The sequence below is a fragment of the Arachis hypogaea genome, chromosome 14 (genome assembly GCF_003086295.3).
Source record: "Arachis hypogaea cultivar Tifrunner chromosome 14, arahy.Tifrunner.gnm2.J5K5, whole genome shotgun sequence".
Lineage (NCBI taxonomy): Eukaryota > Viridiplantae > Streptophyta > Magnoliopsida > Fabales > Fabaceae > Arachis > Arachis hypogaea.
In genome coordinates, this window is record NC_092049.1 from 140683413 (window position 1) to 140799299 (window position 115887).

The window sequence follows — 115887 nt, forward strand, 5'->3', positions numbered from 1 at the left end:
CAAATAGCAGAGATTCCTCTTTATCCCTTCAGGGAGCTTTTCTAAGAGTCCAGATAAGTTGTAGAATGCTGATTCAAATTCCACTAAGAGTCTCATCTCTCTTTCTTCAATTTCATTCCTTTTACTAGACACAAGCAAAGTATTTCTGCTTTTATAATTAATTCTTGTGTGAGATTCCCTTGTTATCTTTTGAGTTCTTTCGAAGACCCTTGCTAGTGTGCTGGCTAGCCTTCCTTCATGACTGTAGATTGTTAAATCTTGAACTTGATCAATTGGTTGAAAATTTCCTGGAAAGACGGACATGAATATTACTTGGTGTGCTGGAACCAAGCATTCTTCTTCTTCATTAAAAATAGGTTGACTGTTCGTAAATTTTAGGGATATATCCCTTGGATTTACGTTGTCAATCATATTTTTAAATCTCTTCACTGCATCAACGAATCCTGCAGGAAACTCACTAATAATTTTTAGATCATTAAAAATTAAAATTGAATCAATTAATCCATACTGGAAAAACTGATAGGTGTCCGATGGGGATGCATCTGGAAATATAACCAGCTTTGTTAGCTGTTTTTTGGCAATAGGATAATATCCCAAAATTGCTCTTTTTTCTTCAGTCCAACTCAGGACTATATTAAGGGTTTCTCTGAGATTTGATCTACAGACCCTTTTCTTTTCTTTGATTTCAGCCCTTGTAGGAATGTTTCTTATTATCCCTGTTCTCTGGGTTTGAATTGGAGCTTTATCTGCTCTTTTTAGGGTTTGCTCTGGATGAAGAGCTTCATATTCCCTGAAAGATTCCTTTGCTTCTTCCAGTGTTAAAAACCCTCCTTTATGAATTATCCTTGATTGATGTGTAAATGGTGCTGCTTTTTCCCAAGCATCATATACTCCTTTCATGGGGCCATTATAAATTACATAATATTTTTTATCTTGGGTGGATTTTTTGATAATTTCAGCAATTGTTTTATTTTCTGGAATTTTTTCTTCACCTGATTTGTCCACCACGCTTAGCTGGCTGAGCTCTGATGGTTTTGGCTGTTGTGTTGATCTCATTGCTTCTATGGCCTTCTTGAGGGATTGGATCTGTGTCCTTATTTGCTGACAATGCTTGCATTTTTCGAGTTCTTGTTCGTATTTCTGAATTTCTTGATCTAATGCGTTGTAGACGAACTCCATTCTCTTGTTAATGTATCTGCAATAACATTTTTGTCACCCTTAATATATTCAATTTTTATTGGATATTGTAACAAAAATAATTGCCATCTTACCAGTCGTCCATGATTATAATCAACTTTTAAATTATATCGTATGAAACCTGTTAGGTAGCTTGAATCTGTCCTTAATGTAAATTCTCTGGGTAGTAAATCAATTTTCCATTTCTTAAGAGATTTAATTGCTGCTAGAGTTTCCTTTTCATGAGTGGTATATCTCTGTTCTGTTGGAGTAAAAGTCCCTGAAATATACCTGCAAAGTAATTCCTTTGGGGATTTTTTAGAATCTAGTGATTCTTTTCCTTGCTCCAAACTTTTTATAGCTTTCTTAGCTTTTAGACATCCTGACCAGGTTATGTCTGAAGCATCTGTTTCTACTATTAAGTAGTCATTTTCTTCTGGAATATAAAGTTCTGGAAGTTTTTCACATAGTTCTTTAATCTTTTGAATTTGCATACTATCTTTTTCATCCCATTTCCATTCTTTTTTAGTACTTATTTTTGGAAATAAGCTTTTAGTGTATTCTGTTATATTCTTCAAGAATCCTTGATCAGAAATATAATTTATACACCCTAAAAATCTTTGTAGTTGTTTTCTATCTTCTATTTTATTAGGAAATAAATTTACCTTTTCTAGGACATTTGGCTGAAGTTTTAGCTTTCCTTGAGTGGATAGAATTAATCCAAGAAACTCTATTTTTTGTTTTGCTATTCTTGCTTTCTTTTTGCTAAGAACTAATCCTTTTTCTTTACATCTTTCTAAAACTATTATCAATTTTTGAAGATGATCTTCTCTATCCTGTTTTGTAAAAATTAGTATATCATCAATGTACACTAAAACAAATTCATTTAACTCTTTTAGATTTTCTTCCATAAATCTTTGATAAATACCTGGGGCTTGTTTTAATCCGAATGTCAATACATTCCATTCATAGAGCAACACACTTGTTGATTCTTTTGTTGGACAAGTAAAAGCAGTTAATTTCTTTGTTTCTTCGTCTAAGCGAAGTTGCCAATATCCTGATTTTGCATCAAGAGATGAAAACCAAGTTACTCCTTTGATTTTTTCTAAAATAGAATCTTTTCTTGGAAGTTTATGAGCATCACCAATAGTTGCTTCATTCATCTTCTTATAGTTAATAACCATTCTTCGTTTTCCCCTTTTAATTTCATTATTGTTTTCGACATAAAAGGCTGGAGCCGCATGAGGACTTTTACTTAATCTTATAATTCCTTTTTTCAAAAGATCTCTACATTCTAATGAAAACTCTTCTCTATCTCTTGCGGAATAAGGGATTTTATTTGGAACATTTATCTCTTTTGTCGGATCTTTTAATTTAATGCTTACTAATTCGTTATTTGTATTTTTAATATCTAAAGGATTTTCAGCACAAATTTCATCCAAAAGTTCTTCTATCTTTATTTCAAGATTATTTTTTGGGATATTTATTTGAAAGTATAAATTTAAATAACATGACTCTAATATAGAAAATATTTTAAATTTTAAGATCTTATCTATAGTAGTAGTCGGTATTTTTATACGTTTTGATTTTTGATTTATTGAAGAATCGTGTGGAGCTTTTAAAACTATATATGTTAGTTCTTGAATGAATGGATGATATAGCTTTAAAAAGTTATTTCCTATGATAAAATCCATTCCAGAATCTAACATGTATATAGATGGAACAATGAACCTATAATTTTGAATAAAAATTTCAACCATCTCTGCTTTTTGGTCAATTTTATGTATTGATTTGTCAGCTATTCTAACTCTTAATGGTTTCTTTAATTTTTTCCAATCAAGTTTTATATTTGAACTAGCAAAGCATTGTGTTGCTCCAGAATCTATGAAAGCATTTATAAATTTTTCTGTTATTTTTATAGTAATAAATGTAGCATTATTACTCAGTCTCTGAGTCTGTTTCCGAGACATATTCAAAAATATAGTCTAAGTTATCATCAGATTCTTCTAAAGGTTCCATGAAACAAGACTTAGCAATTTCTATTTGTTTAGTAAGATCCTTTTTGTCCTTCTTTTTCGGACATTCATTTGCATAGTGTCCTTTTTCTTGACAATACCAACACTTACAATTTTCTTTTTTATTTGGGCAATAATCACTTTTTTGTCTCTTGTTTTTATTGTTATTTCTTTTTCTAAAATACCTCTTTTTCCTCCAGTTTGGATAGTATTTTCTTTTTCTAAATTGATATTTTCTTTTTCTTTGAAATTTTTTATTAAGACCATATTTTTGAGGTATCTCTTCATTATCCTGACAGCAAATTCTAATTATATTTGCAAATCTTTTTTGAGTTACTTCTTGCATACAACGTTCTTTTATTTCCTCTCTTATTGCAGAGGTTGCTCCACCAAAATTATTTTCAATTGTTCCTCTATTTATTTCTCTTATAAATCTTCCCATAATAAATTCGTTAGCAGGATATGGAAGTTTTGTTATATACATACTAAGATAATGATTTTTATCTTCTTCTTTTAATTTGTAATAATGTATTCTATATTCACATATATAAGACTCCACATTACATAGATCATATATGTGAATGTTAGCTAAATGGTTTTTTGCTTCTTGATATTCTTTATTATAGACTTCTTGTTTATGATCTATAATATTTTTTCCAAAAAATTCTTTATATAGAATCATCATTATATATAATATCTTATCATAAGCTGTTGTTTTTGTTGCTAATTCTTCTATTATTTGGTTTTCTATTGATGTCATATAATCTCTTATAACTCCTTTAGTATGAAACCCTATGTAATTCCAAATGTCTCTTCCAGATAATTCATTAAGTTTTGGATTAGTAAAGGCTTCTAATAAGAAGGAATTCAACCAGTTTTCAAAAATTTCTTTTTCATTTGTTTTACAGTCTAAATCGAGCATTCTTTCTCCTTCTATTTCCTGGATTTTAGGAACGTATTTGATGGTATTTTTGTATATTTTGAATCTTTATTTATAAATCCTTTTTTAAAAGCATAATTATCAAAACCTGTTTCCCATTTAAATTGAGATTGATTATCCCTAGATGTTCCAGCTTCATTTTTTACTTGTATTGGAATTGCTGGTTCTTCGTCACTTGAATAATCTAGGATGTGTTCTTCATTTTCTATATTTTCAGAATTTACTAATTCTTCTTCTATCTGAAATCCTTGTTCCATAATATTATTTTCTTGAGCCATTTTTAATTGTTTAAAAAGCATTGTAACTTCTTCTAATTTTTCTTCAATATTCATAATTTTAGTGGTGGTTTTACTTTTAAATCTGTTATGTTGATTATATTTTGAAATTTTTCTTCTTTTGGATTTTCTTTTTTCCTTATTTCTTTGAAATTTTATGGATACTAGTATTTCTTCAAGCATATCTACTATAGAATTTAATTGTGGGTTAAAAGTATGATAAAGATGTGGGGAATCATTTCCATGATAACATTTCTTAGAAATTCCGTGTGAAAAATAAGTTTTTTCAGGTTTTTGAAGTCCTTCAATAAAGCTTATAGTAAAATAAAGATTTTGAGAAAAATTATTTTGTATTGATTTTAAGAATTCGGTGTCATTACAGTTGACATTAGTTAAAATCATTAATTTTTGATCTATTAATTTTGATAACTTAATTATTTCTTCTCTTAAATCTTCTAATTTACTTTTTTCCATTAGGTGACGCTTTTCTTTGTGAAGAGCTACGGTTTTAAGTGAAAAGTGTGGCTTTAGAAAGTGTGGTTTAAGTAAGCAAATCTTTAAATCTGTACAGATTTAGATCTGTACCATATAATTTTCTATATATTAATTGTCCTTTAAAATTCAGTTTTGCTCAATTTTTTAGTTTAATAATATTATTTAAGTATTTTTAATTAAACTACTTTCCTATTTTTTAAATAAGATAAATACATTATTAATTAGATTTAGTTTAAATTTTATTAATTAAATTTTTTCTAATTTCTTCTCTACAAATAAAATAATTTTTCTTTTATTTTTCTTTTAATTTCTATCTCCTATTATAACGGTTATCTTTATCATCACCATTTATCACGTACAATGTTTATTTTTTTTATCAATTTTTCTGTTCACTTGTCGATTCTTTCTCTTTTTAGAGTAAAACAACTTCTTTTTCTTTTATTTGTTATTATTATTATTTGCGATGTGTTTTTACCGTTTTGTTTTCCCCTGCCATGTCCATATGTAATTTATGCACACGACGAAGAAGAAAGAATATAATAATTTAGTATGTATAATAGTACTAACTTAATCTTATTCGATCTCAATAATAAAGTTGCTGCAAATAAAAAAATATATATTTCAATTTATTTGAATGAATCTCTCAAAAAAAATCAAAGTATCAAATAAAAAAAAAAGCAAAATTTTTTATTGTTTCGTATTTAACTAATTTTAAAAATAAATTAATTACATAAATTTACAACACATTTAAAATAATACAATTATATACAAAATGCTTTTCGAATATATTTAAAATTATACAAGTAGAATTTAAAATTCAAAAATACACTTCCAAAATTATAAGAATGAACGCTAATTATTTTATTAACATATCCAAAATTCGTGTTAAAATAATTTGTTTATCCATTTAAATTTATAAAATTTTACAATAAATAATTGATTGACACATCTATAAATCAACTGTAAATAAGTGTGCTCATTATTCGAAAGATGTAGATTATATGTTCATAAAAATTAATTTTTTTCAATTATAACATATTTAAAATTCTTAAGTTATATACAAAATATTTTTGAAACACATTTAAAATCATAAATTTAAAATGATTGATTTTTTAATTGTAACACATTTAAAATTATTAAGTTATATACAAAATATTTTTAAAACATATCCAAAATCATAAATCTAAAATTTTTATATTTGGATGTGTATTTAAATTATAATCGATTAGTAATTAAAAATCTTAAAATCGAAATAGGAATTTTAAAATTTCAATTTCAATTTTATTTAGTTTATATTTTGGATGTGTATTTAATTTTAAAAGGACACCAAATTTATTGGATGTATTTGTTTTAATTTTTTTAAATTATTGTAATAAAAGCTTGAATAAAGGACCAAGCTTAAAGGATACCTGGTTGAACCAGATTATTAATTAAAAGAGTAAAGTGACAAATAAATTTGTGAAAATTTATATTTTGGACATATTAATTTCTAAAGAAAAAAGTATTAATAAAGTCTTTTAGAATAGCAAATGTAGAGACACTACCTTCAAATTAGTCTCTATTATTAGGGAATTGATTCTTTCAATTTTTTTTTTAACAATTAAGGGAGTAAAGTGTGAATTCTTACCATTAATTTTATAAGTGGAATCAAAAGAAAACATGAGAGAAAAAACATTGAACGGTTAGAAATTACACTTTAATCTTTCAATTATTTAAAAAAATTGAGAGGATCCATTTTCTTATAATTAGGGTAGTGACTAGTGAGGGTCTTAATTTTAACTACTTTATCCACATTGTTATCCTAAAAAATTTTATTGGTATTTTTTTTTTTAGAAACTAATTTATTCGAAAAATAAATTTTCAGAAATTTATTTGTCACTTTAGTTTAGTTAAAATTTGTAAATTTATGAGTAATAATAAAAAAAATTGGTTTTTTAGGATATAAAAGTGAGAAATTAGTCTCTAATTTTTTAAACTTTTATATTAGATATATTGCTTTTCAAAAATATAAAACAATAATAAGTGTATTATATTTATACTAAAAATAAGTTATCAAATTAGTTATTTCACTTATTTGAATAAAACATATACTAAAATATAAAATAAATATTAAAAATAATTTAAAAAACACGTGTATTCATACATAAATATATAATAACTAAAAATTATAGTAATTAATTTTTGTTTTTTTATTCTAGAGTAAAATAACAATTAGGTTCCTACAAATTTTGGTTTCTGACTAATTAATTTTTGAAAAAAAAATACCAATATGATTCTATATATGTATAAAAGATTGTCATGTAGATAATATATTGAGTTAAAAAATTAATTAATATAATTGATGATAACAAATATTAGATTATTGGGTTAATTACCCAATTAGTTTTGATTATTTTAGTTTAGTGTTGCAGGCTAAAATAAACATGAAGCAGCAGCCCAAAAAGTAGCCCAAACTGGATGAAATCAAGAAATAAGGCTGGAGGGCAATAAAGCAATGAAAGTCCAAAGAAAAACAAAGCAAGACATATAACGGGCTGAACTTGAGTGATAATCAACCCAAGCCCGATTTGGTTTCAGCAAGCAAATCCCTCCATCATTGCTTTCAAAGCAACGTACACTTTTGCCTGCTTTGGTCAGAACTCAAAGAAAGTGAGAGAAAGCTTCCTCACTAAGCTGATCACCAAAGAAGCAAGAAAAAGAAAGATTGAGCTTGAAAGGCAGAAGTCTAATCAACCATTTCAAACCAAATCAAGCTTAGGTAAAAGTTAAAGTTAACCCATTTCTTTATACATGCATCATATCTTCTTCTCTTCATCTTCAACGTTCTGCCTATCCATTCTGAGATACATGGGAAAGATGTTGTATGTTCTTCACTGCTGTAAATCCACGGTCTCAAACGTATCTTGAGGACCAAGTTGGTTTTTAAGGGCTGAGATAAGGTATTACCATTGGAAACATTTGTTCATGATGACTTGTGGCTTTTGGTCAACCAAAGAGGTCAGAAGCAAAGTCCCAAATTTAAGTAAAAATGGGAGAAAGTGAACGGCTGGGTTGGTGAAGCACATTGCTCAAGAAGTTGACCTAGGAAGAGCAACGTAACCAAGCAACATGCAAGGAGATAAAAGAGGTTTGCTGTTCATTCAGAAGTCAAGGAGAGAAAACCAGAGTTTGGTAAGTTGTGTTCTGTGAAGAGTTTCCTGAAGAAGTTCCTCTACTTGGATAATGCTTTCTTTCAAAGAAGCATTCGGCCAATATTGAAGAACTAAATCAGAGGCTTGCAAATTTGGTTTATCACATAGCAAAGAGGCTTTGATGAAGTCAATCTCTTTCATATTTTACAGATTGTAATTTACTTTTCAATATTTATCTTTCTGTAATTTCTTGAGTGAAAATGCATATTGAGAGAGCTCAAGTAAAAGCCATGAGAGGAAAGAGGCTGAGTGATACACTTGAGAGAAAAGTCTAGAGTTATTCTCAGATTTCTTTAGGTATGTCTGTATCTTATATCTTGTACATGTGAGGTATCACTTTCTTAGTTGGGTCAGCACTAAGAGTAAAGAGTCAGGTATTAGCATAACCAATGTCAAGTTAGGTTAGAACTTGAGAGTGAAAGGATTGTGTCAATCTTGTGGAATTGGTGTATGTAATACTTTTAACTATAGTGAAAATTCCTCCATCGTTGTGGAGGAAACTGGACGTAGGTTGCATTGCACAAGGCAACCGAACCAGGATACATGCTGGTGTTAGCTTCTCTCTTCTCTGTTGTGTTCTGTTTTCTGATATTCATGAGACAAAAATAAATTGTCTCATAAATTTTTCGCTGCTGAGTCTAAACAGAATCAGAATTGAAAGTTTATTTTAAAGGATCATTTCAGTAACTGAAAAGAAAGGCACATATTCAACCCCCCTTCTCTAAGCCTACCACAACCTTCATAATATTTTTTGGAGCAAAACTTTACTTATTTTTTGTAGGATTTGTGATAAATAGAGAGCAGTTAATAAATATATATATATATGAAAACTTAAAAAACAATGAATGTTTCACAGTTCAAAACTATATCGTTTACATACTAATGTGTTAGCAACTAGACCCACACCACTTTAGATAATGTAAATATATGGACAATTATGTTTTGTTTCACACTATTTATTAATGAAAGGACATACAAGATTTGATATCGTAAAGAATTTTACTGGTATTCTTTTAAGAACTAATATATTCGAGATCGAAATTCTCAAAAATCTAATGGTCACTTTACTTTTAATCCTATTTATATTCTAAAATGATGTTCAAAATACGATCTTATAATTTATCTTTTTAAAACATATTTAAGTATTTCTCTATTATGAAATTGTTTGAGTAGTATTAAGTTATTAAAAAAACTTTTTTAAAAATTTATTTTTTTATCTTTTAGTATATTTGAAAAACTTTTAATGGTAGAAATAAAATATATTTTTTTTAGAAGTTATAATTCATGTACAGAAAGAAAACTAACGAGAAAGGCAATATTAAAAACACAAGGAATTATTAGTTAAACTTAAGGTATTAACCTCAAATTGTTATTTTTTAAATTTATGAGTAATAATAAAAAGAAATTGTTTTTTTAGGATATAAAAATGAGATATTAGTCTCAAATATTTTAAACTTTTATATTAAATATATTACTTTTCAAAAATATAAAACAATAATAAATATATTATGTGTATGCTAAAAATAAGTTATCAAATTAGTTATTCTATTTATTTGAATAGAATACATACTACATTACAAAATTAATATTAAAAATAAGTTAAAAAATACGTGTATTCATACATAAATGTGTAATAATTAATTTAGAAACTATTTTTTATAATCGGCTAGCATTTTTGTTACATCGATTTAGTCTCTAGATTTTTTAAAGTTATAATGATTAATTTTTGTTTTTTATCCTAAAGTAAAATGATCATTAGATCTCTAAAAATTTCGATTTCAAACTAATTAGTTTTTAAAGGAAAAAAAATACTAATTTAGTCATGTATATTTATGAAAGATTGTCATGTAGATAATAACTTTTAGAGCGAAATTTTACTTATTTTTTGTAAAATTTATGATAAATAGAAAACAGTTGATAAAAGGATATATGAAAACTTAAAAGATAGTAAATGTATCACTGTCCAAAACTATATCGTTTACATATTAGTGTGTCAGCAACTAGACTCACACCACTATAGATAATGAAATATATGAACAACTCTATTTCATTTCACACTATTTATTGATGAAAGGACATACAAGATTTACTATGGTATCTTCGAGAATCTATTATCCCTTTATTCTGTATCCTATTTATATTCTAAAATAATATTTAAAATACGATTTTATAACTTATCTTTTTAAAGCATGTTTAAGTAAAACATTCTCGATTGGAACCATGGAGAATGCACTAAAGGCAATCTGGGGTAAACCAGAGGGATTCAAAGTTTGCGACATGGGCGATAACAAATTTCAATTTTTCTTCTTTAATAAAGTGGATGTAATCCGTATTGAACGTGGAGCACCGTAGTTGTTCAAAGATTATGTGCTTCATGTCAAACGGTGGAATAAAGAGTATAGCCCTAATGTGGAGATCATAACTAGTTTTCCGGTCTGGACACAATTTTGGGGATTGCCAGAGCCGTATAAAATGCTAGAAGTTTCCAGGAAGTTGAGGGAACAGATTGGCCCAGTACTAGAGGTCGGACTCTTCCAGATGCAGGGTAGAGAGACAAGGATTCTCAAAGCGAAAGTCAGTATGGAGGCAAGCCAAAGAGTTAAAGATAGTTTAAAAATTGCTGGGCCGAATAGGAAGGAGATGGTGATTGGCATTCGATATGAGAGACTTGGGATATGTTATCCTTATTGTGCTCGCATAGGGCATGATGCAAAACACTGTCATCACCTGATAAGAGACATGGAGGCTGATAAAGTTACTCAAGATAGAGTAGAAGAATGGGTGAAAGCCAGCCAAGTTGGTGTGCGTATATTGATAGAAGGGGAAACTAACCATAACCATTCCAATCAGACGCAGAACAGCAGCACACAAAGGAAGAAGAAGCCCGTTCTAAGTTGTCTTTTAGAGGAGCTTGCTGGGATTAACATGAAGGATAAAGTGGAAGAAGAGAAAGCAAAGACACATTCTGCATTACCAGCATTTCCCTTACCCCAAAACCGTGAAGATGAGACTGAGAAGATGGAGGTTGTTGTAATTGCGGAACCATCTCCTATGGATGCCCGGGACAAGTACCCGCAGAGTAACCCTAAACAGAGCCCGAAGATTGGAAATGGTAAGAAGTGGAAGAGCCTCTCCAGACAAGGACTATACTCAACAGAAGCCCAGTTAGGAATAAAGAGACGACTGAAGAATGGGGGGACGGATGAATCTCCGAAAAGGGCCAGATTCGAAGAAGATCAGCTAACATGTTTAATGGTGGAGGGTACCAGCCTTCAAATGGTACCCAAGGCACCATGAAAGTTTTAGTGTGGAATTTTCGGGGTTTAGAGAGACCCCTGACTATCCACAACCTTAAAAGGATGAGTAAGTCCCACTCCCCCGAGATTGTTTTTTTTAGTGAGACAAAGAATCAATCTCGACTAGTGGAAGCAAAACTTCGTTCACGTGGATATAGTAATTGGAATATTGTGGACCCAGTTGGGGTGGCTGGTGGCTTAGTTTTGGGATGGAGGGACAGTATCAATCTGCGTATTCGAAATAGTGGTGATTACTTTATAGCAGCAGAGGTTCATGACACAAGCAAAAGCGAGATTTGGGGACTCATTGGAGTTCACCTAAATAGCTCGGACACTATTCGAGACTCTTAGTATAATGAGCTCTTCTCTATTATTCAGTAATTCCAAGGCAGAGTGGTTATTATAGGTGACTTTAATGCTATAGCCGAACAAGCAGAAAAACAGGGTGGTAGTAAAAAATCAGCAACCTCAATTCTAGCATTCAATAACTTCATTAATGTTAATGAGTTATTGGATATTGGAATGGTGGGTCGCCCCTTTACATGGACAAATAGAAGGCAAGATTCAGAATTAGTACAAGAGTGACTGGATCGCGGGTTAGTTGGATTGAGTTGGAAAACACAATACCCGAGTGCTATACTAAACAGGCTTTCAGAATCAAGCTCAGATCATGCCCCCCTCTCTTGGAAACTGATCCCCAAATCTGGCGCAGTAAACGAAAGTTTAAATTCCAAGAGCGGTAATGTTACGAAAGAGAAGTCAGACAGATTGTGGCAGAGGCCTGGGGGTTGGAAGTAGAAGGTTCAGCAATGTATTCTTTGGCCCAAAAACTAAAGCATTGTAGACACAGGATAGTCCAATGGCAGATTCACCATAAAACTAACTCGAAAAGAGAGATTGAAGAGTTACAATCAACCATAGAGGAACTTCGGGCAAGGGGAGTTCATGGTGGTCAGGAGTTGAATGGATTGGAAAAAAGTTAGAACTGGCGTTCAATAAGGAAGAAAGTTATTGGAGAGAAAAATCTCGTGTTAAATGGCTTAAAGAAGGGGACCAGAGTACAAGATTCTTTCATCAGAAATTCCAGTCTCGGATGCGGAAGAATAGAATTTGGAGATTGATTGGTCGAAATGGTGAAGTCGCATCCCAGCCAGAACAAATAGCAAGAGTGGCAAAGGAGTATTTTCGAGATATATTCACATCCAACGATACGGCTGATCCAAACTAGTTCCTTGAGGATTTGGAGCCTAAGGTTACAGCTTCCATGAACCGGAGGCTCCAAGGACCAGTTTCTATGGAGGAGATCAAACGTGCAACTTTCAGTGTCTATCCTCAAAGTGCTCCGGGTGATGACGGTTTCACTGCGAAATTCTTCCATTCCTTTTGGGATATTGTAGGGGGTGATGTGTTTAAAACTGTTAGGAGTTTCTTCCATAATGGTTAGATCCTAAGAAGTTTTAACCATACTCATATCTGTCTTATCCCTAAAATTCTTAATGCTAGCACTATGAACCAGGTGAGACCTATTAGCTTATCTTCTGTTATATACAAAATTATTTCTAAGCTTATGGTGTATAGAATGCAGAGCATTATGAATAAAGTCGTTAGTCCCAATCAAAGTGCATTTTAAAGGGGAGACTTATTTCAGACAATATCCTTATTGCACATGAATGCATGTATTATTTGAAAAATAAAAGAAGTGGTCTAGACTCTGAAATGGCTATTAAGCTCGATATGAGCAAGGCATATGATAAGGTTGAATGACAATTTCTTTGGTTTATTATGGAAAAGCTAGGCTTTGATTCAAAATGGATTAATTGGACAAGAGAACTAGTAACGACTGTTTTTTATTCTGTAGTTGGGGAAGGACAACCTTTTTGGTTTTTTCAAACCAAATAGGGGTCTTCGCCAAGGCGATCCTCTATCTCCATATCTTTTTTTTTCTGTGCAGAAGGGCTATCCTTCTTACTACACAAGACAGAGCAAAATAGGAAAATTCAAGGTGTTCAGATTAATCAAAGATGTCCATCAATTAATCGCTTGCTTTTTGTGGATAACTCTATTTTATTTTGTAAGAGTTCAACTGAGGCAACCCAGAGAATTTTGGAGCTCTTAGACAATTATGAGAGTTTCAGTGGTCAAAAGGTGAACCTGGATAAGTCTGCGGTCTTCTTTAGCCGTAACACCCCCAGGAAACTAGAGTTAACATTGCTCACAACCTCAATATTAATAATATCGGAACCCAAGATAAATATTTGGGACTAGCCTTTGTTGTTCAGAAAACGAAGAAAGCCACGTTCGGAGACATTAAAGATAAAATTCAAAAGAAGATACAGGGCTGGAAAAAAAGTTTGTTATCATCTGGTGGGAGGCATACTCTATTAAGGGCAGTTGGTGAAGCAATTCTCATCTATTCGTTGTCTTGTTTTAGACTCCCAAATACTTTACTCGATGAGATTCATAGAATGTTGTCTCAATTTTGGTGGGACCAACAAGGCTCAGAAAGGAGGATCGTATGGATTAAGTAGGATATTATGACAAGACCCAAAAAGGAAGGTGGGCTCGGAATTAAAGATTGGAAAGTCTAGAGAACCAGCAACTTTTTTAAGTTCTGGCCAGCATGTAACCAGCAAAGAAAAGTGAGCCATTGGATGAAATCTCACATTAATCTCACACCATTCAAATCATCATTGATGGCTACAACTCACAAAAGTTGCTAGCCCCCTAGCACTCCTCTAAAAGATTTAAGGGCACAGAACCTAGCTCTACTCAGAACCTAATTCAAATATTTCCAGATTACTAAAGGGCAAATACTTCAGATATAGTGATATACCGAGAGCTGAGTTAGGAAATGTACCTTCTTGAGGCTGGCGCAGCATCTTGGAGGGCCGAAAAGTGGTTGAAAAGGGCTTGTCATGGAGAATAGGCTTTGGAACGTCAGTTAAAATTACCCAACATCCTTGGTTGCCTCCCCCGGTGCCATTCATTGTTCCTTTATCAGGCTTCCAACAGCAATCTAACCACACTCTATTCTATGTCAGCGATCTAATGACTCCTGATCAAAGATGAAACCAAACGCTAATAGAGTCCACCTTCACTGCGGCTATTAGCTCGAGAATCCTGTCAATAACACCAGCAGAAGGAGAAGATGAAATTAGTTGGATCTGGTCTAAATCAAGAACATACGAGATAAATTCAGGTTATAAAATTGCTTATTCTTTCTACCATCTACCACTTTTTCAATGCCCCAATCTTTTCAAAATCATAAAGTCTGGGATAGTCTATGAAAAATGAAGTTGCTGCACAAGATAAAGATTTTTTCTGTGGAAATGCTTACATGAAAAACTCCCGGTGAGAGCTTATTGCATAGCAAATTTTCAGGCACTCTTTGTACTTATCCTTGTTGTCTAGTCCAAGAAAAAACCATCTGCTACTGTCTCTTTCAATGCCCCCTCTCTATAGCAATTTGGATATCAGCGTTGATTAATGAAAATATGTAGAGCAATTGCTTTGAGTCATTCTTCCATTAGTGGCAAAAAGTTTGCATGCGTGGGGCTGAAAATTCGGATGGATGCCGACTAAACACATTTCTGATAGTGCTCTGCTGGAATTGCTGGAAGGCGAGAAACCGGTACGTCTTTGACAAGGAAATGGGCTCTGCATATAAATTGGCTCAAGATTCTCACAAGCTAACCAACGAGATTCTGGAAGCAAGCCTTACTTGATTTGTTTGGTTCCCGTGCTTGAGTGCTTCACCACATACCTTTACCCTTTCGTTTCTCCTTATCTTTAATTCTTTTTGCTTTGACACATGTATTAGTGTCATTTGGAAGCTCCCCATTTCTTGTATTGTTTCAATTTTAGATCTCTTGTTATTTTTTTAAACTCTAATAAATAATATATATCTTTGGGGAAAAAAAAGTAATTTTAGTAAACACTTCAATTATGAAATTATTTGAGTAGTATTAAGTTATTAAAAAAACTTTTTTAAAAAATTATTTTTTTTTTATCTTTTAGTATATTTGAAAAACTTTTAATAATAAAAATAAAAAGGTTCAAAGATAAAAAATATTTTTTTTAGAAGTTATAATTCAGGGTAAAAAACGCATATAAGTCAAGGACAGATTTTAATTACGCAATTCAGCCAAACCAGATTCTCATTCATCAATCAACCAAAACACACTATTACGAAGCAACAAAATTCGAATTAGATTTGTTCATAATTCGAATCGACTTAGCTCGAATTATGACCAACCATTGCGCACAAGTAGTTCGAATCAAGTTGCCACGAATTACACGACCATAGTTCGAATTTAGTCAATTCGAATTACATGCATTTCGTGACATGGGGGAAGTTCGAATAGTATCAATTCGAATTACTCTTTTTTTGCATGTGTGCCACTGACGGAGGAGAGAGAGACTTAAAAGTGTTAAAGATGAAAGACTGAGAAACCAGCGCTATGTCTCTCACCCAATGTTCTGTGTTCTATCATAAAAACAATTAAGAGTTAACTAACGAGAAAGGCAATATTGAGTTGCATAATTAAAATCTGTCCTTGGCTTATATGCAATTTTTTACCCTATAATTCATGCGCAGAAAGAAAACTAACGAGAAAGGCAATATTGAGTTTTTCTTTGCACACTTTAAGCACGTAGAAAATTAATCAGTAAACTGACAGAAATCTGAATTAAAAATCTACGGCTTATACATTCAAAAATTAAGAAAAGAATACTGAAGAGAATACGTACAAAGTCAACATTTCAAAGTGCAGTTCACATCACAAATCTCATTCGGAAATGTGATATTCTGTTTAGAAAACATACCAATTAATTACATTGTTTCTACTTTCTACCAACCACAACACAAAAAAAAAAGACAATTAATTATGTAAACGCTTTATAATCATCTAAAAAGTCAAAAGCTTTAGACATGAAAAATATCTAAACTTCAAAACCCCACTACAAGACCAGACTATAAGAAGCAAGACAATGATTAATGATTCCCTGCATTGATACATTCAAATTTCAATATCCATAGACTAAAGTGATATTTTATTGCAACTTGATGCATAATGCATATTACACATTCCTTATTCATTTATCACAATGCAGCGAAAACTAACACGAATATCTCGTTGCAAAGCAAGGAGAATAGGTACATCCAGCCTTCCTCTTATTCTTCTTGTCCTTATCCTTAATGTCGCTAGGGAGGGACAAGAGACTCTCTGTATACACCGCATCTGCTCTACGGATGGGACAATAAAGATTTTTAAAATGCTTAAACAGGTCTCCTCTGACGTTATATATTAAGTACCCTTTTTGATCGGAGAAAGGATGACCTTTTCCAATAATATCACCGTTACTGGATAAGCACAATGGCTGAAAGGTTTTGCAAGGAATCTGAAAGAGAGTCCAAGATGAGTGCACTTTATATTCTTTCATCACCCATATCTCAGTTGTATGGCTACTATAATTGTGACAATACAAAGATAGGCAGTCTCCTAGTAGGGCGAGACATGGAAAGAGGCATTTACTGATTAGCAGTTGTCCCGGTGCAGATATCCTTGAGAAAGTCCTTTCCTTAAGATCAAAGATAAGAATAGCATCCCTGTAATCTTTAAGACAGGAAGGCACCCAATGAATAGCGCCATTCAAGAACAACCCACAAGAATTGCGGTCAAACCAATCCAATGGTCTGGGGAGTACAGCATCAAGATTAATCCATGAATTGGTTCTCAAGGACAAGCATTCCAAGTGATCTTCTTGCCTTTCATAATCCCTATAAGCTACAACAAGTAAGTAATCATCCTGTGATGCATCATAACCAAATCCATGCAGATTCCTACTGTAGGGAAGCCTAAAGCCTTGGTATTTAAGACTACGAACAATATGAGAATAGAATATTCTTTTGCTGAATCCAGTCAGTGGGTTCCATACCACAAGAAAACGTGGGTTTCCACGCAAGAGAATAAATCCTCTGCAGGATCCCAATACCTCAAAATCATAATCTGGTTTCTTCTCGAAAGGGGGAGACACTTCTTTTTGTGATGCATCGTTTTCGTCTAAGTAAATCAAGTAAGCCATAGCGCCTTTTTTCATGAAGACGTTGGTGGCAGCGGAAGAGTGGCAAAAATGCAATTCCGCAAAGTCAGGATCAGAAATTAGAGAGCACCACAGCTTGGAAACGCACTTGAGGCGAGCGACATGTCTGATAGGCACCCGCAATAGGATTATGTGAATCAGGTCACGAGGGAGAATGTCGTGAATGCTTTTGCTCTTTCATTCATCTTCTTCTCCATGGTAGATTCCTTTTTTGCTTTGTTCACTGTGTGCTTCAGCTTCTTATCTAAGCTTGGATTGATGAGCTTTTTGCAATTCAAATACCAATTCACTGTCAACTCCGGTCCCTGGGACTTGTAATTGCCTTGAAATCCTAAAAATAAGGGAAGGGGAAGCGTTAGTTTTGGATTGGATATTGGAAAACAGTTCAACTAGGTATCCTTTAAAAATCGTACAACATTCAGCCTTTTATTATAATAATTAAAGAAAATTAAAACAAACACAACTAAAAAGTATGAATAGATTTATTGTCTTTTTAAAATTAAATACACATTCAAAATACAATTTAAAAAAACTGAAATTTAAAATTTAAATTTTAAATTTTTGTTTCGGATTTAATATATTTAATTATTAATATATTATAATTTAAATATATATCTAAAAATCAAATTATTCAAAATTCAAAATTTTAATTTTAAAAATATAAAATAAACCTTAAACTATCAAATTATTAATTAAACTCATACAAAACACTCAAAGAAGCAGAGAAGTCACGTTTGCGCCATGTCGAAAATTCATAAGCGCACATGGAAAACTCAGAGGTGCACATCGAGAAGTCATCCTCCGCTATCGTTTATCCTCAAAACTCAGAGGTGCACATCGAGAAGTCATCATCCGCTGTCGTTCATCCTCTTCTGCGCTCATCCTCAACGCTGCCTTCCTCCTTTTCGGCACTCATTTACAACGCTGTCTTTTTAATGTTTAAATTTAAATTTTAGATTTATGATTTTGGATGTGTTTTAAAAATATTTTCTGTATAACATCATAATTTTAGATGTGTTACAGTTATTTTTTAATGTTTAAATTTAGATTTTAGATTTATGATTTTATATTTTCTGTGTAACTTCATAATTTTAGATGTGTTACAATTAGTTTTTAATGTTTAAATTTAAATTTTAGATTTATGATTTTGGATGTGTTTTAAAAATATTTTTTGTATAACTTAATATTTTAGATGTGTTACAATTGAAAAAGAAACTACAATTGAAAATATTTTAGTTTATGTATATAATTATATTCGACCATTCATAATTGTATTATTAACATTTATATTGTATTATTAAAGTTGACTGATTTTAGATGTGTTTTAAAAATATTTTGTATAAAATATCATACTATCAGATGTATTATAATTAAAAAATAACAACACAATTTTAAATTAATTGTTGATTATATACTTTATTTGCAACAACTTTATTAATAAAATTAAATAAGATCAACCTTGTTCCAATTAAATCAGCAGAGTGTTTTTATGTTTAAATTAAAATATAATTAAAAATGTTGAACATGATATTTCTTAACAAATTACATAAACACATGTGTGGAAAATAATGATACCTTTCACCAATGCAAAATGAGAGAGTGCTTCAGCTGGAAGGTGGTGATGGTCTTCACCAATAAAGACGAGATGGAGAATTCAGCTGACAGCGTCCTTTTTGGTTTGGGATTCACGTGTGAATATCCCGTAGAATAAGGAATTTTAAAAACTGTATCTGTTACGTGAAGTTACGAAAGTAAAGCAAAATCACCGTAACTACCAATGAAGTGGGTGTGTTTTAAAATTTAAATTTAAATTAAAATCTAATTATAGATATGTATCTACAAAATAGAACATGTTACACTAAAAAAATAATTAAATATTATTTAAATCTGATTAAAGACTGATTAAAGGCTGATTAATACTTAGATAGAGACCTAGAAAAAATAAGGAAAAATAATAAGAGACACAAGACTAGTATTAGTATCCATAACATAGTTTACAATAAAAAATTTGTAACAATTCTAAAAATTGTAAAAGCCTATACTCAAGACAGTTAAATTTTTATACTGTATGTGTAGATATTTAAATCCTAAATATACAATACTAACTGTGTATTTGAGCCTCATTGCAGTCTTAACAATTAACGCATCAAAAAATCAAATTAGAAAACTGAATTGAAAATCTACAGCATAAAAAAATTTATTACATTTAAAAATCAATATTGTAGAGAATATAGTAAAATAGACAATTTCATCGAAGTATTCTATCATCATCAAGCAATAAGCATAAGCAAGGTTAAACGGGTGTGTTGATTTAGTTTCTGAAAATAGGAAAATTTTAAGAGAATTCAATGTATCTGTAACTTCTAATTCAGGTAAGCATATCTGCCTCTACATCAATTCTTTAGTTAATTACCAAAAATTTTTTACTAACAATTTTATCAGTTACATATTAATTACTTATATGTCATTAGGATGAATTTTCTGAGTCTTATTTTATTGTAATGTACCTAATAATATTACAAAAGATACACATCAATTAAAAATTATTTACGTGTTGCCAAAGCTAACATCTTAACTGAAAGTATACAATGAATAAGAAAAAGTATATTATGTGAATAAGCGAGATGTCTGATCGGCACCCGCAGTAGGATTATGTGAATAAACTCAAGAGGGACGATGTCGTGAATGCTCTTACTCTTGTCATTCCGATTCTTCTTCTCCATGCTCATGCTCGATTGTTCTTTTGCTCTGTTCACGGTGTGCTTCAGCTTCTTTTTCTTATTTATGTTTGGATTGCCGAGCTTTTCACAATTCATATAACAATTCACTCAACCCAGAGACTTAAAATTGCTTTGGAAACATAAAGGGAAGGAAATGGTCAGTTTTAGTAAACATAATTTGCTTTTTAATATAGTAAAATATTTACATTTTATTACAATCACCATTATAGTAGTGATTAAGATAAAGTGAACTTTTTAATTAGTTTTTTATTTTATTTAATTCTATTTTGAGTTTGCGTTAAGCTTATTTTGAAATTTTGCTAATTATTCTAGATTGATTTATCTATCTTAGAAGGTAGTTTCTTTTACATTAAATTTAAGTGTAGCATTTTGATGTAAGGATATAAAATAAAAATCCTTAGTAACAGAGATGATAACAATATGATGAAGAACAATTTTTAGGATTCAGAGAGAGAGAGAGAAGAAGCAGAAGATAATGAACAAAATAGATAGCAAACTCATAAAAAACAATTTTGTGATTTCAAAAGAAGCTGACATGCCAAGAAGTGTACATTAAGCACTCAAGGAGCGTCACCTCCTTGGAAGCTTTATTTGTGTACACTACTGAAATTTGTTGCTACTTGCTACAGGGAGAGTGGGGGTCAATATTTAATAATAATGTTTGATGTATTTGATATAAGAAAAAAATGCTTATACATTTTATCCAACCACCTCACCTAATGCTTATTCATGACATCAAGTAATATGCATCGTGATAGCTTTCCAGCATGAATGATTCCTTTAGCATTTTGTCATCACCAAATCAAAAGCATAAGCAAGGTTAAACGGATATGCATGACATGACTATCTCCATGTATACAAACGGGTAGGAACAGAGTGGATATCCGCGAATTTGGATAGTGTTGCGATGTCTGGTCAATGGTCATACGTAAAATTATAAAATTTACACTACTATAACAACTATATCAACATACTACAAGGTTTCATTCCCGATACAACAATTAATGTGAAAATAGAAAATTTAAAGTGTTTCAATTAACCTACCATGATAGAAAGCCCTACTATTACAAGCACATGCTCTATGAACAATTAAGAATTCAAGTGGCAAACATAAAGATCCTAACTGTAATCCCAACAAACAAAATACTGAAATATTTACCACTAAGACCAAACTTAATTGACAAATTAACAATTTGTTTATAAGTTAAATCTCATATTGGCGAGTGATATTCTGTGTAAATATGATAATGCAATTAAGAAAATATTGAATAAAGATAAAGCATATAATATAACAGATTAGATTCAACAAGAAGCTATATTTACACTTTCAAAAGTTTCAGTTTTTTACATTCATAGTTGGAAGGAAAATCATACTTTAAAACAAAGGCAAAAAAAAATTTCTAGAAACTTCTTCCAGCTCAACTTGCCAATCCTACCCTTTATTTACAATAGAATTAAGTGTCTCAGTTGTTCAGTCAAGCTCTCGAAATTCTCTTTCCTTGTTTGACATCTTTCTGATTCTGATGGTGTACAGAAAAGATCACCATTGCATTACACATGAAAAAAGAAATAACTTAAAAGTTAAAACCCCTCACCACAAGACTAGGCTTGAGGAAGCAAGACAGTGATAATGATTTTCCTAAACATCGATAAAATTCAAATTTCACCATCCATAGACAAAAATCAAATTTGATTGGAACTTAATGCAAAATGCATATTACTCATTACATTTTCATTAATCACAATTCAATGAAAACTAACGGGAATAGCTTGATGCAAAGCATAGGAGAATAGTTTACATACCGTTCTTTAGTTATCCTTATCCTTAATGTTACTAGGGAGTCGCAAGAGACTCTCTGTATACACAGTTTCGGTTGCATCAAATGAATAGCAAAGATTTTTAAAATTCATGAGCAGGTCCCCGCTTGCGTTATACATGAAGTATCCTGTTACTTGATAAAATCTTCCAATAATATACCTATTACTAGATAAGCACAGAGGCTGGAAGCCTCCCAAGGAAGGAATCTGATAGAGCGTCCAAGAACATTGCACTTTATATTCTTTCATCACCCATATGTGAGTTTTATAGCTATCATTATTGTGATAATACAAGGCTAGGCAGCCTCCCAGTAGGGCGAGACTTGCATAGAAGTATGCACTCGTTGGTAGTTGTTCCGGGGCAGATATCATTGAGAAAGTCCTTTCCTTGAGATCAAAGATAAGAATAGCATCCTTGTAATCTTTAAGATGGGAAGACACCCAATGAATAGCGCCATTCAAGAACAACCCACGAGAACGACCGTCATAAATACCCAAGGGATTAGGAAGTGCAGCATCAAGATTAATCCATGAATTGGTTTTCAAGGACAAACATTCCAAGTGATCTTCTTGACTTTCAGAATCCCCCCAAGCTGCAACAACTAAGTAATCATCCTGTGATGCATCATAACCAAATCCATGCAGATGCGTACTGTCGGTAAGCCTGAAGTCAAGGTACTTACGACAAGGAACAATATGAGAATAGGATATTTTTTTGCTGAATCCAGTCAGTGGATTCCATACCACAAGAAAATGTGGGTGTCGATCCAAGAGAATAAAGCCTCTGCAGGATCCCAAGACCTCAAAATCATAAGGTGGTTTCTTTTGGCAAGGGGGACATACCTCTTTTTGTGATGCATCATTGTCGTCTAAGTAAACCAAGTAAGCCATAGTGGGGTTTTCTATGAAGAAGCATGCGTTGGTGGCAGCGGGAGAGTGGTGAAAATGCAATTCCGCAAAGTAAGGATCAGAAATTAGGGAGCACCAGAGCTTGGAAACACACCTTAGGCGAGCGAGATGTCTGGTTGGCACCCGCAGTAGGATTCCGTGAATAAGCTCAAGAGGGAGGATGTCGTGAATGCTCTTGCTCTTGTCATTCTGATCCTTCTTCTCCATGCTCGATTGCTCTGTTTTGAAGGATGACTAGAAGAAAGTAATGGTAAATATTTCTTGTGTTTAAATTTTATTCGAGTAGATCAAATTTAAATACCTACTGGTAAAAACAAATTTTTTTTAATGGTACAAAAATATAATACGTATTCATGACCAATTTTTGTTTGTCAACTTTTTTATTAATAGATATCTGATCTAAATTAAAAAAAATTTTTTACAACCTTTTATATATCTTAAACTTTTTTCTCAAGATATATATGTAAAGATAAAAGATTAAAATTTTTGGATTGGTTACTCTTTTATATATATATATATATAATGAAATTTATTATTAATTTTAAATTTAAACTTTAATTTAGATTTTATCTTATTTCAAATTTAAAATCTTATAAATCATATCATATCATAATTGAATTTATAATAAAATCAGTTAAAATCTCGTCTAAATTTAAAATTTAAATTTAGAAATAGAATAATTAATTATTTTTAATTCTCATTTATTATTCTCAATTATATTATTATTATTATTATTATTATTATTATTATTATTATTATTATTATAATAGTAAATAATATAATAATATTTTATTTAAATTAATATAATTATTTATTTGATCAAATCAAAATAATAATTAAATAATTTTATAGTAAAAGTTAAAACACTTATTAGTGTGTGACTCCATAGATTCAGTAACAACACTCCTTAATGATCGGATAGTATGAAGTAATATATTTTTACTAAGAACCTAAGAAGAATAAAATATAATTTTTTCCATCTTTCATGTTCTTGATTAACCCTTAGAGTATGATTTAATTGTCAAACTCTAACTTGTTACCATTATTATAATGAACTGTAAATGATCTAAAAAACTCATTTCTTCATTCGGTCAATTTCCTTAGCTAAGATTTTATTCATCTCAGTTATAGAGCTCAAACTCTTTACCGAAAGTTGACGAATTCTTTATTGACTAATTATTAATTTTATAAGTATTTAAATAATATACAATATCCATTCAACTAGCACCCTAGAGTCTAGGGTATTAGCCTATTAGATGTTGGAATCAAAATATATTAAATACATTGTTAATTACTATAACGATCATAAGTCAAAAGAAGTTTTATTACTATATTCATTTTAAAAATATCTTATTGACATATATGCCGTAATTATAACTATTAAAAATTTTTAATAAATAAAATATATTAATTTTCATCCAATAAAAATTGTTATATATATATATTTTTTGTTTTTTTTTTAAATTAAATTATTAAAAAAATTATTATTATGATTACTATCTTAATAATAAATCTCTAAATTTAATAAAAAATATTATTAATATTAATTTTTTAATATACAATAATAATAACAAATTATAAATTAAATTGTAAATTTGTGCTCATACTACTTTTTTTTCCAACACTTTTGGTTTGTTCAGCGTTTGCTTCAGCTTCTTCTTCGTAATTTCTTATTGGCTGTTGAAAACATAAAATGGAAAGGGAAGGGTCAATTTTGGATAGGCTATTAAAAAAACTTACTTTTTTTTTAAATAATAAAAAAGTTTAATTTATTTTAAAAAATTAATAAAAATATAAAAAATTATTAAAATTTATTATTTTTTACTATTAGTTAACCATCAATATTTAAAAATATGAATTAAAATATATTGTTAGATTATTAAAATAAAAAATTGAGTTATTGACTAAAAATAATAGCCAAAAATAATAAATTTTGATGACCTTTTAATACTTTTTTAAAGTTAAATATAATATTTTTAGATTTATTAAATGAAAAAATATATTATTTTTCTATTTAAATTGTATAAAATGGTAAATTTTTTTTAAGTGTATAAAATAATTCTCGAACATGCATTTTCCCAACGGTGAGTCAGATGTATATGCAAGGTGAGATACTGAGATGTATATGGATAAGGTAAAAAGTTTTCATACATTGAAATGACGTTTTTCTGTAACATTTCTAAATTCACTATCTCATATAGAAAAAATTTAAAATGTACCAAAAATATTAGTATTCCAATTGTTTTAACGGTTAATTTCAATTAATATATATTATATATATTTTTTATAATTCAGATCAACTATTAAAACAATTAAAATACTGGTATTTCTTGTACATTTAAAACTTTTTCTCATATATAGCTCTTAAACCCACAAATAAAATGCCTGACTCTTAGTTTCAGAATATGCAACTATTTTTCATGCTATTGATTGATTTGAATTCTATATCTTAAGCTAGCCAACAAGATAATTGAGTAAAATAATCAATATAAAATTCTACTACCAAAAAAATCATATATACCAAGATATATAAGGGAAAGATATCTCCGCCACTAGAGTTGGTAATTCATACCCTAGGCGCGGATATCTAACTCGGTCCAATCCGTTTGAGTAGAATAGGCTACTCGATCCGCTGCGGGTAGGATACGGTCCGAATATGCCTATGGATAGGGTAGGGTACGGGTTTAAGATATACCCTACCCTACCCTACTCTATCCGCACCTCATATATAATACATATTTTATTAAAAATTAGATATACAGTGAAGGAAGTGAGAGTTAAACCCACAACCATTCTTATGTAATGACCTACCATAAGTGAACAACCACTAAACTAATTAGTTAATTTAGTAATTTAGAGCATTAGTTTTTTATTTTTTATGTTATTATGTATAAAATTTGAAATGATTGAATTTTATATTTACTTTACAAAAATTTGATATTTCTGCGGGTAATATAAAATAGGGTAGAGTTTAGAACTTTAGGGTATGAGTAAGGTTAGGATTGAGAGATTCTCAACCCGTGAGTAGAGTAAAGTAGAGTTTTAATAAAATTTTCAACCCGCGGATAAGGTTAGGGTAAAATCCAAACCCTACCCAATCCTACCATTGCTAGTCCTATCCGCCACACACTCAAGGAGAAGAAAATAAAAAGTTTAGTTTTTCTAAGAATTTTAACTTAAAAAACTTCAACTAAAGATCTCAATAAAAATTAATTTAGTAAAACTTTAGACATGAAAAAGATCTAAACTTCGAAACCCCACCAGAAGACTAGACTATAGGAAGTAAGACAATTATTAATGATTTTCTAAACATTGATAAATTCAAATTTCAATATCCATAGACTAAAGTAACATTTGATTACAACTTGATGCATAATGCATACTACACATTACTTATTCATTTATCACAATGCAACGAAAACTAACAGGAATAGCTTGTTGCAAAGCAAGGAGAATAGTTAGAGTTTTCTTCCTCTTATTCTTCTTGTCCTTGTCTTAATGTCGCTAGGGAGTGGCAAGAGACTCTCAGTATACACAACATCCACTCCACGGATGGGACGACAAAGATTTTTAAAATGCTTAAGAAGGTCTCCTCTGACATTATATATAACGTATCCTACTTTATCATTAGAAATATAACCTCTTCCAATAATATCACCATTATTGGATAAGCATAATGGCTGAAAGTCTTTACAAGGGATCTGATAGAGAGTCCAAGATGAATGCACTTTATATTCTTTCATCACCCATATGTGAGTGTTACAGCTATCATAATTGCGATAATACAAAGCTAGGCAGCCTCCTAGTAGGGCGAGACTTGAATAGGAGTATGCACTCACTACAGGTTGTTCCGGCCCAGATATCCTTGAGAAAGTCTTCTCCTTTAGATCAAAGATAAGAATAGCATCCCTGTAAGCTTTAAAACGCAAAGGCACCCAATGAATAGCACCATTCAAGAACAACCCATAAGAATAGCTGTCAAGATCACCCAAGGGTTCGGAGACTGCAGCATCAAGATTAATCCATGAATTGGTTCTCAAAGACAAGCAATCCAAATGATATCGTCTTTCCCAATCGCTCCAAGCTACAACAAATAAGTAATCATCCTGTGATGCATCGTAACCAAATCCATGTAGAAGCGCACTGTAGGGAAGCCTAAAGCTATGGTATTTACAACGACGAACAATATGAAAATAAGATATTCTTTTGCCGAATCCAGTGAGTGGGTTCCATACCACAAGAAAATGTGGGTGACGATGTAAGAGAATAAAGCCTCTGCAGGATCCCAAAACCGCAAAATGAGAAGGCGGTTTCTTCTTGAAAGGGGGAGACATCTCTTTTTGTGATGCATCATTGTCGTCTAAGTAAACGAAGTAAGCTATAGTGTCGTTTTTTATGAAGACGCATGCGTTGGTGGCAATGGGAGAATGGTAAAAATGCAATTCCGCAAAGTCAGGATCGGAAATTAGAAAGTACCACAGCTTGGAAACGCACCTGAGGCGAGCGAGATGTCTGATCGGTACTCGCAGTAGAATTCTATGAATCAGCTCAAGAGGGAGGATCTCGAGAATGCTCTTGCTCTTCTGATTCATCGTCTTCTCCATGGTAGATTCCTCCTCTTTTGCTTTGTTCACCGTGTGCTTCAGCTTCTTCTTCTTATCCATATTTGGATTGCTGAGTTTTTCGCAATTCATATAACAATTCACTCAACACCGAGACTTCAAATTGCTTTGGAAACATAAGGAAAGGGAAGGGTCAATTTAAGATTGGAAATTGAAAAAACAATTACTTCTTTTTTAAATTAATTAAAAAGTTTAATTTATTTTTAAAATTTAAATATAATACTTTTAGATTTATTATATACAAAATTTATTTTTTTTATTTAAATTATGTAAAATGATAAAGTTTTTTTTTAAATGTATAAAAGAATTAAGTCTCAAAATAATTCTTCAAAATGAAAACTAACAAGTTAAGTCTTCATTTACTATGATTTTTTTCAGAGGTCTAAAACAAAGAAGGCAAAGAAGAGTAAAGAAACACAAGAAGAGTAAAAGCATCCTATATTGCTGAGCAACTAAATTCATCCAAGTTATGATTACTATTAAGAGATTATTTTTTAAAAGTTATAGTATTTATGTTTGGTAAATTAAATTAAAAATAGTTTTTAATAAACAAAAAAAAACAACAATTGTATTTAATAAAATAGTTTTTAAAATTTAAAATAATATAATAGACATAAATATAAGTATTAAATTTAAAAATTAGTTAACATATGAATTTATATTAGACTTTTAAATTTTGAAAAGCAGAATCCAATTTTAAAAAGCTCTATCTTAGGTGATTTCAAAATATCTCCATTTTAGCTTTTTTGATTTACCAAATATAAAATGAGAAGCTTGAACTTTTAAAAAATACAAGTACCTCTCAAAAAATTTTACCAAACCAAGTCTAAGTATATTCTGAAATCTTACTAATTATTCTATTTTAATTTGTCTGGTAGCTTTTTTTACATATTAGTTTTTTTTTTTTATTAAAGATAGGAAAATTTAAATTCGTAACGTTTTAAGTGAATATGAAAAGATTATACCATTTGAGTTATAACTCATTGACTTTTACCTATTAGTTTAAGTATAACATGTTAATGTAAAAATATAAAATAAAAATCTTTAGTAACTGACTAGATAACAATCTGATCAAGAACAATTTTTAGGTTAGGGTTCAAAGAGAAAGAAGAAACAAAAGGTGAACAAAATAGATAGCAAGCACATCAAAAATAATTTTGTGGTTTCAATTTTTCTATTTAATTCACTAATTTTAGATAATAATTAAATTTATTATAATGCTAGATTGCTAGCTAATCTTCTCTATTTTAAATTAATTAATAATAAATACCGTTTATCAATAATAAATTATAAATTATAAATATTATTGTTTTTATTTCCTAATTCAATTATTTGCAATTCTTATTCTCACTTATTTTTATCCAAATTATTTTTCATAATAGATTTAGGGTCTATTTGAAAAGTTTTAAAAATAATTTTTTTAAGCTTTTAACTTTTAAAAAGTAGTAGTATTAATGTCTGGTATAATTTTCAAAACCAAATTGCAGCTTTCTAAGAAGCTATTTAGGAACGTATAAAAAATTTAAAAAAATGACTTCTCTCATAATACTACTATTTTTTATCACATTTCTATAAAATAAACACTTTTAAAATTAAAAACCCAAATACAAAATAACTTATTTATAAGTAACTTTTTTTGTGACTATTTATAAGCTACTTTTAATATAGTCATAGTGAGGAGCATAGAAAACTGCCTTGTATTGTTCTTTCTTGTATTGAGGCAATCTGATGGGGATAAGCTGAAAAGCAAGTATGTTTGCCCAGTTCTTATTGGCAATCTCATCCTTCTGGTCATCATTCGAGAAAAGAAGGCGTTCGAGCCATGAGGGACCACAGTTTCGACGCAAGAAAGGAAGTGAAGTTGAGGTCTTCATTGTTGAAATTTTTACAGGAATGAAAGAGAGAAAAAACAGCCCAGATATGATCTTCAGTCGATTGGACGTCTGGAAAATTTGGTTAAAAGGAGGTCAGTCGAAACCCTTCGACGTGTTGCTTGCCAGATGAACTGTCCCTATCTTTATGCATGAACTTCTCAAAAACAACATTCAACCAAAGTTGGAGAAGCCAGAGGGGACCACCAACATTAATTCGAGAGTTATTTCGAAGACAATTGACCAGATAGCAATTTCTTCGAACAAGTGACCCTAGAGTAGCTTGGCCAGATTGAACTTGTATCTCTCATGTAAAAGGGCAGTCAGGGGAGGAAGAATTTCTGCATTTGGACACTTCAAGAGCAGAAGATAATGGCATTCAGCCAATAAAACAGAAACGCAACATGCTCATCATCAGTCACAGGTTTATTCTCATGACCCATGTTTTGAGCGATAAAATCGCTGTAGCAAGTCTTGTGGATTATCCTATATTCTCGATTCGGCTGTGCATAAGAAGTTAATTCGGGAAAGTTTACTGGGAGGCTAGTAATAGCAGATTAACAGCCACATCAAGGAGTGAGAGGCCAATCATTCCACAGTGGAGTTAAAAATTGTTGGTGGTCTTGTTCCAGAAGTTGACCACAGCCCCAATCATCCAGGGGTGAATTGAGGGTGTGAAATGGGAGAGTTGTAAGAGGTCTTGGATGCTTAGGGCCTCCAGGCAGCATCCTTCTCCGACTCAAGACACCTATGCCAGGTCCTAAAGTCGACCCCTCGAAGAGTAATTTTAGGGTTATTCCTAAAATGTTTTTGGGGATTGATGAAGGGAGATATGAGGAGATTTTGGTTAATCAACAATTCCTCCCCTTATGCATTGGGAAAGAATTGGAGACGTTTGTTTGCTTTCTCCAGAGATAAAATATGGCCAACAAAATAGTGAGTTTCTTGGCCGATGTTAAAGGGGATAAGAATCCTTGGGTCTTCGATTTGAGATTGAGGGTCTTCAATAATCTCATCGTTGATTCGGTTGAGTATTTGCAAGGTAGAGGGAGCTGATTGATGAGCCATAGGGTCTTTGCCCTTGTCTTGAGCAGTAATGCGAGTTGAAGGGGAAGCCATTGTTAAGCAAAGTGAGAAATGGGAATGAGAAATTGCAGTTGCAGAATAAAAAAAAGTCCAGAGGTGAAAAAGAAATTGGAGTTTCAGAAAGTAAGAATTCGGGAGGTGAAATGATGGTAAGAAAATTTAATTTAAGGAAGAAGGGTTGTTCTTTTAACTGTTGTTACAGAGGAGAATTCAAAAAGAGAGACAACTTCCTGAAGAAGGTGAAGTGGTGGAAGAGGGAGATTGTGAATCGTGTGAGACGTGTCAAACGGATGAAAAGTTAATGAGAAAAGTGAATGACATTTATGACTAATCAAGGTGATTTCCGTTAATGATTAAGTCAGGATTAAGTGTTTTGTCTTTCAAAAATGATTTTGAAAACAAAACACATTAATCCTAGGGGATAATTTGTTAGTAAAAAACAATTGAATTCGAAGAAAGAGATCACTTGAATTGTTAAGTGAGCTTACGGAGAGAAGTTGGTGTTGAAGGAGACGTGTTTGGGGACATTGAGTAAGAATTCGATTAACTTAGCAAATCGAGGAGTTATTCGACAAAGAATATCGAAGACTTTGAAATCGAAGGCTATTCTCTAACCGTCATATGATCAGGCAAAAGAGTGGGAACAATTATCCACATTTTCGCACACGTGGAAGTTTCATTTCAAATTGATCGGTTAAGAAAATGGCTATAAATACTAGAAGGCTCAAAGATACAAGGGTTGGAACTTTGTTTCAGAAATTACTCACGCACACTTATATCCCAGAGGCTTTCTGAGTCTGTTTCGAGTTAATTCTCTGTAAGGTTCCTTCTGTATGTCTTTATTTTTCATTTATCGTTTCTACAAACTTTACTTTTCCTGTTCAATTTACCTTTAAAGCAATGTTTAATTTCTTTGCCCAATTTATATTTCAGTATCTTTAATTTCCATGTCAAATAAAGTCCTTTGACTCAGTCGAAGGCATTTTACTGCTTTGTTTAAATTCAATGCAAACCATTTCAATTTCAGTCAATTCTATTTTTCAAAATCTTTATTTTATGCCTTTTTAGTCTTTCCTTCTAAATCTCGTCTAATTCGAAGATCTTTGATACACTTTTAAAAAAATTGGTACCTATAAAAAAAGAGTAAATTTCACATTAAGACTATTAGAATCAAACCACCATCGATTTGATAAAAATCGACACAAAAACACATTAATCACAAAGTAATAAAACCTAGTAGAAATAATGTGGTGCCAAGAATAGCAGAATAGTACTTGTCCTTTCAAAACGTGGTTAAGTAGTTTCAGTAAACACCTCTACTATATATCCTTAATTAAGTATATAAGAATTATCATAACTATAAGAATTAATAATCTATGGTTTCAAACCATTCAAATTTAATGTTAGATGACTTAAATTTTCATCAATAGTGGATTGATTTTCATGTTGTTTATTTAATTTTTTTCTGAAATATGATTTAACAGTTGCCATAATACCATTTTTATATCTATAGATAGTCCTTAACTCTAGTTTGGATATACTAAACACCAAAAAAATATAAATATAGAAAAATATTACATAACTTTTATCTAAAAATAATCTTGACACAAAAAATGTGAGAATAATCTTAGAATATTAAAATATTTATTTTTAATTATTATTTTTACTTGATATATTGATTTATATCCACAATAGTAATAATAATAAGAGAAAAGGACAAATAGGTCTCTGATCTTTTGTCCCACGGATATTTTCGTCCCTAACTATTGAAAAATACTTTTAAGTTCCTGACATTCATAAAACTTGGATAGATCAGTCTCTGACGAAGGCATTTGGACGGATCAGTCCCCGACGGAAGCATTTGGATGGAGGAACTGATCCATCCAAGTTTTGTGAAGGTCAGGGACTTAAAAGTATTTTTCAATGGTCAGGGACGAAAATGTCCGCGAGACAAAAGGTCAGAGACCTATTTGTCCTTTTCTCTAATAATTATGATGAAAAATATTAGAAGATTATTAAAATTTATTATTTTTAGTTATTAATTAATTATTAATATTTAAAAATATGGAATAAAGTATGTTATTAAATTATTAAGGTAAAAGAATTGAGTTGATGGCTAAATGATGATAAAAATAATAAATTCGGATAGCCCATAATATTTTTTATTGTGATAATTGATAACTAGAATGAAACCTATGTGATGGCAGAGAAGTAAATTATTTATACTATATAGTGTATTTTAATAATATTATATTATTTAAAAATTGATTAGATAATATGTAAATTAATGTTAAATTAAAATATTTTATATTAAAAATATTTTGCATAATATCTATTTAAAAATTTGTATACAATTATATATATATATATTCAATTAAAATGTAATACAAATTGAAATATAGTTTTTTGTTTTAAGATTTTAAATTCATTTATTTTTAGAAAAACCATAGATTATTTATACTAGAGTTATACAAAGTTCCATCTTTATTTTTTGTTTTTATTTTTAGATTTACTTCACTTACTATATTTTATCTCCTAATGCGATTTTCTTTGGTTTGCAAAAAAACTAAAGAACAATGAATGAATGAAAATGAAAAACATCAAAAATGCAATCTATTAATGACTAACAGCTAGCAGTACTTTACCTTACCTGCTTGACTCACCAAGTCAATCTATGAAGAAAAATCAAAATTATAGTTGATGCATTACTTGGTTTATTCACTTTATACCTAATTGCTTGTAGTTGTTACCCATTTTAATTCTCACAGATGTGAAACTCTGCAAGGACTATTATCATATTATCATGGCGGATCATGATGCAGAATCCTGCTCCTCACAATTCATATACGATGTTTTTCTGAGCTTTAGAGGCTCCACAAGATGTGGATTCACGGATACTCTCTACACCGCTTTGACCAATAAAGGAATCACTACCTTTAGAGATGATGAGAATCTTAGAGTTGGTGATAGAATCAGAGATACTCTTCTTGAAGCCATTAAAAGATCCAGGATGTCCATTGCTGTGCTGTGTCAGAACTACGCCTCTTCAGCATGGTGCTTGGATGAACTTGTCCAAATCATGGAGTGCTCTAACAAAGGATCAAAACGACCAGTTTTCCCAATTTTTTACCATGTGGATCCATCAGATGTAAGGCATCAGAAGAATCAATATGACCAAGACATGAAGCAGCATGAAAGCAGATATGGCAAAGACTCGCACAGGGTACAAGCATGGAGGTTGGCTTTGTATGAAGTTAGCAATCTAAGCGGAAAGCACTGTAAAGTGAATCGGTGAGTAACCTTTAGTTCATGAAGTCTCCTCATTGTTATATCGTTAGCTTCTATTTTCACAGCTTCATTACAAGATTTTGAGCATTTATAGCAACTTTGTTTCATTTATTGTTGTTGTATGTATATAGTTCTTTATATAAAATGAGTACATCTTGAAGAGGTATTTCTTGCAGCTATGAAAGTGAGATTATCAAGAGTATTGTTGAAGAGGTCTCGGCAAAGCTTCCTCCTGAACCACTATATATTAAGCATCCAATTGGTTTTGATTCTCACTTTGAAGCGGTGGAATCACTTTGGAATATCAAATCTCATAATACCATTTGCATGTTGGTCATTTATGGAGATGGTAACAAGACCACATTTGTTGGAGAGTTGTTTAACAAGTTCCAGCATCAATTTGAAGCTGCGAGTTTTCTTGATAAAGTCTCTGAAAAATCAAGAGGTGTTGATGGCCTAGAAAACCTCCAAGTAGCACTTTTGTATGAGATGGGTGTGCATAAAAAACCTATGCTAGGAAGTACATTAAAAGGATCTTCTGATATAAAACAAAGTCTCCGCAATAAAAGAGTCCTTCTGGTTCTTGACGATGTTGATAATACCGAACAATTGGATTCATTGGCAGGAGGAGGTGATTGGTTTTGTCCTGGTAGTAGAATTGTTATAACAACAAGAGATGCCAATTTTCTAAATAATCAAGTGTTAGATGGATTCAAGATTGAGAAATATTGCATTAATGAAGGTGAATTTGATAGAATGGAAGCTCTCGGGTCAAATCATCAAAAGCAAGATGAGGTAGTCGAGGAAGATATGGTGGGATTTGTGAATATCTTCAACGATGTAACTAAGCAGTTGAAGGAAAATGACTCATGTGTTGATGTTATCTCCATAATAGGCATGGGTGGTTTGGGTAAGACTACTCTCGCTAAAAAGATTTACAACAATAATGAGGTGAAGAAGTTGTTCCCTTGTTGTGTGTGGGTTACCGTTTCTAAGGACTACAAAGCCAAGGAGCTTCTTCAAAGCCTTCTAAAAGGTTGTGGGTTATCCGAGTCCATTAAAGGCGAAGACATAAGCGAGGATGATCAAAAGAGCAAGGTCCAAAAGTTCTTAGAGAACAAGAAGTATTTAATAGTGCTTGATGACCTATGGGAACCTGAAGTTTGGGATGAGGTAGATTGCTTATTTCCGGAGAACAATAATGGCAGTGCAATATTGATAACTAGCCGTAATGATGGTGTGGCAAACTATACAGGATCAAAATCTTACTACCCTCCATTGCTAGATAAAGATGAAAGCTGGAAATTATTCTGCAAGAAGGTGTTTAAGAGAAGAGAGTGTCCTTCTGTTTTAGAACATATGGGTAGATTAATGGTCGAAAAATGTCGAGGTTTACCACTTGCTATTATAACCTTAGCGGGAGTTGTTGCTAAGAAGAGGAGACTTCCAGTTGAGTGGACGAGAATCATGCGCAACGTCCTTTGGTATGTTGACAAGGATGATGGCAGAGTAACAAATGTGTTAAAGCTCAGTTATGACAGCTTGCCTAAAAGATTGAAGTCTTGTTTTTTATTTTTGGGAGTGTATCCCGAAGATTATGAAATTCCTGTGAAACGATTGAAACAATTATGGATTGCTGAAGGGTTAATACAACCGCCAAAAATAGGAATATCAGATGGTCTAGAAGTAGAAGATATTGCTGAAGAGTACTTGAATGAGCTGGTGGATCGTAGTTTGGTGATGGTGGTGAAAAGAAAGAGTGACGGAGGGGTCAAAAGTTGCTGGATTCATGACCTTCTCCTTGATCTTTGCATATCAGAGAATAGAGCTGAAAAAGGTATAGAGATCTGCACTGGAAAAGACATTCCATCCCTTGACAATGTCAAATCTTGTAGGTTTTCCCTTCGAAATACCAACCGGGATTCATTTAAGCAGTGTGATCACTCCTGCATCCGTTCTTTAATGTGCTTCTCCGGTCGCTACTTTCCAGAGGGACTTGATCTAATGAGTTTCAATTCAGCTCGCATTTTGGAATTTAGATATGGTTATGCTTTATCATTAACTACCCAGGATTTGAGTATGATCATCCATTTAAGATACTTGAGACTCTATCGAGTTGTGCACTCTCCAACAAAGAATCACCTTGATCCAATCTGCACCCTTCCGAATCTAGAAACTCTAATTCTTGACACAAATGATGTTGTTTATAACATTCCGCATGGAATATGGAGGCTCAAGAAATTGAGACATCTTGAAGGAATATTACGCATGAGGAGTAAGATCGTTCCACCTGAGACGTCAGGAGAAGACTGTTTGCCAAATCTCCAAACTCTCCAATATTTGATTGTTGAAGAACGAACGAAAATATCCTCCATTGTTAATGGAAGATTCCCCAAGCTGAGAAAATTGGGTTTAAAATGTTGGAAGCATGAGCTAAAAGGCTTGCATCACCTGAAAAATCTAGAAAAACTAAAACTTGAGGGCTTTACGCAATTGCCATCAAAAGCACATGAATTTCCTTCTAATATTGCCAAGATAAACATAGGGTTAAGGTCAGCCAATTTTACACTTGCTGTCATCAACTACAGTTGCTTGAATACTCTAGGACACCTTACCAGCCTCCGTGTTCTGAAAGCATGCTCGGGGAAGGTCAAGGGCAAATCTCTTTGCCTTGCCGCTGGAAGCTTCCCAAATCTTGAAGTGCTTCATTTGACAGACATAAGTTTCAAAAGTTGGATATTAGAGAAAGGTGCAATGCCATCTCTCCAACATCTGTTCATCAAAGACTGTGATGACTTGGATAAGCTTCCAGAGCAACTGTGGTCCTTGACTAACTTGCAAGATGTGCGTGTGGTGAACCCAAATCCAAAATTGAGAGAAAGCCTCAGGGAACGTGCTAAGCCCAAGGATGGTTGTAAGCTCATCGTAAGCGAAGTCCCAGATAAGTGGATTATATGGTAAGTTTTTTTCCCCTTTCTAAACCCACAGCTGCCTTATTAGTTATTATTTGTCAGTCTATTGCATATCTAGTAGAAATTTATATCTTTTTTTACCATTGAATTTGACCCTTCTTTTGATATATGACACTCTGATGTGATGTAGTAAACATAATTTATTTTTTAATACGATAAATCACCATTATAGTGATTAAGAGAATTTTTATTTTTTATATTGGATTATGAGTGGTGAAGTCTTTAAAAATGATCTAAATGTTATGAGTATTTACAAAACGTTAGTGACATTTTCTTCTTATATAATTAAAAAATATTTTTTTTTTTTTACAAAACATTAGTGACGTTTTATCTTTTTATATTTAAAAAATATTTTTTTCTACAAAACGTCAATTAAAATGAACAAATATTATCGTATTTCACATTAAAATTATCCATATCTAAAAATTTTAGCCTGATTAAGACCAAGTGAATTTTTTAATTAGTTGTTATATATCATTCTTTTGAAGCGGTTTATTGTTGCTTTATTTCTATTCAATTCTGTCTTGAGTTTGCATTATGCATATCCTGAATATATTGCTAGTTAGTAGTTACTCTAGTCTGATCTATCTGTCTTCGATTGATAATTTCTTTAGAATATTAATTTAAGTGTACCAGGTTGAAGTAAGGATATAAAATAACAATCTTTAGTAACTGACTAGATACAAATCTGATCAAAAACAATTTTTTCATTTCTAAGATATTTCATCAGAGGAAGAATAAGATGAGGATGATGATGAAGAAAATAGATAGCAAGCTCATCAAGAACAAGTTTGTGGTTTTAAAGAAGCAGACAGGCCAAGTGCACATAGTGGATTGGCCACCAAAATAGTGTTGTCACTTACAAGCCATGGTGGTGGTAGCGGTGGGTATGTTTTTTGTTTTGAAGTGTTGTGATGTACTATGTTTTCCTATTTAAGTTCGTGTAACTTTGTAGGTTCTTTGTTTCAGAGACCAACTTTACTAAATTATAAAAAGAGAAAAAGAAAATTGTAGTTAAAAATACAATCTTTATCAACAAGCTAAGAAGTGCACTATAGCATTTACTCTACCATTAGACCTGAGTTCTTGATACTTAAAGTCTTCAACAAATTCCCTGGTTAGTTATATTTGATACTCCAACATATCCAGTCATCATATTTAGTTGCCATTTTAAAATGCAAGTTGATTTCTCGACCTTTTTTTTCCCAATATAGATATAATGTAAATTTCAAAGGCCAAGCACCTGAATATTTTAAAACTAACTTTTATTTATTTATTTATTTAATAACAATGTAAGACTAGTTTTATGATATTTAAGTAGAAATAGTTCGCAAAATGGCCTCGGGTAGGCATCAATAATGCTGACGCAGAAAAATCTAAAATATTATTATTATGTAACATTTCAGCATTTATCACCTCATACATAGCTCTTAATCATCCAAATAACATGCTTGACTTTCATATCAGAAAATAGAACCCTCAACCCTGAATAACAATCCACTTTTGCTTAACTTATACTCAAGATGGTTATATTTATATACTACTTATGTGCAGAAAATGGAACTTCATGGAGCCAATACAGCACACTCTTGTCAAATAGCAAATCATTCAGAAATCTGAATTGACAAATCGATACATTCACAATTTTATAAGTGGAGTTCACATGCTAAATCTCATACTAAAGTGTGACATTCTGTGTATACAATGCACGACCTATTACATTGTTTCCAACAACCATCAACGCATAGAAGAAAAAAAAAAAGAAGAAAATTGAAGAATCAAATATGGAGCCCTTAAACTAGATATAACAATGATAGCTCCATGCTCTTGATCCATATAATCTTAAATGGCCAAGAAGAAAATTGAAGAATCAAATATAAAACTATCTCTACTATTAAGAAAGGTATATTTAACATTTCGGTCTAAAACATTTATTTGTATCTAGTTCTACTCATGAATCTCAGCCATCCCCTTTTTTTCAGAGTGCAAGAGCTTCCATGTTTTATTACACATCCAGAAAGGGGGTTAAAAGAAAATGGAAGCTAGCAAGTTAAGTCTTCATTTGCTATGATATTTTTATAGAGGTCTAAGAAAAACAGGGCACAGAAACACAAGACTGTTCTCACTGTCCATATCCCAGCTTAAAAATATATCTAAAAGCTAATCCTAAAACTAGGAAGTACGTGAATAAAATCAAGCTGAAAGCCATAAGTAAAATTGTAAAATTTACTCCACTATGGCAATTGTATCAACATGCTACAGGGTTTCATTACCAGATACAACAAAAAAAAAAAGGTAAAAAATAAGAAACTTAACGTGGTTCACTTAACCTACCATAAAAGAAAGACTTGCGAGCACATGCTATATGAACAATGAAGGATTCAAGTGGCAAACACGAATATACCAACTGTAATCCCAACAAACAAAATAATGAAATACTTGCTACTAAAGACCAAACTGAACTGACGAATTAACAATTAGTTTACATGTTAAATCTCATACTGATGTGTGATATTTTGTGTAAACATGATAATGTAACCAAGGAAATATTGAATAAAGATAAGGCAGATAATATAAGAGGGGTTTAGCTAACATGTGTCCCTTTAGGATATAGGTTACATTATTCTATAATAACTTTCTTAATTAGTAACTTTAACATGGGCTCTAAGGAAGGGCACATATTAGATAAACTCATATAAGAGATTCTATTATTACATTTAATACGAAAAAGATATTGGATTTATCTAGAGGAAATTCAATTTGCACTTTCAAATGTTCCAGTTTTTCACATTCATTGTTGGAAGGAAAATCATACTTTAAAAGCAAACGGAAAATAAAATAAAATTCTCTAGAAACTTCTTCCACTTCAACTTGCCAATCCTACCCTTTATTTACAATAGAATTAAGTGTCTCGGTTGTTCAGTCAATCTCTCCAAATTCTCTTTCCTTGTTTGACATCTTTCTGATTCTGATGGGCTACAAAAAAGATCACTACTACATTACACATGAAAAAAGAAATATCTTAGAAGTTACAACCCCTCACCACAAGATTAGGCTTTAGGAAGCAAGATAATGATCAATGATTTCCTAAACATTGATAAATTCAAATTTCCCCATCCATAGACAAAAGTCAAATTTGATTGGAACTTAATGCGAAATGCATATTAATCATTACATTTTCATTAATCACAATGCAATGAAAAATAACGGGAATAGCTTGGTGCAAAGCATAGGAGAATAGTTTACATACTGTTCTTTTTCATTTTCTTCTAGTTATCCTTATTCTTAATGTCACTAGGGAGTGGCAAGAGACTCTCTGAAGGTTGTGGTAGGCTTAGAAAATGGGGGGTTGAATCTATGCCTTCCTTTTAGTTGCTGTTATGACCCTTTTTAAATAAAATTACAATTCTGATTCTGTTTGAACTCAATAGTGAAAATTTATGAGACAAATTATTTTTGTCTCATGAATATCAGAAAACAGAACATGGCAAAGAAGAAAAAGCTAACACCAGCATGTATCCTAGTTCGGTTGCCTTGTGCTATGCAACCTACATCCAGTCTCCTCCACAACTATGGAAGAATTTCACTATAGTTAACAGTATTACATACACCAATTTCACAGGATTGACCAAATCCTTTCACACTCAAGTTCTAACCTAACTTGACATTGGCTATGCTAATACCTAACTATTCACTTTTAGTGCTAACTCAACTAAGAAAGGGATACCTCACATGTACAAGATACAAGACATAAACATACCTAAAGAAATCAGAAAATAACTCTAGGCTTTTCTCTCAAGTGTATCTCTCAGCCTTTTTCCACTCATGGCTTTTTTTCTTAAGCTTTCTCACAATGCTTTTTCTCACAAGAAATTACAGAAAGATAAACTTAGAAAAGTACATTACAATCAGTAAAACATGAAGGAGATTGACTTCATCAGCAGCCTCTTTGTTATGTGCAAAACCAGATTCGCAAACCTCAGATGCAGTTCTTCAGTATTGGCCGAATGCTTCTTTGAAAGAAAGCATTATCCAAGTAGAGGAACTTTTTTACAGAACACTGTTCTCACACTCTGGTTTTCTCTCCTTGCTTTCTGAATGAATAGCCAGCTTCTTTTATCTCCTTGCATGTTGCTGGGTTCTTCTTCCAAGGTCAACACCTTGAGCCTTGAGCTTTACCAACCCACAGATTCACTTTTTCACCTTAATCCTTAGAGTAGAAACTTTGCTTCTGACTCCTTCATCTTGACCGAAAGCCTTAAATCAGTAACCATAGAAATCTTCTCATGGTCAACTTGATCTTAGCCATTGAAAGACTACTTGGTTTCCAAGTATCACTTGTAACCGTAGATGTGAAGCAGAATAGGGCAGAGAACAACTTTCCCTTGAATGCCATTTTCGGATAGAGCAGAGAATTGGAAAGAAGGGAAGAAGATTCGATGCAAGCAAGATGAGATGGATTACCTTTAACCTAAGCTTGATTTGGACTAGATTTTCTGCTTTAACTTCTGTGCTTCAAGTTTCAACTTTCTCTCTCTTACTTCTTTGGTTACTAGCTTATGGAGGAAGCTTTTTCTCCCTTTCTCTTTTTTTCTTTTCTGAAGTCTTGATTTGACTTGATTAGAGAGGAGAGGAACGTTGCTTTGGTAAGAACAAGATGGAGGGAGTTGAAATCAATTCGGGCTTGGATTGGGTATCCATTTGCTTGGCCCGTTTTGATTTCTCAACTTTGATTCCTTTTGGGCTTTGTTTATTTCATTAACCCATTAGCCTTGTTTTATTTTCCATTCCATTTAGGCTGTAATTCAGATTTTGGCCTGCAGCAATTTTATAAATAATTAGTAATATGCAATTATAATTAATCAACACTAATTATTTATTTGCCCAAAAATAATGTTTTTCATCACTAATTAATTTAGTTAATTTCTTAACTCAACATTCTCCATATGCACAGTAACGGTTCCACAGATGGGAACGGACAACAAAGATTTCTAAAATCCTTGAGCAGGTCTCCTCTAACATTGTATATGAAGTACTCTAGTTTATCATAATCTCTTCCAATAATATCACCATTACTGGATAAGCCCAATGGCAGAAAGACTTTGCAAGGAATCTGATAGAGAGTCCAAGATGAGTGCACTTTATATTCTTTCATCACCTATATCTCAGTGTTACAGCTATCAGATACAAGGCTAGGCAGCCTCCTAGTAGGGTGAGACCGTGACCTGGATAGGGGTATGAACTCGTTCCCAGTTGTTCTGGGGCAGATATCATTGAGAAAGTCCTTTCTTGTAGATCAAAGTAAAGAATAGCATCCCTGAAATCTTTAAGATAGGAAGACACCCAATGAATAGCGCCATTAAAGAACAACCTACGAGAATGACCGTGATAAAAACCCAAAGGGATTAGGAAGTACAGCGTCAAGATTAATCCATGAATTGGTTCTCATGGACAAGCATTCCAAGTGATCTTCTTGACTTTCAGAATCGCTCCAAGCTACAACAACTCAGTAATCATCCTGTGATGCATCATAACCAAATCCATGTAGACGCCAACCGTATTTAAACCTAAAGTCAAAGTACTTATATGGAACAACATGAGAATAGGATATTCTTTTGTTGAATCCAGTCAGTGGGTTCCATGCCACAAGAAAAAGTGGAGGTCGATCCAAGAGAATAAAGCCTCTGCAGGATCCCACGACAGCAAATTCATAAGGTGGTTTCTTCTCGAAAGGGGGACACACCTTTTTTTTGTGATGCATTATTGTCATATAAGTAAACCAAGTAAGCCATAGTGGGGTTTTCTATTAAGAAGCATATCTTGTTGGCAGCGGAAGAGTGGTGAAAATGAAATTCCGCAAAGTCAGGATCAGAAATTAGAGAGTACCAGAGGTTGAAAACGCACCTGAGGCGAGCGAAATGTCTGATCGGCACCCGCAATAGGATTATGTGAATCAGGTCAAGAGGGAGGATGTCGTGAATGCTATTGCTCTTGTCATTCATCGTCTTCTTCTCCATGGTGGATTGCTCTTTTGCTTTGTTCACCGTGTGCTTCAGCCTCTTCTTCTTATCCATGCTTAAATTGCTGAGCTTTTCGCAATTCATATACCAATTCACTCAACTCCGGTCCCAGGGACTTGAAATTGCCTTCAAAAAAATCTAAGGGAAGGGTCGGTTTTGGATTGGCCATTCGAAAAAAAAAAAAAACTTTTTCTTTTAATTAATAAAAAGTTTAATTTATTTTTTAAAAAATTAAATATAGTATTTTTAGATTTATTAAAGAGTAAAGTATCGTTTTTGTCCCCAACATTTGGATAAGTCTAAAGTTTTCCCTCACGTTTCAATTATCCTAATTAAGTCCTTAATATTTTAAAATTGATTCAATGTTGTTCTGCCATTAGGGATCAGAATTAACGGCGGGACAAAATTGAGACGATTTTAAAACGTCAGGGACTTAAATAGGATGAAATCATTGGGGACAAAAACGATATATAAAAATAAATTTTAATTTTATCCTTCAATAATATCTTGTTTTTTACATAGTATTTAATTATTTTTTAATCACATCTAAATAAATTACATTTAATCACATTACTTTCATTCTAAATAAATTTATTTTTTTATAATTTTACATTTAAAATAATATAATTTTTTTATAAATAAATAAATTTTACACTCTTATTTTAAATAATATAATTTTACTTTCATTACTTAATCACATTACTTATAATTTTTTTTTATAATTTTACACTTTCATTCTAATTACATTACATTATTTATTTAGAATGAAAGTATAAAATTTATTTATTTATAAAAAAATTACATTACTTTAAGTGTAAAATTATAAAAAAATAAAATTATTTTGAATGAAAGTAATGTGATTAAGTGTAATTTACTTATATATGATTAAAAAATAATTGAATACTATGTACAGAAAAAATTGATATTATTAAAGAATAAAATAAAATTTTATTTTTATGTATCATTTTTGTCCCTAACGTTTTCATCCTATTTAAGTTCTTAACGTTTTAAAATCGTCTCAATTTTGTCGCTGCCGCCGTCAATTCTGTTAACTGTTCTCTAACTGCAGGACAATATTGAGTCAATTTTAAAACGTTAGGAATTTAAATACGACGATTGAAACGTTAGCGACAACTTTAGGACTTACTCCAAAAGTTGAGGACAAAAATAATACTTTACTCTTTATTAAAAAGAAAAAAAATAGATTTATTAAATAGGAAAAAATATTTTTCTATTTAAATTGTATAAAATGGTAAATTGGCTTTTTGAAAAGTGTATAAAATAGTAAAGTTAGATTTATTTAGTATTCCTATCTAGTTCAGTAACATATCACTCTAAATTAAATTTTTTTATTCAATATATTTTTTACTCTCACATTTCAATTATTTATTTAATATTTTTTATTTTTATCTTCCATAAATATTGTGCAATTAACATCAAAATATTTATACTATAATAAATTAATCAAATAAAAATATTTGAATAAACATTTTTTTAATCAATTCCTGAACAATCATAGTTTTATTTTCTTTTTTTTTTTTTATAAAAAAAAAATGTCTTTTGTTTCGGTACATTTTGTATGCAAAACATTATCTTAAGAAACTAAATTACATTTCATATTAAATTTTTGTGGTTTAACATACAAGATTACAAGGTAATTAAGCATTAATTTATTTTTATTTGGGTCTGCCATAATTTGCTAGAGAACTACTTAAAAGTTAAAACTAACCGCACTAACACCAGGATTAAAAAGAATAGTGTATATTTTGTGTATGTAGTTGATGAAATTAAACATCTTAAGTCTTGCATAGCTAAATTTACTTGTACATTCATTACTTCATCTTTGGTCATTAAACAGCCAAATGATAAAAATATAGGAGCAAGCAAATTAAGTAGTTTTTTCTGCTATGATACTTGGGTAGAGGTCTAGAAAAAATAGGAAAAATAATAAGAGACACTAGACTGGTATTAGTGTCCACAACATAGTTTACAATGCAGAATTTGTAACAATTCTAAAAGTTATAAAAGCATATACTCAAGACAGATAAATTTTTATATTTCATGTGCATATATTTGAACCCTAAATACACAATCTAAGTGTGTGATTGTAATTGTGTATATGATCCCTCATTGCACACTCTTAACACATCAAAAAATTTAATCAGAAAACTGAATTGAAAATCTACAGCATATAAAAATCTATTTCATTTAAAAATCAATATTGTAGAGAATATATAAAAATTGAAAATTTTATCCAAGTATTCTGTCATCATCAGGCAATAAGTATAAACAAGGTTAAACGGATATGCATGAAGTATGTTGATTTGATTTGTGAAAACGGGAGAATTTTAAGAGAACTAAATGGGGTACTAAATGTATCTGTAACACGTAGTTCAGATAAGCACCTCTGCCTCTATATCAATTTTTTGGTTAATTACCAAAACTTTTTGATCGGTCACATATTAATTATTTGTATGACATTAAGATAAATTTTATGAGTCTTATTTCATTGTGATGTACCTAATAATATTACAAAAGATACACATAAGCTAAACATTATTCATAGTGTTGCCAAAGCTAACATCTTAACTGAAAGTATACAATCAATGAGAAAAGGTATATTTATGTATAGCACTCAGCACAATAACGAAGCATAGTGCATCAATGCAACTTGATGCACAATGCATCTTGCTCAGTACTTTTACATTAATCACAAAGTAATAAAACCTAGCAGGAATAATGTAGTGCAAAGAATAGCAGAATAGGACTTATCCTTTCAAAACGTGTTTAAGTAGTTTCAGTAAACACCTCTGCTTAAGATACTATATATCCTTAATTAAGCAGTAAGTTTTATATAAGAGTTTCCATAACAATAAGAATTAATAATCTATGGTTTTAAACTGTAACATGTCAAGTTTTTTTTGAAACATTTTACATATACCCCCTAATTTTTATGAAAATACCTAAACTACCCTTTACCCCTTTTTCTAAACCCTAACCCTCTCCTAACACACACACACGCTAACACCAACGCTTCTCACTCTCTGGAACCACAAGGAAAGAAACAGAGGGAGAGGGAGACGGAAGAAGAGAAGAGAGGGGGGAGAAGAGAGACCGCACGGCAAGGCTTGGTCATGCCGCCGCATTGCTGTCGCGTCATTGTCACAGGGGAGAGAGAGAGATGAGCCCGCACACGAGATTGCGACGGAGAAGAATGGAGATGTACCGCCATTACCGTCAGGCACCGTCCTGCCTCTGGAGCCAATTGGAACCTTTGCCGTCGAGTCACGCCGTTGCCGTAATTGTCGTCGCTACGGCGGCAAGCGTGAGGGTCGACCAAGGAGAAATAGGTATGTGGAGGAGGGAGGAGCTGTTACGCCGTCGTCGAGCAACTGCCACCGCCGGAGCTCGCCGTTGAGCCTACCTGCTTCGCGTTCTGCCCTTGCTCTGCTCCGCCGGGGGCTGAGCCCTGCCTCTCCCTGTTCATCAGAGCTTGTGGTGTTGGTGTGGGAGTCGCTGTCAGAGGAGAGGGACTGCCGCCACCGCTGTTCCATTGTGTCCTTCACCGTCGACGTCGGGCGGTCACCGGAGCTGCTGATGCTCCATCCCTTATTTTCTTTTTCTTTGGTAAGACTAATCTTGTTCTGCCTTGTCTTGCCATAAAACTCTATTATTGACTCTATCCTATCCTTCTTGATGTTTATTTCTGTTTTTGCTCAGTTTTTAAACCACTGTAGGCTATTAGATTCACTGCCATTGTTACTATGGTTGTTCTATGTTATTGATACTAGGGCTGTTGTTGAGGTTGCTGCAATGAGAAATCGAAGTTGTTGCTACTACCTCGGTCCGAATTTCGTGCTCTTTCATTCCATTCTACTTCAACCTTCCTCACCTTTTATCTTGGTACTCTAGTTTGGTTTCCTCGGTCCCTTAGGACCAATTTGTGAGTAGGCTTTACATTTATAACCGTTACATTTTTTTGGTTTATGCTATTCTGAGTTTTTAATTATATTTACAAATCTATTGTTGAAGAACTTTGATTTGATTAGAATAATTAATTTATTACAATTGAAAAAATATTTTTATGAAGTTCATATCTTAGAAATTTTACATGAGACTATATATATTTGATGAAGTTTTATATTATTTTAGAACATTTGATTTTACTTGAAAATATACTTTTGAAACATTGAAGTATTTGTTAGTACTTATTGACTTTGAAATTGTGAAATGTGTTTGAAATTATTTATGATTGAAGAAGTTATGAGTTGAGAAAATATTTCTGATGAAAAAGTATTATCTGATTTGATTTGATTTGATTCGATATCTTATATATTTGAGAGATTGAAAATTCATTGTATTTGAAACTCTATGTTTTGAATTGGTTTGGGAGGCTCGTATTAGAAAACCGTAGTTAACGGCGGTTATGACGTTAACTTAGATGCATCTAACTCAGACTCCAGCTAGCAGGAGTGTTGCTAGCCTAACGTGTAGGCCACACGTTAGATCTGATATTCCGTTAGGACACACAAGAGGAAAGGGCTACCCATAGAGGTGGAGCCGCCCAAGTGTGGACTTTTGATTTAATTTCTGTATGAGAACTCCCTTATTGATTCACTTATTTATATAAATTATTATCTTCTAACCAAAATTATGTTTATATGGTCTCATGTGAATTATAGATGTACTGTCTAGTCACTGGGTTGCAAAACTCACTCCGTTTTTCTAAAAATATTTTTCAGGAATAAATATTTGAGTATGTGAGCCTTTCTATCCAAGAGTAATGATCTGCAATGGGTATCTATTCGTTGTTGAGTTCTTAGACGTCATCTGCTCCATATGTCACAGGTAGGATCCACCCATATTTATTTTATTTTATTTTTGTTTGTTAAAAATATGTAATTATTTATTTTAGACATTGTAAATTTATTTAAAATATTTGTAGTTTTCTTATTCAACTTATATTTGAGTCGGTTAGGCTTGTTTGGGGATTATATTCCTGAGCGCCGATCATGGCTCATTTTGGGCCGTGACAAAGTGGTATCAGAGCTTAGGTTTAATCTGTGTAATATGGAGCAAGTGTCCTATGGTAGGATCACAATTGTATAAATAGAAGCGTGCCTATTTGTACAAATTGTGGCACTATCAGAGGCCTATAGGAATGTCATCCTTGTCTTTTTGTCATCCTTGTCTTCTGGTTCTTGTCATCACGAGTCATCTGTCGATTCTTGACACCTCTTTCCTCTTCTTTATACCCAACCTTGAGTTATTATTTGGTAGCTTTTCTTGAACTTGCTTTTGCAATTACTTTAGTTTCGGTTTTGGTTCGCGATTCCTGCCTTGTAGCTAGTTCTAATCTTCCTCGTTTTTGTGAATATTTGCTTTAATCTTCTTCATTTTCATGTTGTTTTCTATGGTTTCTGATTTCAAGATTTCATCCATTATCTAAAAGATTCGATATGTTTTTGCTGTGAATTATTATCTTATTCCTGTTATAGAATTGTATTTAGATTTGTGGATTATGGATTTACTTAGCTACTGATTGAGACGCTTTGTTCTGGATTTTGATAAAACAAGTTTGTTCTTCTTATGTTGATGATCTTTGAAGTTAACATAATTTGAATCACTCGTGATTTTTTCTTTCGAATCAATAAAATAAAAAAAAAAAACTGTTATTCGGTTGCTCAGGTAGAAGAACTACGTGACAAACATATGTATGGAGTGTTATTCTTGTTTGCTAGATTGGAATTATAATTTTCTCTGTTTAAGTGGCAAATTTTTTTATGAAGTGTTAGCTGATTTGAAGATCTTTTCCGATCTGAAAGTTTGATTGAGCTTTTTGTTTGATAATTTGTTCTGCTATGGTTTTCTTTGTTGAACATGGCTTTTCTTTCAAGGGCACTATTTCTTCTGGGACCTTCAAGTTCTTCCCTTTTCAATCTTATGATTCCTTTAATTCTAAAATTTTTGGATTTCAACTTTGACTCATTTTGCTTATGCTCTGTACTGACAGCGCTTCATATTTTTCATGGTAAGAAAACTCAAAATAGCATGCAAATTATGGGGCATGAATTTTGTGCATAGAAATTTCTGTGTAGTAGTCACTTCTTCAAAACCCGTGCTTTCTTTTTTCTTTTCCTTTTTCGTTTTCCTATTGGTTGGTGCTGCTTTGGATTAATACTCTTACCTTGCTGTGAAAAATAACTCAAACCAGTTTAGTTTATTGTGTACTGAATGTTGTATTGAATTATGAAAAAGTTCTTTCTTTCCTCTTTCATTTGTTTTTCAATCATGTTCTGAAATCTAAGTTTTTTTTGTTGTTTTTCAAAACCCGAGTTGAGCATTGTTTTGAATACCTTTCAAAAGTTTTGAACTTATACTTGTTTTCATTTATTTGTTTGATTTTTGAATACTATAACATTATTTATTTTATGGAAAAGTGCTTTGAATGTTCAAGCTTCCTTCCTTTATAGACCTTTGTTTTAATCAATGCAAGTTTTACCCTTGTGCTTCTACAATGCTTTGCTTGCTTGGATTTTCACTGAAGACCCTTTACTCACAAGTTCCTAATTCGTTTACTGATTTTCGGCTGTTTCCTTGTTTCAAATTTACGATTCAAAAAAAAAAAAAAAATTTTGTTTAAAGTTACTTTACCTTGTACAAGTTAACCATGTTCTGATTTGAACCTTGAATTGTTGCATATGTTGGGAGTTCTACTGTTAAGTGTTATGTTAATGGGGTGCATGGGATAATACTACTATTTATATTTTTTTTATCACCATGAATTAATTGGTGAAAAAAAAAAAGAAAAAAAAACTTTTTTTCTTTTCTTGTTGTTAATTCTTACGACAAAAATATTGAGACGAACCACACTTATCATGTCTCATGCCATTCATGTGATACAGTTGCTTTTTGGTTTTTGTATTTTGTGTATATATTTAAATGCTATTCTTGTGAATTTTTTTGGCATAGAGAAGACAAGAACTTTTGACTTAAAATAGAGATTCACCAATAAAGCTGCTATACTTTCTAATACATTGAAATTACATCCTTCCCGATTTGTCTTGCCAGGTTTTGTACCTTGATTTTGATAATCTAAGTGATACTTTTACCTCAATTTTATTACAGTATTCTTAATGTTAATTTTGCCATTTTGACGGATTTTTTTTATATTCTGATAACAAGGTAATAAAATCCAGCATGAGCTAGATGTTCTTTAAAAAGCTACAAGCCTACAATTCGTATATATGAGAACTCAGGACAATGTATATGAAGAGAAAAGTGATGAGTGAATTCCTACTATGATTGAACTCAAAATGTGATTATATGACTAATATTAATAGAGATCATTGGGATTTTCTAAGTAACAAGTCAATTTCTTTTGTGATTGATTGGACTTATGAGTTTCTTGATTTGTATGTAGTGATTATTTTTGTGTTTCTTAGTCGGGTTGTAATTTTGTCAAAGACACTGTATAAAAAAAAAGGGGGTTCTTTTTTTTATGATATATTTTTCAAGATACGACAAGAATTTCGGAGATATATTTTTTTATATTTAGATCCAATATATATATATATATATATTTGAGTTTGTCTTTAGTTCAGTGAACTATTTATGAAGGTGAATTCTCTTTTTGGTGTTTTATCTTTACATGAAATATGATCCCATACCAATTTTCTGAAATTCTTTTGCTATGTGCTTGGGTTATGTCAAAAGCAAAAAAAAAAAAAAAATAGTTATGGTAACTGATCTTAGTGTGTTAATTGCCAATACTTTAAATTTTAGTTTTATTATTATCATTATTTGATATGTGAATTTATTTGTAACTTAATACTAAGTCTAATTGCATGATTATAGGAAATCACATTATTGTATTTTACCAACAGTGACCATAATGAGTTAAATACCTAAATGTATATGTAAATTGTCTTAAAGGACAACGAGAAGATCAATTGCATTTCTTGTCATGTTTTACATAATCTATTTACTATTTTGAGTTAGGAGATATCAAATTTTTATTGACATAATTATTTAATGTCCAAAGTCATGATAATAATCTCAAAGGTACTTAGTTGAAGGTTTCTATTAAAAAAAAAAAGGAAAAAGAAGCATACTAATTTTTGGGATAGTTACTGTTTTCGATTTTTTATGACGGTTAAGTTGCCTATTCTAGAATGTGTTGTTATATTTTTAATTTGTGTTTTGCTTTGCTTTCTCTGTTGTTGATTTTGTTTTTTTGTTTATGCATATCCTTGCTTGATGGTACACCTAAGTGTCCTCTAGGGTTTTTGAGGGAAAATATTTGCATATGACCCCTATTAATCTTCAATTCATAGACCTTTCATCTTTTGTTTCAACTTGAATTTGTTTGACGTGATAGTATTTATGCTTTTATAATTTCTTTTGAAATGTTCGTCTCATATCTTTTCTTCGAGATTGTGAAATTATTTTCTCTTAGTTGTATCTGTTGTAGATGGATATTCTACATGATTGTGTTCTTAATCATTCTCTTAAATCATTGTGAACACTGCCATCGACTTTAGTGGTCATCTCTTGTGAGCTATGCACTCCTATTCAACTTGAATTTGTTTCGACCTAATACTCTATCTTTCTTTTATTGTTTCTATCGAAATTTCTGGATTCAGATTTCATTGTTAAGACGTGATTGGACTCTCTTTCTAGCACACTTCGTTGTTTCTGAACATCCATGTTTAATTGCGATCTTACACATCCTTCCGAATTCTTGCGAACATCATCTAAGATGCTTGTTCTTCTCTTCCTAAGTTTTGTATTCCTTTGAGTAAACTCGAGATTCTATTGGTTAAAGTGTAATCTCTAGATACAGCGAGCAATACGTTAGTTTTAGGACATGGCGACGTCAAGAAGATTATGAAGTAAGAGTATTTCGAGGAGGAAGTTAAGGAGATTTTGGTACAAGTTGAAAAGTTAGTCTTGATATTTGACTTTCGGATTTAATTTGGGAGTGATGGACAAAGAGAAAAGCGCCATATGTGTTTGACTTATCAAAAGAACAAGAGTGTTAAATGTCAACCGCATCTTTTTAACACACACCTATGTTGTAATTTTTGCACCCGATAATACTTCTTTCTCATGTTTGGTAAAAAGGCTAAAACCATATAACATTTTTTCATACTGTATCAATTTTCGAGGGCAAAAAATTTTTTTAGGAGGGTAGAATGTAACATCTCAAGTTTTTTTTGAAACATTTTACATATACCCCCTAATTTTTATGAAAAATACCTAAACTACCCTTTACCCCTTTTTCTAAACCCTAACCCTCTCCTAACACACACACACGCTAACACCAACGCTTCTCACTCTCTGGAACCACAAGGAAAGAAACAGAGGGAGAGGGAGACGGAAGAAGAGAAGAGAGGGGGGAGAAGAGAGACCGCACGGCAAGGCTTGGTCATGCCGCCGCATTGCTGTCGCGTCATTGTCACAGGGGAGAGAGAGAGATGAGCCCGCACACGAGATTGCGACGGAGAAGAATGGAGATGTACCGCCATTACCGTCATGCACCGTCCTGCCTCTGGAGCCAATTGGAACCTTTGCCGTCGAGTCACGCCGTTGCCGTCATTGTCGTCGCTACGGCGGCAAGCGTGAGGGTCGACCAAGGAGAAATAGGTATGTGGAGGAGGGAGGAGCTGTTACGCCGTCGTCGAGCAACTGCCACCGCCGGAGCTCGCCGTTGAGCCTACCTGCTTCGCGTTCTGCCCTTGCTCTGCTCCGCCGGGGGCTGAGCCCTGCCTCTCCCTGTTCATCAGAGCTTGTGGTGTTGGTGTGGGAGTCGCTGTCAGAGGAGAGGGACTGCCGCCACCGCTGTTCCATTGTGTCCTTCACCGTCGACGTCGGGCGGTCACCGGAGCTGCTGATGCTCCATCCCTTATTTTCTTTTTCTTTGGTAAGACTAATCTTGTTCTGCCTTGTCTTGCCATAAAGCTCTATTATTGACTCTATCCTATCCTTCTTGATGTTTATTTCTGTTTTTGCTCAGTTTTTAAACCACTGTAGACTATTAGATTCACTGCCATTGTTACTATGGTTGTTCTATGTTATTGATACTAGGGCTGTTGTTGAGGTTGCTGCAATGAGAAATCGAAGTTGTTGCTACTACCTCGGTCCGAATTTCGTGCTCTTTCATTCCATTCTACTTCAACCTTCCTCACCTTTTATCTTGGTACTCTAGTTTGGTTTCCTCGGTCCCTTGGGACCAATTTGTGAGTAGGCTTTACATTTATAACCGTTACATTTTTTTGGTTTATGCTATTCTGAGTTTTTAATTATATTTACAAATCTATTGTTGAAGAACTTTGATTTGATTAGAATAATTAATTTATTACAATTGAAAAAATATTTTTATGAAGTTCATATCTTAGAAATTTTATATGAGACTATATATATTTGATGAAGTTTTATATTATTTTAGAACATTTGATTTTACTTGAAAATATACTTTTGAAACATTGAAGTATTTGTTAGTACTTATTGACTTTGAAATTGTGAAATGTGTTTGAAATTATTTATGATTGAAGAAGTTATGAGTTGAGAAAATATTTCTGATGAAAAAGTATTATCTGATTTGATTTGATTTGATTCGATATCTTATATATTTGAGAGATTGAAAATTCATTGTATTTGAAACTCTATGTTTTGAATTGGTTTGGGAGGCTCGTATTAGAAAACCGTAGTTAACGGCGGTTATGACGTTAACTTAGATGCATCTAACTCAGACTCCAGCTAGCAGGGGTGTTGCTAGCCTAACGTGTAGGCCACACGTTAGATCTGATATTCCGTTAGGACACACAAGAGGAAAGGGCTATCCATAGAGGTGGAGCCGCCCAAGTATGGACTTTTGATTTAATTTCTGTATGAGAACTCCCTTATTGATTCACTTATTTATATAAATTATTATCTTCTAACCAAAATTATGTTTATATGGTCTCATGTGAATTATAGATGTACTGTTTAGTCACTGGGTTGCAAAACTCACTCCGTTTTTCTAAAACTATTTTTCAGGAATAAATATTTGAGTATGTGAGCCTTTCTATCCAAGAGTAATGATCTGCAATGGGTATCTATTCGTTGTTGAGTTCTTAGACGTCATCTGCTCCATATGTCACAGGCAGGATCCACCCATATTTATTTTATTTTATTTTTGTTTGTTAAAAATATGTAATTATTTATTTTAGACATTGTAAATTTATTTAAAATATTTGTAGTTTTCTTATTCAACTTATATTTGAGTCGGTTAGGCTTGCTTGGGGATTATATTCCTGAGCGCCGATCATGGCTCATTTTGGGCCGTGACATAAACCATTCAAATTTAATGTTAGATGACTTAAATGTTTCTCAATAGTGGATTGATTTTCATGTTAAGTTTTTTTTCTGAAATTATGATTTAAGAGTTGGCATAATACTACTTTTATATATATAAATAGTCCTTAATTCTGAAAGTTTGGATATTCTAAATACCAAAAAAATATATATAGAGAAATATTACATAACTTTTACCAAAGAATAATCTTAGAATATTACAATATTTCTAAGAGTTATACCAAAAAAATTATAAAACTCTTTTATCTTTTCTTCTTCATTTATCCTTATTATTTTTACAATAACAAACCATCAAAGTGTACATTAAGTACTTAGTCATGAATACCTCAGCCATTCACCCTTCAGCTAAGATTGATTACTTAATACGTTAAGAAGGCAGGGGAAGTCAAGTCCATGTTTCTCACAAAGCAACTTGGTGGAAATTAGCTGCATAATTATTGAACATGGCTGGTCCACTTATTAATGAATTACAGCTAGCAAGACTTTACCTGCTTGACTCACCAAGTCAATCCATGAAGAAAAATCTATACCATAGTTCATGTATTGCTTGGTTTATTCACTTCATTCCCAATTGCTTGTAGTTGTTACACATTTTAATTCTCACAGATGTGAAACTCTGCAAGGACTGTTATCATGGCAGATCATGATGCAGAATCTTGCTCCTCACATTTCATGTATGATGTTTTTCTGAGCTTTAGAGGCTTCACCCGCTACGGATTCACGGATCGCCTCTATCATGCTTTGTGTGAGAGAGGAATCACTACCTTTAGAGATGATGAGAATCTTAGAGTTGGTGATAGAATCAGAGACACTCTTCTTGAAGCCATTGAAAGATCCAGGATGTCCATTGCTGTGCTGTGTCAAAACTACGCCTCTTCAGCATGGTGCTTGGATGAACTTATCCAAATCATGGAGTGCTCTAACAAAGGAACAAAACGGCCAGTTTTGCCAATTTTTTACCATGTGGATCCATCAGATATAAGGCATCAGAAGAATCAATATGACCAAGACATGAAGAAGCATGAAAGCAGATATGGCAAAGACTCGCACAAGGTACAAGCATGGAGGTTGGCTTTGTATGAAGTTAGCAATCTAAGCGGAGAGCATTGTAAAGCGAATCGGTGAGTAACCTTTAGTTCATCAAGTCACCTGAATGTTATATCGTTAGCTTCTATTTTTACAGCTTCATTACAAGTTTTTGAGCTTTTATAGCAACTTTGTTTCATTTATTGTTGGTGTATGTATATAGTTCTTTATATAAAATGAGTACATCTTGAATAGGTATATCTTGCAGCTATGAAAGTGAGATTATCGAGAGTATTGTTGAAGAGGTCTTGGCAAAGCTTCCTCCTGAACCACTATATATTAAGCATCCAATTGGTTTTGATTCTCACTTTGAAGCGGTGGAATCACTTTGGAATATCAAGTCTCATAATACCATTTGCATGTTGGTCATTTATGGAGATGGTAACAAGACCACATTTGCTGGAGAGTTGTTTAACAAGTTCCAGCATCAATTTCAAGCTGCGAGTTTTCTTGATAAAGTCTCTGAAAAATCAAGGGGAGGTGCTGATGGCCTAGAAAATCTCCAAAAAACACTTTTATATGAGATGGGTGTGCATGAAAAAGTTAAGTTGGGAAGCACATTAAAAGGATCTTTTGATATAAAGCAAAGTTTGCGTAATAAAAGAGTCTTTCTAGTTCTTGATGATGTTGATAGTACAGAACAGCTGGATGCATTGGCAGGAGGAGGTGATTGGTTTTGTCCTGGGAGTAGAATTGTTATAACAACAAGAGATGCCAATTTCCTAAGTAATCAAGTGTTACACGGATTCAAGATTGAGAGATATTGCATTAATGAAGGTGAATTTGATAGAATGGAAGCTCTCGGGTCAAATCAAAAGCAAGATAAGGTAGTCGAGGAAGATATGGTGGGCTTTGTGAATATCTTCAATGATGTAACTAAGCAGTTGAAGGAAAATGACTCAGGTGTTGATGTTATCTCCATAATAGGCATGGGTGGTTTGGGTAAGACTACTCTCGCTAAAAAGATTTACAACAATAATGAGGTGAAGAAGTTGTTCCCTTGTTGTGTGTGGGTTACTGTTTCTAAGGACTACAAAGCCAAGGAGCTTCTTCAAAGCCTTCTGAAAGGTTGTGGGTTATCCGAGTCCATTAAAGGCGAAGACATAAGCGCGGATTATCAAAGGAGCGTGGTCCGAGAATTCTTAGAGACAAAGAAGTATTTGATAGTGCTTGACAACATATGGGAGCCTGAAGTTTGGGATGAGGTAGAATGCTTTTTTCCAGATAACAATAATGGGAGTGCAATATTGATAACTAGCCGTAATGATGGTGTGGCAAACTATACAGGATCAAAATCTTACTACCCTCCATTGCTAGATAAAGATGAAAGCTGGAAATTATTCTGCATGAAGGTGTTTAAGAGCAGAGAGTGTCCTTCTAATTTAGAACACATGGGTAGATTAATGGTCGAAAAATGTGGAGGTTTACCACTTGCTATTGTAACCTTAGCAGGAGTTGTTGCTAAGAAGAGAAGACTACCAGTTGAGTGGACGAGAATCATGCGCAACGTCCTGTGGTACGTTGACAAGGATGATGGCAGAGTAACAAATGTGTTAAAGCTCAGTTATGATAGCTTGCCTCAAAGATTGAAGTCTTGTTTTTTATTTTTGGGAGTGTATCCCGAAGATTATGAAATTCCTGTGAAACGATTGAAACAATTATGGATTGCTGAAGGGTTAATACAACCGCCGAAAATAGGAATATCAGATGGTCTAGAAGTAGAAGATATTGCTGAAGAGTACTTGAATGAGCTGGTGGATCGTAGTTTGGTGATGGTGGTGAAAAGAAAGAGTGACGGAGGGGTCAAAAGTTGCTGGATTCATGACCTTCTCCTTGATCTTTGCATATCAGAGAATAGAGCTGAAAAAGGTATAGAGATCTGCACTGGAAAAGACATTCCATCCCTTGACAATGTCGAGACCTGTAGGCTGTCCCTTCGAGGCCAGTATTCGAATTTACTTGAGCAGTGTGATCTCTCCCGCGTTCATTCTTTAATGTGCTTTTGGGATTATTGCTATTTTACAGAAACGCTGTGGATCAATGTAATGAGTTTCAGTTCAGCTCGCATTCTGGACTTTGGAAAACCCTGTTTTGGTTTATCACCAGCGGCCCAGAACTTGGGTACACACATCCATTTAAGATACTTGAGAGTAAATCAGGGTGCATGCGTCGAGGATCATCCTGATCTCATTTGCAGCCTTGCGAATCTAGAAACTCTAATTGTTGAAGACTTTTCTGATAGGCATTTTTTTAAGCTCCCGCATGGAATATGGAGGCTCAAGAAACTGAGACATCTTGAAGGAAGGCTACGTATGACGAGCAAGACGGTTCCACCAAACACGTCGGGAGAAGACTGTTTGCCGAATCTCCAAACTCTCCAACTTGTCACTCTTGAAAAAGGGCTGACAATGTCCTCGATTGCTATTGGAAGATTCCCCAAGCTGAGAAAATTTGGTTTGCGGTGGAATTTTGGAAGTGGATGCACAGAGCATGAACTATTACAAGGCTTGCATCACCTAAAAAATCTAGAAGAACTAAAACTAGTGGACTTTCATGAATTGCCACAAGCACATGAATTTCCCTCCAATATTACCAAGATAACGATAAACATATTAAGTCCTACAGATTGGTTCGGCTTCAACTACCGCTACAGTAGCTTGAATACTCTAGGAGATCTTACCCGCCTCCATGTTCTGAAGGTAACCACACCAGTGCATTACCTGGAGGACTCTCTTCGCTTTGCCGCTGGAAGCTTCCCAAATCTTGAAGTGCTTCATGTGACAATGATGCGTGTCAGAGAATGGATATTAGAGGAAGGTGCAATGCCATCTCTCCAACACCTAATCATGGACCAGTGTTACTTGGATGAGCTTCCAGAGCAACTGTGGTCCTTGAATAACTTGCAAAATGTGCGTGTTGTGGACCCACCTCGAAAATTGGGAGAAAGCCTCCTACGTGTTAAGCCAAAGGATGGTTGTAAGGTCATCTTAGAAGGACAGGACACGGGGTAATTTTTTTTCTTTCCTTTTTTAACCTACATCTGCCTTATTATTAGTCTGTCTGCTGCATGTCTAGCAGAAATTTCTAACTTTTTATGTTTACTAAAAGTTGAAGGTACTTTTCCCCTCCTCTCTCTCACTCTCTCGCACACACACATCATGGCTTAGTTCAATTTTTTCATTTAATTGCAAATTTCATTTTGCCACATTGGGTTAATCAAGCATTTTCTCTCATTTTATTGTTTAGGATACACTTTGCTCTTTGTTTCAAAAGGTTACGTTATTTGTATCTATTATTTAATTACTAGAGAAAATGTTATTAATGCCTATATCAACAAGAATCTTGATATTGATTTTGATCTAACAAGAAAAGCGTCCTTATATTGCTGTTTCTAAAACAAGTAAATTCATCCAAGTTATGATTACTGTCATGTCCTATACCACCAAATAAGAAACTACCGTTAACTTGTTTTATCCATCGTATAAAAAATAAATAATTAGAATACAGCATACCTATAGCTTGTTTATGACATTCTGATGTGATGTAGTAAACGTAATTTGTTTTTTAATATGGTAAAAAAATGTCACATTTTAGCATTTTTATTACAATCGCCAATATAGTGATTAAGACCAAGTGAAACTTTTTAATTAGTTGTTGTATAGCATTCTTTTGCAGTGGTTTATTGTTGCTTTACTTCTATTCATTTCTGTTGAGTTTGCATTACGCATATTCTGAAATATTGCTAGTTACTCTAGTCTAATCTATCTGTCTTGGATTGGTAGTTTCTTTTACATATTAGTTAAAGTGTAGCAGGTTGATGTAAGAATGTAAAATTCAAATCCTTAGTAACTAACATATAGCAATCTGATCAAGAACAACTTTTTGGTTTTAAAGATATTATGATGATTATGTTGTTGAAGAAGAAGAAGAAGAAGAAGAAGAAGAAAATAGATAGCAAGTTCATCAAGAACAATTTTGTGGTTTCAAAGAAGCAGACAAGGCAAGTGCACACAGTGGATTTGCCACCAAAATAGTGTTGTCGCTTACAAGCCCAAGATGTTACATATGTGAAGGATTGAAGAGAGAGATTCTTAGATGGGATATGCGAGAGTTAACTGGAGAGCTGTTCTATTTTGGATGTTGTGAGGTTGGGTCTTAGATATAATCGTGTTTGTTTGGTTTTATGTGTGATGTATTTTTTAAGGCACTTACTCAAATGAAGATGCTAAAACTATCTTTTCATAAAGATACTTGTGTTAAAACTTAAAAGTGTGATTTGTTTATTTAGCTATTAAACTTTGCAATTCATCATCTAATGGTAAAAAATAAGTATATTTATATAGAGACAATTATAAAATCTTCATGGTAATATCCATTATTTTTTTATCACCTTAGTTCATATAAAAGGAATACTCGTTTTCCTCTGTTTCTTAGAGGTTTTTTAACGAGGTTCCTCTTTATCTGTGTATTCTATTGGTGAGTGGCATGATAATGGTGAGTTTCATTTTGTTTTAAGATTTTGTTAATAGTTACCTGTTTAAGCTTGTATAGCTTTGTAGTTTCAGAGTAAAGCTTTTAACATTTACTCTACCATTTGCTGAGAATTGATTTTTAACAATTCACTTTTGCTTGACTTATAATCAAGATGATTATATGCTTATATTTATGTACTTACATGGAGAAAATGGAACTTAATGAGCCAATACAGCTCACTCTTAAAGCAAATAAAAAATCATTCAGAAAATTGAATTAGCAAATCGATAAATCTCAAGGTAGAATTCACATGTTAAATCTCATAGTAAAGTGTGATATTCTGTGTATACATTGCACGACCTATTTAGGGCTGGCAATGGGTAGGGTAGAATAGGGTTTAGACTCTATCCTAACCCTACCTGCGGGTTGAAAACTTTTTTAAAACTCTATCCTACCCTATCCGCAGGTTGAGAATCTCTTAAGCCTAACTCTACCTGCACCATAAAGTTCTAAACCCTACCCTACTCGATCCTACCCGTAGAAACAAAAAAAAAATCAAATAAATATAAAATTCAACCATTTCAAATTTCATACATATTAATAAAATAGAAAATAAAAAACTAAGTTCAAATTAAAATTAAAAACAATAAAATCTTAAAGAAATCCAACACAAAATTACAAATAATTTGATCATCAATTAACTTAGTGATTATTTCAAATTTTTATAAGAAGAAAATTGTGAGTACAAGACTCACTTTCTTCAATACATACATAACTTTTACATATATATTATATAATATATTAAGGATGCGGGTAGGGTAGGATAGGATAGGATAGTGTATATTCTAAACTCGTACCCTACCCTACCCTACCTGCAGCGGATAGGGTAGACAACCCTATCCGAACGGGTTGGTTCGGGTTGGGTACCCGCGAGTAAGATATATATTGCCAGCCCTAGACTTATTACACTATTTCTACCAACCACCAATGCATAGAAGAAAAGGCAATTAGCAATGAGAAGTGCTCAACAATTTTTGTAATTTGTAGTCATCAAATAGCTATCAATGATGATTTTAATGGTGTGAGATTTCATCCAATGACTCACTTTTCTTTGCTGGTTACATGCTGGCCAGAATTTAATAAAATTGCTGCCCCTGGACTTTTCCATTAGCAATATAAGCTTTTTAGAATCATTTAAACAGAGGAATTAGCATTGAAAGAACCGAATCTAATGATAGACCAGTCATAGATAATGCAACAAAGGAAATATTGTACAGCGATAAAACATAAAGAGGTAAATCTAAAACTTCAACTGCATACTTAAGCTAAGAAATATTAATTTACTATTATATATAATTAAAAGACATATTGAATTTAACTAGAGGAAACTCAATTGCATTTTCAAATGTTGAGTTTTCCCCAAATATAGTTGGAAGGAAATCATACTTTAAAGCAAAAGAAAAAATGAAAAACAGCACAAGAGTTTTGAGAAACTTCTTTCCAGCTCAACTTGCAAATCCTACACTTCATTTACAACGGAATCAAGTGTCCAAGTTGTTCCCACGTTAGCTCCTAATTCACTTCCCTTGTTTTACCTCTTTGTGATTCTGACAGCCTGCAGAAAAGATCAACCAGTAAAATTCACCACATTAGACATCAAAAAAGAAATAATCCTAATCTCAAGGAACCTCAATGGGAGACGTGACAATGAGAAGCAAGACATGGGTTAATGGACTTCAAATTCACTATCAATGATGAAAACTCACATTTGGTTGCAACTTACTGCATAATCCATACAGCTTATTTGTTTTAAATGAATAATATGCAAGCAAAATTAACAGCAAGAAAATTGTGCAAAGCACACATTACAATTATATACCCTTTTTTCTCTTCTTCTGCTTGATGTTGCTAGGGACAGCCATGAGACAGTCCACATGCACAACGGACCTTATGTGGTTGGGATCACCATAAAGATATTGAACATTAACATGTTTGAGCAGCTCTCCTCTGACATTATATATATAGAACCCTACTTCACCATCTGAAGGATAACATCTTCCAATAATATCCCCATTAGCAGATAAGCACAGAGGCTGAAAGAATCCAAGGGGAATCTCATAGAGGGTCCAAGACGACTGCACTTTATATTCTTTCATCACCCATATCTCAGTTGTAATCTCTTCATAAAAATACAAGGCTAGGCACCCTCCTAGCAGGACAAGACAGGGGTGATATAGGTCTGTTGTTTCTATTGGCACAGATATCTTAGAGAAACTTCTTTCCTTCAGATCAAAGATAAGAATGTCAATACAGTACTCATAAGTAGACCAATGAATAGCCCCGTTACAGAACAACCCCTCAGGTTTCCAATAACCCCAGTACAATGATTTGGGAAGTGCAGCATCAAGACTAATCCATGAATTGCTTCTCAAATAACACAGATCAAAATGGTTTTTGTCGTCTTTATCCTTATATGCTACAACTACTACATAATCATCTTGCGACGCATCATACCCAAAGCCACATAGAAGCGCATCATGGAGAAAGCAGAAGACCTTAACAAGATAATCATAATCTCTATCTCTTGTTGCGGCATTAACCATGTGAGAGTATGAGATTCTTTTGCTGGAATCCGTGAGTGGGTTCCATAGGATAAGAAACTGTGGTTCGTGCTGCAAGAGTACAAACCCTCTGCAGGAACCAAGAAGATGGAAATCAAAAGATGGCTTCTTCATGGAAGGGAGAGAGAGGGCTATTGCATCAACGCCATCATTATCGTCTTGAAGCAGTGCGTCGAGGTCAACTGAGTAAGCGTGAGAATTGTCTTGGAGGAAGAGGCATGTAAGAGAGGGTGCGAGAGAGAGGTCAAGATGGGATTTTGCGAAATTGGGATCGGAAATAAGAGTGTTCCATAGCTTGGAAACGCACCTGACGCACGCAAGGTGTTTGATGGAAACCCTCAGTAAGATTTCCCGTATCAGCTCCAGAGGAAGGAGATCGTTGAAGCTCTTGAGCTTCTTCTTCTTCTCCATGCTCGATTGCTCCATTTCTATTGGTCCCATTGTTTGGGTTTTTGGCAAGGAAGAAGGTTCATATGCACATCCCCTCAATCCGTTTATAAAGACGAGAATTTTCCCGCGTATTCAACTAAGTATCTTTTAAGAAATGGTACAATAAATATTCAGTTTTTTATTACAATAATTTTAAAAAAATTAAAACAAACACATCTAAAAATTATGAATAGATTTAGTCTCTTCTTAAAATTAAATAACATTCAAAATATAAACTAAATAAAATAAAATTTTAAATTTTAAATTTTTGTTTCATATTTAATATATTTAATTATTAATATATTATAATTTAAATACATATCTAAAAATCAAATTATTCAAAATTCAAAATTTTTATTTAAAATTCTAAAATAAACCGTAAACCATCTAATTATTAACTAAACCGTACAAATTAAAACACTAAGAAGCATAGAAGTCAGGTTTGTCCCCATATCGACCAGAGGCCGTACATCGAAAATCCAGAGAAGTCATTCTCCGCTGCCGTTCATCCGCGCTACTTTCCTCTTCCGCGCTCATCCTCGACGCTGCCTTCCTCCTTCTCGGCGCTCATTCACAAAGCCGCATTCCCCTTCGTCAACACTCATTTTCGTCGCCGTTCGTCCGCATCAACGTCGCCGTTCGTCCACGTCGAAAATTTACCTAAGATTTGGATGGGTCTCTGACACCATTATTTTTTTATTATTCTATATAAATTTTTTATTTTTTTTAAATAAAACACTATTACTTTTTTATTATTCTATATAATTTTTTTTTGAAATAAAAATTGAATAAAATGACCTCGAGATTTTCATATATATTGCAATGTTAAATTATTTTTGCATATGTAATTTCTGGATTTTGGAAGTGTTTCAAAAGCATTTTTGGTATAATTTCATAATTTTAGATGTGTTACAATTGTTTTTTAATGTTTTACATTTGAATTTTAGATTTATGATTTTGGATGTGTTTCAAAAAATTTTTCGATATAACTTCATAATTTTAGATGTGTTACAATTATTTTTTAATATTTAAATTTAAATTTTAAATTTATGATTTTGGTTTTTGGATGTGTTTCAAAAATATTTTCGGTATAATTTAATAATTTTAGATGTGTTACAATTGAAAAAAAAACTACAATTGAAAATATTTTAGTTGGTGTATATAATTATATTCGACCATTCATCACTAGAAAGTCGAATAAAGAAAAATACCGTGTTACAGAGAACGAAGGAACGTAACAAAAGGAAATAATAACTAACTATGAGGTGGGTAGAAAGTTAGAGAAATTTTAGTTTTAAAATTTTAAATTAATCTTAATTATAAATGTGCATCCTAAAAAATAGGAATATGTTTTAATTAAATAATATCAAAGACTAATTAAAAACTTAATTTTGTTGTACAAGTAGCATTTTCCTTTTATCAAAATGTGGAAGCAATTATGCCAATGAGTAATAGCTCAAATGGCATAGACTCCCCATACTCAATTAAGAGGTTGTGGGTTCGAGTCTCCTATCTTTCAAGTCACCAAAAAAAAATATGGAAGCAATTGATTATTTTTTTGAGTTAAGGTTGATTTTAGTCAAAGTTTTTAACCAATGAAAATAGTCAAACTAAGCAACAATAGTATTGACAATGCAAGTAAAGGTTAATTGAAATAAAAGCTTAGCTTGTTTGCTTTGTTTTAAGACTTCTAAGTTTTAAGTATTGATTAACTAAAGAATTTTTTTTATTATATTTCTAGTATTTTTTTTCTTTTTTCTTTTTCCATGACATCTTATAAATAAAAAATACTAAAACTTTAATCAGAAAATATTTTTACTAACCAAATTTTAATGTTGCTCTAAAAGAAAGTGCATTAAAAAAATAATTTAATATCTCATTGTGAAGTGAAAGTAGGGAAACAAGCAAGCTCTGAACTAGTTGCAAAACATGAGACAATGTTACTCTTTTTTTTTCATCTTCTTATCAGATTCATTAATAGTCAAACTAGAAAAAAAATGTGGATAATGTTGTAGCCTCCCCTGTTTCATGACCCATATCTTTGGTTTCGGCATCATCATTATAAAAATACACGGCTAAACTTCACTTGTCCAAGGGCAAATATCTCCGTGAAGCTCATTTTCTTCAAATCAAATTAAAGTAGCTGCACCATTCCACTTAACAATGTAGGTGAACCGGTAATTCAACTCATTTGACTAACATTTTGCATGGATCATAAGCAAAAAATAATAGTAATGCAAGCTCAGATTGGTTCATAACTATAACATATTAAGTTATTATGCACTACCATAGATAGATGGAACCTTAATACTAGGTAATGAATGCAAGATTGCTTAATCTTGGCGCATAAAATCAGTTAGAAAATGACATATTCACAAACTATTGTCTGAATTAAGCCATCACATTTACAAATCAAATCTAAGATAATACATCAAGATTGATTGACATCATGAAATTGGACTACTAGTGGAGTTCATCACAATGCTAAATCTTAACCCAAAAAAATGGAAGGTTCTTCATGCTCACCTTCCCAACCCAGCATTTCAATCTCAATGGAAATCACGCGTCCCTTCCGAATCTGGAAACTCTAATTGTTGAAGGACATGGTTTTCATGACCTCCCGCATGGATTATGGAAGCTCAAGAAACTGAGACATCTTGAAGGAATGCTATGCATGACGAGTAATAAAATCCCTTAGTAACTGACTAAATAGCAATCTGATCGAGAACATTTTTGTGGTTTAGAAGGAAGAACAGCAACAGCAAAAAAATAGATAGCGAGCTAATCAAGAACAGTTTTGTGATTTCAAGGAAGCAGACAAGCCAAGAAGTGTACATTAAGTACTTAATATATAACAATTTTCAGCATCTAAAATTTTTTTTTCTTTTGGTTGCCATAATTTACTTGCAACACTTAAAATAAATCGCGCTAACAGCAAATAAGATTTAAAAAAAAAGTGTATCTTTCGTGTATGTAATTAGCAAAATAAAACATCTTAAGTTTTGCATAGTAAAATTTACTTCATGCTCAATCTATTATATATTTTGAAAAACAATGCTCCTTAAACCGAATAGTATAAAATTAACTTAGATAATTCTTATAACAGCGTAGGAGTAATTTTTAAGATATAGAATTAAAAATAGTTCTATAAAAAGTCGTAGTTACAAGGATCAACCAAATGAAGGAAAAATAGGAGCAAGCAAGTTTACTAGTCCTTTTTGTTGTGATACTTAGATACAAAACTATTATTTCCAACCAAAAAGAAAAAACTATTTTTAGTGTTCACAACATAGTTTACAATGCAAAACTTGTAACACAATCTTAAAGTTGTAAAAGCCTATGGCTATACACAACTTTTGTACTTTATGTGATATTCTGTTTAGACAATACACCAAGTCACCAATTATTACATTGTTCTACAACCACAAGAAGTCAACAAAGAACAAAAGGCAATTAATTATGTAAGCGCTTTTATATTATAAAAAGAGGGTTTAGTACTAAAAAAACAAAAACCAGTAATTTAAAGATAGATCACTCAAAGATAATGCAGCAAAAGGGAGAAAAAGAATATACACAGATAAAAAATAAATATAAAAAGCAAATGAAAATTTTCAAAAGATATATTGGATTTAACAAGATGCTAAACTCCATTTTGCACTTTTCAAATGTTCTTTCCCGTACATATTTGGATAGAAAATTATAATTCAAAGCAAAATAAAACTTAAATTTCTTGAAGCTTCTTTCCACTCAACTTGTGAATCCTGTGTTTTATTTGCAACGAAATTAGTCACTCATATATACATTGGAACACAAAATATGAAGTTATTTTTACACGGATTATTTTCTCAAAGCTAACCATGATTTTGGCTATTACCTCAGACTTTTGATTTCTAATATCTCTTTCTAACGCTACAAGCAAGAGCTGGAGAAAAGGAAGAAACTTCCTCAGGATGTAGTTGTAGCTCTAGACTGTAGTATGAATAGGTATTTTGTCAATCACAATAATGTAACTTTTGCATAAATAATACATAAAACTATGTACACACATGAATCAGGATATGCAACTTTAGGATAAAGCAAGGTAATGGAGAATGACTAAAATAATCTCCATTTATGTGACTTTAGAATTTTAACATTGGCAAAAGCTTTTCTATCAAGCACTGTGTTTTTTCACCTATGCTTTCTCGGTTCATTGAGTCAGAGCTCACTGGTTGAATAACTATGCTATCACAATTGTAAGATCCACTAAAAATTGGTCTCATGATGCAGAATCTTGCTCCTCACATTTCATATATGATGTTTTTCTCAGCTTTAGAGGCTTCACCCAATACGGATTCACAGATCGCCTCTATCATGCTCTGTGTGAGAGAGGAATCACCACCTTCAGAGATGATGAGAACCTCAGAGTTGGTGATAGAATCAGAGATACTCTTCTTGAAGCAATTGAAAGATCCAGGTATCACCTAACTGAAAACTGAAAATAACTAACTGCTTACATCATCATCACCTAACTACTAACTAGTTTAACTAACTAATTGATTTACTCGTGGATCATAATAACAGGATATCTATTGCTGTGCTGTGTAAGGACTATGCTTCTTCCACATGGTGTTTGGATGAACTAGTACAGATCATGAAGTGCTGGAATAATGGAAAACATCAACCAGTTTTGCCAATCTTTTATCAAGTGGAACCATCAGATGTGAGGCGCCAGAGGAACCAATATGAAAAAAACATGATGAAGCATGAAGACAGATATGGCAAAGACTCCCATCATATAAAAGCATGGACGTTGGCTTTGCATCAAGTGGCAGATCTAAGCGGAGTGACTTGTAAAGTGAAGAGGTGAGTAACCTTTTAGTTCATGAAGTCACCTTAATGTTTTAGTGTTAACTTCTGTTTTCACAGCTTCTTTACAAGATTTCGAGCATTTATAGCAACTTTGCTTCATTTTTTTTATGGTGTATGTATATATATCTTTATATAAATTTGAGTACATATTGAAGAGGTATGTATTTCTTGCAGCTATGAAAGTGAGATTATAAAGAAAATTGTTGAAGAGGTCTCAGAGAAGCTTCCTCTTGAACCACTATACATTAAGCATCCAATTGGTTTTGATTCTCACTTTGAAGTAGTGGAATCTCTTTGGATCTGACAATACCATTTGCATGCTGGTCATTTATGGAGATGGTAACAAGACCACATTTGTTGGAGAGTTGTTTAACAAGTTCAGGCTTCAATTTGAAGCTGCGAGTTTTCTTGACAAAGTATCTGAAAAATCAGTGAGAAGTGCCGATGGTCTAGAAAATCTCCAAGAAACACTTTTGTATGAAATGGGTGTGCATAAAAAGCTTAAGTTGGGAAGCACATTAACAGGATCTTCTGATATAAAACAAAATCTTCGCAATAAAAGAGTCCTTCTGATTCTCGACGATGTTGATAGTACAGAACAGTGGTTTTGTCCTGGTAGTAGAATTATTATAACAACAAGAGATGCCAATTTCCTAAATAATCAAGTGTTAAATGGATTCAAGATTGAGAAATATTGCATTAATGAAGGTGAATTTGAAGGAATGGAAGGTGCTAGATCAAATCAGAAACGAGATATGGTCGTCCAGGAAGATATGGTGGGCTTTGTGAATATCTTCAACCATATAAATAAGCAATTGAAAGAAAATGAGTCATGTCTTAATGTTATCTCCATAATAGGCATGGGTGGTTTGGGTAAGACTACCCTTGCTAAAAAAATTTACAATGATAATGAGGTGGAGAAGTTGTTCTCTTATTATGTATGGATCACTGTTTCTATGCACTACAAAGCCAGGGAATTTCTTCGAATCCTTCTCAATGGTTGCAACTTGTCCAAGTCTACTTAAAGGAGAAGAAGGTAAAAGAATACTTAAAGGAGAAGAAGTATTTGATAGTGCTTGATGACTTCTGGGAACCTAAAGTTTGGGATGAAGTACAATGTTTATTTCCGGATAACAAAAATGGCAGTGCAATATTAATAACCAGTCGTAATGATGAGGTGGCAAATTATACAGAATCAAAGTCCCTCTCCCTTCCATTCCTTGATAAGGATGAAAGTTGGAAACTATTTTGCAAGAAGGTCTTTAGGGGAGGAGAGTGCCCATCTGTTCTAGAATCAATTGGTAGATCAATGGTTGAAAAATGTAGCAGCTTACCACTTGCTATTATCACCTTGGCCAGGGTGGTTGCGAAGAAGAAGCAACTGACAGTTGAGTGGATGAGAATCATGCGCAATGTCATTTAGTATCTTGCTAAAGATAACAGTAGAGTCACTGAGGTTTTGAAGCTTAGTTATAACAGCTTGCCTCATCGATTAAAAACATGTTTTCTATACTTTGAGATGTTTCCCGAAGACTATGCAATTCCTGTGAAACGATTAATACTATTATGGACTGCTGAAGGGTTGATACAGCCACCAAAAACAGGAATATTAGATGAACCAGAAGTAGAAGATATTGCTGAAGAGCACTTGAATGAGTTGGTGGATCGCAGCTTGGTGGTGGTGGCAAAAAGAAGGAGTGATAGAGGGGTCAAAAGCTGCCGGATTCATGATCTGCTTCTTGATCTTTGCATATCAGAGAGTAGAGCTGAAAAAGGTATATGCACGGTGAAAGACATTAGATCCCTTGGCAATGTCAAATCCTGTAGATTGTCCCTTCGAGACACCGATTGGGATTCATTTAAGCAGTATGATCACTCCTGCATCCATTCTTTAATGTGCTTTAGGGAGAATTGCATTCCAAGACGGCAAAATCTTGATCGAATGGGTTTCGATTCAGCTCGCATTTCGGACTTTGGATGTAATGATTATGTAATATCATCAATGGCACAGGATTTGAGTATGTTCATCCATTTAAGATACTTGAGACTAAATCGGGGTGCACACTGCCCAACAGAGGATCATCCTGATCCAATCTGCACCCTTCCGAACCTAGAAACTCTAATTGTTGAAGAACATTTCCACTGTTATAAACTCCCGCATGGAATATGGAGGCTCAAGAACTGTCGTGAACTTCTTCCATTTGGCATATAGCATACCTATAACTTCAGTTCTTGGTTAATTACCAATACCTTTTTGCCCAAGGGTTTTATCAGTCACATATTTATTACTAGTATGACATTAAGATAAATCTTGAGTTTTACTTCATTGTGATGTGCCTAACATTATAAAGATATACATCGGCTAAAAATTATTTATGGTGTTGTCAAAGCTAACATCGAACTGAGTATACAAGTATACAATCAATGAGAAAAGTATATTTATCTATAGGAATCAGCATAATAACGAAGCATATATAAGATTTTCATGGTAGAGGTTACAAGCTTTAGAACTGAAAAAGAGCTAAACCCTAAAACCTCACCACAAGACTAGACTTTAGAAAGCAAGACACTGATTAATAATCCCCCAAGCATCTGATACATCAAGTTTCACCATGAATAGTCAAAATTCACATCTGAATGCAACTTGATGCACATGCATCTTGCTCATCACTTTACATTAATCACAAAACAATAAAAACTAGCAGGGATAATGTGGTGCAACGCATAGCAGAAGAGTTAAATAACATTATTGTTCTTCTTATCCTTATGCTTACTATCACTAGGGAGCAGCAAGAGACTCTCTGTATATACAAGGTAACTTCCATATTTGTAAATATCGTGTGGAAGATGAGCAGGACATGTAAAATGTTGGAGTAGCTCTCCTCTGATATTATATTTGGCAAACTTTAATGGTCCAGCAAGAATAGAATCTAGTGCAATAATGTCACTACCATTGGATAAGCATAGAGGCTCAAACTCTAAACAAGGAATGACATACAAAGTCCAAGATGAGTGCACTCTGTATTCTTTCATCACCCATATGTGTGTGTTACCTTCAACATAGTCCTGAAAATACAAGGCTAGGCACCCTCCTAGTATGACAAATGTGGCAGGACCACCCATTATGAGTTGTTCAGGCAAAGACATCTTTGAGAAACTTCTTTCCTTCAAATCAAATATAAGAAGACCTTCACTATAATGTTTGAGAGAGTAAGGCAACCAATGAATAGAGCCATTCAAGAACAACCCCTCAGATTCCCACAAACAAAAACCGAATCGTTTGGGGAGTGCAGCATCAAGATTAATCCATGAATTGGTTCTCAAGGACAAGCAATCTAAGAGTTGGCAGTTACTATCCTTCCAAGCTACAACAACTAAGTAGTCATCCCGTGTCGCATCGTAACCAAAACCATACAGAATCGCGTTACCGGGAAAATAAAAGTACCTGCCCTTACTACGATGAAGAATATTTAACCAAGAGTAAGATAATCTTTTGCTGAATCCGGTGAGTGGGTTCCATACTACAAAAAAGTGTGGCTCTTGGTGTAAGAGAACAAACCCTCTGCAGGATCCCATTACACGAAACTTAGAAGGTGGCTGCTTCTTGAAAGGAAAAGATACCTCTTTTACTTGGTAATTGTCGCCATTAAATACTTTTTCAACGTGAACAAGGTAAGACTTCGTGGAGACTTTTCTGTAGACGCACGCATGGGTGGGTGCGAGAGAGAGGTGAAGATGCGATTCCGCGAAGCCTGGATCGGAAATGAGAGAGTGCCAAAGCTTCGAAACGCACTTGAGGCGGCCGAGATGTTTGACCGGAATCCTCAGTAAGATTATGTGAATCAGGTCAAGAGGGAGGATGTCGTGAATGCTCTTCTGCTTGTTCTCCTCCATGATCGATCACTCTTCAGCTTTGTTCTTTTGTTAGGGTTTCTGCGTTGGTACAACACGGGATTTGAATCTCCTTCTGAACACGGGATTATTAGATAAACTTATAAAGCATTAACCCCAAATTGTTATGTGGAAACTCAGATGCATGCACCTAGTTTTCATCTTTGTAAATTTATGGGTATATAAAGAGTTTTTTAATTTTGATATGGAGTGATTGTTGGTGTATAATATGGTTATGAAAGTATATGATGTTTTATCGGATTGTGATGTTTATGCAGAACCAATTAGACGGGCCGATTCAAAGGACTGTAATCGGACGGTCCGATTACAGTAATCGGACATTACACACGTACTGCTTGACTGCTTTCACGTGGTGCGCATGCAGCTGCTTCTATGGTTGGCTTCATTGCATTTATATTCCATTCGAATGTCATCTTCGTACTGCTTCCACGTGGTGCGCTGGATCTATATAGCTGCTTCTATGGTTGGTTTCATTGCATCTATATCTCATTCGAGTGTCACCTTTGTACTGCTTCCACGTGGTGCGCTGGATCTATATCTCATTCGAGTGTCACCTTGGTACTGCTTCCACGTGGTGCGCTGCATCTATATCTCATTTGCTTCTATGGTTGGCTTCGTTGCATCTATATCTCACGAGTGTCACCTTCGTACTGCTTCCACGTGGTGCGCTGCATCTATATCTCATTTGATCTCATTTGAGTGTCACTTTTGTGCTGCTTCCACGTGGTGCGCATGCAGCTGCTTCCGTAGTTGGATTCGTTGCATCTATATCCTATTCAAGTGTCATCCTCCCTCTCTGTGTAAAGAAATCAGACGATCCGATTTCTTTCTCCTTAAACATGGTATACTTTATATCACTCTAAAACTCCATAACCCCAGCGTAACTCACATGTGTAAATCATATAAAAAAAAATAGCCTAGTAATAAAAGTTTGATTTTTAAATATTTAATTACTCTATTTGTCTTTGCTTTTAATTTTGTAATTATGTATTTGTGAAGGAAAAAAAGGAAAAGTCTAGGGGGCCAGCAATTTTATCAAATTCTGGCCAGCATGTAACCATCAAAGAAGAGTGAGCCATTGGATGAAATCTCACATTAATCTCACACCATTAAAAGCTTCATTGATGGCTTTTTGATGGTTATAAATCGCAAAAGTTGCTGGCCCCCTAGCATTCCTCAGAAAAAAATAGTAGAGTTAACGAAATATTTTTTTACAAATTGAAAACACTCACAAGGAAGAATCTAATGAGATCTTTGAACACATATTTTTTAGAAGGAATATTCTAATAATTTTAATGCTTTTGATACAGAAAAGACCTATATAAAGATCCAATTGAAAGGAAACAAATATAATAACCAAATTGCGAATTCGATAAACATAAAGATCAATAGAGTAATTAAACTTTTTTTTAAATATAAAATAACAATAATCATATTATGTGTATACTAAATAATCTGTCACAAATCTGAGCTTCATTTAAGAGTCTAACCAATGAGTTGCTGGCGAGTGAGCTGATCACTCGACCAAATCAATTTGGTTAAAAAAAATATATGTATTTATAGACAAATATATAACAATTAATTTAGTGACTATCTTTTGTGGGTGGTGGTAACACTGCAGGTGGAAGTTCTATTCGTTCCCTGTCTAACTGGAACCGAACGAGAACGCCAAGCAAGAGTAGAAGATCGGGACCGTCAGAATGGTGCGGTTGTGGCTGCTGGCCGGTTTTCAGATGATCTGGCACAAATTCAAATCCAAACAAATCATTTTATGGTTGCCCCAATTATAATGTGGGTTAGAAAAATTACTTGTGTTGTTATAATTTTCCTTACCTCATTGTTCTTCTATTGTTCTTGTTTGAAGTTTGATCGTTTCTTAGTTACAGACAAGTGAGAAGAGATGTGTGAACTTTTTGTTTAGGCAGATTCTGGAAATGATGAACAAGTTGATAAGACAGAATCTTGTGGTGCTGATTATGAAGTGAAGGTGAACTTTGATTGGAGGCTTCGGAGGTTGGAGAAAGATGTCCAGATACAAAAAGTGATTACCCATTTGTTAGTGTTAGTTGTATCTGTATTGATCGTGTTGGTGGTTATCCTGTATTGTAAATGACGAAAAAGTTGGTGGTAGATTTCCTGTGAACAATAGATGTAAAAAAAATCTCCTGTTGATGGAATGAAAATGTTGTTTACTATGAAATTATTGTTATTTATGTTTATTCATGGAATGAACCAAAATCAGTAAATGATGAAGAAGGCAATAAAAGTGATTGAAAAACCACAAAGCATAGTGTATTAAGATAAATTCCATTGTTTGGTAAAAAAAATAGCAAATGACAAAGATAAAAGGCAGTCAAAGAACATGAAGCTGCTATGAGTAGTTTTCTCAAAAGTAAGACAACACAAAAGAAGCATAAAGGATCACAATTCACCGTCTAGTCATTGCCTATTGGAAAAGCCTAATTACACAAAATAGAACCCCTATACAGATTTATCTAAAGTCTTCAATTCTTCTTTTTTGGAGGCTTAAACCTTAGAGTTGGGATGAACTTCATCAAATTGGCAAATTTTGTTGATGTTGCTAAAGACGCACCCTGCAAGGGATTCACTGTTGGAAAGGTTGCCGGTAGAGAGGATTTTCTTTTTGGTGACAGTTTTCAAAGGCTTTTTCATACCAGGATCCTATATGAAAAAAAGTTGACATTAAATATAATTGAGTAGTTCACTTAAATCATGAAAGCATAAATATATAAATATTAAGCTACCTGTTGATAATCTTCTGCCTCAGAAGCTGTTGGCTGAGATATCTCGATCTCTACAAGTTGTGAAACGGGGTTGCTTTCCCCATCACCTTGGTCACCATCATCTTGGGGCTGCTCAACTTGCTGCTTAGGCGCAGGATGTCCTTCATCTTTTTTCTTCTTCTCAGCCGCTTCGACAGCAGCGGCAACATCAGCCACCCTCTTCTTTTTGAAGACCCTCTTTGTATGCCCCTTTTCACCACAGAAGTTGCAGGTAAAGGTCTCTAACTACAATTTTAGATGTACACCGTTTTCACTGTTACTCAACAATTTTAGATCAACTTTAGGCTTTTTAGTTCCTAATCACTCTTCTCATCTGCATCCATCCTCCTCTTCATCTTAAGTTTTCCAGGTTTTGTCTTGGTTTGGAGTCCTTAACACTGGTGGTGGCTGTGTGACTTTAGATATGGTGTGAACTTTGGTTTTGGCGTGTGATGGTTGTGTTTGCTGTAGAGATGTCTTGTTTTTGTTGGGGCTGAATTTGCAAGAACCATTGGGTACGGAATTCCCTGTAGGAGCAACTATGAGTGCACTAATCTCATTGAGTGGAGGACTCACATCAGCATCTGTAGTAGTATTATACCCCTCTCCACCATCATCATCCAGAAATACAACTGTTATCTTCCTCTAACTCCTCCGGCACTTACACTCCATGCTCAAAATACACATCAATCACCCCCGTCATTTTTCCTAGCACAATTCACCATCTCTTTTATATTTTTGTCACTGCTTACGTTTCTCAACCCATTATCCAAGCATTTTCTAGGAACATGCCACTAGCAATGCTTTATGTTATTGTACCCAAGCTCCTTATGGTAGTTCCATATGAAGAAAACATCTAGAGTATCAGTGTCTAGATCACTTAAACAGGCTTTGTTATCCGGAGAATATACCATAATCCCTTCTACATTTTTTTTGAAGTCACCCCCATATGATGAAACATGATGTCCAACCTCTCTTCCATCTGCAAGAAATTCAAAATTTTCACTTAATACAAGCATATTTTGTTGGCCTATTAATGCATAATAAAAAAATACAAAATCAATACCACAACAACACATATTTTTTCAATTCTACATATATCATTTATCATATCCTGTTTCATCCGTATTTTATTCGAGTAAAATAGAGCAATCCTACAAAACCCCAACCAACCTTCAAACCCTAGACACTACAATGACAACAAAACGAGTAAACCTCAACCACACTAACAACTTGCATATCATCAACCAACACTGTATTGAAAATTCAAGGAAAAAAAAAGAAGGTTACCTTGAGTCTGATCACAATGTCAAAACCTTGTATTTCTGATGGAGGAGGGGAACAACGAAAAGAACCTTCAATCAGATTACTTCTTCTCTCAACTTTTTCAACCCAGCAAATACAACTCTACCGTAATGCCATTGATGAAGATGAAGTGAGAGGGTGGAAGAAGAAGAGACGAGTGAAGTGTTTGTATTGGAGAGAAAACAGTTTTTCATGTTAAATAATATATAAATGTCGTCAGTTTTTGCACTCAAGGGTGCCAAACCAAAACGACGACGTTTTGGAGCCCTCCAACGTGGCAAAACATCACTACATCAGCGCTTTGGCGATGACTCATCACCAGAAATATGTCCAGGGATCACTATGAGTGCTCGGAGCTCTATCTGAAAGACTACAACGAAAAATTTTGGGTCTTGAGAACTGCATTGGGTATTTACGCGAATCTCAAGGACGACTATGTGGATTTACTCCAATATTGAGCAAGAAAATTAAGAAACACTAGAAAAAGAAAACACTAGTAGGAAGAATATTTTTTTACTCAAACATTATAAATGACTCATATACAAACTCCCATTATAAACTTTATAATTTTTATCTTTATTTATAGTCATTCACATCTTCAACGAATAATTAGAATTAAGGACCCGTTTGGAAAATTCTAGAAGTAATTTTTTTTTTTACTTTTGACTTATGAAAAATGGTAGTATTAATGTCTGGTGCAATTTTCAAAGCCAAATTGTAACTTTCTAAGAAGCTATTTAGGAGCTTATAGAGAAGTTAAAAAAAATGAATTCTCTCATAATACTTATACTTTTCATCACATTTCTATAAAATAAGCACTTTTAGAGTTAAAAATCCAAACACAAAATAACTTATTTATAAGTTACTTTTAACAGAGTCATTTATTGTTTAAGTTATTTTATCAAAAGGAACTTAATTAAGTTGGTTACCCAAACTGGACCTAAATCTAATTAAGGGTTTAGATTAAGTATCTAAATTTTTATTATAAATATCTAATTATAAAATTTTTTTAAATATTTTTTGATTATTTTACCATACTTTTGGTATTTTTATATATATTCACACTCTTTTAAAATAATCTATCACTTTTTAGAGTCTTTTAGAATAATTTAAAGTCTTTCAAAACTTTTTAAAGTATTCTAAAATATTTTAAAACCATTCAAAACATTTTCAAATGCTCTAAAATATTATACAAACACCATTAAATATAACATTTTAAAATTGACCGTGAGATAGAGCTAAAATGTACACGACAATTTTGCCCTTAAAGAAAAAACAGAAGATTTGATTTTTTTTTGTTACAATAGGAGATTTGAATTTGCTTTTGAACACAAGGGTTTATTAATTGGATAAACCACCAAAAATATATTTGTTTATAAAAATACACTCAAATTTTGTTATTAATAAAAATATCCTCAAATAATTTAAAAATGCAACAAAATACTAACATTAAATACATATTCTCAAAAGATATTTTACAGGTTGAATTTTGATGTTTTGCTAGCATGATTAAGAAAATAATATATTTTTATCCTTAAAATTTGGTGAATTTTACTAAGTATATATATATTTTTGTCAACAACCAATAATTTTAAAAAATGATAAAAAATATATAATTCGCAAAAAATTACCAAATTTTAAGAATAAGAATATCTCATTTTTTTAATCATACTTGCAAAAAACCACATCAAAGTTCAATCTTTAAGACATTTTTTGAGAAATACATATTTAATATTCGATATTTTTGTAGCGTTTTAAAATTATTTGAGGACATTTTTGTCGATAAAAAAATTTGGGTGCATTTTGTCAACAACAAAATTATTCGAGTATATTTTTGACAGTTTACCTTATTATTTTATTAGTTAAACTTAGCAAGTAAACCCCAAAATGTTATTTTTGTAAATTTATGTGTAATATCTAATAATAAAAAGATTGTTTTTAAGAATATAAAAGTGAGAAATTAGTCTCTAATTTTTTTAAACTGTTATATTAGATATATTATTTTTTAAAATAATAAAATAACAATAATTATGCTACATGTAAACTAAAAATTAGTTATCAAATCAGCTAATTGTATAAAATATATGTCAAAATATAAAATAAAAATAAAAAATAAGTTAAATAATATATGTATTTAAACACAAATACATAGTAATTAATTTTTTATATGAATTTTTCATTTTTGTAATAGATTATTTTTTATTAATAAAATGTGTAAAATATGAAAATAATATGTATAAAAATATACATTATATGATAAATGATTTAATAGTTAATTGTAGGAATAAAGGCCCAATTTGATCCTTATCCATTTTGACGAAGGACAAGAGCCTTGTTTAAAAAAGAAAAAAAAGAGACATTTCGGGTCTCAACTTTTTTATTTTAGGATAATACAATTTTTCTATTAAAAATATATTAAATAATAAGAAAAATTAGTTTTGTGGGAGTTTTATTTTTATTTTGTGGGAGTTTTAAACTCGCATAAACTATTAATAAGTTTATTTTTGAAAAATTCTTTTATCGGTGGTGGTTAAGTGGAGAAAGACCATTACTTGAAATGATATTGCAGAAAAAAAAATAATTGCACTACGAAAGTCTTTTAAAGGAAAAAAAATAGCATCGAACAAGAAATGAAATTAGATAACATTAATGTTGATGATATTTGTATTGATGATGGTAATAGTAGAGGAGATAACGATGGTGATAAATTCTAGTCACACAATAAAAAAAATAGAGGTAGAAGTGATAATAATGAGAATGAAGAAGATAGTGGTAATAGTGATCATAATTGGTTATATTGTTGAAAAGAATTTTGCGGGATTTAAAGCCCCACAAATTACAAATAAAACTCTCACAAAACTAACTTTTGTTACTATTTAACCGATATTTTATCAAAGAAATCACATTATCCTAAAATAAAAAGTTAAGTAATTGTAGACAAAGGCTGGATTGAGTCTTTACTCCTAATGGTAGCATTGAGTTATTGACCCAGCATACGATACCATGCAATGACTACTTACTAGTGTTAGACCTATACAACTAAATAAAAAACTACCGAAGTAGCCAAAAATAAGATACTCCTATGTCTAGGTTGCTGAGATATGCAGGCAAAATTACCAGCCAAAATAAGTGCATTTGAGAATAACTATAGTTGTTCATATTGAAATTTCTGGTTATGTTGCAGTTAAGTGATTTTGTAATGGTGGTAGATGTGGCTTTTTTTTTTTTTTTTTATCTTGCTGCAAGTTTTTTCTCTGTCTTTTGCTGCATCGAGTAAAGTATTAGGTCATCAAAATTGTGTATTCTTGATCAATCTAAACTCTAAAATATATAAAATACACCTATGTTTCAAAGGATTCCTCTATGTTACACTTTGGACAAAGTATTAAACAGTGTGAATTTAAAACATTCCTATGTGGTTAGCTTTTTCTGGACACTACCCTAAGTTTCAAAGTGAAATGAAGGAACATGAATAACAAATAAACAAAACAAGCAAAAACGTATTCATTGAGCACTTATACATGAATGGGACCGTGCTTTACGTTCACCCCCAAAATTTTGTTAGTCGCTTTCTATGGAAGAAAGGTGAAGATAAAACGCATGTTAAATTAAAGAAGCCAATAAAGTGTACATTAAGCACTTAGCAGCATAGTCCGAGATATTATTCTTCTCGGACATTTCAGCATTCATCACCTCATCTCCAGCTCTTCAACACCAGAATAACTTGCTTGACTTTTTCATCATAATATGGAGCCCTTAAACTAGATATAACAATGATAGCTCAATGCTGTTGATCCATATAATCTTAAATGACCAAGAAAAAAAATTGAAGAATCAAATATAAAATTATGCCTACTTAAGAAAGGTATATTTAACATTCTAGTCTTAAACATTTATTTGTATCTAGATCTGCTCATAAATCCCTTTTTTTTTCTTTTAATTTCAGAGTGCAATAGCTTTCATCTTTTGTTACACATTCAGAAACGGGTTAAAAGAAAATGGAAGCTAGCAAGTTATGTCTTCATTTTGCTACGATACTTCTAGAGATCTAGGAAAAACAGGGCAAAGAAGAACAAAGAGACACAAGACTGTTAGGAAGTACCTAACAAAATAACGTTGAAAGTCATACATAAAAATGTAAAATTTACACCACCATAGCAACTATATCAACATGCTACAACGTTTCATTACCGATACAACAAAATATAAGATGAAAACAGAAAACTTAACGTGGTTCAATTAACCTACCATGATAGAAAGTCCTAGCTACGAGCACATATTCTATGAACAATTAAGAATTCAAGTGGCTAATACAAAGATCCTAACTGTAATCCCAACAAACAAAATACTGAAATACTTACTACTAAGACCAAACTGAATTGACAAATTAACAATTTGTTTACATGTTAAATCTCATATTGATGTGTGATATTCTGTGTAGACATGATAATGCAACCAAGGAAATATTGAAAAAGATAAAGCATTTAATATAACAGATTGGATTCAACTAGAGGAAGCTATATATATATTTGCACTTTCAAATGTTCCAGTTTTTCACATTCATAGTTGGAAGGAAAATCATAATTTAAAGCAAAGCCAAAATAAAATAAAATTCTCTAGAAGCTTCTTCCAGCTCAATTTGTCAATCCTACACTATTTACAACAGAATTAAGTGTCTTTGTCGTGCAGTCATTCTCTTCTAATTCTCTTTCCTTGTTTGACATCTTTCTGAATCTGATGGCCTACAGAAAAGATCACCATTGCATTATACATGAAAAACGAATAAAAGTTAAAATCCCTCACCACAAGACTAGGCTTTAGGAGGCAAGACAGTGTGATCAATGATTTCCTAAGTATTGATAAATTCCAATTTCACCATCCATAGACAAAAGTGGCATTTGATTGGAACTTGATGCATAATGCATATTACTCATTACTTATTCATTAGTCACAATGCAATGAAAACTAACAGGAATAGCTTGGTGCAAAGCATAGGAGAATAGTTACATACCGATTATCCTTATCCTTAATGTCAGTAGGGAGTGGCAAGAGACTCTCTGTATACACAGTAGAGGTTTCACGGAAGGGAAACTGACAAGGAAGTTTTTTAATATGCTCGAGGAGGTCTCCTCTGACATTATATATGAAGCACCCTACTTTACGAGAGAAAATAGAAGCTGTTCCAATAATATCACCATTACTGGATAAGCACAAAGGCTGGAAGTTTCCACAAGGAATCTGATAGAGAGTCCAAGATGAATGCACTTTATATTCTTTCATCACCCATATGTGAGTGTTATAGCAGTAGCTATCATTATTGAGATAATACTTATTGAGATAATACAAGGCTAGGCAGCCTCCTAGTAAGGCGAGACTTGAATAGTAGCATTCACTCATTGCAGGTTGTTCCGGGGCAGATATCATTGAGAAAGTCCTCTCCTTCAGATCAAAGATAAGAATAGCATCCCTGTAAGATTTAAGAGACGAAGGCAGCCAATGAATAGCACCATTCAAGAGCAATCCATGAGGTTGCCACTCCATAAGACCCGATGATTTGGGGAGTGCAGCATCAAGATTAATCCATGAATTGGTTCTCAAGGAAAAGCAATCAAAGTGATAATGGTCATCCTTATCCTGCCAAGCTATAACAACTAAGTAGTCATCCCGTGAAACATCATAACCAAATCCATAGAGATGGAACTTCTTGGGAAGGCTAACGCCCTTGTGCTTACGACGAGAACCAATATGAGAGTAGGATAGTCTTTTATTGGATCCAGTCAGTGGGTTCCATACCACAAGAAAATTTAGGTTTCCATGTAAGAGAACATAGCCTCTGCACGATCCCAGGACCTTAAAATCACAAACTAAGTTTTTATTCTTGAAAGGGGGATACACCTTTTTTATGCGCGATGCATCATTGTCGTCAATAAATAGTGCCCAGTAAGCCTGAGTGTAGTTTATTGTGAAGATGAATGCTTTGGTGGCTGCGGGAGAGTACTGAAAATGCAATTCCGCAAAATGTGGATCGGAAATAAGAGAATACCAGAGCTTCGAAACGCACTTGAGGCGAACGAGATGTTTGGCCGGCACTCTCAGAAAGATTGTGTGAATCAGGTCATGAGGGAGGATGTCGTGAATGCTCTTCTGCTTCTTCTCCATGCTCGACGCCTCTTTGGCTTTGTTCTTCTATTTAGGTTAAAACTTAAAACACGGGATTATTAGTTAAAACTTAAGGTATTAAATAGTTATTTCGGTGCCATTATTTTAATAAGAAAATTTTTTTAATAAAAAAATATATTTTTTCATTTTTTAACATATTTGATAAATTTTTAGTAGTAAAAATAAAAATACTAGAAAAATTAAAAAAATATCTTTTTTGAGAAGCTGTAATTTATATCTTTTTTAAAAGATATTTTTTTTAAAAAAGATGTTTTTTATATAATAAATAAACAAAAAAATACTTTTATATTATTATTCCCAAATATAATTGATAGATAAAAATATCTTTTTACATGAGATATCCAAATATAAAATTACTTTTATTTTTTCATAAGATATTTTAAAAAAACATAACTAAAAAAAGATCTTTTTTAAAAACTCACCCAAACAAGTTCTAACCCCAAATTGTTATTTTGTAAATTTATGGATAATAATAAAAAAATTGGTTTTTTAGGATATAAAAGTGAGAAATTAGTCTCTCATTTTTTAAACTTTTATATTAGATATATTGCTTTTCAAAAACAATAATAAGTATATTATGTATATACTAAATCATTTATTAAATTAATTATTTAAATAAAATACATATTAAAATATAAAATAAATATTAAAAAATTAAAAAATACGTGTATTTATATACAAATATGTCATAACTAATTTAGTGACTATTTTTTATATTCGATTAGCATTTTTGTTACACAAATTTAGTCTCTAATCTTTTTAAAATTATGGTGATTAATTTTGTTTTTTATTCTATTTATATTCTAAAATCATGTTCAAAATATGATATTATAACTTATATCTTTTTAAAGTGTGTTTAAGTAGTTCTAGTAAATACCTCTGTTATGAAATTGTATGAGTATTATTAAGATATTAAAAAAAAATTTAAAAATTATTTTGTATCTTTTAGTATATTTGAAAAAATTTTAATAGAAAACATAAAAATATTTAAAAAATAAAAAAATATTATTTTTTAGAAATTATAATTCATGTGTAAAAAATTTTTGTACTTTATTTATGTACAGAATATTTTAAAAAGGCAATACTGAATTTCTTCTTGCACACTTTTAGCACATAGAAAATTAACCAGAAAACTAAAATAGAAAACTGAAATAGAAATCTGAATTAAAAATCTACAGCTTATACATTCAAAAATCAATGAAATAATATTGTAAAGAATACATGCAAATTAACCATTTTAAAGTGCAGTTCACATCACAAATCTCATATGGAGATGTGATATTCTGTATAGAAAATATACCAATTATTACATTGTTTCTACCAACCACAACATAGAATAAAAAGGCAATTAATTATGTAAACCCTTTATAATCATCTAAACAGACGGGTTAGTACTAAGAAAACAAAACTAGTAACTTAATGATAGATAACTCATGAATCATGATAATGCAGCAAAAGAAAAAAAATTACACAGATAAAAAATAAAAAGCAAACGAAAATTTTCAACATATATAGAAGACGAAAAATAAAACAGATAATATAAGAAATATTACTATCAGATTAAACTCAAGATATATTGGATTAACAAGATGTACTTAAACTCTATTTTCAATTTTCAGATGTTCTTTAGTTATTTTCCCTTCATATTTGGAAAGAAGATCATAATTCAAAGCAAAACTTGAGTTTCTTGAAGCTTCTTCCCACTCAACTTGCGAACCCTTAGTTTTATTTACAGCAAAATCACATGTCTAAATTGTTCAATTGAATGTTAGCTCCTGATTCTCTTTCTCTTATTTATGGAATCACTTGTGCATGCTGCTAAATCTAAGTGTTAACTGGAGGGAGTAATCAATGAGAAAATACATTTATGTATAGTAATAGCCAGTTCAGCACAATATAGCCTGTGAAAGATTTTCATGGCTAAAATTTCTGATGCTAATTCTGCTTCTCCTCAAAATTATTCACTATGTATTTTACTCCCAATAGTTTAAAATTAAATTAGATACAAGATTAATAAAATAAGCACACATTGCTCTATAAAATAGAGGCAAACAAGAATTTTATAAGAGACTCTATACTTTACATCTTAAGTCTGCATGAAACACGTATTATCTCAAAAAGAATCTACATTTAAAAAGTTTTGGACTGGGTTCATAAGATTTTGACATGATAAAATCTGAAGCTAAATTAACATTAGACAACAAAATGAATAAATGAAGAAAAAAGTACTTCATCTTTGTATCAAAATAGAGAGACATGAGACTATGAGAGTGCATGCAAAACTATTTATAGGAGTACTTATCCTTTCAAAACATGTTCAAATAAGCCCCTCTGCCACCAATGCCGTGGATAACTGGTTTGACATACAAGGTGCAGCAAGTTTATATAGTCAAAATAAAACAACCCTCATATATACTGTAATTTTTTGTTTCTGGGTTGGCATCATCCAGTGAACTTCTAAAAACAACCACGCTAAAGATAAAGACTAAAAGAAGAAGTATATCATGTAATCTGCAAAATAAATCCTATAAAGTTTTGCATAACCAACCAAGAAATATTACTATTAGATTTGATTCAAAAGATATATTGGACTTAAAAAGAAACTAAACTTCATTCGCACTTTTCAAATGTTCTCCCCAAGTGGGTGTTGGCTCCTCATTCTCTTTCTCTGTTTGAATCTTTGGTGATGCTAAACTTGATGGTGAACTTGATAGCCTGCAAAAACGCAGAACTGGTAAAAGTCAAAGCTTTAGACATGAAAAATATCTAAACTTAGTAACCCGATAGGAAGCAAGACAATGATTAATGATTCCCTAAGCATTGATAAATTCAAATTTCAATATCCATGGACTAAAGTGACATTTGATTACAACTTGATGCATAATGCATATTACACATTACTTATTCATTAATCACAATGCAATGCAAACTAACAAAAATAGCTTGGTGGAAAGCATATAGGAGAATAGTTACATACAGTTTTCCTTCCTTTTCTTCTTATCCTTAATGTCGCCAGGGAGTGGCAAGACCACAAGAGACTCTCTGTATAAACAGTATCGGGTGGGAAGGGGAGAACAAACATTTTTAAAATGCTTGAGCAGGTCTCCTCTTACATTGTATATGAAGTACCCTATTTTATCATAACCTCTTCCAATAATATCACCATTACTGGATAAGCACAATGGCCGAAAGACTTTGCAAGGAATCCGATAGAGAGTCCAAGATGAGTGCACTCTATATTCTTTCATCACCCATATGTGAGTGTTACAGCTATTATAATTGCGATTATACAAAGCTAGGCAGCCTCCTAGTAGGGCGAGACTTGAATAGGAGGATGCACTCTTTACAGGTTGTTCTGGCCCAGATATCCTTGAGAAAGTCCTCTCCTTCAAATCAAAGATAAGAATAGCATCCCTGTAATCTTTAAGACAGGAAGGCACCCAATGAATAGCGCCATTCAAGAACAACCCACAAGAATTATGGTCAAACCAATCCACTGCGTTGGGGAGTGCAGCATCAAGATTAATCCATGAATTGATTTTCAAGGACAAGCAATCCAAATGACATTGTCTTTTCCAATCGCTCCAAGCTACAACAAATAAGTAATCATCCTGTGATGCATCATAACCAAATCCATACAGACGCGCACTATAGGAAAGCCTAATGCTACGGAAGATACGACGAGGACCAATATGAGAATAGGATATTCTTTTGCTGAATCCAGTCAATGGGTTCCATACCACAAGAAAATGTGGGTCACGATCCAAGAGAATAAAGCCTCTGCAAGATCCTAAAACCGCAAAACCAGACGGTGGTTTCTTCTTGAAAGGGGGGGACACCACTTTTTGTGATGCATCATTGTCGTCTATGTAAATGAAGTAAGCTATAGTGGCTTTTTCTATGAAGAAACATGCGGTGGTGGCGGCGGGAGAGTGGTGAAAATGCAATTTCGCAAAGTCAGGATTAGAAATTAGAGAATGCCACAGCTTCGAAACGCACCTGAGGCGAGCGAGATGTCTGATCGGCACCAGCAGTAGGATTCTGTGAATCAGCTCAAGAGGGAGGATCTCGAGAATGCTCTTGCTCTTGTGATTCTTCTTTTTATCCATGGTCGCTTCCTCTTTTACTTTGTTCCCTGTATGCCTCCATTTCTTCTTCTTATCCATGCTTGGATTGCTGAGCTTTTCGCAATTAATATAGCAATTCTTCACTCAAACCGGGGACTTGAAATTGCTTTGAAAACATAAGACAAAAGGAAGGGAAGGGAAGGGAAGGGTCAGTTTTGGATTGACCATTTTAAAAAAAAATACTTTTTAAAAAAAAATAAAAATAAAAGAGTTTAATTTATTTTAAAAAGTTAATAAAAAATCCTAAAAGACATATCAAAATTTATTGTTTTTAATAATTATTTAGTCATCAATGTTTAAAAATATAAAGTATAAACTAAAATATATTGTTGAATTATTAGGTTGTTAGTTAAAAGTAATAACTAAAAATAATGAATTCTCATAGTCATCTAACTTTTTTAAAATTAAATAAAATATTTTTAGATTTATTAAATAAAAAAATGTATTTAATTCAGTAACATATCACTCTAAATTAAACTTTTTTATTCAATATATTTTTTATCTCACATTCTAATTATTTATTCAATATTTTTTACTTTTATCTTCCACAAAATATTGTGCAATTAACCTCAAAATATTTATACTATAATGAATTAATCAAATAAAAATATTTGAATAGACAATTTTGTAATCAATTTCTCAACAATGATAGTTTCATTCTTTTTTTTTTAAATGTCTTTTGTTTCACTATAAAAAATTACCTTAAGAAACTATGTTACATTTTTCATTATAAATTTTTGTGGTCTGACATACAAGATGATTAAGCATTAATTTATTTTTGTCTGGATCTGCCATAATTTGCCAGAAAACTACCTAAAATTAACCACGCTAACAAAATTAAAAAATAAAGTGTATATTTTGTCTAGAATAAATAAGAAAGATAATATAAAATATAAATAGAAAACTTTAATATTGATTTTTACCAATATAATTATTTTATTATAATAATAAAAATAATTAGTATATTTACTAGTATTATATATATTATAATGTATACTCAAAAGAGAGAAGAAAGAGAGTTTGTACAAGAGAGAAGAATATTTCTGTTTCTATTACTTGTTGTTTTTTTTTTGTGACTTATTACTTGTTTTATTGCGTGAGACTTAGCCTTTTATTTATAAGCATACAAAAGGTAAATTTTCAGATGGAATTAAATTCAGTCTTTCTTTGATAGTCTAAATTTTTTACTTGAAAAAGTTAGCCGCTCAAACATTAATGGGCATCCACCTCATGTCTTATCACAACATTTATATAATAGACAAAATAAAACATCTTAAGTAATCTTTTGTATCACATAATTGTCAAATTTACTTGTACATTCTTTATTTCATCTTTAGCTATTAAACAGCCAAATGCAAAAAATATAGGAGCAAACAAATTAAGTAGTCTTTTCTGTTACTATACTTAGATAAAGGCCTAGAAAAAACAGGAAAAATAATAAGAGACACTAGACTAGTATTAATGTCTACAACTTAATTTAGAATGCAGAATTTATAACAATTCTAAAAGTTATAAAATATATACTCAAGACAATTAAATTTTTATACTTTATTTGCAGATATTTGAATCTTAAATACACAATACTAAGTGTGTATTTGAGTCCTCATTGGACACTCTTAACACATCAAAAAACAATCAGAAAACTAAATTAAAAATCTACATCATAAAAAAATTTATTACATTTAAAAACTAATATTGTAGAGAATATATAAAAATTGACAATTTTATCTAAGTATTCTGTCATCATCAAATAATAAGCATAAGTAAGGTTAAACGGATATGTATGTGATGAATTTGGAAAACTCTATTTTTAATTTAGTAATTATCAAATATTATAAATGTGATTAATTACAAGATTATTATTTTAATTTTAATTTTTATATGTTGATTAAAATAATTTTGCAATGTAGGTTTTATGTTGGACCAATTTTCAGTCTTAGTGTTAAATTGATGTGACCATGACTGAAATATAATTTTGTTTCTTGGACCGAATAAAAAAGAAAAGATCCGAAGCCCCAGTATGAAATCAAAATTCAGCCTTATATGAAATGAATGTTGGCTGATTTGTTTAATTGGGCCAGTTTCTATTAACATCATCATTAAGCCCATATTAAACTAAAGATCCAATGCTTGGTCCGAAATCTATTGAGAAAGAAAGCAAAATTGCTTCATGCCTCCAACGGATCCCATTTCTTATTTCGGGATGAATTTCAAAATTTAATTTGCTAGCATTGAAAATATAAATGAGAGAGAGAAATTGATTTGATTGCTTTAATGTCTCTACATGCTACTCAGCAAAGGGAAGTGGAAAACTTGAGTTTACTTTTGTTCTCTCTCTTTGTTACATTAATTATTGCTCAAATCCATTGAATATTTTCTTTATTCTCTCTCTACTCTTTCTTTTCTTTCGGTCATATCACAGTAGCAACCATGGAAGCTATAGCAAGCTACCATAGAGAAGAAGAAGCACGCCACAAGACCATCACAATGATGACAAGAAAAATAAAACAAAAAGTATGTTGTGGCTAAGATCTTCAACCAAGAATGGTAAGATTTGGTGAAGAGATCTTGGCTTCTCCATACCCAAAAATGGATGATGAAGATTTCGGTCAGAGAAAGATTTCAGGGATGGCTCATATCTGCTTTTAGGTTCACTCATCACAGAAGGTAGCTAGGGTGATTACGTGAAGGATGAAGTAAAAGTGGAGCAGGAGGAGCTGCCATGCATCAAGAAGCATCAAGGGCTAGGAGTCCTTCTTGGAGTGTAAGCAAGGAGGGATGGCTCGGATTGATGAAGTTTGGTGTAAAGAGAAGACTAAGAGGTAATTGCATGTTAGATATAGCATTCGGTTTCCTCTTCTCTCTCTCTGGCCGAACCGGTTGCATGAAGAAAAAGAAGTTTAGCTTGGTTTGTTTGGTTTCAACCGTGGAGGCTTCCCCCTATAAGTAAGGGTGAACAGCCAGGGTTTGAAGTAAGGAGTGAGAGTGCAAGGCACAGAGTTCTCATAGCTACCCAAGTTAACAGAAGTTCTTCTCCTTCAATGTATTCTGTTTTGTATTTTTCTGTTTAATTTTGTCATGTCTTGAGTCTCATGAAAAAAGGCAAACAATGAGGTTTGTATGAAAAAGCTATAGAGCGAAAAAAGGCAGAGAGTGCAAAATTAAAAGAAAAAGCCATAGTAGTCGATAGAGTTCCTTTGTACATCTGTATTGTGTTTCATGATTCTGTGGGAATCTCCTTGTAAGTTGGGTTAGCACTTTACAGTTGAAGGCTTGGCAGTGACCAAGTCAAGTTCAGTTTGGGATTAGATTTTGTACTTGTCCCAGATAGAAAGGGTAGTTCCTAGAGAGAATTGGTGTTTGTAATCAAGGATGATTATAGTGAAATTCCATCATTGTTGTGATGGAGACTGGATGTAGGCTGTACTACACTTAGCAACTGAACTAGGATATATCTTGGTGTAATATTCTCTATCTTCTACTCCATTTCTGTATCTGCTGTCTATGAGATAAAACTAAAAATATCTCGTGCCTAGTAACGAGATAAAAAGAAAAAGTCTCGTGGCTGGGTACGAGACAAAAATAAAAAAGTCTCCAGAAATTGTTTCAAAAACTAGAAAGTATTCTAAAGTGAAAAATGGGCTAAGATTTAACCCCCTTCTCTTAGCCACTAAAACCATCAGTATAAAATATGTTGATTTCGTTTGTAAAAACATAAAAATTTTAAGAAAATTCAATGTATATGTAACACCTAGTTCAGGTAAGCACCTCTGCCTCTACATCTGGTTAGTTATCAAAACTTTTTGACTAATAATTTTATCAATCACATATTAATTACTTATATGACATTAAAATAAATCTTTTGAGTCTTATTTTATTATAATGTATACCTAATAATATTACAAAAGATACACATAAGCTAAAAGTTATGAGGAATGCTAGGGGGTAGCAATTTTGGTGTTTTATAACCATTAATTGGCCATCAATAGTATTTTTAATAGTGTGAGATTACATCTAATGGTAGGAGATCACTCACTTTTATTTTAATGATTAAGTGCTGGCCAGAAAACACAAAAATTGCTGGCCCCTAGACTTTTCCAAAAGTTATTTATGGTGTTGCCAAAACTAACATTTTAATCCAAAGTATACAATCAAAAAAGTATATTTATGTATAACACGCAGCATAATATCGAAGCATACCTCACCACAAGACTAGAGCGTAGGAAGCAAGACAGCTATTAATGATTCCCCTAGCATTTGATACATCAAGTTTCACCATAAATAGTCAAAACTCACATCTGAATGTAACTTGATGCATAATGCATCTTGCTCGGTACTTTTACATTAATCACAAAGTAATAAAACCTAGCAGAAATAATGTAGTGCAAAGAATGGCAGAATATGATCTATCCTTTCAAAACATGTTTAAATAGTTTTTCATTAAACACCTCTACTATATATCCTTAATTAAGCAGTAAGTTTAATATAAGAATTTTCATAACAATAAAAGTTAATAATCTATGGTTTTAAACCATTCAAATTTAATGCTAGATGACTTGAATTTTTCATCAGTAGTGGATTGATTTTCATGTTGTTTAGTTTTTCTGAAAATATGATTTAACAGTTGGCATAATACTACTTTTATATCCGCAATAATAATAATAATAATAATAATAATAATAATAATAATAATAATAATAATAATAATAATAATAATCAAAGAAAAAGGATGAAAGAGGAGATAGAAGATATGGATGTATGTATGATTCAGTCATTATTACTATTCTGTCTCTCATTTGTGATACTGTTGCTACTGTTAATATTGGGGAAGAAGAAGTCAAACATGTGTAACCCAAGGTTCAAGTTTTGGAAACTTCACTCCTCTATTAAAGGGTTGAGAGCACAAAGTTTGAGTTCCCATAATTTACCGAATTATTCATTCTTTTCTTTCATGGTTCTCTATTGAATATTCTGTTTTTTCAGTTTAATCTTTCTTTGTTTTAATGGTGAAAGGCATTACTATGACGAATGTAAGAAAAAACCATTGAGTGAAAAAAGGGAGAGAGAGAGAGAGAGTTAGACTTGAAGAAAAGCCTATGTTTATTTCAGGAATTCTTTGTACATTTTACTGTTTCGTTTTCATGATCCCGAGGGAATTTCCTTAGAAGTTGGGTGAGCATTTTGCAATTAAAAGCTAGGGTGAGTTTTTAGTCAAATTTGGCTTGGTAGAAGCTGGATTTGTCCCCGATAGAATTGGGTAGAATTTTAAGAAAATTGGTAAATATAATCTTGTTCAAAAATAGTGAAATTCCATTATTGTTGCGTTAGAGACTGGAGTGAATAGCTGAACCAGGATATATAGTTGTGTTACTTCTCCCTCTCTTCTCTGTTTCTGGTTTTATACTTTAGGAGAAAAAACAAAATAATCTCCTACTTATTATATCCAACTAGACATCACAGCTATATACCTTATGCACAATTCTGTTCTAGCTCCTCCTTTGACAAGAGACAAAATAAAAGAATCTCCTACCTTTCACCCGAAGCAACTCTACATAATCCAAAAATTCTATCAAGTTCTAAGATTACTCAAATAAAGTTAAAAGAGATCTAAATTCAACCTCCTCTTCTCTAAATCATTGATATCCATCATAAACTAAATTTTTTGCAAATTTTCTATAATTACTTTCTTGATTAGTAATATTAACTTGTATTCTAAGAGTACATATTAGCTAAATTCAGCTATTTAACCTTTTTAGCAATTAGACATCAAACTTTTAGACACCATAACAAACACCTGGTCAATAATATAACTTTGAAAGTAGCAAAAAGGTTACATCCAAAAAAGTTGTCATTATGCATTATGCATAGATGGAACCTTAAATACTCGGTAATGAATCCTAGACTGCTTGATCTTGGCGCATAAAAACAGTTAGAAAACGACATTCACACACTATTGTCTGAATTAAGTCATCACATTTACAAAAGGTGGAGAAAAAAAAGAAACTTCGTCAACATGTAGAGGTCCAGACTGTAGTGTAAATAAATATTTTTTCAATCATAATAATGCAACTTGTGCGTAAATAATACATAAAATTACGTAGACACATGAATCATGATGTGCAACTTTGGGATAAAGTAAGGCAATGGAGAATGACTAAAATATTTAGTAAGACTAACGACTTGTGAATGACTTACAACACAAACTCCATTTATGCGACTTTAGAATTTTAACATTGGCAAAAGCTTTTCTATCAAGCATAGTTTCTTAGTTCACTGTTTGAATAACTATGCCATCACAATTGTAAGATCCACTAAAACTTGGTCTCATGGCAGATCATGATGCAGAAACTTCCTCCTCACGTTTCATATATGATGTTTTTCTGAGCTTTAGAGGCTTCACCCGATACGGATTCACTGATCGCCTCTATCATGCTTTGTGTGAGAGAGGAATCACCACCTTCAGAGATGATGAGAACCTCAGAGTTGGTGATAGAATCAGAGATACTCTTCTTGAAGCCATTGAAAGATCCAGGTATCACCTCACTGAAAACTGAAAATAACTAACTGCTTACATCATCATCACCTAACTACTAACAAGTTTAATTAACTAATTAATTTACTCATGGATTATAATAACAGGATGTCTATTGCTGTGCTGTGTAAGGACTATGCTTCTTCCACATGGTGTTTGGATGAACTAGTACAGATCATGAAGTGCTGGAATAATGGAAAACATCAACCAGTTTTGCCAATCTTTTATCAAGTGGAACCATCAGATGTGAGGCGCCAGAGGAACCAATATGAAAAAGACATGATGAAGCATGAAGACAGATATGGCAAAGACTCCCATGATATAAAAGCATGGAGGTCGGCTTTGCGTGAAGTGGCCGATCTAAGTGGAGTGACTTGTACAGTGAAGAGGTGAGTAACCTTTAGTTCATGAAGTAACCTTAATGTTTTAGTGTTAGCTTCTGTTTTCACAGCTTCTTTACAAGATTTTGAGCATTTATAGTAACTTTGCTTCATTTTGTGATGGTGTATGTATGTATTTCTTTATATAAAATGAGGTATTTCTTGCAGCTATGAAGGTGAGATTATCAAGAAAATTGTTCAAGAGGTCTCGGAAAAGCTTCCTCCTGAACCACTATACATTAAGCATCCAATTGGCTTTGATTCTCACTTTGAAGCGGTGGAATCACTTTGGAATATTGAATCTGACAATACCATTTGCCTGCTGGTCATTTATGGAGATGGTAACAAGACCACATTTGTTGGAGAGTTGTTTAACAAGTTCAGGCATCAATTTGAAGCTGCAAGTTTTCTTGACAAAGTATCTGAAAAATCAGCAAGAAGCGGCCTCGAAAATCTCCAAAAGATACTTGTGTATGAGATGGGTGGGCATAAAAGACCTACGCGGGGAAGCACATTAACAGGATCTTCTGATATAAAACAAAGTCTCCGCGGTAAAAGAGTCCTTCTGGTTCTTGATGATGTTGCTACTACAGAACAGTTGCACTCATTGGTAGGAAGAAGTGATTGGTTTCATCCTGGAAGCAGACTTGTTATAACAACAAGAGATGTCAGTTTCCTAAATAATCAAGTGTTAGATGGATTCAAGATTGAGAAATATTGCATTAATGAAGGTGAATTTGAAGGAATGGAAGGTGCTAGATCCAATCAAAAGCAAGATAAGGTCGTTGAGGAAGATATGGTGGGCTTTGTGAATATCTTTAATTGTATAATTGAGCAGTTGAAGGAAAATAAGTCATATCTTAACGTTATCTCCGTGATAGGCATGGGAGGATTGGGTAAGACTACCCTTGTTAAAAATATTTACAACAACAATGAGGTGAAGAAGTTGTTCTCTTATTGTGTGTGGGTTACTGTTTCTAAGGACTACAAAGCCAAGGAGCTTCTTCAAAGCCTTCTACAAGGTTTTGGGTTTTCCATGTCTACTAATGGTGAGGACTATGAAAAGAGCAAGCTCCAAAAGTTCTTAGAGGAGAAGAAGTATTTGATAGTACTTGACGACATATGGGAGCCTGAAGTTTGGGATGAAATAGAATGCTTATTTCCGGATAACAAAAATGGTAGTGCAATAGTGATAACTAGCCGGAATGATGGCGTGGCAAACTATACAAGATCAAAGTCCTACTACCCTCCATTGCTAGATAAAGATGAAAGTTGGAAATTATTCTGCAAAAAGGTGTTTAAGGAAAGGGAGTGTCCCTCTGTTTTAGAACATATGGGTAGATTAATGGTTGAAAAATGTCGAGGTTTACCGCTTGCTATTGTAACCTTAGCAGGAGTTGTTGCTAAGAAGAGGAGAGAAACAGTTGAGTGGATAAGAATCGTGCGCAACGTTCTTTGGTATGTTGACAAAGATGATGGCAGAGTAATAAATGTGTTAAAGCTCAGTTATGACAGTTTACCTCAAAGACTGAAGTCTTGTTTTCTTTTTTTGGGGGTGTATCCCGAAGATTATAAAATTAATGTGAAACGATTGAAACTATTATGGATTGCTGAAGGATTAATACAACTGCCAGAAATAGGAATATCAGATGGTCCAGAAGTAGAAGATATTGCTGAAGAGTACTTGAATGAGTTGGTGGATCGTAGCTTGGTGATGGTGGTAGAAAGAAGGAGTGATGGCGGGGTCAAAAGCTGCTGGATTCATGACCTTCTCCTTGATCTTTGCATATCAGAGAGTAGAGCTGATAAACAAATAGAGATCTGCACGGAGAAGAACATTAGTTCCTTGGGCAATGCTAAATCTTGTAGATTGTCCCTTCGAAAAAATTATATGGTTTCACTTAAGCAGTCCGATCACTTCAGAATCCATTCTTTAATCTGCATCTGGGACGACATCAACTTTGGATGGATACGTCTATCAAGTTTCCCTTTAGCTCGCATTGTGGACCTTGGATATGGTACTCTTCATTCATCAATGGCCCGGGATTTGGAGATGTTTATCTATTTAAGATACTTGAGACTAAGGAAGTGTTTCCACCAATCAGACGAGGTTGTTCCAATCTGCGCCCTTCCAAATCTAGAAACTCTAATTATTGAAAATATTGCTCTCTATGGTCATAAAGATGACTATAGTAATACTTATACTCTCCCACATGAAATATGGAGGCTCAAGAAACTGAGACATCTTGAAGGGAGGCTATGCATGACGAGTAAGACGATTCCAACGGACACCCCCGGAGAAGACTGTTTGCCGAATCTCCAAACCCTCCAAGTTGTCACTCTTGAAGAAGGATTGACAGTATCCTCCATTGTTAATGGAAGATTCCCCAAGCTTAGAAAATTGGGTTTGCGGTGGAATATCAAAAGTAAATATACAGAGCATCAATTATTACAAGGCTTGCATCACCTGGAAAATCTAGAAAAACTAAAACTGGTGGACTTTGAGGAATTACCATTAAAAGCCCGGGAATTTCCTTCCAGTATTGCCAAGATAAACATAATGTTATCAGATGAGGAGCTTCAATGGTTTGGGGAATTCAACTACAGTTGCTTGATTACTCTGGGAGACCTCATCAGCCTCCGTGTTCTGAAAGTAACCATGCAAGGGTTGGGCAGTGGCGACTCTCTTCGCCTTGCTGCTGGAAGCTTCCGAAATCTTGAAGTGCTTCATTTGGCAGAGAAGAATTTCAAAGAATGGATATTAGAGAAAGGTGCAATGCCATCTCTCCAGCATCTGATCATCGAATTCTGCAACTTGAATGAGCTTCCAGAGCAACTGTGGTCCTTGACTAACTTGCAAGTTGTGCATGTTGTTGCCCCAAAGCCAGCATTGAGAAATAGCCTCGAACATGTTAAGCCCAAGAATGGTTGTAAGCTCATCATAGAAACACTCGACCAGTATCTTGGGCAAGTCATTTTTCCTTTTAATATATGGTACTCTGATGTGATATAGTAAGCATGATTTCCTTTTCTAATATGGTAAAAATGTCATACATTTTATTATAATCACCACTACAGTGATTGAGATAAAGTGCAGTTGTATATCTCTCTTTTATAGAGGTTTAATATTACTTTATTTTTATTCAATTCTGTTTTGAATTTGCATTAAGCAAATTCTGAAATATTGCTAGTTGTTCTAGTCTGGTCTATTTGTAATCGATTGAAAGTTTCTTTTACATGTTAGTTTAAGTCTAGCAGGTTGATATAAGAATCTTATTCTTATCTATCAATCTATCTATCTATTAACATCTAAATAATTTATGCAGAAGCATAACTAAGCGGAGCTATCAAGTCCCACCATCAAGCCCAGAATCTCCCACATCCAACTGAAGTGAATAGGTAGAAGCTTTTCAATCTTCTCATATTTTTATTCATTATTTTCTCTCGATGTCTCTGAATTTATATTTCTCAGTAGATATATCCATGAACTAGGCAGAGCTATCAAGTCTAATCACAAGCATATGCCAGGTTTTAACTTCACATTTCAAACATATATGTGGAGAATGGTCCTGCAAGACTATTACATTGTTTCCACCAACCATCAATGCATTGAAGAAAAGGCAATTAGCTATGATGTAAGCTTTTTGGAATCATTTAAACAGAGAAATCAGTATTGAAAGAACCGAATCTAATGTTAGATCAGTCAAAGATAATGCAACAAAGTAAATATTGCACGGTGATAAAACATAAAGAAGCAAATGTAAAACTTCAACTGCATATATAGGGCTATTATATATAATTCAAATTCAAAAGACATTGAATTTAACAAGAGCAAACTCAATTGCATTTTCAAATTTTTGAGTTTTCCCCAATCATAGTTGGAAGGGAAATCATACTTTAAAGTTTAAAGCAAAAGCAGAATAGAACAAGAGTTTTGAGAAGCTTCTTTCCAGCACAACTTGCCAATCCTACACTTCATTTACAACAGAATCAAGTGTCCAAGTTGTTCCCATGTTAGCTCCTAATTCCTCCCTTGTTTAACCTCTTTGTGATTCTGACTGAGTGCATAAAAGACCAACCAGTAAGACTCACCGGATTAGACATGAAAAAAGAAATAATCTTAACCTTAAAGAACCTCAATTGGAGACGTGATAATAAGAAGCTAGACACGGTTTAATGGACTTCAAGGTCACCATCAGTGGTCAAAACTCACCTTTAGTTGCAACTTAATAATCCATCAAGCTCATTTTGTTTCAATCAATCATAACACAAGCACAAATAACAGCAACAAAATGACCCAAAGCACACATTACATACCCTTTTTCCTCTTCTTCTTCTTGATGTTGCTAGGGACTGCCATGAGACAGTCCACATGTACAACGGACCTTATGTGGTTGGAAGGCTCACCATAAAGATATTGAACATGTTTGAGCAGCTCTCCTCTGACATTATATATATAGAACCCTACTTCACCATCTGAAGGATAACATCTTCCAATAATATCCCCATTAGCAGATAAGCACAGAGGCTTAAAGAGTTCAAGAGGAATCTCATACACAGTCCAAGACGACTCCACTTTATATTCTTTCATCACCCATATCTCAGTTGTATTCTCTCCTGCTGTATTCTCTCCATACAAATAGAAGGCTAGGCATCCTCCTAGCAGGACGAGATGGGGTTTAAATAGGTGTTGCCCGCATATCGTGGAGAAACTTCTTTCCTTCAGATCAAAGATAAGAATGTCAATACAGTACTCATAAGTAGACCAATGAATAGCCCCGTTACAGAACAACCCCTTGGGTTTCCAATTATCCCAGTACGATGATTTGGGAAGTGCAGCATCAAGACTAATCCATGAATTGCTTCTCAAATAACACAGATCAAAATGGTTTTCGCCGTCTTTACCCTTATAGGCTACAACTACTACATAATCATCTTGTGACGCATCATACCCAAAGCCATATAGAAGCGCATCATGGAGAAAGCAGAAGACCTTAACAAGACGATCATAAACTCTACCATTTATTACGGCATTAACCATATGAGAGTATGAGATTCTTTTGCAGGAATCAGTGAGTGGATTCCATAAGATAAGAAACTGTGGTTCGCGGTGTAAGAGTACGAACCCTCTGCAGGAACCAAGAAGATGAAAATCAGAAGGTGGCTTCTTCATGAAAGGGAGAGAGAGGGCTATTGCATCAACGCCATCATTATCATCTTGAAGCAGTGCGTCGAGGTCAACTGAGTAAGCGTGAGAATTGTCTTGGAGGAAGAGGCATGTATGAGAGGGTGCGAGAGAGAGGTCAAGATGGGATTTTGCGAAATTGGGATCGGAAATGAGAGTATTCCATAGCTTGGAAACGCACCTGACGCACGCAAGGTGTTTGATGGGAACCCTCAGTAATATTGCTCGTATCAGCTCCGGAGGAAGGAGATCGTTGAAGCTCTTGAGCTTCTTCTTCTCCATGCTGGACTGCTTCATTACTATTGGTCCAATGTTAGGGTTTTTGGCGAGGAAGAAGATTCATATGCCCATTCCATCAATCCGTTTAAAAAGACGAGCATTTTCCCGCGTTTTTTTTCCCCTCTTTTCGGTTCCTAGAAATAAAGCAACTTTGGAAACAGTTATTTTAGAAAAATGAGGAAGCAATTCAATTTTACAGCAACCATAATTTTTTTTCTTTTTTGAGTTATTGTTGATTTTGGTCAAAGGTTTCAACCGATGAACAACAAATCTTAATACAAGGATTAATGTGATTTGATAATAAGCATTTGCTGAATTCAAGTTTACCATCAAAACTTAATAGTAATCAACTTGGGTTGGTCGAGTGATCAACTCACTTGTTTACTTAAGCCAGCATTAGTGATTCGAATCCTGCTTTGTGCATACAGGAATCCATTGACCAGCAACAAACCCTTAAATAGAGTTCCGATTCGCGATGGATTAGTCATTGGCCTGTCGTATTGGGGGATACCGTAGGAATGAAAAAGATCAAAGCTCATTAGTAGTTACAACATACAAGATAGCAATTTTAATTCCTATTGTATGCAAACTCAAATAAATCATAAATTTAACCAAATTTTAATGTTAGTTTGACACAGTGCATTAAAAAAAATTAATTTCTCATTGTGAAGTGAAAGTAGGTAACCAAGCAAGCTCTGAACTAATTGCAAAACATGAGACAATGTTACATTTTCTTTTTCATCTTCTTATCAGATTAATTAATAAACAAACTAGAAAAAAATGTGGATAATGTTGCAGCCTCCTCTGTTTCATGACCCATATCTTTAGTTTGGGCATCATCATTATAAAAATACACCGCTAAATTTCACTTGTCCAAGCACAAATATCTCCGAGAAGCTCATTTTCTTCAAATCAAATTAAAGTAGTCACTAAGAAGGGGCAACATATTTTGGACACATATAGCGTGCGTAGTGTACCTAAACAAACCAGTCATATGAAAAAGTACATAAATCAAAGGGGTGAAATATTAGTAAGGTTGTAAGTTAGGACATTCAATCATATGTTTCAATTTGATGTGATGCTCTTTCTACTTGAGACTAGTGTATAGTATAAGACTAGACCAGCTTTTCTTATATGGCACTAAGTAATGTTCCAAGCTGGAATAACCTAATAAGCTATATGAATATTACATCAAAGTAAGTAATTTGGGACTTGTAATGCAAGCTATCATAACATTTAAGAGAGACAGCAGAAGATGGGAGGTATAATATTAAGAATTTACTTCCATTGTGTAACGGTGAACTCCAACCTTTGGCCAACATAGCATAGTATTCAATCTCTGACTTCCTCAATGGCAGGCAGTTGTTGCCAATGATGATCAATTTTCCTACAAATAATGATCAATTTTCCTACAAACAATAAAATTTTCACAGATTATTTCAAAATTCACAATCATATTTTAACTATTTTAAGCGAAACTCATTCTTGTTCATGATGGTAAATGGAAATGGGCTTCAATTCAAGTTAAATTTGACATAGAATTGTTCCATACATATATAGCTAGGATTTTGGCCTCATAAATTCCCGGATGCCCAAACATTAACCATGCACCTTTATGCATTTAGCTTTTGAATAAAGTTGGAATAGTTTGGTGGTTAGCTCACTAGTTCGTTTAATCAAATGGCCAAGATTCGAATTTCGTTTGTACATGTAACAACCTGTTAGCTAGCGGCAAATTCTTAAATTGAGTTCACTAATCCTCATTTTTGCCTTCTATGGGTAGCAACTAGCAATTCATTGGCTATCAACAGATTTTATCAGTCACATATTGATTATTTGTATGACAGTAAGATAAATCTTATGAGTTATTTCATTGTGATGTACCTAATAATATTACAAAGGATACACATCAACCAAAAATTATTTAAGGTATTGCCAAAGCTAACATCTTAACTGAAAGTATACAATCAATAAGAAAAAGTATATTTATGTATAGCACTCAGCACAATAACGAAGCATACCTCACCACAATACTAGATTGTAGGAAGCAAGACAACTATTAATGATTACCCTAGCATTTGATACTTCAAGTTTCGCCATGAATAGTCAAAACTCACATCTGAATGCAACTTGATGCACAATGCATCTTGCTCAGTACTTTTACATTGATCACAACGTAATAAAACCAACGAGGAATAGTGTAGTGCAAAGAATAGCAGAATAGGACCTATCCTTTTAAAACGTGTTTAAGTAGTTTCAGTAACACCTCTACTATATATCCTTAATGAAGCAGTAAGTTTAATGTAAGAATTTTCATAACAATAAGAATTAATAATCTATGGTTTTAAACCAATCAAATTGAATGTTAGATAACTTAAATTTTTCATAAGCAGTGGATTGATTTTCATGTTGTTAAGTTTTCCTGAGAAAATGATTGGATACTTAAGAAACATCATATGGATTAAGGAATGTGATAGAGTAGAGTCCAAGATGAATTCACATTTCCATATCTGAGTTCTATTATCACCAAAATTGTAGTTTATGAAATACAAGGCTAGGCACCCTCCTAGTATCACATTCACGAGATTGGTCCATATTCTTCTCCTTCTTGTTCTTCATTGGGACAATGAAATCAATAAAGGTCACTTTCATCATAGTATCGTCATGAAATATTTCGTTTAGATCAGAGCAGTAGCGAGCTTCTGCAGGGTCCTTGATGAAGATGAATGAAGGGGTGAGTGCTGAGGAGAAATTTTACAAGAGATTCATTTGACAAATTCACTAGACTCCACACCTAGCATCTCAAGTTTGCAGGAGAAACGTATTATCCCCAAAAGAATCTACAATTAAAACTTCTAGGATTGGATTCATAAGGTTTTGACATGATAAAAGAAAAGTACATTCTGCAATCTGCAAAATAAAGCATCTAAAGTTTTACATAACCAACTAAGAAATAAAACATCTGAAGTTTTGCATAACCAACTAAACTTCATTTGCACTTTTCAAATGTTCTTCTTCCCCATGTGTCAAGCTGTTCACTTGTATGTTGGCTCCTAATTCTCTTTCTTTGTCTGATGCTAACCTTTAGCAACACCAGGTTGTTCAAATTATTCATGGTGAACTTGATGGCCTGCACAAAAAAAAGCTCAGGTAAAAGACAGTTTTAGACACGAAAATAATCTAAACTTCAAAACTGCACCACAAGCCCGGACTACAGGAAGCAAGACAGTGATCAATGATTCCCAAGCATTGATAAATTCAAATTTCAGCATCCAGAAACAAAAGTCACATTTGATTGGAACTTGATGCAAAATGCAATGAAAACTAACAGGTCGTGCAAAGCATAGGAAAATGGTTACATACGGATTTCCTTCTTCATCTTCTTCTTGTTATCCTTATCCTTAATATCACTAGGGAGTGGCAAGAGACTCTCTGTATACACAATAATGGGTTCATGTTTGGGAAGCTGACAACACAGATCTTTAAAATGCTTGAGCAAGTCTCCTCTGACATTATATATGAAGTACCCTGTTTTACCACACGAAGTATAGCCTCTTCCAATAATATCCCTATTACTAGATAAGCACAGAGGCCGGAAGCCCTTGCAAGGAATCTGATAGAGAGTCCAAGATGAGTGCACTTTATATTCTTTCATCACCCATATGTCAGTGTTACGGCAATCATCATTGGGAGAAGACAAGGCTAGGCAGCCTCCGAGTAGGGCAACACTTGGAGAGGAGCCTGACAGTTGTTCCGGCGCAGATATAGTTGAAAAAGTCATTTCCTTGAGATCAAAGATAACAATAGCATCCCTGTAATCTTTAAGATCGAAAGGCACCCAATGAACAGCGTCATTAAAGAACAACCCACCAGAATGCCAGTAATGAAAACCCAAGAGTTTGGGGACTGCAGCATCAAGATTAATCCATGAATTGGTTTTCAAGGAAAAGCAATCCAAATGATATTGTCCTTTGCAATCGCACCAAGCTACAAGAATTAAGTAATCATCCTGTGATGCATCATAACCAAATCCATGCAGATACACATTGTAGGCAATCCTGCCATAGACATGGGGCTTACCAGGATGAACAATATGAGAGTAGGATATTCTTTTGCTGGATCCAGTGAGTGGGTTCCATACCACAAGAAAATGTGGCTGTCCATGGAAGAGAATAAAGCCTCTGCAGGATCCTACTACCAAAAAATAAGAAGGTGGTTTCTTTTGGAAAGGGGGACACACCTCTTTTTGTGATGCATCATTGCCGTCTAAGTAAACCAAGTCAGCCATAGTCTCGTTTTTCATGAAGATGCATGCGTTGGTGGCAGCTGGAGAGTGGTGAAAATGCAATTCCCCAAAGTCAGGATCAGAAATTAGAGAGCACCACAGCTTGGAAACGCACCTGAGGCGAGCGAGATGTCCGATCGGCACCCGCAGAAGGATTATGTGAATCAGGTCAAGAGGGAGGATGTCGTGAATGCTCTTGCTCTTGCCATTCTGATTCTTCTTTTCCATGTTTGATTCCTCTTTTGCTTTGTTCACCGTGTGCTTCAGCTTGTTCTTCTTATCCATGCTTGGATTGCTGAGCTTTTCGCAATTCATATACCATTTTTTAATTTTTAGTAGAAGAAAGGTTTTCTTTAGTTATCACACAAGTGGCGTAACTAGTTGAAATCTGTGTTTAAAAGAATATTTAGAATTTTATTTATGATGTCTTAGGTTAAGAAGATTTAAATTTTAAATTTTAATTTATTTATTTTGTTTTTTTATATTTTTTAAATTAAAAAATAATAAATATATTTAACTGTCTTTGTTTTAGTTTTTTAAATTAATGTTTAAAAAAAATTGAATAAGTAATAATATTTAAAGAATATTTAGTTATATTGTTCTGAATTTTACAAAAATAAAATATATAAATCCTATTTTTAAGGATTTATTTTAAAAAGGGTATAAAATAGTAAAGTTAAATTTATTTAGTATTTTTATTTAATTCATTAACAAATCACTCTAAATTAAACTTTTTAATTCAATATATTTTTCACTCTCATATTCTAATTATTTATTCAATATTTTCTACTTTTATCTTTTACAAAGAAAATACTGTGCAATTAACATCAAAATATTTATACTATAATAAATTAATCAAATAAAAATATTTGAATAAATAATTTTTTTTAACCAATTCCTGAACAACCATAGTTTATTTTCTCTCTTTTTTTTTGTTTTTTTAAAAGATTTTTGTTTTAGTATATTTTGTAATAAAAAACTGTTACATTTTTCATTTTAAATTTTTGTGGTTTAATATACAAGGTGATTAAGTATTAATTTATTTTTGTCTAAGTCAGCCATAATTTACTAGAGAACAAATTAAAACCAACCGCGTTAACAGCATGATTTTAAAAAAAAAAAGTGTATATTTTGTGTATGTAATTGATAAAATAAAATATCTTTAAGTTTTACATAAATGATTTTACTTGTACATTCGCTATCTCATCTTTAGTCATTAAACAGCCAAATAAAATAAAATATAGAAGCAAGCAAATTAAATAATTTTCTCTATTATGATACTTAGATAGAGGTCTAGAAAAAATAGTAAGAGACACAAGATTCATATTAGTGTCCACAACATAGTTTACAATATAGAATTTGTAACAATTTTAAAAGTTGTAAAAGTATATACTCAAGATAGTTAAATTTTTATATTTTATGTGCACATATTTGAGCCCTAAATACACAATTGAAAACCTACATCATAAAAAAATTTATTACATTTAAAAACTAATATTGTAGAGAATATATAAAAATTGACAATTTCATCCAAATATTTTGTCATAACACTCTTACTATCAGAATGTCACACTTCCGGTTGCGTCACTCTGATAACAAGAAGTATTACACGACTTTCGTATACATAATAATAAAATAGGAGCATTTGACTCGAAACCGTATCGCTGTTTTCTTTAAAAATACGGAAATACTTTTTCATGAAAACAAACAAGCATATACATATATACAGAACTTCTTACTCAAGCAACTTACAAATATTTTATATATATGTCATTACAGTCATAAATCATATCCCTCTTACAAGAATTTAGTAATAAAGGCGAGGAAAATCTATTACATATGAATACAAATAGAAACAACATATCTAAGTACTTAACAAAAATTCTGCAAGCTTATTCGCCCGTCCTAAAAAGATAAAATTGTAGGGAGTGACAACCTAATCACATGGTCTTACACTCTTACCACGGGTTTTCAGAATTATCATAAGAATATATTTAAAAAGAAAATTGTTTTCAAGTACAGTGTTCATTGTTTGTCATATGAAACTTTTGAAAATCAACTATTAACTTGCAAAAATCCAAAACTTTTTTAAAGAAATAAGTTAATTATCCAAAATCCAAAGCCTTTCTTTTCTTAGAAGAAGATCTTAAAAGTTTCTTAAACTGTATGAATGACTAACCTGTTTCAAGCATATGTTCATTAAGTTTATGCTAAACTAGCTTGATTTTTCATACTTAACTAAATCTCAATCAAAAACCAATCACGCAATTAATCAACACTATTATCAATTCAGCACCAATACTCAATCTCAAAAGTACCACACCAGAACAAACACAGACAAAACAGACAAGGAAAACACAGGTATAGATAGCAGATACAACAAGTAGCTTAGATAGCAGTTAATAACAGTTAACCAGTTAGGCAAATCAAGACAAATTCAAACCCAAATAAAGCATGCAAATGCATATGATGAATGTTTGTCCTACAGCCAACCCGACATGTCCGGTAGCTAACTCGGACATTGTCCTCTTGAAAACAGGTGAGCAGTACAGAACCACAATCCCCATCTGGTGAGTGGTACACCACCACGATCCCCACAGACGTTTTCAATTGGAAAACAACAAACTCGTGGGCGGTAAACCACCACGATCCCCACGCACAACAATCTTTACCCGGAGCAAGTGGACAATGCCACCGCCTCTTAACCGGTCACATATATCTCAATCAAATTCAAATTCATTTTCAAATCCATTTTCAATATCATTCAACAATCAGACTTTAAAATCAATCCTCATCATCCTTCGTTCCTTAATAGTTAATATCACACCTCCCATTACGTTCATCAATAATTTATATCAAAATATAATTCATTCTTTTCTAAATAAAACAAACTCAAAACGTAATTATTTTCTTAATAACTCAAAATCAAATCATGTAATCCTTAAAATCCAAATCTTTCTAAATAACCACTTAAAACGAAACTTTCAATTTTTTTAAAAATTTCGGCAACATCTCCTTTAAAATTCGAACGTTGCCACCCTTCAAGAATCCCATCCAAAACATTTCTCAAACTCTTTTAAAATCATTTCCAAAATTAGACCAACAGCTATACAGCGGGTCAAAAATCCTTTTCCTTGGCGCGCAACTGTGGCAGCTGCAACCACCACAGCTTCATTCCACTCCCAAGACAACCACAGCAACTCTAATCGTTACATGCAACCTCGAAAACTCAACTCTATCGCAAAAATGCCACAAATTCCTCAACCGCAAATTCCAATGACGGCGGAACCACCTGGCGACCCCTTATCTCTCCACGCGCATCGAAGCAGAGGCACGAACAGCGGCGATGGTGGCTGGGGTTGACGGCGACACAGGGTGACGGCGACGATCCTTCGCGCGGCAGCTCTGGGCAGAACAGCACGTCTTCTTCCTCTCTCACTGGCTTAGTTCACTGTTTTCATTTAATTGCAAATTTCATTTGGCCACATTGGGTTAATCAAAGCATTTTCTCTCATTTTATTGTTTAGGACAGACTTCGCTCTTTGTTTCAAAAGGTTACTTTATTTGTATCTATTATCTAATTACTGTCATGTCCTATACCACCAAATAAGAAACTACCGTTAACTTGTTTCATCCATCATATAAAAAATAATTAGCATACAGCATACCTATAGCTTCTTTATGACATTTTGATGTGATGTAGTAAACATAATTTGTTTTTTAATATGGTAAAATGTTACATTTTAGTATTTTTATTATAATCACCAATATAGTCATTAAGACCAAGTGAAATTTTTTAATTAGTTGTTGTATATCATTCTTTAGTAGCGATTTATTGTTGCTTTACTCCTATTCAGTTCTGTTTTGAGTTTGCATTATGCATATTCTGAAATATTGCTAGTTACTCTAGTCTGATCTATCTGTCTTGGATTGATAGTTTCTTTTACATATTAGTTTAAGTGTAGCAGGTTGATGTAAGAATGTAAAATACAAATCCTTAGTAACTGACTTATAGCAATCTGATCAAGAATAACTTTTTGGTTTTAAAGATATTGTTATTATGATGATGAAGAAAATAGATAGAAAGCTCATCAAAAACAATTTTGTGATTTCAAAGAAGCAGACAGGGCAAGTGCACATAGTGGATTCGCCACCAAAATAGTGTTGTCGCTTACAAGCCCAAGATGTTACATATGTGAAGGATTGAAGAGAGATATTCTTAGATGGGATATGCGAGTCTAGGGTGAACGCGGATCGGATCAGATCCAATATCCACAGTTTTAAAGCTTGGATCCGGTCCGATCCAATCCGCAAATGTGCGGATCGGATTCACAAAAATATTTTTAAAAGCTTATTTTTATTAAAAAAATATTAATAAAATTTAATTTTTTATTCTTTTAAATATGTTTACTCTTAAAATAATATTAAACATACATTTCTTAAATAATAAATTAAAATAATATAGCATATATGATAATTATTAGTTGAAATAAAATATAAAAGAATATTTTTTTATTTATTTCTTTATTTTTGCGGATATGCGGATCGAATATACGAATATCTACACAAAATCGCAATCCGATCCGATAGCCTTGTGAATTGGATCCATATCCGCAATTTTTAGATCGAATTCGGATAAATACCGCTGATATGCGGATCGGATCCGATCCATGAACACCCCTACATGCGAGAGTAAACCGGAGAGCCGTTCTATTTGGATGTTGTGAGGTTGGATCTTGGATATAATGGTGTTTGTTTGGTTTTATGTGTGATGTATTTTTTAAGGGAGCTACTCAAATGAAGATGCAAAAAACATCTTTTTATGAAGATGCTTTGTATAAAAGTGTGATTTATTGATTTGGCCACACTTCAAATAAAAACAACACTTTTATAACATATCAAAATCTAACCCTACACTCCATCATCTAAGGGTCAAAAAGAAAAATCATCACATGAAGACAATTATAATATCTTCATGGGAGTACCCACCATTTTTTAAAACACTTACTCAAATGAAGATGCTAAAAATATCTTTTTATAAAGATACTTGTGTTAAAAGTGTAATTTATTTATTTAGTCACACTTTAAATAAAGGTAACACTTTTATAACATATCAAAGTGAAACTCTGTAATTCAATACAAAATAAGTATATTTACATGAAGAGAATTATAAAATTTTTATTGTAATATCTACTATTTTTTTAATCGCCTTAGTTCATATAAAAGGAGTACGCTTTTTTCTCTTTATGTTTCTTAGAGGTTTTTTTTATCGAGATTCCTCTTATATGTGTATCCTGTTGGTGAGTGGCATGATAATGGTGAGTTTAATTTTGTTTTGAGATTTCGTTAATAGTTACCTGTTTAAGCTTGTATAGCTTCGTAGTTTCAGAGAAAGCTTTACTAAACTATCAAATTAAAGAAAAAAAAAAGAAAAGAAAAGAAAATTGAAGGTAAAAATGCAATCTTTTTATCAACAAGCTAAATGCACTATAGGTTATAGCATTTAACTCTACCATTTCTGAGAATTGATTTTTAACGATCCATTTTTCCTTGACTTATAATCAAGATGATTATATGCTTATATTTATGTATTTACATGCAGAAAAATAGAATTTAATGAGCCAATACAGCTCACTCTTAAAGCAAAAAAACTGAATTAGTAAATTGATAAATTTCAAGGTGGAATTCACATGTTAAATCTCGTAGTAAAGTGTAATATTGTGTGTATACATTGTACGACCTATTACACTCTTTCTATCGACCACCAACGCATGAAGAAAAGGCGATTAGCAATATAAGCTTTTTAGAATCATTTAAACAGAGCAGTTAGTATTCAAAGAACCGAATCTAATGATAGATCAGTGAAAGATAATGCAACAAAGAAAATATTGTACAGCTATAAAACATAAAGAAGTAAATGTAAAACTTCAACTGCATTCATAATCTAAGAAATATTATTTTACTATTATATATAATTAAAAGACATATTGAATTTAACAAGAGGGAACTCAATTGCATTTTCAAATGTTTGAGTCTTTCCCAAACATAGTTGGAAGAAAATCATATTTTAAAGTAAAAGAAAAATAGAACAAGAGTTTTGAGATGCTTCTTTCCAGCTCAACTTGCAAACCTACACTTTATTTACAACAGAATCAAGTGTCCAAGTTGTTAGGGTTTTTGGCGAGGAAAAAGATTCATATGCCTATTCCATCAATTCGGTTAAAAAGACGAGCATTTTCCCGCGTTTTTTTGTTCTCTTTTCAGTTCCTAGAAATAATGCAACCTTGGAATCGGTTATTTGGAAGTAATTTTCAGCAACCATAAATTTTTTTTATTTTTTATTTTTTTTGAGTTACTGCTGATTTTGGTCAAAGGTTTCAACCAATGAACAACAAATCTTAATTCAAGGATTAATGTGATTTCTTAATAAGCATTTGCCGTCAAGTTCACCATCAAAGCTCATTAGTAGTTACAAGATAGTAAATTTTAATTCTCATTGTACGAAGATTCACGGATCTTTTCATCATGCATCACAATGCAAGTAAAAGTTGATAAAAATAAAAGCTTAGCTTGTTTCTTTTGTCTTAAGACTTCTAGTGTTGACAATAGTAAAAACCAGTTTAGTCAAGGAAAAAAAATTTTGATTATATTTTTAGCGGTTCAACTAGATTAGAATAATTTAAAAAATTTAAAATAAACACATCCAAATAAATAGTCTCATGAAGGAAAAGTCATGTTCAACAAACAAAACCATAGTAAAATTGATAATCAAACTAATAAAGCTTAACCAAACTTTCAGATCGGAAAAGATATTCAATTCAACTAACAAATCATTCAAAAAAGAAAAAGTTTGTCACACCTAAACAGAGAAAATCATAATTCCAATCCAGCAAACAAAAATAACACTCCATTCATATGTTCGTCATGTAGTTCTTCTACCTGAGCAACCGAATAATAGTATCGTCATGAAATATTTCGTTTAGATCAGAGCAGTAGCGAGCTTCTGCAGGGTCCTTGATGAAGACGAATGAAGGGGTGAGTGCTGAGGAGAAATTTTACAAGAGATTCATTTGACAAATTCACTAGACTCTACACCTAGCATCTCAAGTTTGCAGGAGAAACGTATTATCCCTAAAAGAATCTACAATTAAAACTTCTAGATTGGATTCATAAGGTTTTGACATGATAAAAGAAAAGTACAATATGCAATCTGCAAAATAAAGCATCTAAAGTTTTACATAACCAACTAAGAAATAAAACATCTAAATTTTTGCATAACCAACTAAACTTCATTTGCACTTTTCAAATGTTCTTCTTCCCCATGTGTCAAGCTCTTCACTTGTATGTTGGCTCCTAATTCTCTTTCTTTGTCTGATGCTAACCTTTAGCAACACCAGGTTGTTCAAATTATTCATGGTGAACTTGATGGCCTGCAAAAAAAAAAAAGCTCAGGTAAAAGACAAAGTTTTAGACATGAAAATAATCTAAACTTCAAAACTGCACCACAAGCCCGGACTACAGGAAGCAAGACAGTGATCAATGATTCCCAAGCATTGATAAATTCAAATTTCAGCATCCAGAAACAAAAGTCACATTTGATTGGAACTTGATGCAAAATGCAATGAAAACTAACAGGTCGTGCAAAGCATAGGAAAATGGTTACATACGGATTTCCTTCTTCATCTTGTTCTTGTTATCCTTATCCTTAATGTCACTAGGGAGTGGCAAGAGACTCTCTGTATACACAATAATGGGTTCACGTCTCGGAAGCTGACAACACAGATCTTTAAAATGCTTGAGCAGGTCTCCTCTCACATTATATATGAAGTACCCTGTTTTACCACATGAAGTATAACCTCTTCCAATAATATCCTTATTACTAGATAAGCACAGAGGCCGGAAGTACTTGCAAGGAATCTGATAGAGAGTCCAAGATGAGTGCACTTTATATTCTTTCATCACCCATATGTCAGTGTTATAGCAATCATCCTTGCAAGAATACAAGGATAGGCAGCCTCCGAGTAGGGCAAGACATGTATAAGAGCTTGACAGTTGTTCCGGCGCAGATATAGTTGAAAAAGTCATTTCCACGAGATCAAAGATAATAATAGCATCCCTGTAATCTTTAAGATCGAAAGGCACCCAATGAACAGCGCCATTAAAGAACAACCCACCAGAATGCCAGCAAAGAAAACCCAAGCGATTGGGGACAGCAGCATCAAGATTAATCCATGAATTGGTTCTCAAGGAAAAGCAATCCAAATGATATTGTAATTCGCAATCGCACCAAGCTACAAGAAGTAAGTAATCATCCTGTGATGCATCATAACCAAATCCATGCAGATACACACCGTAGGCAATCCTGCCATAGACAGGGGACTTACTACGATGAACAATATGAGAGTAGGATATTCTTTTGCTGGATCCAGTGAGTGGGTTCCATACCACAAGAAAATGTGGGTCTCGATGGAAGAGAATAAAGCCTCTGCAGGATCCTACGACCAAAAAAACAGAAGGTGGTTTCTTTCGGAAAGGGGGACACACCTCTTTTTGTGATGCATCATTGTCGTCTAAGTAGACCAAGTCAGCCATAGTGTCGTTTTTCATGAAGAAGCATGCGTTGGTGGCAGCGGGAGAATGGTGAAAATGCAATTCCGCAAAGTCACGATTAGAAATTAGAGAGCACCAGAGCTTGGAAACGCACCTGAGGCGAGCGAGATGTCTGATCGGCACCCGCAGAAGGATTATGTGAATCAGGTCAAGAGGGAGGATGTGGTGAATGCTCTTGCTCTTGCCATTCTGATGCTTCTTTTCCATGCTTGATTCCTCTTTTGCTTTGTTCACCGTGTGCTTCAGCTTCTTCTTCTTATCCATCCTTGGATTGCTGAGCTTTTCGCAATTCATATACCAATTTTTAATTTTTACCGGAAGAAAGGTTTGTTTTAGTTACCACATAAGTGCGGTAACCAATTGAAATCTGTGTTTAAAAGAATATTTAGGATTTTATTTATAATATGTTAGGTTAAGAAGATTTAAATTTAAAATTTTGAATTTTAATTTGGTTATTCTAATTTTTTAAAATTTTTTAAATTAAAAAAATAATAAATATATTTAATTGTGTCTGTTTTAGTTTTTTTAAATTAATATTTAAAAAAATTAAATAAATAACAATATTTAGTTATATTATTCTAAATTTTACAAAAATAAAATATATAAATTCTATTTTTAAGGATTCATTTTGAAAAGGGTATAAAATAGTAAAGTTAAATTTATTTAGTATTCTTATTTAGTTCATTAACAAATCACTCTAAATTAAACTTTTTAATTCAATATATTTTGGTTCATCCTTAAACGTTCCTTGTTAAGTATGGAGTGCTGCACACCTTGTGAATTCGTAAATCTGAACTCTTCATTTATTATATTTTATTTGAATGGTCTGAATTTAAAAAGGTAACATGTTAATCAGGTTAATCATTTTTTGATAAGTTTTAGATTTTTTTTGTAAGTCTCAGATATTGGGCTGAAGTTCAAAATAAAAAAAATAGTATATAAATATTAAAAACAAATGTCTGTCAAAAAAATTATTGGACTTTAGAATTAAAATAAATAATACATAAAAAATAAGTTAAAAATTCATGTACTAAATCTAGAAAAAAAGATATATTAGAATCTTAAAAAAAATAATATTAAATATATATTATGTGAAATTTAAATAAATTTTGTTTTGTGTGAAATAAAATTATAATATTAAATATAAACACAATGCTAAAAAATTTTGTGTTATATATATATATATATATATATATATTATGTATATAATATTAAAATTTAAATAAATTTTGTTTTATGTGAAATAAAATTATAATATTAAATATAAACACAATGATAAAAAATTTTGTGTTATATAGATATAATTTTATTTTGTGAGAAACAAAATTAAAACATTAAATATAAACAGAATGATGAAAGATTTTATATTATACTAATTTAATTAAAAAAACATATATACAACGTAAAAAGCAAACAAACATATAATAATTTTATTTTGTGCGAAACAAAAATTTATATAAGTTTTTATTAACAATTTTTTTATTGAAATATGTCATTTTACTATATTTATAATATATTATTTGGGATAATTATATTATTTTAGTTAATATATATTATTTAAAAAAATATTTAAAATTTATTATTTTGTATTAAGAATATTATTAAAAATATATTATTAGTTTTTCTTAAAATAATACTTTTTTTTCTTTGGTTCAAATACTATGACAATAAATTTTTTTTACGTAACTGCGTCTACTCAATAAATATTATATTCATTTATTTCTATATTGTATGTAAAATAAATAATTAATGTTTAAAAAAGTTAATAAAAAAAAGTATTCTTTTTTTTTACCAACTTTTAGGTGAATATAGAGACTATGTCATTTGAACTATAACTCGTTGGCAAAGAAAAAAATACTCTTAATTATATATTAAATAAAATAATTATTTATTAGGCTCATTCTTAAAAATTTTTCTTAGTTTTATATATGTAATATTTTATACCAATTAGCTTCAAAATTTAATTATTTTTTGAATAAATTAATAAAAATAATACAAATAATTGTTTAAATATAATTATATTTTAATTTTTCATTCTATTACGTACACGTTGAGGATAATTTGAAATAAAAGATAATGGACTTGTTGTAACTGTCATGTATTTTGTGCTTTTATTGCGTTGTCATCTGAGAATCATGGCGCCTTCATGGAGACCGGGTTCTTCTACAGAATCAGTTTTACGTTTGGAGTTAACCAACCAGCAGCGACGACAGACAGCGTCTTCCTTTTCTATGGCAGCAATTTTTTGGACTTTGAAGGTCCATTTATGGTAGATGTGGAATGGGGTGGGTTCAAGAGCATCAAAATCTATGGCTAGACAGAACAATAGTGGCCTGCTAGCAAACAAAACAGTAAAAATGCTTGAAGACATCACATCAACACGGAGGAAGTCGATCAAATTTTTCTGAGTACTTTTCTGGTATAAAGATAGTCATGTGTTAAACGAGCAAATTAGTTTTTTTTGTTAGTGCCGGTTTGTTTGTTCAGTCCATGACAAAAAAAATAACAATAATAAATAAATTTAATTTACCTAATTACTTTTGATAGCAGGTTAACTTTTAAAGAGTGCTACACTCCCTACTTTGTCTAAAGTGCACTAGCTTTTGCCATATATTTTTCACTCTTAAATTCTAATTATTTATTCAATATTTTCTACTTTTATCTTTCACAAAAAAAATACTGTGCAATTAACATTAAAATATTTATACTATAATAAATTAATCAAATAAAAATATTCGAATAAACAATTTTTTTAACCAATTCCTGAACAACCATAGTTTATTTTCTCTCCTTTTTTTTTGTTTTTTTAAAAGTCTTTTGTTTTAGCATATTTTGTAATAAAAAATTATATTACATTTTTCATTTTAAATTTTTGTGGTTTAATATACAAGGTGATTAAGTATTAATTTATTTTTGTCTAAGTCAGCCATAATTTACTAGAGAACAAATTAAAACCAACTGTGTTAACAGCATGATTAAAAAGAAAAGTGTATATTTTGTGTATATAATTGATAAAATAAAATATCTTTAAGTTTTACATAAATAATTTTACTTGTACATTCACTATCTCGTCTTTAGTCATTAAACAGCCAAATAAAAAAAATATGGAAGCAAGCAAATTAAATAATCTTCTTTATTATGATACTTAGATTTAGATAGAGCTCTAGAAAAAACAGGAAAAATAATAAGAGACACAAGACTTATATTAGTGTCCACAACATAGTTTACAATATAGAATTTGTAACAATTTTAAAAGTTGTAAAAGTATATACTCAAGATAGTTAAATTTTTATATTTTATGTGCACATATTTGAGCCCTAAATACACAATTGAAAACCTACATCATAAAAAAATTTATTACATTTAAAAATTAATATTGTAGAGAATATATAAAAATTGACAATTTCATCCAAATATTTTGTCATTATTGTAACATCGTTACTATCAAAATGTCACGCTTCCGATTGCGTCACTCTGATAACAAGAAGTATTACGACGACTTCCGTATACATAATAATAAAATAGGAGTCTTTGACTCGAAACTGTATCGCTGTTTTCTTTAAAAATACGGAAATGCTTTTTCATGAAAACAAACAAGCATATACATATATACAAAACTTCTTACTCAAGCAACTTACAAATATTATATATATATATATATATATATATATATATATATATATATACATGTCATTACAGTCACGAATCATATCCCTCTTACAAGAATTTAGTAATAAAGACGAGGAAAATCTATTACATATGAATACAAACAAAAACAACATATCTAAGTACTTAGCAAAAACTCCGCAAGTTTATTCGCCCGTCCTGAAAAGATAAAATTGTAGGGAGTGACAACCTAATCACATAGTCTTACACTCTTACCACGGATTTTCAGAATTGTCATAAGAAGATATTTAGAAAGAAAACTGTTTTCAAGTACAGTGCTCATTGCTTGTCATATGAAACTTTTGAAAATCAACTATTAACTTGCAAAAATCCAAAACTTTTTTTAAGAAATCAGTTAATTATCCAAAATTCAAAGCCTTTCTTTTCTTAGAAGAAGATTTTAAAAGTTTCGTAAACTGTATGAATGACCAACCTATTCAAGCATAGGTTCATTAAGTTTATGCTAAACTAGCTTGATTTTTCATACTTAACTAAACCTTAATCAGAAACCAATCATGCAATTAATCAACACTATCATCAATTCAGCACCAATACTCAATCTCAAAAGTACCACACCAGAACAAACACAGGTAAAACAGACAAGGAAAACACAGGTATAGATAGCAGATACAGCAAGTAGCTTAGATAGCAGTTAATAATAGTTAAGCAGTTAGGCAAACCAAGACAAATTCAAACCCAAATAAAGCATGCAAATGCATATGATGAATGTTTGTCCTACAGCCAACCCGATATGTCCGGTAGCTATCTTGGACATTGTCCTCTTGAAAACAGGTGAGTAGTACAGAACCACAATTCCCATCTGGTGAGTGGTACACCACCACGATCCCCACAAACGTTTTCAATTGGAAAACAACAAATTCGTTGGCGGTAAACCACCATGATCCCCACGCACAACAATCTTTACCCAGAGCAAGTGGACAATGCCACTGCCTCTCAACCGGTCACATATATCTCAATCAAATTCAAATTCATTTTCAAATCCATTTT

At 32.5% G+C, this 115887-nt stretch overlaps 14 protein-coding genes, 1 long non-coding RNA gene and 1 pseudogene across 31 annotated transcripts; 5 read left to right on the top strand and 11 right to left on the bottom strand.

Annotated features, from left to right (window-relative positions):
- Positions 1-16121: 16121 nt before the first annotated feature.
- On the bottom strand, positions 16122-27669 carry LOC112795445 (F-box/kelch-repeat protein At3g23880-like). Its single transcript, XM_072215287.1, has 2 exons — positions 27593-27669; positions 16122-17713 (listed from the first exon to the last, which is right to left on the bottom strand). Exon 2 carries the CDS (start codon positions 17485-17487, stop codon positions 16507-16509), a length of 981 nt encoding a protein of 326 aa, XP_072071388.1. The 5' UTR covers positions 17488-17713; positions 27593-27669; the 3' UTR covers positions 16122-16506.
- On the bottom strand, positions 22041-23165 carry LOC112795446 (F-box protein CPR1-like). The gene has a single exon (XM_025837375.1). The coding sequence runs from the start codon at positions 23163-23165 to the stop codon at positions 22041-22043; it is 1125 nt and encodes a 374-aa protein (XP_025693160.1).
- Positions 26417-27622, bottom strand: LOC112795447 (F-box protein CPR1-like). The gene has a single exon (XM_025837376.1). The coding sequence runs from the start codon at positions 27620-27622 to the stop codon at positions 26417-26419; it is 1206 nt and encodes a 401-aa protein (XP_025693161.1).
- Positions 27670-33067: 5398 nt separating the features above from the next.
- LOC112798034 (putative late blight resistance protein homolog R1A-3) lies at positions 33068-37869 on the top strand. Its single transcript, XM_025841184.3, has 3 exons — positions 33068-33828; positions 34002-36782; positions 37516-37869. Coding segments are annotated over exons 1-3 (3270 nt in total). The 5' UTR covers positions 33068-33340; the 3' UTR covers positions 37517-37869.
- Positions 37870-39327: 1458 nt separating this feature from the next.
- LOC140178390 (uncharacterized) lies at positions 39328-42986 on the bottom strand. Of its 2 annotated transcripts, none has more exons than XR_011871566.1 (2): positions 42702-42986; positions 39328-41614 (listed from the first exon to the last, which is right to left on the bottom strand). It is a non-coding gene; the product is annotated as an uncharacterized lncRNA (long non-coding RNA). The 2 variants fall into 2 exon arrangements; XR_011871565.1 differs by having other exon boundaries at positions 39328-39773; positions 42702-42947.
- Positions 42987-45671: 2685 nt separating this feature from the next.
- LOC112798035 (putative late blight resistance protein homolog R1A-3) lies at positions 45672-59524 on the top strand. Of its 9 annotated transcripts, XM_072215288.1 has the most exons (6): positions 52128-52742; positions 52907-53018; positions 53858-53963; positions 54874-55296; positions 55470-58268; positions 59156-59524. In XM_072215288.1, the coding sequence occupies exons 3-6, from the start codon at positions 53899-53901 to the stop codon at positions 59214-59216; spliced, it is 3348 nt and encodes a 1115-aa protein (XP_072071389.1). In that variant the 5' UTR covers positions 52128-52742; positions 52907-53018; positions 53858-53898; the 3' UTR covers positions 59217-59524. The 9 variants fall into 9 exon arrangements, 3 of the variants coding, with proteins under 3 accessions (XP_072071389.1, XP_025696977.1, XP_025696970.1); XR_011871567.1 differs by lacking the exons at positions 52128-52742; positions 52907-53018; positions 54874-55296; positions 55470-58268; positions 59156-59524 and adding exons at positions 45672-46444; positions 46609-46760; positions 47560-47665 and having other exon boundaries at positions 53858-54232; XR_011871568.1 differs by lacking the exons at positions 52128-52742; positions 52907-53018; positions 53858-53963; ... (1 more) ...; positions 55470-58268; positions 59156-59524 and adding exons at positions 45672-46444; positions 46609-46760; positions 47560-47665; positions 50003-50407.
- Positions 59525-60915: 1391 nt separating this feature from the next.
- Positions 60916-62877, bottom strand: LOC112798036 (F-box/kelch-repeat protein At3g06240-like). Its single transcript, XM_025841193.2, has 2 exons — positions 61614-62877; positions 60916-61349 (listed from the first exon to the last, which is right to left on the bottom strand). The coding sequence occupies exons 1-2, from the start codon at positions 62794-62796 to the stop codon at positions 61312-61314; spliced, it is 1221 nt and encodes a 406-aa protein (XP_025696978.1). The 5' UTR covers positions 62797-62877; the 3' UTR covers positions 60916-61311.
- Positions 62878-66607: 3730 nt separating this feature from the next.
- On the top strand, positions 66608-71720 carry LOC114927645 (putative late blight resistance protein homolog R1A-10; annotated as a pseudogene).
- Positions 67006-67939, top strand: LOC140178788 (TMV resistance protein N-like). The gene is made up of 4 exons (XM_072216049.1): positions 67006-67019; positions 67094-67240; positions 67348-67629; positions 67810-67939. Exons 1-4 carry the CDS (start codon positions 67006-67008, stop codon positions 67937-67939), a joined length of 573 nt encoding a protein of 190 aa, XP_072072150.1.
- Positions 70372-71529, bottom strand: LOC112795448 (F-box protein CPR1-like). Its single transcript, XM_025837377.1, has one exon. The coding sequence runs from the start codon at positions 71527-71529 to the stop codon at positions 70372-70374; it is 1158 nt and encodes a 385-aa protein (XP_025693162.1).
- Positions 71721-80132: 8412 nt separating the features above from the next.
- Positions 80133-81849, bottom strand: LOC112798039 (F-box/kelch-repeat protein At3g23880-like). Its single transcript, XM_025841194.2, has 2 exons — positions 80647-81849; positions 80133-80377 (listed from the first exon to the last, which is right to left on the bottom strand). The coding sequence occupies exons 1-2, from the start codon at positions 81792-81794 to the stop codon at positions 80335-80337; spliced, it is 1191 nt and encodes a 396-aa protein (XP_025696979.1). The 5' UTR covers positions 81795-81849; the 3' UTR covers positions 80133-80334.
- A 2236-nt stretch (positions 81850-84085) lies between these two features.
- Positions 84086-86071, bottom strand: LOC112798040 (F-box/kelch-repeat protein At3g23880-like). Its single transcript, XM_025841195.3, has 2 exons — positions 84793-86071; positions 84086-84530 (listed from the first exon to the last, which is right to left on the bottom strand). The coding sequence occupies exons 1-2, from the start codon at positions 85979-85981 to the stop codon at positions 84505-84507; spliced, it is 1215 nt and encodes a 404-aa protein (XP_025696980.1). The 5' UTR covers positions 85982-86071; the 3' UTR covers positions 84086-84504.
- A 6059-nt stretch (positions 86072-92130) lies between these two features.
- On the top strand, positions 92131-96690 carry LOC112798042 (disease resistance protein RPP13-like). Of its 4 annotated transcripts, none has more exons than XM_072215290.1 (5): positions 92131-92474; positions 92582-92863; positions 93023-95821; positions 96181-96253; positions 96383-96690. In XM_072215290.1, exons 1-4 carry the CDS (start codon positions 92269-92271, stop codon positions 96242-96244), a joined length of 3351 nt encoding a protein of 1116 aa, XP_072071391.1. In that variant the 5' UTR covers positions 92131-92268; the 3' UTR covers positions 96245-96253; positions 96383-96690. The 4 variants fall into 4 exon arrangements, with proteins under 4 accessions (XP_072071391.1, XP_072071392.1, XP_029153897.2 ...); XM_072215291.1 differs by having other exon boundaries at positions 96330-96536; XM_072215293.1 differs by having other exon boundaries at positions 92343-92474; positions 92607-92863.
- LOC112798043 (F-box/kelch-repeat protein At3g06240-like) lies at positions 96616-98472 on the bottom strand. Its single transcript, XM_029298065.2, has 2 exons — positions 97172-98472; positions 96616-96912 (listed from the first exon to the last, which is right to left on the bottom strand). Exons 1-2 carry the CDS (start codon positions 98334-98336, stop codon positions 96869-96871), a joined length of 1209 nt encoding a protein of 402 aa, XP_029153898.1. The 5' UTR covers positions 98337-98472; the 3' UTR covers positions 96616-96868.
- Positions 98473-101142: 2670 nt separating this feature from the next.
- LOC112798044 (F-box protein CPR1-like) lies at positions 101143-102973 on the bottom strand. 3 transcript variants are annotated; one of them, XM_029298066.2, is made up of 3 exons: positions 102399-102965; positions 101682-102305; positions 101143-101448 (listed from the first exon to the last, which is right to left on the bottom strand). In XM_029298066.2, exons 1-3 carry the CDS (start codon positions 102916-102918, stop codon positions 101426-101428), a joined length of 1167 nt encoding a protein of 388 aa, XP_029153899.1. In that variant the 5' UTR covers positions 102919-102965; the 3' UTR covers positions 101143-101425. The 3 variants fall into 3 exon arrangements, with proteins under 3 accessions (XP_029153899.1, XP_025696984.1, XP_072071395.1); XM_025841199.3 differs by having other exon boundaries at positions 101682-102973; XM_072215294.1 differs by having other exon boundaries at positions 101648-102965.
- A 6772-nt stretch (positions 102974-109745) lies between these two features.
- Positions 109746-111558, bottom strand: LOC112798045 (F-box protein CPR1-like). 3 transcript variants are annotated; one of them, XR_011871573.1, is made up of 2 exons: positions 111308-111558; positions 109746-110033 (listed from the first exon to the last, which is right to left on the bottom strand). XR_011871573.1 is itself a non-coding variant. In XM_025841200.3 (2 exons), the coding sequence occupies exons 1-2, from the start codon at positions 111505-111507 to the stop codon at positions 110011-110013; spliced, it is 1260 nt and encodes a 419-aa protein (XP_025696985.1). In that variant the 5' UTR covers positions 111508-111536; the 3' UTR covers positions 109746-110010. The 3 variants fall into 3 exon arrangements, 2 of the variants coding, with proteins under 2 accessions (XP_025696985.1, XP_072071396.1); XM_025841200.3 differs by having other exon boundaries at positions 110271-111536; XM_072215295.1 differs by having other exon boundaries at positions 110237-111536.
- Positions 111559-115887: the final 4329 nt, after the last annotated feature.

Excerpts from the sequence above, each read along its gene's own strand:
- LOC112798040 (XM_025841195.3), bottom strand. The coding sequence starts at position 85,981 with ATGGATAAGAAGAAGAAATGGAGGCATACAGGGAACAAAGTAAAAGAG. Across the intron at positions 84,531-84,792 it reads GAAGAAAAGGAAGGAAAACT|GCTATCAAGTTCACCATCAA; the intron begins GTATGTAACTAT and ends GCGTTTTTGCAG.
- LOC112798039 (XM_025841194.2), bottom strand. The coding sequence starts at position 81,794 with ATGGAGAAGAAGCAGAAGAGCATTCACGACATCCTCCCTCATGACCTG. Across the intron at positions 80,378-80,646 it reads ATTAAGGATAAGGATAATCG|GCCATCAGATTCAGAAAGAT; the intron begins GTATGTAACTAT and ends TCTTTTCTGTAG.
- LOC112795447 (XM_025837376.1), bottom strand. The coding sequence starts at position 27,622 with ATGGATAAGAAGAAGAAGCTGAAGCACACGGTGAACAAAGCAAAAGAG.
- LOC112798045 (XM_025841200.3), bottom strand. The coding sequence starts at position 111,507 with ATGAATTGCGAAAAGCTCAGCAATCCAAGGATGGATAAGAAGAAGAAG. Across the intron at positions 110,034-110,270 it reads CAAGATGAAGAAGGAAATCC|GCCATCAAGTTCACCATGAA; the intron begins GTATGTAACCAT and ends TTTTTTTTGCAG.
- LOC112798043 (XM_029298065.2), bottom strand. The coding sequence starts at position 98,336 with ATGAAGCAGTCCAGCATGGAGAAGAAGAAGCTCAAGAGCTTCAACGAT. Across the intron at positions 96,913-97,171 it reads GAAGAAGAAGAGGAAAAAGG|TCAGAATCACAAAGAGGTTA; the intron begins GTATGTAATGTG and ends TTATGCACTCAG.
- LOC112798034 (XM_025841184.3), top strand. The coding sequence starts at position 33,341 with ATGGCGGATCATGATGCAGAATCCTGCTCCTCACAATTCATATACGAT. Across the intron at positions 33,829-34,001 it reads AAGCACTGTAAAGTGAATCG|CTATGAAAGTGAGATTATCA; the intron begins GTGAGTAACCTT and ends TATTTCTTGCAG.
- LOC112798035 (XM_072215288.1), top strand. The coding sequence starts at position 53,899 with ATGATCTGCAATGGGTATCTATTCGTTGTTGAGTTCTTAGACGTCATC. Across the intron at positions 55,297-55,469 it reads GAGCATTGTAAAGCGAATCG|CTATGAAAGTGAGATTATCG; the intron begins GTGAGTAACCTT and ends TATATCTTGCAG. Across the intron at positions 58,269-59,155 it reads TTAGAAGGACAGGACACGGG|ATATTATGATGATTATGTTG; the intron begins GTAATTTTTTTT and ends TTGGTTTTAAAG.
- LOC112795445 (XM_072215287.1), bottom strand. The coding sequence starts at position 17,487 with ATGAAAAAAGGCGCTATGGCTTACTTGATTTACTTAGACGAAAACGAT.
- LOC112798042 (XM_029298064.2), top strand. The coding sequence starts at position 92,269 with ATGGCAGATCATGATGCAGAAACTTCCTCCTCACGTTTCATATATGAT. Across the intron at positions 92,475-92,581 it reads GAAGCCATTGAAAGATCCAG|GATGTCTATTGCTGTGCTGT; the intron begins GTATCACCTCAC and ends TTATAATAACAG. Across the intron at positions 95,822-96,180 it reads ACACTCGACCAGTATCTTGG|AAGCATAACTAAGCGGAGCT; the intron begins GCAAGTCATTTT and ends TAATTTATGCAG.
- LOC112798036 (XM_025841193.2), bottom strand. The coding sequence starts at position 62,796 with ATGGGACCAATAGAAATGGAGCAATCGAGCATGGAGAAGAAGAAGAAG. Across the intron at positions 61,350-61,613 it reads GCAGAAGAAGAGAAAAAAGG|GCTGTCAGAATCACAAAGAG; the intron begins GTATATAATTGT and ends TCTTTTCTGCAG.
- LOC112798044 (XM_025841199.3), bottom strand. The coding sequence starts at position 102,918 with ATGAATTGCGAAAAGCTCAGCAATCCAAGCATGGATAAGAAGAACAAG. Across the intron at positions 101,449-101,681 it reads GAAGATGAAGAAGGAAATCC|GCCATCAAGTTCACCATGAA; the intron begins GTATGTAACCAT and ends TTTTTTGTGCAG.
- LOC112795448 (XM_025837377.1), bottom strand. The coding sequence starts at position 71,529 with ATGGAGGAGAACAAGCAGAAGAGCATTCACGACATCCTCCCTCTTGAC.
- LOC112795446 (XM_025837375.1), bottom strand. The coding sequence starts at position 23,165 with ATGGAGAAGAAGGATCAGAATGACAAGAGCAAGAGCATTCACGACATC.
- LOC140178788 (XM_072216049.1), top strand. Across the intron at positions 67,241-67,347 it reads GAAGCAATTGAAAGATCCAG|GATATCTATTGCTGTGCTGT; the intron begins GTATCACCTAAC and ends TCATAATAACAG. Across the intron at positions 67,630-67,809 it reads GTGACTTGTAAAGTGAAGAG|CTATGAAAGTGAGATTATAA; the intron begins GTGAGTAACCTT and ends TATTTCTTGCAG.